General features: G+C 41.4%; 1 protein-coding gene and 1 long non-coding RNA gene across 3 annotated transcripts; one reads left to right on the top strand and one right to left on the bottom strand.

The window, feature by feature from the left end:
• The first annotated feature begins 2739 nt into the window (after positions 1 to 2739).
• On the top strand, positions 2740 to 101237 carry tcerg1l (transcription elongation regulator 1 like). Of its 2 annotated transcripts, XM_028970411.1 has the most exons (14): positions 2740 to 3135; positions 3703 to 4015; positions 5999 to 6145; positions 6777 to 6957; positions 44024 to 44206; positions 86736 to 86861; positions 91220 to 91305; positions 92886 to 92974; positions 94948 to 95096; positions 96988 to 97066; positions 99016 to 99157; positions 99380 to 99469; positions 99596 to 99714; positions 100485 to 101237. In XM_028970411.1, exons 2-14 carry the CDS (start codon positions 3743 to 3745, stop codon positions 100639 to 100641), a joined length of 1821 nt encoding a protein of 606 aa, XP_028826244.1. In that variant the 5' UTR covers positions 2740 to 3135; positions 3703 to 3742; the 3' UTR covers positions 100642 to 101237. The 2 variants fall into 2 exon arrangements, with proteins under 2 accessions (XP_028826244.1, XP_028826245.1); XM_028970412.1 differs by lacking the exon at positions 3703 to 4015.
• A 17296-nt stretch (positions 101238 to 118533) lies between these two features.
• Positions 118534 to 119475, bottom strand: LOC114784763 (uncharacterized). The gene is made up of 3 exons (XR_003748926.1): positions 119455 to 119475; positions 118863 to 118894; positions 118534 to 118690 (listed from the first exon to the last, which is right to left on the bottom strand). It is a non-coding gene; the product is annotated as an uncharacterized LOC114784763 (long non-coding RNA).
• Between the last annotated feature and the right edge of the window lie 24704 nt (positions 119476 to 144179).

Consider the following 144179-nt stretch of genomic DNA (forward strand, 5'->3'; position numbering starts at 1 on the left):
CTACTAAGTAATGTTAAAAGCAATGTTACATGAAGTATATGCTATATGAAAACAAATGAATGAAATTAAGCATTTATTTATTCCTCTAAGGAATGAATGTAACCATGAGAAGAAATTTACTCCAAAGAAATATGTGCACAATAGGCATTTTAACCTGCAATATCTTCTTCAGAAATGGTTGGACTCTTGATTCTTCCAGAGTTACATTGTTCCACTGGTGAAAGCCTCTGTCCAGACCTTACTCTGTATCCCCCAAAGCCCAACAAATACATAAACATCACTGGAAACAAGTGTATAACATGGATGTCTGGCAGTCCAGGAGATTTACATACTTTGTGAAAACATCTAGTTTTTGCAGTACATGCATTGTATGTGCTAGTATGAGCTCCCATGTATGAGCATCAATGTTCTGCTTGTAACTGATGTTTGATTTAAAGAGAAACTCCCACTAGTACGGTTCACTGGCGTCAATTAAAACACAATGAACTTTAACAAAATCAATGCAAATGTACTGATGGAATTGGCCTTTGGTGTGTGGATTTCTGCAAGCCTGAGAGCTCAGTCATAGTTTCAGCCATAAAATCATTGTGTTTGTCATTACTGCAAATAAAAGTCATCTGACTGCCTGTGCCTGACTCAGACCAATTGATTGGGATGTTTCTTACACTCCAATTTGAGATTACATGTGTCAAATATGGTCACTGTCACGCACAAGTACTCAAATGCTCAGATTGGGCACATTGGTCATTAACGAGAAACAAGTTCTGTGCTGTTGCACTCAGTTTGATGGCTCTTGGACAAAGCCTCAGACATGAAAGTCCTTATTCAAAGGAGCCAATTATGAGGAAGCGGAAAGGGCCAAACAGTGAACGATGTGCGGCCGCGGGTGTTCCGATCAAAATGGGCCAATCAAGTGGTCAGAACTCACTAATTGCAGTCGTCGCTCCATTTTTTTTATAAGGGCACAAAAAGTAAAGCCTGAGGAGTCCAGCCAACTTGACTGAGGAATTGAAAGTGTAGGAATATTAAATGCCTTCACCTCAGGGGATACTTTAACCTCAATCCAATTTTGGCTGTGATTTTTTCATCTGATTGCCTGGGGAGGGTGCAATGCTTACATGTTGTGAAAAATTGCTGGAGAGGTTATTTTTAAGAATGTTGTTTTAGTACCTAATTAAAAAAATTATTTATAAGAACTAAAAACTGTTTTGTGTATATTGGGTCATATTATGTTATTTGCCCGATCTGTCATGATTTGGCTTGCATACAATGTTATTGTGCCAGTGACATTTACTATCTTAAAAAAATAAAAGATCATCTACCATTGTGTTCCTAAGCAAATCAAAAAGCTTTACATTGTTCTTGGTACTCATCACTGAGAATCAAGACACATTAGTCTTTAAGGTTTTAGGTTGTAGACAGAGCCTTCAAAAGTTTAATGTTGTTATAAACTTTATTGAAAAGGTTTTATCCAACAACTTCTGCCATCTGAAGTGAACTGAAAGACTAACATTTTAAGGTCAAAACAGACTCATGGTTGGTGTAGCAACCCCCAGTAACCAAAGAGTACAACTGGGCCTTTTTATTGCTGAAGTCCATCCTACTTGGAATTTACTGCTATATGCTATATTAACAAAATGATGCCGCATAGTCAGTACTCTGAATATGGAAAACCATATCAAACGCATTAATAAGCATTGAAGAAACATTTTGACTGTAAGTGGTGGCTTGGGTCATTTCAGTCATTTTTTTAACTTTCATCAACTTTTTTATCAAAGGCTAGTCATGGTAGACCTATCATAAATCCTAATAGGTCCATGTATGGTGGTTAAATGTTGTGGAAGTCAAAATCTAAATAGGCATTGTTGTAATTTGGGGTCTATAAAACAATAAGAAATACTGCTAGACGAGCAATCATTGTTGCCAGACTGGCAGAAATAACACTGTTTACTTACACAAATGATCTAAGGATTTAATTTTAACGCTGTATAAAAAACAAGCAAACAAACAAACAAACAAACAAACAAAAAACTGATTTTCTGTATAAAAACAAGATTTCGTCTACAAAAAATATGCTTTCTCAAAAATAGTTGGAAAGGGGAAGGCTCTGCAGGTCATGGTCGGTACAGTTTGTCTGTCACCTTATGATGAATAATATTTTCTATTTTTCTTTTAAATGACAGCACGTATTTATGAAAACAATGTGCACATTTAAGTGAATTACATTTATCATTCTGGACGCACATTCCGCCTTGCATTTACTTCCCTTAAACTTACATAACATATAATGACCTTAACATTTACGTGTGAAAAAGAGTGTAGTTCATCCAAAAAGAAATAAAGTTTTTGAATACTGAGAAATAAAACTATTCGTCGCCTGTTCTGCCCTGGAGCAAACTGTCACACACAGGGGTGCGACTTCGGCTGGTGCCACCGCGTCATCAGCTCGCGTCTTCCCCCTAGCGGTAATTCTGGGGATTTGTCACAGCAAGTTATTAATGGTAGAAAAAGTAAAAAAAATAATAATGTGCTTTCATACTCGGACAATAAGACTCTTAGTGATTAGAGGCGTTACAAAATATCATCGTTTAGAAGGATGGAGCCCGCTGTGGAGTGAAAACACGAGGTTTCGTAAATGATGTATTTTTCCCATTGAGATCGCAGACAAAACACGCGGGTCGACGTCGGGCGTTTAAAAGGCGCAGATTGAGCGCGCCGTGACGCACCGAGGCTGGCCGGTTACGCTGCGCCGCGCACACTGCCTCTCAGCTCCGCACGGGCGGCAAAGTCTACCGCTTTTCACACTTTCTTATAATAATAATAATAATAAGAAGAAGAAGAACTCGAAGACGCGCCGCGGACACGCCGGTGGGAGAGTGATCGTGCTTTTTAAGGGTGGCGTTTCGCAGCGGGGAGGAGGCTGAGACGGGGCGAGAGATACCCGGTGACAGGCGGCATATGCGCCAGACATCCAGAGGGGTCTTCTGACGCACGCAGCCAGTTTGGGGAAGGAAGGAGGATCGGAATTCTTTTTCGGTTGAGGATTTCCTTCTTACTAAGAACAGCGCATTATGAACGAGTTGGTAGGCTGAATAGTTTTGGGGACCGGAGGAAATCTCCCATAAAAAAAAACAGGTAAATTGGACATCATTTAATAATGTTTGGCCTAAATAACTTTTTTTCCCACCACGCTGGTAGAGCTCGTGTTTGATAAGTTCTATGCTTATGTCTGGTAATGTAGATCAGTGCTGGTCTGACCGCAAGTCGCATGCGAGGTTTACTTATATTCCGAATCATTCTATATATTCTTTTGGAAGGGGTGGTCTGCCCTATGCGTTCATTTGTATTTGAAGATGAATTTTGCCTCCCCAGTTTACCACGATCATTGTAGTTGCTATGATATTGAATGAAGTTATTTTGCCGGTGACCCGTGCGGTTTTAGTGGTTTGGGCAAGATTTGTAATCTCAATCTGTTAATCTGAAAGATTTGATTTTAAAATGTGGTGTTTGTCACACTCGGTCATTGCAAAGAAAATAGGATAGATAGACAGACAGACTATAAAATATACTGTCTTGATCCCAAAGGGAATTATTTTGCTACTTGTGTTGGTTCCTTCTTTGCAGGATACAAGCATTTTATCTAGAAATCCATGTTCCAACCTGTTTGACAGTGTGACCCTTCCCCCCAACCCTACATTTAAGGAACCTCCCCCCAGCAGCGCATCTTGAGTAGAATGTAGGGATGATTCCTCTCCCACGCGTAAAGAGTCCGCAGCAGCTGTGGCAAATGGGTGCAGAGCCTCCACCTTGGTTGTGGATGATGCCCAGCGCCTCCAGGCTATGCCGGGTGGGTGCCATGGCACCCCCTCCATTCCTCATCTCCTCCCGGCCGCCTCCACTCCTGCAAGCTGTTTCAAGCTGGCAGCTCTCATGCGACCCCTTCCTTCCCCTGGTGCGGATTCCTTCCGCCGCAGCGGATCCGGTGCTCTCCCAGTTCTCCCTGCCTAGCGTCCAGGTACTTTTGATCTTTGCCATTTTATGATGTGCTTAACTGATGATGATAATGTGCTCTCATACACTTATCTATTCAAGTCCAGTTCTTTTGCTTTACCACCAAAGGAAAAAAAAAACATGAGACTACCTGAAAATAGGAATAGGGAAAATAGGAACCCCCCACAAATGTTTTTCAAATTTTTGCCACACACTCACCTATGAACCAGAAGGCCACCAAATCACTGGTTTTCACTGGGATCCATTGGCCTCATCAGCATGACTGCCAGGAAAATGAGTAAATAAAGAATGACATTTTATTAGAGGAAATACGTTTAGAGGATTAGAGAAAATACATCTCCAGGTATCAGCCCCACAGACAGCTCATTTTGTACACAGAATGGGTGTCTGGAGCCACTTAGGGGTTTTACCCGGAGGCTTTTATTTTTAGATGGCACATTTCTTTATTTCTATCAGTAACAAATACAAAATACCCCTAAATCAATAATCAAATATTTGGGTTCAGAAATAGCCTTTGGCTTGAAAAATGTGTTTTGTAGCCAGCTGGGATTTTTAGTCCTTGCTTGGGGTATTTTTACCCATATTTGTGGAAAAAAAAAAAAACTTGAGTAGAATTCTTAGACTTTCATGAATCCGATTTTTTTTAGATCTAGCCACATATTTGGAAGTGCATTTAGGTTGTGGACTGTGAGCCAAAACCTCAGCTTGCACCTCTATAGGTATTCCACTGTAGATGATGAGGTGAATTTTGGGTTGTTATCTTGTACACACAATGTGATGTTTGCTAACAATCACATATTTCCTCTTCCAGGATTTATATTTGACTTCATAGCAATCTGAACAGTTTTTTCAGAGATCTGTCTTGATCCTTCAGACCTCAAAATGACCCCCACTATTCGTGGTATCTGCTATTTCATATTACATTACAACTTTACCTGTAAACACTTTGATATCTTTTCTTGCTTTGTAAACATCAAATGTCATTTTTCAGAATCAGAAGTTTGAATTTATACACCTTTCACATGTCTATCATCTTATAAGCTTGATAAATCAATTGATGCCATATTTCAGATTAAAATTTTTTTTTTAATTAAAATGGTGAAAAGAAATGTCAGCTGTAAGTGAAGTTCTGTTCACATAACTGTTATGTACAGTAACAGAATTTTTTCCAAACCTTTGCATTACAGTGTATTTATGCACAAATACATATCCATCTGTACTATAAAATGAGCATGGAGCTGCAAAGCAGTGCTTTTCAAAGTCTTGTCTAACCCTTTTAATTGATTTTTAATGAAAGTATCACAGTCTCCATTCCCCTTCATGCCAGGAAGTCTGCAGATTCCAAACAGGCCAGCTTGTGTCACAATCTTCAATTCTCCAAAAAGCGCTAAAAGCTTTAGAAGCCATTGGAATCAACAACAAAGGGATTTTTTTTCTGGAAAGCACAGGCTTGAAACAATGTGCTATTTTTATCACTTGAGAGAAGTTTTTCCTTGCTGACAGTGAGTTGGTCTTTGGGTTAATGGTATTCCACTTCACCCGGTGCAACGGAACGCTCAACTTACTTCATTCCAGAGCAAAGATGCTACAATTTAGCAAAATTGTTGAGCGTTGTCTCTTGTTCACAGTGTCCATCACTGTGCTTGCAAATTGTACAAATTTGCTTCTTTCCAACACTAAGTGATTCACTTCCTCCTGCCCTTTAGGACGTGTAATTTACAGAAAAAAAAGCTTGAACCCATTTTCATCCCTATTATGAATTCACAATAGTTAAGCAGTACTGGATATTGGCTGTATAAATGTAATAGAGGGGTCAAGGTATTGTATGATATTGTGTGGGCTATATTCATTAGTGATGAGTAATGATATCCACATCAGTCTGTATCATGCAACTTATAATGATGGCATGTTCATAGCTATCATAACAATTGTCTCTATTAGTCAAATTGAGTTGTTCCTCACTGGTTGTTTCTCTTATTTGATTCAGTGGGAGCTGTCCTCAAGACCCCAGATAGTGGGATTTCAGCCATCTTCAGGCGTCGAGATCCTGCCTGTCTTTCCTCATGTCTATCACTCTGTGCTACACCCACATTTGGGAAAGGGCTGGGTGGAGAAGAGGGTCCCAGACAACAAGGTAAAATCCAAATCTGGGAACTGAACACCTGCTGCAGTGGTGTGAGCATACCAGAACATGGGACTTGTACATACTGTACAGGCCAATAGTTTGGACACTTGTTTATATTGTCGTTTCTTCAAAATAGCCACCCTTTACTCTGATTACTGCTTTGTACACTCTTGGCATTCTCTCGATGAGCTTCAAGATGTCATCACCCGAAAAGGTTTTCCAACAGAGTTCCCAGAGGTGTTTGTTGGCCCCTTTGCCTTCACTCTGCAGTCCAGCTTACCCCAAACCATCTCGATTGGGTTCAGGTCCGGTGACTGTGGAGGCCAGGTCTCCACTTTTTGTTAAGTACATAACTCCACATGTGTTCATTCATAGTTTTGATGCCTTCAGTGAGAATCTACCAGTGTAAATGGTCATGAAAATAAAGAAAACACATTGAATGAGAAGGTGTGTCCAAATGTTTGGTCTGTATTGTACATCACAATACACAGCGAACATGATAATATACAATATATATTTATAACATTCATACCATGTATTTCACACATTAATGAAATTTTTATTTGCTAGACATTATTTGGTTTCTTTATATTACCGAGTTTGTTGCTATACCTGAAAGCCAGTTCTTGCAAAATTGCAGGTCTACTTGAACAATACCCTGGCTTTGGAGACCACCTGGATGACTCCAGAAGAAGCAGGAATTTTCCATCGGCAAGAAAAGCCCCTGCTGATGACAAATCAAATGACAATGAGCATATCTAGGCCAGGTTCTGCCTCCAGGAATTTCAACACTTTGTTGGTGTCACCACAGCGCATTTCAGGTTAGTACAAGAACTTGTTACTTCTGCCTTTCTTTTTGTGGGCTTGGACACTGTGACAATACCATTTATCAAATGTTTCAGTTCCAGCACTCATTTCCACTCCAGCGGTTTTAATAGGTTCCAGCCAAAACAGGACTAAACTAGAAAGTGATGATCTAAGGTAGCAAAATTTTGTATGTGGTTTGTGCTTTTATAGAAACACTCATAAATGTGTGTATTCTGCTATGCATCAGATTGTCAAAGCCTTCTGTTGTATAAGCGTATAGGTATTTAGTGTCATATATCGAAGGACCATGGAATAGAATGTACAAACGTTTACAGGGACTACAAATTTTATAATACCCTTTTGTGATTTCCAAAAGCAGCAGACACCGTTAAACTAAAAGCCAACTGAATGATTAAGTTGCTATTTATAGGATAGAAATAATTATTTTTAACTTAATTAATTTCGTGTGCATATTTGTTTAACACCTCTTTCAGGGGCAGTGGTGGTTAAGGAAGCAGCCCCGTAATCAGAAGGTTGCAGGTTCAAATCCCGAGCCGCCAAGGTGCCACTGAGCAAAGCACTCACCCCACACACTGCTCCCCGGACGCCTGTCATGGCTGCCCACTGCTCGCTGAGGGTGATGGGTTAGAATTTGTTGCACCGTGTGCTGTGCTGCAGTTTTTCACAATGACAATCACTTAGAAAATATAAAGAAACATTTAATCCTATTTTGATTGCTGAACACTATATTATAATACATTTTTTCAACCTTTATTTATTTTACAGCTATATGTCCAGATTAATGAATGTTCTTTTCTGTCCACACAAAAATAAAATTAATCAACCAATTAATCAATATATATGAATGGAAGCAAGGAATCTTGTCACCATGGTCATACTGACCTCTCATTGTGATCAGTTGAGACAAGGCTTATGTGAGCAGGTTGTGCCATAGATCTTTGTGAAGGTGTTTTTATGTCCATTTTGTTTTATACTGTGAATTCTTTGATATAAAAAGAAAAAAGAAAAGTTAGTGGCTGAAAAAATCATATGGCACAGTATTGAACCTTTCTGCTATTGAACTTTTCTCAGTTGTGGTGAGGAAGGGATTAAATGCTTGGATCGCAGCAGCAAAAAGCCCAAGGGCCAGGAAGAGATTTCTTGCAAAGTTGTGTCAGAGAGCATTAACCTCTTGCTCTAAGGCTTCTCAGTTTAAGTGCTTATTTACTCAAACACCCCAGGGTCTGGAAGGGGGGGGTGTTATTCTCCCTGGGAGGAGTGGCTGTGTACTGCATGACTTTATGTCGTAATTAAACAATCAATTACTCTGTCTGAGTGTGGCGAGGGCCATTTCTTTGAGGGGGTGGGTTCACTTAATCACTGCGTGCATCTCCTGGCAGAATGCTGACTGTGTGAAGAATACTTCACTCCTACTGCTGGCCTGGACAGCAGAGCTCCTACTGAGATGGTGTGAGGAGACAGTGTGATGGTTGCTGATTGGCCGCCACATGCTACCGATTTTCATACCTCGATACAGTGTTCTATATTTTCATTTTTATTGCTTCATATTATTGGTCCAAACCATCTAGGCTTGTTGATGCTTGTCTTGAAGATTGATAGTGTGGTGGTTTACTGGTTTGTGCTGCACCTTTGCATTGAAGAGTTTAGGTCAGACCTTTGCATTCTGTAAGCATCTGTTTGTGGCTTCTCCAGTTATTGCAGCAATATCAGTTATATCAGGATATCAGTTTCATATGCCCCCTTCCAGGCTTTATAAACATGAGGGTCCAGGGAAGGTTAGAAATGGGTCCGAATGGCTCTGTTTACATTGTTCAAAAACACTGTAGAATATAATAATGTCAATATGACTCAATTGCTACAGTGATAATTACTGATGTAACAAATTTAAAAAGTTCATTGCCTTCTCACAGCTTGAAGCTCTTTTAGCTTCTTTTCTTATAATATAGGACTCATGAGACATAGTTGTTTATTTATTTGTTTGCTGGCTCGGCGTAGCTTCACTCTCCATGTCTGCTTACAGGTGAGTTCAGGGAAATAGTCAAAATAGCATTAGGCCATTAAAGAGATTCACTAACAGATGCAGTCTTCCTAATGGGAGTCCCTAATCAAGCTAAAGTAAAGTGAAGTGATTGTCACATGTGATACACTGCAGCACAGCACACGGTGCACACAGTGAAATTTGTCCTCTGCATTTATCCCATCACCCTGAGTGAGCAGTGGGCAGCCATGACAGGCACTCGGGGAGCAGTGTGTGGGGACGGTGCTTTGCTCAGTGGCACCTCAGTGGCACCTTGGCAGATCGGGATTCAAACCGGCAATCTTCTGATTACAGGTCGCTTCCTTAACTGCTACGCCACCACTGCCCCCGCTAGGCCACCACTGCCCCCCGCTAGGCCACCACTGCCCCAGGTAGTGCCCAGGCTTGGATGACATTCACACATTTTTAACCCTTGGGAGAAATAACCCTCTGACTTTTTTTCCCATTATTCTACAATGACCAACGGTCTTTAAAATTGCTACATTGCAGTCACAATGATGAATGAATGTGAATGTGGATTAAATTATAACCGTCATCTGAATTTTTCCAATCAGCACTAATTCTGGACTTCTGAATTTGGCTTGGACCATGCTGAGAAATGAAGTTAAAAATCCTCTTTTATTTTGAACACATTTGTTCCTACCCTTCACACCTTCTGTATAATTCATGCAGAGCTTTACTTTGGCTTTACTTTCCTTCATTAAAAACAAGGAAATCTTTGGTTTTGCCCACTGTTCCATGGAAGGTATTCCACAACATAACATGTCCTGCTGTTTCCATTCATGACTGACTGTTGATATGGTGATAAGTATTGTCCTCATGAAAAGAGATCAGCCAACTGAGCAGACAATAAATCTAAATACAAATTAATGATAATTTATTCTGACTCATTCCATTACATATCCCATTTCGAAAAAAAAAAATATATTTTCAGTTTCATAAGTGACAAACTAAAGGAACTTGTCTAAACCCTCACCATTATCATTCTATATACACATACACACACACACACACACACACACACACACACACACACACACACACACAAATTTTTTGTGGTAGTGGTGGACACATTGTCTCCAAAATCTCATATAGCTGTTTAGCAGGAAAGGGAGCTGCATTGCAGGGTAAATGCACATAAATGGCATTCATGGTTTTTCTTTCTGCTATTTGATGTACTATTATAAACTCAGATTAAGGGATTCATTACTTCTGGTTTCTGATAATTTTTTGCCAGTTGGACGTCACTAGTGTCATGACTTCAATAGAGGCGATGATCCAAGTATCAACAAGAGTAATTCATAATCATAAAATACAAACTCAGGCAGTAAGGCCTTAAAAACAACTTGAAGAAATGTAAGACACAAGCATACGGCAAGACAGGTTTGGGTACCAAAAGGATTGGGAACAGCATGTCCCAATTTGAGTCCTTATGGATCATGTGGACAGGATCTGCTGAAGCATTCTGTGTCTGTGTAGGTGATTGAGGCTGTAGGTGTGACATCAGTGACTCAATAAAATCAAATAATGTCCTTTGGAATATTTTCTGTTAACAGAAAGTAAACCTAAATGAAAATGTTTAAAATGTCAATAAAACACAACTAAAAAATTATTGTGCTTCATTCAATGATGATGTGCGTAAAAAAACAAACAAAAGAAAACTATTCCAGCCTCTTGAATTTGGAGAGACGTCGTGTCATCTATTACTTTTACTTTTGATTTGGCAAATTTCTTGGCAAATTTTCCAAGAAACAACTCATGCAAACATAAAATTTTCCTTTCTTTTAATAGGCTCATCTGAGACGGTAATAACAGATTTCCATATTTGATGATATTTTCACCACTAGCCTATAATAACGGTTAAATCTACTTTAAATCTGTTGGCCCTCTGACATATACATGTCTATTTTCAAGAGGTTAATTATTAGATAGACACAGTGCTGTCACTAAAATCACAAGGCTCGTCTATTTTTTTTTACCTTGACAGCACTTGAACACTTAGCTGCTTAATGACTGCAACTAGTGATTAGCACTGTATCACTGAATTGAAATATCTGTAGTGAGGTATTTTGCCTGAGCTGCCGTTTCAGTCAGCTGGCATGTGATGGGCATTAGCACACATTTGTAATGTACTGTGAGGCTGTGGGTTCAGCAGACCTCTTAAATACTAATTGCAGTGGTGGTATGTCAAACCACTTTGCAGTCTGGGATTCCTACTGATTGTAATTGCATTTATATTATAATACCATTACATTTCCATATTTTCTGTTTGCCTGTTTGCCTTCCTTCACATCTGATTGTAAGATGCTCTTGATAAGGGTGTCTGATAAATTCTGTAAATGTAAAAGAAAGAACTGCTTTGTAGTTCCCTGGTTCTTGAAGAGAAACAGTCTTTTTTTGGTGTGTAGTTATTTGGAAAAGCCAGATGTTTGACAGCTTTCTTGATTATACCTTAAGTTGGTCATCAAGAAAAGGTCAGCTAAAATAAAAAATACATTTAATACTTAATGGAACTTTTTAATGTCCTACCATTCCTAGTAATGGTCAGCATAGGTTTAATTTGTTCTGTGGCATTGAGTGTATTTGTCAGTCCTTAACTAACAAGGACATATCTAGGCCATCAATAGCTGTTTTCTCAAACCCTCTCAGCGTGGTGCTTCTGCTCTGAAAATACTTTATGTTTGTTTGCTGTTCCTTTCAGTTCGTCTCACCATACACAAAAGCAAGAATATTTTTGTGGTTATTACCCATAGATAATAACAGTGATTTATGCTGCATAACAACTTCCCTCACTGGTAAAGGTGACCTCATAGTTGCTTGTGAAATATGTATTGATCCACTTTTTGCTCCGGCGAGTTCCTAAAGTTTAATCTGGTACATGAAAATCTGTGCTGCCAATGCTTTATGAAGCCATTATGTCCTATTGCTAACTGGTTATTGCAGATCATGCTGGCATTTAATAAACAGGCCCTCAGGTAGATGTTGTAGTGCAGCAAGATCGAATTGCTCTTTCCACCTTTGATGGGCAATTGGGTGTCAAGGTTACAGTATCCTCATCAGAAATTAGCAATATATTCCAGAACAGTGCTGCTTGTTATGAGACAGCATATATTAAACAATTAGCACAACCATAACTGTGGGCCTGCTGATGGCTGCAATTCTCCCGAATGTTCTCTAGGGCGATGCCGTGCAAATGCAATATGGAAACATCAACAAATCAGAGCCTTCTGTATAATTCAAACAAAGCATCTTGCCTGAAAGCAGTGCTATGAATAGCTGTATAATGGCATTAAATATTCATAACTGTGTTTTTTTTTTTACCACCAGTTAGTGCTTAACTCAAAATCACACTGAAGGTTTAAAAAATGTGCTTTAAAAGGCTATGTCAATGTCATTGAAAATTGAAGTGACCCCTGAACACAAAAATAGTGTAAATGGAACTTTAGTGATGCGAGGAGGATAAATTTAGTAAAGGACCACAATTGTATTTTTTTGTTGTTATTGGGTCGTTTGTGAATTTGAGCATTGAGTATTGTTTGTGTACCTGTGGGATTGTAGTTTGTCCTGTGATGTCGTAGTAGTGCCGATGATTAGAGACTGCTTTGTTTGGGTCTTAAGTTGTACTAATTTTTGCCCTGTTATGCTGCCCTCATATAATCAAAAATGAACTTTGCCACTTATCTGACAAAGGAAGAGTTTATCATAACAGTATACATTTTTTGCATTCCTTGGTGAGCACAGCAAGTATAATTATTTGTTTACTCAATCTCAGTTTTTTTCCCATTAATTGTAATTTGAATGAATGGATAAAATGTGTGCTTATATGTGAATGTCGTTTGTATGTTGATACAGTTTTCACTGTGCTGTAAGGTAGAGAAACTAAAGGGTTTCGTCTATGAATCTCGAATAAAGAAAGAAAATGCCTCAAGCATCTGTCGAGACTCACTTTGGGATTCCAGGGCTGCTAAAAATGTTAAGGTTGTGACTGTTGTTTGCTAGGTAAACAGGCACTGAATGAAGAATTCAAATTTCATTCATATAGCAATCAAAAGAGTTCTGTGGCCTTAGACTTTCAAGTAGCACTTAGCACACAGCAAGACATTTTGAAAAATCCAAGGGTGCTGTGCATTCCTCGCTTTTTGTATTGAAATAGCCCTGTTACTCCATACCCTTTATTCACGTCCCCACATAGTTAAAAGAGCTTTGTTTTTTACAAAACATCTTGCAGGTGGTCAAAAACGTTCTTGTGCACGCTGCACCTGTGGTGGTAAACAGCAAAAAATAAAGGAGGTGAGGGGCTGCTAACCTTCAGAACAGGTGAATGTGCATGTCTCACAGCACAGGCTGTCCTTTGGGAAACTGGTAAACTTGTATTTTGTTCTTTGTTCATTCCAGCGCGCCCGTGTTTATCAAAAGAACGTAATGAATCGTAACAAGTCACTCTGTGCTATTTGTCTGAAAAATTGCAGGTGCTAAAAAATGGGGTGCCTGAAGTTGAGTGGTCAATTCTGGGATGAAATGGCAATGCATGAAACGTGAGGTTACTTGACGTAACCCCGGTTCTCTGATAACATGAGTGAGGTATCTCACTATGGGAAACGCCCTCAGCGTGACCGATCGCGGAAGCACCAATGACACCACGTCCGTCGCAGACGGACCAATGGCAGCTGCACCCCGGGAGCCCCGCCTCCCTATATCAGGTGCCGCCGCCCACCGGAACGGCCTTCTCTAGCATGCTCTTCCCCGTGCCAAAATGCAAGGAGGGGAAAGCAGTGAGATACCTCACTCATGTTATCAGAGAACCGGGGTTACGTCAAGTAACCTCACGTTCTCTTTCAAACATTCGCTCGGTATCTCACTATGGGAAAGATATGGCCAACTCCCGTATTGCATGCTTTCCGAAGTACCTCCGTCCGGACGCACACGGAGCCGAAACAACACTAATCAGCGGCACCGACACTAAGCACAGCGTGCGCAAGCGGCGGGGCCGTGACGTCGAGTCGGTAAAACCTAATAAATGTGTGTGGCGTAGCCCAGCTAGCAGCAGCACAAATATCACGTACAGAAACACCCCTGAATAAAGCCCAAGAGGTAGCCGTGGCTCTAGTGGAATGAGCCCTAAGCCCCTGCGGGGGCGGGAGACCCCGTGCATGGTAGGCCATGCCGATAGCCTCCACCAGCCAGCGCGATAACCGCTGAGATGAAATCGGCTTACCTCTGTATGGAGGAGCCCAGGACACAAACAGCTGGTCACTCCTCCTGAAAGCTCTGGTACGGTCCGTGTAAACCCGCAAAGCACGTACCGGACACAAACAGTGCAGCCTCCGATCTTCTTCTGAAGTAAATGGAGGGGGGTGAAAAGCGCTCAGCTCCACAGCGCTACAATTATAAGCAGAGTTAACAACCTTGGGAACAAATGCAGGGTTAGGTAACAGCACAACTCTAGCATCGCCCAGGCCGAAGTTCATACAAGAAGGATGAACAGAGAACGCATGAATCTCACTCACCCGCTTCGCTGAGGACAGCGCGAGAAGCAAAGCTGTCTTGAGGGTCAGGAGTTTCACACTCACTTGTTCCAGAGGCTCAAAAGGAGGTTCTGAGAACATCTGCAGGACCAGGGGCAAGTCCCATGAAGGGACGAAAAGCTGACTAGCCGGCCGGAGCCGGCGGGCACCCTTCATAAAACGGCGCACGAGAGGATGCTGACCAACAGACGTGTTGTCAAACCCCACGTGGCATGCTGCTATAGCAGCTAGATACACTTTAACAGTGGAAAATGCCCTGCCCTTGTCCAACATGTCCTGCAGGAAACATAACACCACAGTAACCGAACACACAAAGGGCACAACCCGCCTCTGTTCGCACCACTGTTCAAAAACGCGCCACTTGCTGTCATACAGTGTGCGCGTGGATGGAGCCCTGGCACTCTGGATGGTGGTGATCACCCTGGCAGGGAGACCAGCCGCGTCCAAATTCAGCCTCTCACGGGCCAGACCCACAAATTCAGCAGACCTGGAGAGGGGTGGAAAATCTCCCCGCGCGCTTGTGACAGAAGGTCCCTGCGCGGCGGGAGCTGCCAGGGCTCGTCCCACAGAAGCTGAAATATCTCCGCCAGCCACGGCCTCCCAGGCCAGCGGGGGGCCACCAGCAGGAGAGTCAGACCGCCCTCTCTCACTCGCGAGAGTGTGGGGCAAATCAGGCTCAGGGGTGGGAACGCGTACATCAGCGCGTCCGGCCACGGGTGCGCCAGCGCGTCCACCCCCAACGGCGCGTCGCTGTCTTTCAGAGAGAAGAACAGGGGACACTGCGCGTCTCCGCGCGAGGCGAAGAGATCTACGGCAGCCCTGCCGAACCTCTCCCAGATCTGAGTAACCACCTGAGGGTGGAGCCTCCACTCGCCGTACAGGGGGTTCCCCCTGGAGAGGAGGTCCGCCCCCGAATTCACCAAACCCGGCACATGCGTCGCACGCAGTGACGCGAGGTGCGCGTAACTCCAAAGAATTAATCTCCGCGCCAGACCGTGCAGACGGCGTGAGCGCGTCCCGCCCTGCCGGTTGACATATGCCACCGCGGTTGTATTGTCCGTCCTGATAAGAACATGACCGCCCCGCAGGTGGGGGAGAAAATGCACCACAGCGTGAAAAACTGCCAACAGCTCCAGGTAGTTTATATGGGCGTCCCGAAGCCGTGATGGCCAGAGCCCGTTGACCGTCCTGCCTTCGAACACGGCGCCCCAGCCCGTGAGGGAGGCGTCCGTGGTCACCGTCTTCCTTACGGACACGACACCCAGTGGCGCGCCGGACAAATAATTGCCCGCCCTCTGCCACCAGCGGAGAGCCGTGAGGCAGTCCTCCGAGACCGTGACAGAACGGCCGAGGTGCCGACGGGGACAGAGACGCAGCGCTGACACCCAGCGCTGAAATTCCCTCATGTTCAACAGTCCCAGCGGGACCACTGCCACAGTAGAAGCCATGAGCCCCAGCAGGCGCAGGCAGGTCCTGAACTGGACCGCTCTGCCGCTGCTGAACAGACCAACGCACTGTTTTAACGACAGTACGCGTCTCTCGGACAGTGAAGCGCGAAAAGACACAGAATTTATCTGGAGGCCCAGATATTCTACGGTCTGGGACGGAACCAGTGCGCTCTTGGCGTAGTTTATACTGAAACCCAGGCTGGTGAGGTGGGTCACCAGCACTTTCGTTTCGTGCACTGCCTGCTCGCGCGATCGGGCGCAGAGCAGATAATCGTCCAGATAAGCCAGAACCCTGACGCCCGAGGATCTGAGCGGGGTCAGAGCTGCTTCTATACATTTGCTGAACACACGGGGCGCGAGGCTCAGGCCGAACGGAACCGTGAGAAACTCGTAAGCCACACCGTGGAAACAGAACCGGAGATACCGCCTGTGGGCAGGATAGATTCCGATGTGAAAATACGCGTCCTGCAGGTCCACTGTAGTGAACCAGTCGCCGGGACGAACCGAGCGAAACAGGCCCTTGTGAGTGAGCATTCTGAATCTGAACCGCCTGAGGTGTTTGTTGAGAACACGCAGGTCCAGAATAGGGCGGAGCCCTCCGTCCCGCTTTGGAACCAGGAAATAGCGAGAATAAAAACCCCGCTGCATTTCCTCCATGGGGACGGGCCTTATTGCCCGTTTGCTCAGAAGGGAGGTTATTTCTGCCTCCAAAACCTGAGCGGCATCCCCAGTTGCCAGCGACGAAACCACCCCGGTAAACGCGGGGGGACGTGCCGCAAACTGCAGCCTGTAACCTTTCCCTACCGTCGCCAGGACCCAGGGGTGAACTGCGCATGCGCGCCAGCTGTCGAAACGGCGCGCAAGGGGGTTCATCTGCCCCACCAGCGGCGCGTGAGCACCATCTGGTGGAGGCGCAGAGGCATGACACTCTCCGCTTAAGTTTCGTTTTTGTTTGTGCGGCTGCGCCCTCAGCCCTAGGCGTGGATGCGGCAGCGCCATTTTTAATGAACCCTGAGAACGGCAAGGGGAAAATGAACAGGGACAAACCCGCCTTACCCGCTCCACTCTCAAGCTCGACCGAACGAGCTGAGGGGAGGGCGTAAGTGGAAGCACGATGTGAACTGGTGCTTTGGTCCTGCAATGAAGCGGGGGAACAAAAGTGGCCGCTGAACATTGAACAGAACGTACTGCCGACGTGCACACCGTCGCCCGTTTTGCTGGGGGAGGGGCGAGCGTGACGTCGGTCAAGGGAGGGGGGAGGCCAGAGACCACGTGGTGCTGGCGACGCCCCTGGTGTGAGGGAAACGAATCCCTAGGTCTGCCGGCGCTTCTTACCGCTGGGGGGAGGAGCCGGGCGGTGCTGTGCAGCAACCGCCGCGTATGACGGCTTTGTCCCCTGTCTGGAGCTGGTAGCCCGGTGTTGAGCTCGGGGTTCAGCTGCCCTCCCCGTGGCTCGCGGGCCAGGTGACCTGAAGTCAGATCGGAAACCCCGGTGTTGAGGCGGGGGTCCCGGGCGGGGGGGCGGGGGAGGGGCGCGCGGCGCCGGCTTGCGAGGCAGACAGAAGTCGAAGGCTTCTCCTTCTTTCTTCTGGAGATCGCATCTCTGCCGCATTGCCTCGACTGTTGGGCCGAAAAGGTTCTTACAGTCCACCGGCGCGTCGAGAAATTCAACCTTCTCCCGGTCGGTGAGACTGGATAAGTTTAACCACAACGAGCGCTCACCCGCGACGGCGAGACCCATTGTACGGCCACAACTCTGAATCGCGCCGCGTGAAGTGCGCAGATTCAGGTCCGAGATCATGCAGATCTCCACCCAGGTCGCTGGATCGGGGTTGCCAGAGTCCAGCTGCTTTCCCAGCTCCTCGAGCAGTTCGGCTTGGTACGCCGTCAGGAGCGAGGTCACGTTTAGCGCCCTGGCGGAAAGCGCGGAAGATTTAAAAATCTTCTGATAAATGGACGCGGTAAAGCGATCCATTTTACCTGGGAGCGACGGTCCTGTTGACGAAAATGAAGCCCTCCTGGTCGGGTGGAGGTGATGAGCCACCGAAGCCTCGACCGTGGGGGGGCTGGAGAGCCCCAGCTCCTCCATGTCGCCAATATCCAAACCCGAGTAGCCCTTGACGGGAACGCGGTTAGAAAAGGGTTTATCCCAGGACCGTCTGACCTCGGTCACACACGCAGGCACCGCGGGAAGCGATTGGCTGAATGCGGGCGGACGAGAAGGGAGTCTTTTCCCGTCGAAAAAGTCCCTCTCAACCCCGAGGTCACCACGGGGGGCTGGCCATGCAATGCCCAGCTTGGCCGCGGCTCTTTTACACACCTCGACCAAACCGAAGTCCCCCGTGGAGGGCTCGCTGCCCTGAGCGCCGGGAGGTCTAGAGGGCTGCGCATCCGGGAGAATGGCATCCTCGTCGTCCTCCTCTGGCTCGTCTCGGAGGAGCTGATCGTCATCCTCCTCCTCGACGTCCGCCTCCTCCCTGTCCGCGAACACGTGCTCGTCGAACAGCGGGGGCAGCATAGGGGACTCGACGTCCATTATGTCCGCCCAACTCGTGGAGGCGCGGGGTGGAGGGGGCTTTGAGGCGCCCTCCGCCGCGGTTTTAGGCAGCAGACACGTGTCGGTGTGTGTGGACGCGGTGATACGTAGCCTCCTCTCCAGAGTTTTCACCGACATGGCTTTGCAGTGAGCGCAGCCATCCGGGTCCGCAAGCGACGCCCGAGCGTGCTTCACCCCCATGCACGTGATGCACATGGGGTGCGGGTCCTTGCCTGAGATACTGAAACCACAGGCAGCGGGGCAATAGCGGGACACGACGCCCTTTGTCCCGGAGGACCCGGCGGGAGAGGGGCTGGCCATTAGAACCTGGTGAGAGCTCCAAATGGCCGGGGACACTCGCCACAACGCGTTAGCGTCGAATTGAGTCCTTTCGCTTTATTTCTGCTTTCCTACCCCTCGCCTTGACGCGTTAGGCGGTATTCGGAGGGCAGCGGGGGGTGAGCCCACTGTTCCTCCACAGAAACTAAGACAAAGGAAGACCTCTCGGTACCACGTGGAGGGTGACCGCAGACCTGCGTTCTGCGGCGAGGTCCTTGACGGTTCGCCTGTGAACTGTAAGCAGGGGGCAGCCACAATCCGGGCACTGAGGAAAGACCGCAGATCTTCACGGGGAAGAGTGCGAGAAGGCCGTTCCGGTGGGCGGCGGCACCTGATATAGGGAGGCGGGGCTCCCGGGGTGCAGCTGCCATTGGTCCGTCTGCGACGGACGTGGTGTCATTGGTGCTTCCGCGATCGGTCACGCTGAGGGCGTTTCCCATAGTGAGATACCGAGCGAATGTTTGAAAGAGAACAGTCCAATGCAAAATGACCATGTTCCATTTACTGTTGTAAATCAATATTGATTTATGGCCTATATGTACTCATTACACGCAAACAACAGGAGCGTCATCTGTACCTGGAGAAGAAAATGTGATCAGAAGGAAGGCAGATAGACCCTGTGTGACCACAGTGGTGTTATAAGACCACCGGGTGTCATTTTGAACAATCACATTCTTGACTACATCCTACAATCTCTCCACTGATGTCAGATATGTCAGATGGGAGGTGACAACGGAATGTGACACAGTAGAGACACACTGCATGTCACATAGAAACCTCCATTCTCTGTTTCACAGACATTTGCAAATAACGCCATACTTGTTCTATTCTATTTTTATAGCTCCAGTATGTGTCTTGTATAAAAAAAGATTTAGCCCTGATTTGCTCAGACTGGCTAATTCATGGTCGACAAACCACAAATTAGAGGTGTGAACCTTCACTGGTCACAATGCGATTCAATTACGACTGTTGATGCCTCATTTATCGATGCATCGCAATATCTATCTCATCAATTTTCTACATTGCTTCACATTCACAATCAGGGGCAGTGGTTTGCCTAGCAGTTAAGGAAATAGACTCGTGATCAGAAGGTTGCTGGTTAGAGTCCCGAACTGCCAAGGTGCCACTGAGAAAATCATTTTTCTGCTCATTGGAACAAATCTAAAGCTGCTTTCAAAATGAACACAACATGCCCTGTGCTCATTTGTGCTATTAAAAAAAAACATGTTGAGCATAACGCACCTTTGCTTGCCATGGGTGCAAGCAAAGTAAATAATATGTATGAATTTGTAAACTTTAAATCTCTGGACACTCAGAGACTTATAAGATAAGCTTTTCATACAGTTCAGATTTGGGTGTGTTTTGAATGGGCAAACTGAACACTAGCCCGCTTGAGGATGGCCTGGCTGTAAGACATAGAGGTCCATAGTAGCTGGAAACATATGTCCTCCACACCTAACCCTAAGCATAGCCCTAAACCTAACCACTAACCCTATCAATGAAGTTTGCTTACCGTGGTCATGTGGAGAACGTACACTATAGACATTAAATGATATGAATAAAAAAAGGCACACAGGCAGACTGTAAAAGACACATATTCATATCACCCTCATCATTAGTGCAGCTCCAGACATTGCCCATTTAACCATCATGTAATTATTTAAGTATATTAGTGTAAAAGGTATGTTGAGACACTATATGTTGAGACACTAAGTAGGCCATGTTTGGTGTCCTTCATCCTAAAATGAATGATATAAAAGAATTTCTCCCAGCAACAGGGGAAGCTGGGCCAAAAATGATTCACATCCTGCCGCAAACTAATCATTGGTTCCCGTCATCTCCATCGGAAGCAATGCTGAAGATAAAAGTACTGACACACACTGAAACTTCATCTTTCATTTTGTATTTCCACCTTTTATCCTTCCAATTCTTCTACGTTTGCCGTGACCTGCGCATACAACAATCTCCATGACCCAACATGACCAGCACTGCTCAGACTTCTCAAGTTACTGTGCAAAACTTTTGAAGTCCGACTCCCAACCTCGGTTCCATTCGTTGCTTTCTGACTGACCTCGCAGGCAATCATCAGAAAGCAGAAACACCCAAACTCCGCAATGACAAACCCAGCCACTTCTAAACAACGAAGGGATGCTGCAGACAGCCCTCACAGAAACTTGCCTGAGTATGAATTCCGTCAATCACAAACATAATGTTGCTAATCACGGGGTATTTACTACCATATTCGTTGCATCTCTCCTGTCAGCTTACATTTACATTTACATTTATGGCATTTATCAGATGCCCTTATCCAGAGCGACTTACAATCAGTATTTACAGGGACAGTACCCCCCTGTAGCAACTTAGGGTTAAGTGTCTTGTTACACAATGGTAGTAAGCAGGATTTGAACCTGTGTCTTCTCACCAACTTTCTCCGGTTAAACCCTGACAAGACAGAAGCGCTTGTACTTGGGCCTCAAGCAGCCAGGCATAATTGGCTGACTACACAATAACCCTGGATAGCCTTTCTATCTCACCGAGCATTGAAGTGAAGGATCTAGGTGTCATCATTGATGCCTCTCATTCAATTCGCACGTAGATAATGTCACTAGGATAGCATTCTTTCACCATAGAAATATTGCGAAAATAAGAAATATCATTTCAATGCATGATGCAGAAAAGTTGGTCCATACATTTACTACATCACGGTTAGATTACTGCAATGCATTATTGTCTGGATGCTCTAGTAGGTGCATGAGTAAACTCCAGCTAGTACAGAATGCTGCAGCCAGAGTTCTAACTAGAACCAGGAAATTTGACCACATCAGCCCAGTCTTACAATCACTGCACTGGTTACCCATCAAATTTAGGATTGACTACAAAATCCTAGTTTTAACCTATAAAGCTCTAAATGGTCTGTTTTCTCTCATTTCACTTCATTTTGACGCAGTGTCAATTATAAAGTCCAGTTTATCACAGTCCCCCTGTTAGACACAGACAAAGTTAAATTCACCCTAGTTAGGCTGTCCTAGTTAGGGTACCGGGCCACTGTAGCACCAATATACTACTATAACCACATACTTCAGTATCGGTTGTACAGTGCAACCGTCTGCCGCTGCTTCTGTTTGTTTTTCTCCGAGACACGGAATCAAGCACCCAGACTACTGGCAGACCCCAGTGAAGAGACCACCAAATAAATCCTGGTTCCTGACAACTGCTTAACAAGGACATACCATGTAACAAACCAGATGGTCACCACAGCCACCACCACCGTTACAACTACAGCTCTAGGGATCTTCAAATGGAACAGTAACATCATTATGGACACGTAATCTAGACCATGACACTGACTACATCCTGGACTTCTCCAACCCTACAACTGTAGGACTTATTATTATATCATCCCCAACCCTGCACTGACACCATTTGCAGGCTCACTCTACCCTGGAAGGGGGTCCCTCTCTGTTTCACTCCTTCCCAAGGTTTCTTCCTCTCTTTTTTCTCTCTCCTATAGTTTTTTTTTTTGTGTGGAGTTTTTCCTTGTGTGCAGAAGGGTCAAGTGTGGGGGGTGTCAACTGTAGGGCCTGTCAAAGCCCATTGAGACATACTGTATGTGATTTTGGGCTATATAAGAAATAAATGTTGTTGTTGTTGTCTTCTGGTTCACAGGCAAGTGTGTTACCCACTAGGCTACTACCACCACAGCTTAAACAAGGTTTTGCATTAAAGATATGCAAAGATTTCTGCATTACCATCCTGCTCATATAAACTTTAACCTGATATCTAGTGTGAGTGACCATCTTACCATTATACTAGTATCATGATTAGGTTTGAATGTGTGAATGAATGAAACCATGTTATATGCATTACTATGTTTTATGTGGTTCGTTATACCCAGTTTGCCAGAACACCCATGTACTTACTTGAGAGACTTTTTCTAAGTTGTAGAAATGATAAGGACTCATTTACAAAACCCTTTTGTGCCTGCCTCGTCCCCATACGATTTGTCTTATAAGAATTCACCATCTACAGGAAACAGATAGTGGTAGAATGTAAATTCTGATGGAAAAATCTAATTGCTTTTAAAGAATGTTAGCTAGACAGGTTGGGAAAATGAAGCTTCCCATAATGGCAGTAGCAGGCTAAACCTATTTTATCAATTTCAATTTGATAGCTGTAATGTTAATGTTAAAGTATGATACTAGCAACTTTTACAATTTTACATTTTGTTTCATTGTGCATTGATTGGCTATAAAGGCACATAATATGACAGCGCATAAACAGACCAATAATTCCTTCACAGCCAGATGAAAACAGAGATCACTGTCGTGTCTATGAAATAACTTAATGAAGGAGTAAAAATTATCATTCATGATGTGATTTTTGGAATTATTGATTGCACAAAGGGTAAAATTATCATACAAATGTGATAATTATCAGAAGTCTGGCACCATGGAATGTTTTTTCTTTTTAGCAATAAAAATGCTAAAAATAATTAAAAGCGATAGATGATTATTGTGATTTTAACTTTAGATGCTGGAAACCGAAATATCATATAATTTTTTTTTGTTTATACTATACGATTCAAGCTGTTATATGATATTACAATCAAGCATAACATTTATATTGTGAATTAAAAACTTTGCATCAGTTCTCAATATCGGCTCAATATCAGTACTAGCATTTAGTCTTACAATTTGTCACAGTTGTAACGAATTAGCTCAAGAGGAAATATCTATAATTAATTATAACTGGTTATAATTAACAATAAACAATTAGATTAGATTTTGGGATAAACTGTAGCAGAATTAATGTTACAATTACTTGATCTGTCCGTCCACGGAGCAGATAATATAATTATTTATCAATTCTGGGAACGATTATCCCCCCCCTTTGGCCAGGAAAGGTAGCTTTCCTGACTCTGCGTGCTAGCAGTAATTTAGCATGTAAACTTAAAGGGTCAAACGTTCAGTGACTCCAGATGTGAGCAGCACACAGAAACAAACGATTGTGAATTTAAGGAATTTAATAAACACGGCTATAGGTAACATACAACAATTAGACAAACATATACATACAGGGAAAAGGAAAGTGATGAAAAGAGAATGGCAGTATTACACATCAATTAACCACAGCCTAATGAGAATCGTCAGAGAATTCTTAAGTTCACCTTAAAAAGGGGTTTACACGTGCATAGTTACTTGCATTGGTCCTTATTTCATGCAAAGAGTCCTGATGCTGTAGGGTCACGATCCTTGATCCTTAGGTCCTTTGGCGTTGGAGGTTCTCCTTGAAGGTAAATTTTGCCAAAGAGTAACAAAGTGTTGAAAGAAGAAAGGTGTCTCGGGAGGGAGAAGGGAAGATCTGAGCATTCGTGCCTGTGTGACGCTCTTTTTTGAATGCTTTCTGGCACGCCCATCATGTGGCCTGAATAGCCAATCACAAGTGTGACATTTTGGCGGGAGAAGTTCCCTTTGTCTGGGTTTACAACTGACCGGAATTTTTTAGGGCTGGTCCAGAGAGAGACTGTAGTTTGTTGCAGTTACAATTTCTACCTTATAGAAATTGTATGATGTATTTTGTGATCACATGGTATGCATCACTGTTCCAGTAGTAAAGAGAAGTTCCTTCTGACACCAAGAAAGGGACCTTTAGGAGGTAGGAAAGTAGAGATACACTTATACACTTAATTATAGGTAATTAGAGTTTACCTAATGCACAATAGAAAGTTGTAACTAGTATAATTCATACAAGGGAACGTACACACAACGCGTGCATATACGGGATCCACTTATAATCACATATTCCTAGCACAAGATACAGACAATATGTTTTAAGTGTGTGCGTGATTGTGTATTGCGAAGGTGGGGCCAGAAGGTGGGGCTTGGAGCCCCGATGAGCAGTTTGCAGACCCCGTCTGCTTCGCATCGTCTTGGTGACAGTGGGGGCAGACGGGACAATCAGGCTGAGGGTCCAGGTTGTAATTTGTATGTAAATGTCAAAGGTTAAAAGGTTCTTTGAAGATCAACCATCTGTGATCCTACGCAGACGCTACAAATCCCCCCTTGTGGCTGAAAAGTGTTCAACTAGAAACCTTATCAGACACATTGGATCATGAAGGTGGGATGACAGATGGATCCTGTAAGTCAGATAGCAGGTGGATCAGCAAGCCTTTGGGTCTTCCATCCGGGTGTTCCCCTTGGTCAAGTTCAGCACTGCCTCCACCTGGGGTACTCTCCTACGGCGGTTTTTCTTGAAAGGTCCGGGGAAATGCAGCCGTGCACCGGTTCATGGACCTTTGCACCAAATTTACTCTGTTAAACAGGACGGAGGCAAGGCCGAGAGTTAGGGTGCAACTGATCGCTGTGGCGAGGCAAAGAGCTGTGTCGGCCGCAGTCCAGGATCGGGCAACAGGAAAGTTGGTCTGGACAGGTTGCCTAGACAATGCTTGGAGGGCTGTGTCGATTGGGGTGATATCAATTATCTGAGACCCCCCTTCCTCAATGCTCTGTTCCAGTTCGGGCTCCAGGGTGAGGCTGTGATCCTTGAAGAAAGATGGAAGTTCCACCGCAGACTGGTACTCGTCGCTTGGAAGGTGGTACAACGCCAGGTATACTTGAGGGTTACGGTCGTTGGTGATGAGAAGTCCATGTTGGTCCCTCAGTGCAATGCCGGATGCTGGACCTGGGGATGTGATCTCAGGTTGTGGTTGTCCTCTGGTTAGCTGGAGGCATAGCAAGGACAGCCACAGAAGCACCCCCCTTTGTCTTTCCCTGCCAGAAGCCACATGTCTCTTGATCTGGTTACGATGGAACCATTTAAACGCTGGTTCTTTCTGTCCACGGCTTTGCTTGATCTGGAACGCGACAGGAAAGAGTTTGTCCATGATCTCATGCGGTCCAGTCCAGTGTGGAGGAAACTCCTTTGACAGCCGATGAGAGGATGTCTGAGGCGGTTGTATGTTGCAGTAATAACAGACCTTGTCACCCACGTCCAGTTCTTGGTGTGATTCCTTCCGGTTGTAATATGCTTTCTGGCCGTCTGCACTCTTTTGGAGTCGTTGTTGGGCAAAAGCAAATGCGGTTCTCAAATGCCGGTGCGGTTCCTCAAGGTACTGGTGAGTGGTGTAGTTGGTGTCTCCTGGCTGGTATAGCAGGTGTACTTGTATTCCCAGAAGTTTCCAGGTTTGCTGTATAATCTCAGCTGTGAAGTTGGTGCCCTTGTCTGAGTTGACTCTCAGTGGCAGCCCGAACTTTGTGAACTGGAATACGACTGTGAGGAAATACTTGTAGCCTCTAGTTGACCTAGGCAGGGGTCCAACCCAGTCACTTTGGAGGTCTGACCAAGGAGATGTGACTCCTCTGCGCTGCAGTGAGGCTCTGTGGTTTGTTTTTGTTGGTTGGAATTGGTAACAAGAAAAGAATTCTTTCACATACTCTGCCAAATCTTGCTGCATGCTGGGCCAGTATGCCGCTTGTTCTAGTGTCTCATACGTGGTACTTGTGCCATGGTGTCTCGCGCTTGGTGTGTCGTGAGCATATATTAGCATGACCCCCCTTAGGCACTGTGGCACCACAAGCCTTGGCGCAGTGATGTCATCAGGGCAGTACCCAAGAATATTGTGCATCACACACAGCATAGGTTTCACGTTGAGTAGTGCTTTGAGGGTTGGCGTATTGGCCATTTGTGCAGCTGTGATAGGGCGGTTGGAGGGGTCAGAGAGGTGGTGAGGGATAGTGTGTATAGCTGGGTCAGAGGCCTGCATGTCAGCAGTGTCCATGGTGGTGATTTGAGGAGCCAGCGTAAGCGGCTGTGAGGTGGTCATTGAAGTGGGCAGAGTCTGTTTGCTGCGGGTTATGGCAGCCACATTAAGGGTGGGTGGGTGGGCAGGTGGATACCATAACTCGCCGTGTAGTGCACCTGCTGTAGCCAGCTGGAAAGTGCATAGTGATGACCTTGAACCTTGCTCTTGGGTCGGTGTGTTCCCGCAGTTGTTGGCGAGACCTTCTGTGGCCTTTGTGACCTGGCAGTCTGTCTGGCGTGATCTTGGTGACTGAGGAGGCAGAGGTTCTCGCACTTGAGCCCAAATTTTTAGATGTTTGAAGTCCAATAGGGGCTCAAAGCGGTCTAGCAGGTCTTTTCCAATAAGGAGAGGGTATGTGTCAAATGGAGAGATGTACACCGGGTGTACTAAGGTCATAGGGCCGATGGTTAGGTGAATGGGAGCTAGTTGTTCTAGTTGTACATCATTTTGGCTGTATGATTGTACGTTCAGCACACAGTTCTTATATTCGAGAGTTCGATTCTGTCTCTTGGCAGCAATCTGAAGTCTGTCGAAAAGCTGGGCTGACATCAGAGTCAGGTCTGCTCCCGTGTCCACCAGGGCCTCTAGCCTTACCTCATTCTCCAAAGTGGTGGTCAGGTACAGTTTCTTGGCTACCCCCCTTTCAATTAGGTTCCCCAACAGTCTTGGTATTGGGGCTTGTGTGGTAATCGGTAAGCAGTCAGGACCGGTCTCACGTGACTCTTCCGGAAGGCAGATCACCAAGACAGCACTCCCAGGTACGTCAAGGTCCTGGCTTGAGGCGTGATGCTGGAAATTGGCTGGCTCTGGTGGTTCTGTAATCATCTGCGGTGGTTGCGTGATGTCATCACCTGGTGGTGGGGCCTCTCGTTCTGTGGTCAGCAGAGGATTATGTTTGAGTTGGTTGGGAGGATTATGTTGAGGGGACTTTGATTGGGTGAGACTAAGGGACGCTTAGTCATGCCTGATCTGACTCATCCTTTTTGTCCCCCCTGTGGTGCCTTTCCTGGAGGAGTTCCTTCAAAACTCTCATAATCTCTGCTGCTTCAGATGTGGCTTCCCAGTTTGGTCCTGCTGGTGATTTAAATCTGGACTGATCCAGAGAGTGTTGAGAAGAGTTCGGCTGCTGCCAATCTGATCTTGACGCTTGTGTTGCTGAAAATTGGCTCCTTCTGGGTCGTCTCTTTCCTTCCCATGTGGCTTCATCCCTTGGGTTGGAGGGTGGTTGTGACCTGTCCCAGGATCTTCCGGAATGACCAGTTTGGTGTTTGCGTCGGGCCCCGTCATGTCCACGCTGCCCCCTGTTGGCTGGAAAGGTTCGTGACCATCTGTTGTCATGGTGGCTTTGCTCGGCGCCCTCTAGAGTGAGTTCTGCACTCTGAGTGGAGACAGGATAGATGGTGTGGGTTTTCGCTGTCTTTTCCGAAACAGCTCTTTGTTTGGCGAAGGCCTTGTGGGCCAAGTCTCTCAGCTGTTGGGTGGACATCGTCCGTGGGCATGCCAGAACCCCCCAGATAGTGGCTTACTGTGGGGTGCAGGTTCCGGAGGAACAGGGATCTGAAATTGAAATCGTCCTCCATTCCTGGCTCGTTGCGTGCTCCGAAGTAGGCCTGTCGGAGTCTGTTGTAGTAGGCTTGCGTGGTTTCCTGTCTGCCCTGTTTAAGGTCCATGGCAGTGATCAGTCCATGCTCTGACTCTGGGTCAGAGAACTCCCTGATTAGCGCTTGCTGCAGTTGCTGATGATCCATTTTGACGCTCTCTGGCTGTCGGTCCAGGAAACTGCGCACCTCACGGCTAGCAGTGATTCTGAGCAGATAAAGCCTGTCGCGTGTGGTAACGTTAGCAACAGTTTGCAAGTGGAAGTCCACATCATCGAGGTATGAGTGGACATCATGGCCTCCTGCAGGGTTGGGAGTGAAAATAGGAATGTTCCTCGCCAGCTTATCCAGTTCTTTGGTTGACACGCCATGACTGGAATGTAGTCTTTGAGAGGGTTCCCACCCCCTTGCTGCTGGCGGGGGGGTTTGGGATGCTGGCAGGTGATGTCCTGAGCACTGGGCTCTCCTCCCTTTTGCTGCTGGTTAGGGGAAACTCTGCGGGGTGCATCTCTCTTCTAGGGTCATCGTGCAGTCTATATGAGTGCTTGAGCTCTCTGCGAACTGTGTCAAGTTCATCTTTCAGGTAGTTTCTTTGTTGGGACAGAGTACTGACCTCGGCCCGGGCAGTTTGCAGGTGGCCCTCACAGGCCCTTGCCCAGGCTTCTCTTTCTTTAAGTTCAGTCACTGCTCTCATCAGGAGGGTCTTAGCCTCGTTGAGTTCTTCCCTCAGCTCTTCTCTGGCGTCCTTTTCCTGCTCTTCCCGGTGTGCTGTGTCCGCGCGGAGATCAGTCAAGGCGTTCTGGAGTCTCTCCAATTCCTCCTGTAGCTCTGGGTGCTGTTTGTGTGCTGTCCTGTCCTGAGTCTCCAGTTGCTCCAGTTGTCTTCGAACGAGCGTCAGATTCCTCTGTGCTCTCTCATCCTGAAGCTTTAGTGCTGCAGTCCGCCGTTCCTGGTGGTGGATTGTTGCTTCACTCAGCTTTGCCTGGCCGAGGAGGTTGTGAGCCAGTGATGCGGTGATCTTGGCCAGCTCCTTGTGGCTGTAGTCCTGCGTTGGATCGCGGGCCATCAAGATGCTCAGGTTGTCGTCAATCTGCTCTTGGCTCAGGTTCTGCAGGTCCCCGGTGGGTTCATGAAGAAGATTGCTAGTCAGGGCGTTCAGCCAGACTTCTAGACGATCCCAGTGGGCCTCAGGGCTGGATGATCGAGACATGTTGGCTTGCTGGTCAGGCGAGAGAGGGAGAGAAAGGGAGCGAGAGGGAGGGACAGCACAAAACAAAACCAATGCAAGTCCTACCAGTGTTAATGACTGCGCCTATAGTACTTAGATTTGACCGCGTGACAGTCTTAAGACTTTGGCAGCTTGGGTTGTCAATGTATTACTCAGCCTTCCCTGATGATTCTCAAAGGTTTGGTAAACAAACAGAAACCAGGTGAAGACAAACAAACAAATACGCCAAACACAGAGGAGAGGTATAGGATTGAGGGGGAGCACTACCTATGAGTAAACACACAGGTGTAGAATATAGAAATCGATTCTAAATTTAAATTCAAACACTGTTTAGACTAAATTTAAATAAATCTAAACAGGAGAGGGAGAGGCTTGACTCAGTAATACAAGAATCAAGTTAAGAGGCAAAGAGTCAGACTAAGCCTTTCAGATAAACTGGCAGGCTTAGGCCAACCAACCAAGAAAACCCACCTACTGAGACCGGCCACAAGGTGGCGTGGGTGAGCCCCAAGGGTTAGAACAGAGGGGGTGGAGTTGGAATTTAGGAGTGTTAGACAGGGTGTGGCAGGATTCCTTCGCTGCCTTTCATACACTAACAATTAAAAACAGGAATTCTTCGCTGCTTTAAAACAAATGCAATTTAGCTGCACCAAAAGGGGTGTGTGGCAGGATTTCTTTCGCTGCCTGTTACACACTAAAAATTAAAAACAGGATTGCTTCGCTGTTTTTACACAAATGCATTTAGGGCTCTCATTTACGAATAAGGCCTGTAAAAAGATGACAAGAGGAACGTCGCTCAAATCAATCTTTATCGCGATGAAGGAAGATTTCTTTGTTCCAACAGGCGATCTGATAATATTAAAATGTACGGCAAAGAGATTTCTTCGTCTTTACAGCACAATTTTAATATTATGAACTAATGGCTGTGTACTTTAACGGACAATGGCTGTTGAAATACACATATGGAGGTGGTCTTGAACCAACCAATCACGAGAGTGAGTCTTGCCTCACTTTAAGCTTGCATAAAAACACAAAAAGATTGTTACTGAGTTTGCTCACAAAATAAGTTTGAACGTGCCCGCATTCTCCACCATTAAATGTAACGAATTAGCTCAAGAGGAAATATCTATAATTAATTATAACTGGTTATAATTAACAATAAACAATTAGATTAGATTTTGGGATAAACTGTAGCAGAATTAATGTTACAATTACTTGATCTGTCCGTCCACGGAGCAGATAATATAATTATTTATCAATTCTGGGAACGATTATCCCCCCCCTTTGGCCAGGAAAGGTAGCTTTCCTGACTCTGCGTGCTAGCAGTAATTTAGCATGTAAACTTAAAGGGTCAAACGTTCAGTGACTCCAGATGTGAGCAGCACACAGAAACAAACGATTGTGAATTTAAGGAATTTAATAAACACGGCTATAGGTAACATACAACAATTAGACAAACATATACATACAGGGTAAAGGAAAGTGATGAAAAGAGAATGGCAGTATTACACATCAATTAACCACAGCCTAATGAGAATCGTCAGAGAATTCTTAAGTTCACCTTAAAAAGGGGTTTACACGTGCATAGTTACTTGCATTGGTCCTTATTTCATGCAAAGAGTCCTGATGCTGTAGGGTCACGATCCTTGATCCTTAGGTCCTTTGGCGTTGGAGGTTCTCCTTGAAGGTAAATTTTGCCAAAGAGTAACAAAGTGTTGAAAGAAGAAAGGTGTCTCGGGAGGGAGAAGGGAAGATCTGAGCATTCGTGCCTGTGTGACGCTCTTTTTTGAATGCTTTCTGGCACGCCCATCATGTGGCCTGAATAGCCAATCACAAGTGTGACATTTTGGCGGGAGAAGTTCCCTTTGTCTGGGTTTACAACTGACCGGAATTTTTTAGGGCTGGTCCAGAGAGAGACTGTAGTTTGTTGCAGTTACAATTTCTACCTTATAGAAATTGTATGATGTATTTTGTGATCACATGGTATGCATCACTGTTCCAGTAGTAAAGAGAAGTTCCTTCTGACACCAAGAAAGGGACCTTTAGGAGGTAGGAAAGTAGAGATACACTTATACACTTAATTATAGGTAATTAGAGTTTACCTAATGCACAATAGAAAGTTGTAACTAGTATAATTCATACAAGGGAACGTACACACAACGCGTGCATATACGGGATCCACTTATAATCACATATTCCTAGCACAAGATACAGACAATATGTTTTAAGTGTGTGCGTGATTGTGTATTGCGAAGGTGGGGCCAGACAGGAGGTCTTTGGAATGCTTTGAAGCTTGGAGCCCCGATGAGCAGTTTGCAGACCCCGTCTGCTTCGCATCGTCTTGGTGACAGTGGGGGCAGACGGGACAATCAGGCTGAGGGTCCAGGTTGTAATTTGTATGTAAATGTCAAAGGTTAAAAGGTTCTTTGAAGATCAACCATCTATGATCCTACGCAGACGCTACATTTGTGACAGTGGGGGAAGACGGGACGATCAGAGTGAGGGTCCAGGGTTGTAATTGGTATGTAAATGTCAAAGGTTAAAAGGTTCTTTGAAGATCAACCATCTGTGATCCTACGCAGACGCTACACAGTTTCAGCTTCTCCAGGATGATTTTTGCTATCACAGATTGTTCTGGATAAGGGCATCTGATACATGTCGTAAATGTAAATTTATGATAATTTTAATAGTTATCAGTGGCATAGTAATTAAAGGCATTCCACAAAAAAATTGGGAAAATTGACCTAAAATGAATCGATTTAACCAGTAAATTAAAATTAGACATTAGAGCAACAATAAATCACTGTACTTTAAGTGGAAGTGAAGTGATTGTCATTGTGAAACACTGCAGCACAGCACATGGAGCAACCAACGAAATGCGTCCTTTAACCCATCACCCTTGGTGAGCAGTGGGCAGCCACGACAGGCGCCCAGGGAGCAGTGTGTGGTGACGGCAACCTTCTGATTACAGGGCCGCTTCCTTAACCGCTAGGCCACCACTGCCCCAAGTACTTAAGTGGTACATTTGATACTTAAGTCAATTTGAAGTACATAAAAATGTTACCCTGGGTAACTCTACTTTTACTCAAGTGCATTAAAGATCACACTCTTGTGAATTGTGAATAGTTCTGGGGATTCCCTCTTTACACATTGCTAAAAACAGCATATTATGGAGCTTGTGGAATTATTAATAATTTACTTAAAATCACAAATTAATTCATAACAACAAATTTGGGCACAATTTACCCTACAGATAGTGGTGTGAGACCACTTGTACTAGTTCACCAGATCAATAAAAATATATATTGTTATATAACTAACTATTATGTCATTATTTTTATCTATTGTTAGCGGATTGGATTTGATTAGGTGCACATCAGGGAAGAAAGAAAGCACACGACTTAACACAGCAATTAGATGCCGACCGGTTTCTGAGTCAGCACAAGACGGTGTTAATTGCCAATGGCTGTGGACAAAGCCATCGATTGGAGAAACAGGCATTGTGGAGGAAGCGGGGTGTTGCGGCCTTCATCTTGACAGGCACGGGTAATATGTTATTTCTGTGATGTGGCAAGTGCAACCCCTACCCCCCCAAAGAGGCTTTTAGCTCTCACAGGCCAGTGTGGGAAAGCTCGTTCGTGACAAGCTCTGATCCAAAACAAAGGCTCTTTGCCTTTATTATCTCTGCTTTCTTTTGCCCCCCACCACAGCCCCATTTCCCCCATGAAATCCATTAGGGGGACGAGGGAGCGCAGAAAATATAATTGAGGTGGGGAAGAAGGAAGTGAAACTAAATAAAAGAAAGATTTCCCTGCAGAAGCCTTCACAACCCAAGCCAAAGGGAGCAACCCGTTTATCATCTGTAGCAGGCAACAAAACCACCGGACATGCCTGAATGGATTGTGGTCTTGTTGAGTTTTGTCTGAACTGTGCTGTTATTTGCCCTGCTCATTGAATGGTCATTGGTGACAGGCTTGTGTCAGCCTTGATGGACAACTCACCAGCACCCTGGGTTTTCGTGAGGCCTGCTTAGGCTCTGTATTATTGAAGACTGATATTTCACTGCATAAGCACTGAAATTAAATTATCCAGAAATGTGAAGGCCTTCACCCTGTAGTTCACTTTTACAACTTTTAAGGAAAACACACACATGTATCGATATTGGTCATCATGTGCTCCAGTGCACTTTCACAAAAGAAATTGGAGACTAAAGGCACTATTTTCAAACTGGCGCTAAACACAGTGCTACATGCTTAGCGTTGGGCTTGTTCACTAGTGTAAGGTGAAAGGCATCCTCAAGTGACTATATTGCCAGTAAAGGTTTGGAACACCCATAATATTTATTTATTTGAAATTCAAGTAGTTTCTTTGTCTCATTGTAGTCTGAAAGCATACAACACAAACAAATATATAATGAAATCTATTCATTAGCCAAAAAGTAATCATTAAATAATAACTGAAGTAATAACTACTTCAAACCAACATGATGGGGTTTATGTCTGGAGACACCATGTTTTCAAGCTTACCATTTATTTTTCATATGGTAGGTTTGGCATAACTTTAGGAAAAATATTTTGAAGTCATTATCTTGCTGTCGGATGAACTCCTGACCAATGGCATGTACCAGAGGGAACAGCATGGCGCTACAGAATGGTTAAGGGTGACTCTCACCCTGTAGCCTGGATGCAGCACTCACAAGTCACACCACACTTCCACACTTCCTCCTCCATGTTTGACAGTTGATGTCACACACTGAGGAAGCATCCTTTTGCCTACTCGACAGCATGCAGTAAACCTGCATCATTTTAATTTTTTGTCTCAAGACAAGGCTAAGCAGAAAAGTGGGTTTCATATTGTTGATGCAGCATCTGCTCTTTTATCTCTTCAAGCTAGGTGTTTAACTGATGCTGTTGTGCTTTCATTTTTTATCACTGCTGGGCCGGGGAGCACTCCTCCGACTCGGTGTCCTCGGCACTGAGGATGCAGAACCGTTTCATACGAGCCATCCCCGGTGGCCTTTTTTTTTTTTTCAGCGGCGGCACTCCGGCATGCTAATCACACTCCGTCAGATCTTCCCACTCACTGCCATTAGATAAAGTGCTGTTCATTTTAGCTCAGAGGAGAAGCCGCTTTGCGATTGTTTCACAGTGTCGTCATGACTTTTCTCACAAAGAACGGAGTAATCTCCCAGCTCAAGTGCAGTGGGTGTGACGCGTCAGTGATACAGAGATTATTATGAACGTATTCTGCCATTCCTGGCCTGGATGGTTTTGGAATTTATACAGAAAAAGCCAACAAACATAGCCCGGCATGGCCCTTGGCAAAACTACAGGGTTTATGTAAAGACATGCTGTGTATTTTTGCTGCTGATATTCCAGTGAGAGAAGTGAAAATATTTTCTTTTGCTTAGAGTCTCTTGCCCAAGAGACAATGTTAATGTTCTTTCCTAATCTGGGTACTAAATCTGTTCTAAACTGGAAAAGTATACGCAATCCATTATTTACATGACATATGAGCCTCTTTCAAAGCAAAGAGAGTGTGTGTGTGTGTGTGTGTGTGTGTGTGTGTGTGTAATCCTAACGGAAACATTTTATGCAGCTGGATGCCGGGCTTTCAGGCATGTTGCATCTGGCACCATCGCTGGTGACACAGATTTGCATGTGTGGGCTGGAGTTCTCTCTTTTGCTGCTTTTCAGAAGGTTTATTCTAGTTGGTTGGGAGCTAATATGCCGGGGCCTCGGGTCTGAGCTGATAAAACTGTGTAAAAATAAAACACCTCTGAAAGCTTTGTTAGTGACTGTTGAAATCAGGACCACAAGAGGAGAGTATCTCCTCTGCACCCGTGTGCAACATTTAAATAAATAAGTGTTTCAATAATAACAATTACAATAATCACAATTTGATATATATTATTTATCAAAAGAAAAAAAAAAAAAATATATATATATATATATACACACACACACACACACACACACACACACACGACAGGGACCTGGATATATGGAATGAAAGTCTGAATATATGGAATTACATATGACGTCACCAAGCCATTTTCCACCATTTTGAGAATGTTAGTTTGCTAAACCATGAGTGTGACTGCACCAAACCTAGTGGCAGCAATTTTAAGCAACAATGACATAATAAACATTGGTCATGTGTGCTGTGCTGCTGTGTATCACAATGACATCATTTCACTTTTTTCACGTTTGAAAACATGCTGTGAATACTTTCTGGATGATCTGTATATGTTTTTGCTTGTGTATTCCATACATTACATTGCTCAATCTAAACAGGATTCTTAAGGGGCAGTGGTGGCCTAGCGGTTAAGGAATCGGCCCCGTAGTCAGAAGGTTGCCGATTCGCCAAGGTGCCAGTGAGGTGCCACTGAGCAAAGCACCGTCCCCACACACTGCTCCCCGGGCGCCTGTCATGGCTGCCCACTGCTCCCTCAGGGTGATGGGTTAAATGCAGATGACAAATTTCACTGTGTGCACCGTGTGCTGTACTGCTTTGTATCACATGTGACAATCACTTCACTTTACAGTCTAATGCTGTAGTACTCTTTGCTGCTGTCACGACTACGGACTTATGGGGGAAGGAAGCGCAGAGGTCTGACATACTGGGAAGGGGATTTTATTATTAAATAAACAATAAACACAAATAAAGACTGGCGCGGTTGCCGAAAACGATTTAACTTAAATAAAGAACTGAAACTAACCCGTAGGCATGTGGCGATTGCCAGAACTCAAATCACAAAGATACACACGGTTGCCAAATGAAGTTCACGAAAATGCCGGAGACCCAGAAGGGGCGGAAACTTCCGGCATTTATGGGGTGTCAGGATTGGAGTCAGGTGTGGAGCCCAGCTGCAGGCAATCCTGACAGAGCCCCCCCCTCCAAGGGCTACGTCCTCGGAGCCCCAACAGTACCATCAGTGGAGGCGGCGGGGCGGACGGTGGCAACCACAGGGCCCTCGGCCTGGCTCCCCGGCGTGGTCAGGCGTGGCGGCCCCGGTCCCTCGGCCTGGCTCCCCGGCGTGGTCCCGCTTGGCGGCCTGGCTCCCCGGCGTGGTCCCGCATGGCGGCCCCGGACCCTCGGCCTGGCTCCCCGGCGTGGTCCCGCATGGCGGCCCCGGACCCTCGTACCTGCACACAATAATCAGGGCCGATCCATCTGGGTACGTGTGGGCCCTGTGTCCACAAGTCTCCTCTGACACGTCTTGTGTCACCCCCTGCACCGCGCAGGGAGATTGTCCCAGAACCTCCGGCGACTGTTCCAGGCACCCCAGGCTGGTGCCTTCTGGGACTATGCAGCCGCTCTCACTGCCCGGCCCTGGTGCCAAGGGGGGGGCATTGCCAGACCATCCGGCTAGCCCCTTCTGCGTCCGTTGGGACAAGCAGGCCCTCTTCCTGCCTGTCCCAGCTGGGTCCTCATGCCTACCCGGGGGCTCTATGGCGCTCCACCCCTCTGGAGGCGGACGCAGGCCCATGCCTGGCCCGCCCTCCTCACCGGCTACCGGAGGACCCAGCTCAATCGCTTCCCCACCTACCCTCCCCTCAGGAGGAGCCCCCAACCCGAACTGCACCCCCCAAAAAAATTCTTTGGGAGAGCACCCCCCCCGGCTGGACTTAGGGGTACCTTGGGGATGGTCCACCTCGCCTTGGACCGGTGCAGTCAGGTTGGGAACTCCCTCCCTGGGGTTCGGCTCTGCTGCTGGGTCACCATCTGGTGGACACAAAGAGGGGAAGTGGGGGCGACATACGGACACATATACCACGCACACACACACAGACAGAGACAGACAGAAGAGAGGGTCGTCTGGCTCCCTCTCTGGGCTCTCCGGGACCTCCTCAGTGGGCACAGCGACCTTCTCGTCGCCCACCAGTGCTGGGTCTTCTTGCCCCGGATCCTGACTGGCACTGGATGTGGTGGAGGGGCAGAGTTCGATCCCTGGCTCAGGCCCTAGCCGATCAAACTCCGCCCTCAGTCTCTGCTGGAAGTCCCGAAAACTCCTGTCTGTCTCTCCCTGCTGCCAGAGGGCTGCGCTCCAGCCCCATGCTGACCCAAGCAGACACGCGAGGATGGTGGTGGTCTTATCAGTGTCTGCTGCCCCACTGAAGGGTCCCGGGACAATTGGGCTGTCCCACACAGGGCTGGGCTCGTGGGTGGAGATGGTGGTAGGTGTGTGGTGTGGAGGGGGGTGGACGTCTTCTCCAGCAGGTGTGGGTGCTGGTGCTGCGCTGCCATTTCGCTGGGGAACGTCCGGGCAGAGGGAAGGTGGGTCGGCGACTGGAGCAGGAATGGAGGATTCCCTGCGAGGCAGTCCCGACAGCGCAGTTGCTGGCTGGCGACCTCCCGTCGCCCTCTTCCACCAGCTTTCCTCACACTGCTGGGAGGGACGTGGGTCTCCACGGATCTCGTGACGATCCTGGATGGGGGCGATGGGCAGAGCCATCCCGGCACCGACTGCCCAAACGGCGTCATCCTGGTCGTCGTCCGTGTCAACCTCGTACCCCCGGAAGTCACATGGGTCATCACGGACGCCGCGATGATCTCGGACGCGCACGCTGGGTGGAGCCATCCCGGCAACGACCGCCCACCGAAAATCCACGTCATCATCGCTTTCGTCATCCGTGTCCTCCCACTGGTGACTCCGAGGGTCGTCCACCCTGCGGACATCCTGGACCCATGGCGCGATAAGCTCCCATGGGCAGTACTCTGGCCATTCGGGCTGGAGGTTGCCCACCTCCTCGCTGGAGGAACGCCGCCGTTGTTGCCGCTTCTCACCCCCCTGGAAGTGACGTGGGTCCCCACAGACCTTGCGACGATCGCAGACTGGCGCGATGGGCGGAGCCAAACTCTCGTCTCCCGTGCTCTCGTCGTCGTCCGTGTCGTCCCAGTCCACAGGGAGCCTTGCCAGCAGAGCGCAGAGTTCTTGGCTCGACATGCCGAAGATCGTGGGGGTCGCATCTTCTGCGCTCGCTGCCCACGTCACTTCCTCGCTGCTGCCGACGCCAACGTCCTCGCTCCGCCCACTCACCCGCCGACGTTGTCGCTTCCGGGTTTCGCGGAGTTTCCCGGGGGTGACGTCATCACGCGCCGCCGCGTACCACGGCTTCTCGGGGAGAAAACGCTCCACCAGAACGGGCGGCGCGTCTCTCCCCTGGCGTCCGCGTTCGCCGCGCCGGCCTGCATCCTTCGCGGTGCATTTTCTCCTCTGCTTTTTACCTCTGCGCTTTTGGGGAGGTCTCTGGCATTCTGTCACGACTACGGACTTACGGGGGAAGGAAGCGCAGAGGTCTGACATGTTGGGAAGGGGTTTTATTCATAAACAAACAAATACAAATAAACAATGGTGCGGTGGCCAAAAACGGGAAATAAAAGGGAAAAACACAAACTAACCCGTAGGCGTGTGGCGATTGCCAGAACTCAAAACACATATGAAACAAAACCAGGACAAGTTCGTGCAGAGTCCACGAAAATGCCAGAGACCTAGAAGGGGCGGAAACTTCCAGCATTTATGGGGCGTCAGGATTGGAGTCAGGTGTGGAGCCCAGCTGCAGGCAATCCTGACAGCTGCAGGACACTTTATTTCATTTCTTATATCAACAGTCAGTGTGCTCATTTGTCAGTAAAAACATCCAATATACAACTGTTTGCTATAGAAAGAACAAAAAGCTCAGGTTTTAATAAGAAATTGTTGATGTATACTTTGATTTTGGCTTCATTTTCTCTTTTTATTGTAATGTTTGAGTTGGACCATACAATTCAGAATTTGGTGCTTTTGTGGCCAAGTGTGCTTAAAAATATTTTATGGGGTGGTTTGAACATAGTTTGCACATTTTATCACATAAAAATGTTCAATAAAACCGACTAGTGCTGTTGAAAGTAATTAAGTAACTTTTACTCAAAGTAAATTTTAAATTAAGTAATTTTTTACTTTTACTTTACTTTAAGTAGATTTTTAGATGGGTACTTTTACTTTTTCTTGATTAGAATTTAAGCAAAGTGAAGATATTTTTACTTAATTTTTTAGTACTCTTTCCACCTCTGATTATCTTCATCTAAATCGTCAGTACTAACATCTTCATCAAGTTTACCTGGTAGAGTCTTATTAGGTGAACGACATATTGGTCAAGGGATGCATAGCAAGTTCCCAGGTCCTTTCCTATGATTGAAGAAATTTATCAGATACCTGAAAAAAAATTATAAAACTTTGTAAAACCTTTGAATCAAGAAAGAGACTAAGATATGCATGTCCATACAATTTGTTATTATAATGGGAATAAAACCTACAGGATAATATAAATTAACACGTCAAGGCAGAGATTAAAGAAATGTTGAATTTGTCTTGAGGGGAGGAGAAATCTAAGGCAAGTTTGTCAGACAAATAAAACTATTCAGTTCATTTTACCTTCACGGCTATAACTCGCCACAAAGTTAATTATCTATGCCCAACACAATTCTTTCCACTTGTAGACCCGTGTCTCATCGGTATAATAATCCTCATTCTTAACACCATTGATCTTGTAAATAAACTCATCACACAGTTCAATTTCTGAAGTATCTGCCGCATTTGCCACTTCACATTTAGCCCCTTCTCTGAAGTAAGGAAATACCACAGAGCGCCTTAATGCATATATGTCACAGGGGAAATTCGATGACGTACTTGCAGACATACTTTCGGCGTGGGGATAAGCCGTCGTACCGGTAGAGGACACTGGGCGAGCGGGGCAGGAGGTCTGGGGGCGCCTGTCCGGCGAGGAATGAGGACGCAATGGACGCGCTGCAACACAGCAGGGAGTCAGTTCGGGATCTTTGGGAAGGACCGGGGCAGAGGAGAACTGGAAGACAGCGGGTTTCAGGATGGTCCGGGATCTTGGACTGGACGGGAGTAGGTCTTGGGTGGCAGGAAGGTAGGGGAGCATGGAATCCCGTCTTAACCGATGGGCCAGGTAGGATCAAGGTCAGGGGCAGGCAGAGGTTTTAGCCAGGAAGTTCCGGTCGGGGTTCTTTTCGTGGTTTCCAGGGGATCAGGCAATTCTCGAAGTCGTGGGCAGGCGAAGGTCGTATTTCAGGGATCACAATTATCTTAGGTCGTGGGTGAGAGAGCTAGCGTCTCTGGCGAGTAAACTCATACAAAGAGCGGGCTTGTCTCCTTGGGGTTACCTCACTTTTATACTTGCCACCGCCCGCTTCCATTTCCTCTTCCGGGTCGTCGTCTCCCAGGCTGGTGAGGCGCCCTCTAGCAGGCTGGAGGCGCGTTGGCCACGACAATATATCATTGAGGTTATCATAATAACATCTCAGAAATCTTTAATACTCTGAAATTCTTTTGTGGGCATTTTTTAAAAACGTTTGTTAGGTACACTTGGTTTTTAGTTCATTTAAAGTGGAAGATATAGTTTTTGAGTCAGATTAATGTAAAAATATAATTCAGTGAATCTTAGGAAAACAGCAATGGTTGTGTCAGAATTTGTTATTTAAGCCTCAATTTCAATTTTCCACTGCAGCTATAAATCATTTTCTGAAACACTATATACTATATAGCACGGAATTCACCTGAGTTGCACTCTTTATGCCTGGCATAATACAAGATGATCTGACATGTAAGGGGATACATGGGGGAAAGGGGGGGGGGGGGGGGGTCCTGCCTTGTCTTTGTGCTTGTTGTTAAACTGCTGTAAAACTAGCTTCATCATTGCCTGTTTACCAATTTGTTGGAGTCAGATTTTTTATTATGCGGCTAAATTCAAATGCAACGAGTCAGATGCATCTATTTTAAAACGTTACATTGTATACATTTTCTCATCAGACGTTGCTAGCACGTCACACACCACATACATCGCATTATAGCGAAGTCGGCAAAGTCAGAATATGTCTGTGAAGTCAACAGTAATTATCTAACTGGCTCTACAGATCACAAAGAGTACATCTGCAAAACGTTCCATAATGTTGCAGTGGCGTTTTTTGATGCAGGCAACATGGGTCGTTGCCCAGAATGGCATCATGGGCATCAACAGGCAAAATTATTATAATTATCCCCCCCCCCCTTTTTTTTTTGCACACGTGGTTTTCTATTGGCCATTTGCGGGGAGGAAGGGCGCACTCCATTTGTGAAATCTGCCTCCATTTGCCCTCCATTTATGTAGTGTGCCTTGCCACTAAGCAAGGAGAGGGAGTGGGGGCTAAGGGTTTTTTGGTGTGCTAAGTGGCACCTGATGACCAGCTTGATAGAGAGGAGGAGGGGGGAGGTGCTCGGGTCACTGCTTGTTTCGTAGGAATTCAGACAAATCATGAGAACCTGTCAATACAACCACACGACAAAAGGCTTAATTTTTTCAATCAATGTATTATCAAAATTAGGTCCCTTTAAGAATTTCTGTCCATTTAAGTGTCCGATTTTGCCTGTATTCTGTGCCCTCATAATACAACTTCTAACTTCTAATTCTTCTGATTGTAACTTCTTGTTTTTTTACTTTAGTGCCATTTTCTCTGCACTTTGTGAGCATCCATCTATAACCATGCATTTTCCCCAGACCTTGTAATTGTTCCTGGTTGAAGTCAATAACATGACCTAAGTCTGTGTAGTCCTTCCATCAGCTGAGCCTGTTATCTTTAAGTATGCGCAGAAAATGAGTCCAGCTGATTAGAATCCCATGTCTATGTCAATCTCATTCCAAAATGAAAATAAAACTTGATTAGCTGAGTCCTATCCATCATGAGGTGTGTAACTTAAGTTTTTAGATATACAGTACAGGCCAAAAGTTTGGACACACCTTCTCATTCAATTTGTTTTCTTTATTTTCATGACACTGGTAGATTCTCACTGAAGGTATCAAAACTATGAATGAACGCATGTGGAGTTATGTACTTAATATGGTGGTAGTAGCCTATGGTGGTAGTAACCTAGTGGGTAACACACGTGGCCTATGAACCATAAGACCCAAAATCCCACTTTGTGTCCCTGAGCAAGATACTTAACTCTAAGTTGCTCCAGGGGGACTATACCTGTGAATGAAATGTAAATGTAAAAAGTGGAGATTGTGGAGACCCGGAGATGGTTTGTGGTGAGTGCTTTGCCATGATTACAAGCAGTAATCAGAGCAAAGGGTGGCTATTTTGACGAAACTAGAATACAAAAAAGTGTTTTCAGTTATTTCACCTTTTTTTGGTTTAGTACATAACTCCACATGTGTTCATTCATAGTTTTGATGCCTTCAGTGAGAATCTACCATGAAAAAAAAAGAAAACACAGATGAGAAGGTGTGTCCAAACTTTTGGCCTGTACTGTATTTTTTTAAATAACTTGTGCATAAAGGATAATTTTTTCAGCTCACAGTACTTTAGGGGCTCTGTAAACTACCAGTGAATCAGAAAATATATTGCCAAATGTCCATTGTCCATTGTCTAAATTTAAAGTAAGTGATTGCTACATAGCCATGTAACACAGTGGTGGCCTAGTGATTAATGAAACGTCCCCGTAATCAGAAGGTTGCCGGATTGAATCCCGATCCGCCAAGGTACCACGGACATGCCACTGAGCAAAATGCACTTCTCCCTGGGCGCCTGTCATGGCTGCCGACTGCTCACCCAGGGTAATGGGTTAAAAGCAGAGGACACATTTTGATGTGTGCACAGTGTGCTATGCTGCAGTGTATTATAATGACAATCACTTTCACTTCACTTTCATAGCATACTCGATGCCTCTGCCCCTGGTATAAGAGAATTAATATGAACATTTTTATGGTATGTCCTGTATCTTTCCCTTGACGGGGTCGGATAAAATGGTTATTTCTCAGAGGAATGCTGAGAAAATTATTTTCCATCAGGCTCGTAACTATGACAAATCTGGGAGATTTTAAATGAGAGACATATGAAAAAATGTATTCAAAAGATAACATGAATTTAATTTAACAAATAATGGCACTTTACAGCAATGCCTTTTTTCTCTAAAGTTGATCTGAATAATGTTATATTGATTCTAGTCGTAGTCTAATTTTGGTCTTAGTCTTGGTCTTGCTATAGTGTGCCTTGGTCTTAATACTCTCAAGTCTCTGCAGTGTCTTGGTCTTGATACCCTCTGGTCACAGCAATGTCTTTGTGTCGGTTTAGGTGGTCTAACTACAACACTACTTACTAAAACCATTCTTGTCATTGCCTGTTTCTCCATGTCATTTCTCACTAAAGCTATCCTCGTCTTTGCCCAGTGTGTGACATTAAATTGTAACTTTGTTCCAGTTCATGTAACAGTTACAACCAATCTCCAATTTATATTGAATAAGTAATGTAGACATGTTTTAAAGAATATATAAACACAGGTTTTTTTAAAAACATATCTGTACATAAACTAAGAATACCCCATTCTCTTACAAAGGGTGACTGGTAAGTTGGTCTGACTGAGATACTATTACGAACAGTAGCTGCAGATTGAGAATAACTGAACTTGCCATTAATAAGTTTCTACTATTCAGAATATGTGAATGTAAGTATGATTAAGAAAAAAAACTGAAAAATGGGAGTATATTTCATGACATTTTTAGGCTGCCCTGTGGACATCAAACACATGCGGAGCAACAGGAGGATTGCACTGGCGGCAGCAGCTGTCATGGCGATGGAATCGGATGTGGCTCAGGGTCCATCCGCCTGCTCTGCCCACCCAATCCACCTCCTCTCCCTGTCTCCTATCAAAATCCCAGTCCTTTCCTTCACTACTCGTGGATCTGGTAAGCCTTTTTATATTTTGTCTCATCCACTGAAGAGTTGAAAACTAGGAAAAATACAGGAAAACACAATCATGAATTTGACCGAGGAGGTGGTGTAGGCATCATTAGCGTTTGTGATATCCTAATTGAATAATTGTACTTGCAAATGTCTTTCATTATGCAAATACAACATTAAACAGCTGGTGTTTGTTTTCAGGTTCAGCTGCCTTTGAAAGATGGAGTTGATCTTTCTGTTCCCTTGCTGGTCTTTTCTCATGTGGTTGCAGAGATGATCCGGTTACATTACAATGTGGGCTCATTTATCATGCGCCCCACCTGTAGATGAAGTAGAGTCAGGCTTGTTGATTTCCTTTGTTCCTACCTTGTCCCTTGGTGAATTGGTGAGGGTTAGGAGAGCGCCTTCTCTGGAGCCCCTTTGACTCAGTGTCTGACTCAGAATCATTTACAGTGGGAGCATAAGTCATTAGTCAGAGCATAATGATTAAATTTAGAAAAGTGGTTTGAGGGGTGGTAGTCCCTCTTTCAACTGTTGGAAGTTTTATTCTAGGTGCAGGTAGATGGTTGCTGGCCCATGAACTCTTAAAAACCTTAGTGAGAGCTGTTTTGGCATCTGTCTGTTTGTTTTATTTCATTGTCATCTTGTTATAATGAGCCTTCAGACACCAAATTTAGTAATTTTACAAAAGTTGTGTGACATTATTTTGACAAACTGATGCATAACATGAAGCACAAAAAATATTTATTAGTGTGGACATTTTGTTATTTTGACAGTGGAAAATGGATTAAGGTTGTCTGAACCCTCTTAATTGAGAAGTGCATTTTGGACATAATGTAATAAACTAATCAGAATGACATGGCATGGGCACAGCTCATTATAATTGAATGTTATGTGAATGTAATTATGAAACTCTACAGCACAGCATATTGGGGCACACATCAAAATGTGTCCTCTGCTTTAAACCCATCACCTTAGTGAGCGTTGGGCAGCAATGAAAGGTGCCAGGGGAGCACTGTGTGGGGATGATACCTTGCTCAGTTGCACCTTTGCGGTTCAGAATTCAAACCCACAACCTTCCAATTAATATTAATATTGATATTATGATGTTACTTATTATTATTACTTATTGGGGCAGTGGTGACCTAGCAGTTAAGAAGGTGACCCCGAGCCACCAAAGTCCCACTGAACAAAGCACCGTCCTAACATACTGCTACCCGGTGCCTTTCATGGCTGCCCACTGGTCACCAAGGGTGATGGGTTAAAAGCAGTACAGAGTGCTGTGCTGCAGTGTTTCACAATGACAATCACTTAACTTTCACTTACTTGGTAACCCTGAAAGGATTTTCAGCTGAGGAAATGGATCTGGGTGTCTTCTACCTATGCTTAAATATTGTTTATTAATTTGCCACCGCAGACAGGGGTTTAATACAATGTAATTTCAGCACATTCACAATGTGCCCAGCCAGACCTCATATAAGCAAAGCATCGTCCCCACACACTGCTCCCCGGGCGCCTGTCATGGCTGCCCTCTGTTTTCTCTCCCTGATTCTCTTGCTGCCCTTCTTTAATAACAACAGAATGAGCATAGCATTTAATCAGTGAATCGCTGATACTTTCTTAAGCACACGGCTAAAGTGATGTGTGTTTGTGTGTATTTGTGTGTGTTGTGCAGCTGCAGCTGCGATTAGTACTTAACCGCAGTCTGTGCCTTGTTGTGGAACATTCGGTTCTCCAGTGCGAAATTTTGATTGCTTCGTTGTTTTTTTATTTTTTCCTTAACAACAAAAATTTGTTGTTAAGGAAAAAAAACAAAAAACGAAGCAATCAAAACACAATTTTTCACCACCATTCAGAAGTTGTGTGTTTGATTTTATTTTGCCCCCCCATCCATCCCATATTGTGATGCAGTTTTTTTGCAACTGGCTCAAGTTAAAATAAACTGTCACGTCTAATATTTGTGTATTTCTGTAATGTGAATTAATCAAACTGGAAAATTGTTTGGTATTTTCAAGAAAAAATATGACTAAAATATAGACATGACACAATGATGCAGTATGGGAAGAAGGTAGGCTGGTGCAGGCGGTGTGATGCTCTAAACCTGATCAAGAACAAGTCTTTTTGGAAACAGATGACAGTGTCCTCTTTCATCCCTCCTGCTAAAATTGTTTCAAGAATAATTTGTGTTGATCTGGCCACCAAATTCTCCACCTCTCAATAATTCATACATCTGTGGGATGTGCTGGAGAAACAAGACAGACCCATCGAGGCACCACCTTGTAATTTACAGGGGTTTAAAGGACTTGCTACTGGTTACTTGGTATCAGATACACCATGACACTTTCAAATGTCTAGTGCAGTCCAATAGTCCAGTATGGCTGTTTAGGCAACAAAACAAGATTGTCTCAATATTAGGTTTGTCGTACTGCTATGGCTGATTATTGAATATACAGTCATGAAAAATATGACAAATCTGTCATCTATTTTCTAGCCAGACTCCACCATTTGCCCTTTAAACTTTACACAAAATTGACATTAAAGAGAAAGTTGAGCCTTATGAGCCTTAAGAGGCAAAGCAAATCTTTCTGAAGTACAGAGGTTCATTAGGCTTCTTGATAAGAGCGTGGCCAGAGATTGCTCCAGAATACCAAGAGAGGTTAAGAAACGTGCCATCTTGCTGAACCGATAACAGTGATGGGATTATTTTCACAGTGGATTAGAACCTAGTCTTTGACGTCCATTAGATCTCACAATTAGACTGCGCTGCACGGCATTTGATGGCTGTCACCTTTAAAGAACAGATGGGGCTCACGCAATATGTTGTATTTCCATCAGACGAAAGCTTCAGACAACCTTGAAGCTGTCACCGACTTGAAAAGGAAGCAAATACAGGGTCAGTGTGCTGACATATTTGACCTAAAAAACTTTTCTAAGGGTTGAAAAATGACAGAGGTCTGTAATTTTCATCATAGGTACACTTCAACTGCTAGAGTTTTGCACACATTGTGGCTGGTATTTTGGCCCTCTATTAGATTGAGGTCTGGAGAATGGTTAGGCCACTTCAGAACTGCAGAACCATCATCCAGATGATCTCTGTCAAACTTTAGACGGGCCTTGACATGTGCTGCCTTAAGTAGGGGGACCTTTTGAGCAGTGCAGGATTTTAGTCGATGACAATGTAGTGTGTTACTAATAGTAATTAGTTACTAAAAAGTGGTACCATGCTCTCTTCTGGTAATTGACCAGTTCCCCATGTAGTTCTAGGCTGTCTCCTCACTGTTCTCAAGATCATTTGTACACCACCAGGTGAGATCTTGCTTGGAGCCCCAGATCAAGGGAGCTTGTTAGTGATCTTGTATTTATTTCCTTTTTCTAATAAGTGGTCCAACAGTTGATCGCTTCTCACCAAGATTCTTTCCTATTGTTGATTACTCATTCCAGACTTGTGCAGATGTACACTGGTGTCCTTAGATAGCTCTCTGGTCTTGGCCATGGTGGAGGTTGGAGTCTGATTGAAGGTTTGGACCAGTGTCTTTTATACAGATAATGACTTCAATCAGATGTCATTAATACAGGTAATGACTGAAATGTGTTGACTGTATGTGGAATGAGACTCAGTCAATGTATATTGTGGGGGAAATTTTAAGGAATTATAAAATTAATGGAAGTGTTGTAAATTGAATTAGATGAGTGCTTATCTTTTAGCATTTTTCATCATTGTGAAGTGGGTGGAGTTTGGCTCATAAGGCATTTGTGAAGGTACCCAAGGTCATGAAAAAAGAGAATTGAAAAGAGAAGCAGATGAAGTAGCATATACTGTCACAACCATGGTGGCATGACGAGGCAGGTGAACAGAGAGGAGGACGAAGAGGTGACAAGATGATGGGGAAGAAGGACGCAATTGCACGACATCACGATACAGGGGTTTAATGGTGAAGAACAGGACAGGGGAGCCATCTGAGACGTTGGTGAAGGTCAGGTCTTTCTGTCATTACATTGGTGGCATGACAAGGCAAGTGAACAGAGGGGAGGACAAAGAGGTAACGAGATGACGGGAAAGAAGGACGCAATCGCACAACGTCACGATACAGTGGTTTAACGTTGAAGAACAGGGGAGACATTTGAGACGTTGGTGAACAAGTAACCCCTTCCGGACTGGATCATGACATATACTCATCATGCAGACCAGAAGGTCATATCAAATCAGCATACTGTGGCCATCCCATGCCAGGACTATCATCAGTTGGCCAGATGAATTGCCTGAGTTGCCAGGCAGACAGTGGCACTGAACACTGCATTCTTGCATCAGCAGTTCTATTTGGACAAGATAGAAAGATCAGAAGACAACCTGACTGACCAAAGTCTAATATATAAAAGATCTACATGCCAGGTGCTTATGGATTCTTCTTATCTCTCTCTCCATCTCAATCTCTCTCTTTTTTGTTTTATTGTGGTCTTTCTGATATCACTGGTATTTTACTTACTATAGTTCTATTAGATTCTGTGAAATACCTCTGTATGCTTTTTTAAGATCGTAGTCAAGATGACTACTCTGAATTGCTTGTAAGGTGTAACTGTGTGAGGACTTTTCTATCATGGGGCTGTTTTTTCCTGCACCTGCAGATGATGGGATAGCCTCCAGCTCTCTGTGTCTCTATCATGGAAAATAGAGGTTAGATATAATGGATAGGGGTAGAATAATTATTGCAACTGTGCATGTATTCACTAATTTGAGTGACTAATTTAAGCTTTATAAATGGTATGGGAAAGCGTTTAAGCATATTTTAGAATTAAAGACCTCTGTGCTAATTAAACTCTAGCCTGATGTGTAAAATAATAGTATGAAGAACTTGAAAATGTGAACTCTAAAAGAGTTGCGAGACTAACACCGTTGCTATTATTAATGCAGACTTTTTTAAGGTCCTCATCTTCCTCTTATCAGAGCCCAAGGTGCACACTGCCTTTTTTTTGTTCCACTCTTCATCCGTTTATTATAATTCCTCCATTTCCACACGTCGTTGTCTATGAGGCCTAGCGATTTTAGACCAATAATCAGCTCTGGGACCTACTTCCCCACAGGGGCCCTCAGAGCCGTGGCTGTGGATACTGCTGCCCTACGCAGGGACCAATTTCAGATACAAAACTTACTGAAGCGCCGAACGGCAAGTTTCTCAAAGGTCAGCGGGATTCATTCACGCAGAGGCTCCAAGGTAGAAGATGATGGAGATCCTGGTCAGAGTTGCCCTTTTTACTAATTTGGGAACACCTTGCGAACCTCCATCATTATAAGAGAAAGTGTCTTATTAACTTGAACTGACCTTAACAGATATTCATCTTATTTCTATGCAGTGTATAATTTAATCCAGTCCAGGAGAGGAAAGACCTTCATACCTTCAAATGTGAAGAAGACTCATTACTCAAGATAAGCTACAGTCCGTCAGAACCCTAATGATGAGTCAGTGCATTTGGATTGGTCCTGCTCTCATAATCCTACATAGTCCAGCTGCCATTGATCTCCACTGAGATGCTTGAGCAGTCAATGAGACAGAAAAATGACAGAAAAGGCCAATCAGGCTATGTATATTTATCCGTACATGCTGAAATTTGGCCTTAAAATGTGAAATATGCATTGACTGGGCTATAAATACACTATTGGCCTGGGTATAGGACTGCCCCAAATATAAGACAGACCCCTTTTTTCAAGTAAAACAACTGAAAAAATGGCTGAAAAAAGACAATTTATATATATTTGTTTTGAGAATTATTACCAATATTCTAGTGTTTAATCTGCAGTTATTCTGTATTTATTTGAACAAGGAATATTGCAGGTTTAACCTCTCACAATAACTGACTTCCCTCAAATGTACTAACATATTAACATATTGACCATCAAAAGCCACTTCATGAGATGCTCATGAACGTGAGTGAATGACAAGGTACTTAAGGGGATGGCTTTCCAACAGTCCTGAAGGCTTTATGAAGTACCTTGTAGGTCATGGTGAAACAGATCCAACACAAAAGAAGGAAGCTGATGCATACAAACAGAGTGCTCACGGTCCTCTTTCTAGAGCTTTGAACTTTTTTTTACATTTCCACCATCTGTGCTTCCAACCTTTCAGCTAATGCTTTATTAAGTTGTTAACAATTACTTGACTGTGATTTAACCTAACAGGGGCCTTCCTTGAATGGAACTGGGAACCACAGGTGTAAATTTTTTTTTTATTCTCACAAACATCTGTGTAATAGCTGCTACTGCTGGGTATGAAGATTCAGCTTAAGTTTCTATTTTCAGTTTCTCTTTCCAAATTCTGTGATTTTCAGTCACACTAGGGTTGTAACGGTAATTTATTTTTTAGAAACCACATATTCAGACAGAAAGAATATAAATGTGCTAATTCTGGTATTTCATAATAATAATAATAATAATAGTATCTTATTAAAAGTATAATTTGTAGTAACCACATTAAATAAAAAAAAACAATTGAGGTCTACTTAACTTATGGCACCATTTAACAAAATGTTTACAAACTCATAAAGGATTTATTTTTTTAGCACTGGGAGACAGTCACCTTCATTTTTCATTCCATTTTCTGTATGACGAGTAAAGTCAGGAGGATAGAAAAGAAGACCAATTTTTTGGTACAATCCATTTATACAATCCAAATCAATCCAATAAACAATCCAAATTTACATACATTTTTATCATACATTCCGTTAGCCAACACAGATGCAAGATTTTAAAAGCATAACATAATTAAATGTAATTTTAGGGTGCAATAATTAATGTGGAGGGAATGCAATTACAATGATTCATATGCTAATTAGCACATTCAAGTGCTAATTTAACCAAGGGCTTTGAATAGTATGGGCACTGACATTCATTACATTTTTTTCTGCATAGTGACTGCAGTATCTGAATGTCTGTCCATGGTGCTGAATGTCAGATGAGCGAATAAGATCTCAACATAGTGTACGTTCCTAAAACTCAAACCTTTGCCGAGGTTTAATTTTGCGACTGTTCGATGCAAACGCCATGTTTGCTGTGTGAATAACCAAGAGAGAAGTCCTGCTCAACAGACCTGTCTTCACCCTCAAGAAATGTTCCTAAACAGTTGCCTGAGTTTGGTGTCATCCCTGGACGGCCACTTTGAACGCTTCCTCCCTCACCCTGACAAGTCCTCCCTTGTTTAGTCTACCTGTGCTCTTCTTCTCTTCCTCTTTCTGCACAATTGCTTGCAGCATCTCAGTGCTGAGGCATCAGAAACTCTGTGATCCTCTCAGCAACACTGTGCCTGTGGCAACTGTGAGTAATCTCAGTGAAAGTCTTTTAATGGCTGGAGTAAAATGCGGCATTGGAAAAAAAACGACATGGCAACATAAACATTAGAGCCGGTGGCCTCATTATGGAAAATCAAAAAGTAGCACCAAAGAAACAATTAAAACATGTGCGAGTGGGTGGACACACATTGTCATGAGGATGTTCTATGAAAAGGCAGCCTTTTTATGTTTAGGGTTGTGCATTTATTTATTTATTGGAGGATGGTATGGAATGCTGTTTATTTTACACTGACTGTATATCTTTATAAAAGAAACATTAGTTTAGCATTGGGCCCTTTCTGCACAATCCTGCTCTTCATGCATGATCGTTTTAGTTTGCTCTTATGCAAGCGTTTTAGTTTGAAGTGTTTGAAACAGAGAACTATACTTAAAAACGCCCCCATGCATAAAAATTAAAGCCTTTCACAGTTGTTGACTGGTGAGGGATTTTTGGGTGAATTATAGGTGAATACTGTGGTAGAAACTGAAGTGAATGTGTGGTATTATTAATTTTGGTAAAAACCAAAAAAAAAAAAAAAAAACAGATCTTCAGACGAATCAGGACTAAGCTGTGCAAGGCTGGTGCCCTCTAGGAGCAGGGTTGACAACCCCTGACCTAGCCAGCAGGACTTTGCATCATGTTGAATGCAGTTTATCACAATATGATGGTGAAGTGCAATACATAATGTTTTAATTGTTTCTTTGCTTCACAACATCCATATTTCTTTATTATCGATTTATTTTTTTATAAATCTCGAGAAGGCCTTTTGGTCATGATTGCAGGGGAAAAGACGTAATTGCTCGACTCCCAAATAGGGTTTTTACGTGCAACATGGCACATGGACATCTAAACATAGGACAGAGTAAAATACATTGACCCGGTTTGTACTACCACACAATGAGGATACATACACAACACAAGGTATGCACAATCAGGACATCAGAAACACACACACAGTCAACACCAAACTCCGGACCGGAACACAGAACCGGGGCACAACTCAGAAGTTTTGACAGAACTTCACTTAGTTCCAGTTTGGAAATAGTGCCCATACTGCAGCTGAAGCAGAACACAGCGGGGAACACTAGTAAACATGGTTTTGTGAGGGGCTTTGGCAGGGTTAGACTGCCTGTGGAAAACCTTTTTCTCTAACTAAGTGATTCTTAAATTGTGGTAAAGACATCTTTTTTATTAAAATAAAAATGCTGAGCAGCTTTTGGCAGAGTATGGCTTTTTGAGATAACATGTCCTTTATAGCTTGGTCTTGCCGGAGGGCTTCCAATATTAGCCATCATTTCTGAAGGGATTGAACGAAACACTCGCTGCATATCCAACACATTCATGAAGGTCAGCCCACCATCGTCTGTCTCTTCTGCTTATGTTCTTCCTTAGGTTTGCAGCTGCACATAAATATTCCCTTTGAGATGGTTATAATCAGAAAGTAGGATTCATGCCTCAGGTACAGCATCTCAATAGATGCCGGGATTCTGTCCTTTACAAAGAAAGAGATCAACTCAAATCGTTGCAATGTTTTTTTTTTTTTTTGGATATCACAAATCTGCCATTCTGCTGTACACTTTAGCTGAAATGTGCCAAGTAATAAACTCCCTAACTTATTTAAATGTAAATTATTATTTCTGAAAATGCTTGCTTACTTAAAATTCATGCCATAGCAACACACTGTGGTTGGATTTATGCCGCCATTCTGTGCTGGGACATAGTGATATATTCCACAGACCACACAGATGCCTGCGATTGATGTGCATTTTTGTAGAGTTACTGCTAATGAAATATGTAAAGGAGTAAGCCCAACCAATGTCCAATACTGTTTAAATGCCACAGTGATGTCATGGAGATTTTGCAGAAACAATTTATAGGTTTGCATATGCACCAATGAAGAACACAACACATTGGACCTGTCTGGGTGAATCCCCTCAAATGCTTTTCCCACAATTTTTAACTCAAATAGAAAGCTTGAATGCTACCAATGCTTGAGTTAAGTGCCAATAAATCAGCCTGTAGGAATCTCGCGATTAATGTATTTACCTTGTATATACCTTTTTATTTGTGACATTTGCAAAAAGCTCATAAAGATTGGAAGCCACCTGCTTCAATGCATCTTTTCTGTCAACATTGAGGCAGCATTTTGGCTTCTCTGATCGCAAATCAAATTGTTATTTTGATGTGGAAAGAAAAACAATTGCATGTATTTTCATAATACATTCAAAATCAAACATCGGATTCACATTAACTTGTTATACGTCCCTAGCAGTGGACCTGTCTTTGGATGTTGCACTACACTTGACCATGCAACATAGTAATTTAAATTGACAGCTCTCATACACCATATTTCCTCATAGTTATTGACTCTTCCCATTTTGAACTTTGTTTAAAAATCAGGTCATCTTCTGGGTGAAAACAAAATGGGCTGTGCGTCCAACAAATTAGGCAGTGTGGGTGGTTAGTTCCTCCAATCCAGGTTACCGATAACAAACAAGACACTTGCATTAAGGGCACAACTTTTGTGAATTTTGTATAGAGTGATCAGTTATCTCTTTAAATGAATATGCTAGTATGAAAGAATCAATTGAAATTGATAACTTAACCAGCCTATGCAATACTATGGGTTTGTGTGAATAAGGGGGTTTGTGAGTCCAGGTCTCAGTGGGTGATTGCGCACTGAGTTACCAGGGGATTGAAGGAGGATCTGAGATTTAGGCGATAGAGTACTTTTCACTGAACTGTTATATTGATATCACTTCAAATAGAATGTTTCCGGACTATTTCCTGAAAATAGACATTCATCAGGAATAAGATCTGACCTCTTCTCAACCGTGCACAACCATGGGATGGAGAGTAACTCGTCTATAAGTAGAAACACTCACTGCGAGCGGCTGTGTGAGCTATTCTCATGCTCTGGTTCTTTCCTTTTTTTGGTTAATGCTTGCATCCTGTTCCATTTGAACTGCCTCACCTTTAAATAGCGGCAGCCGCTCCGGCGCTACTGTGGGGACTACTGCATTATTTACAAGACAGTCAAGCTGGCCCGCTGTGACGTTATCTCCGTAACACCTGTAGCAGCCTTTCTGGCTGCCCTGCTTAGTATTTACACACCTAATAAATGGATGTTTTTGTTCAAAGAATCGATTTTTTCCGCAGCTATGCATCTTTTTCAGCGACGCCCTGAATTACAATCTTTTGGTGTACAACATTTACTGTCCAGAGGCTTCAGAAACTGGCACTCAGGTGTTGGGAGAGACTCTATTACTCAAGAGCACTTCAGGCTTTTCTTTTTTCTTTTATTTTATTTTAATTAAAGGGTTGAACTATTTCCCCAGCAGTTCCACTCCCGAGATTTCGGTCTTAGAGGCTTTGTGGGATCTCCAGTTTAATCCCAGTATATAGGTGGCATGGTGCCGTGCAAATTTATCTGGGTTATTTTTTAGTAAGGGATACGGGATAAGGACACAAACAGCTAGACAGAAGTGGAGGCCAAGATCATGAATTTTTTTTTTTTACATGCTACATGACCATAAAAAAGAGTCATACGTCACTAGCATATATGTTGCAAGTGCTGGTGTAGGTGTTACACAATGGGCTAATAGTTTTGTTTTTGCACACAGAAGCACCCTAAAGACTTTCCCACCAATCTCAAGCCTCACTAAAGGCCTAAGCCATGCTCCACTCGTATGACAAAATTGAATTAAGATCTGAAAACTCTGGCAGCAGACCTTGTGCCTTCTACAGTAAGGAAGAGTAGTGTGCCTAAGTAGTTACATTAAACATGATAGATCTAGCCATTAAATGTAATGTATATAATGTATTTCTGTGATAGGGATTGTATAGTGGCTAAATATTGACCTTGATTAGACCAGTGTGCCAGTGTATTATTGCTGATGTAATGTTTACCAGTTAATAATGGCTGCTTTCATGATAAATGAACAAACATTTGTTCAAATTACACTAATGCTGGAATGAATATTTATATTTCATTATTTGGTCGTGAAATTTTACTGCATGCAGTAAATTATGGGGCTGCACAGTGGTGTGGTAGTTATTGATTTGGAGGTTGTGAATCCTGGCTTGGACCTTGTGGGTGGAGTTTGCATGCTCTCTGGGTTCTCCATTTTTCTCCTGCCATCCAAAGGCATGCACTCTGAAAAGGAAATTCAGCTTGTCAATGGAAATGCAAATAAATGATTTAAGTAAATATACTTTGAAAAAAAAAATCAATTTTAAAACAGTATATGCTCAATTTAAAAAATACATTCCAATTACAATGACACCAGTGCTCCTTTCACACATTTGCTGCTGAATTAAGATAATGATGATCTCATAAGAACCAGAATTGATAAGTATAATTGGTTGTAGCCTAGTGGGTAACAGACTCATCTATGAACCATAAGACCATTAGCTCTTTGCAAATTGATTTGAATTGCTCACTTACTTTACTTTTATGGCATTTATCAGATGCCCTTATCCAGAGCAATTTACAATCAGTACTTACAGGGAAAGTCCCCCTGGAGACACTGAGGGTTATGTGTCCTGATCAGGTACACAATGGTTGTAAGTGGGATTTGAACCTGGGAATTTGAGGTTGTCTGGTGAGTGTGGTACCCACTAGGCTACAATCACCATGATTTGTGTGCTCTGTGTCAGGTAGCTTTTCTTGTCCTTGTCATGAATCATCCCTTTCACCTATCCAGTTTTCTATGTACTGAAAGTGTAAAATGCAACTTGAACTACTCATAATCATAAATAATGAAAAAAAAACAAAAAACGGTACAACCTTGAACTTATCACCCATTATTTAATTTTTTATTGCCTCTTTACAAGTCAAGTCAAGGAATTGCTCCTCAGATGGGATTTTCATCCCTTGTTATCTTGTCTGTGTGCTAATCCTTTCCCCCTGATTTGGATACCTAATGAAGCCCTGTAATCGCTTAGTGCCAGAATGGCACCCATGGCACAGAGGTACATTATCTCAGGGACGAATGGAAGTGCGCAAAGGGGCGTGTTTGCTTCGGCTCGGACTCTTTCACTTCCAAGCTATTCATTGTAAGGTAATTGACTGTGAATTATTTAAGCTTTTGTTTAAGGCCAGACTGAAATGCATCGCTTGGTATAGGGGGTCCTGAATTGCCTTTGGTTTTCTTTCTGTGATCCAGGGCTGTCGAGATTATTTAATTTTATCGAATTTGTGCAGGGGGAGTGTTGACAGGGGAGAGAGCTGTGTAAACCACATCAACATGAGAGTGACAGTTGCCTAGTGGGTAACACAATCACAATCAGAAGACCACCAGAGGTCTCAGGTTCAAACCCCAATTACTACCATTGTGTTCCTGAGCAAGAGTGTGTCATGTGAACACGGCAAGACCGGACAAAATATGCATGTGTCATTGACAACGATAAACCCAGTTGAGGAGGCAGCGCAAGGGGGCTGGTGAATCCCCACCGTTCTACTCTGTGAGTGCGAAAGAAGCATTTGCTGGAACGCCCACAGATGTTCCCGCTGGCATGTAGAAACACTAAACAGAGGCAGAACACAAACACAAGGCAAGAGTAGACAATGAACAGTCTTAGTTCAGTAGAGAAGCAAGATGAGGAGCCGAGTTGAAGAATACACAGAAGCCACACAATGACAGACCGAGTTCCAGCTGTCCAGTGATTGATTATGTGGGAGGAGTCTCTCTAGAAGGCATGTCACAAAGTCACGTGACAGAGTCTCTCTAGTCCTTTTAGAATTTTTTTTTTTGTAAGGCGCTCTGGATAAGGGCGTAAATGCTGTAAATGTAAATCTATGACATTTCCCTTTAATCTCAACACCAGTTACAACACTTCTAATAATATGTAGAGTTTCTAAATAATCTAAGTCTGACCACAAAAGATAAAGACATGGAAATATTATCCAAAGGTATTTCAGGCACAGAATTTTAATGTGGATATGTCTTGTTCTTTCAATCAATATCGTTTTACTCTGTTGAATCCCATCCCTGTTTGCATGCTTCAGCATTTTCTGATAGAATGAAAGATGATTATTTTCTAACTTATTCCTAGGCGCTTGCCCTTAATAGCACTAGTGAGCTTCAATTTTGTTTGTAACCTTTCACTTACAACTAGGCCCATACACATTATTTTCATTATTATTTTTTTGCCAGTCCCCAAGAGTGGAGACTTCTGTCACCATGTAGAGTTAATGCAAAAATACCAGTACAAGCAAATATAAATCAAAAGATTTGTGTATTTGGACAAAAGCTCAAGAAGAATATGTGAGTGGATGAGGGTTGTTGCCAAAGGCCTTTTAAAGCAAACCAATTACTTCCAGGTTTGATGCTTTCACTGGTGGAAGTCACAAACTATAAAACCTCATCCTCTACATTAGTTCTCCAATCCAATGTTTGGTCACAAAAAACACAATGGTACTTACCATTATGGTTATAGGGTTTTTACTATTTTCGTATGTGCATATGCTTTTTAAATATTTGTTTTGGTGAGTGTATTTTTTTTCTGTGTGGTTTTTGTATGATTCATTTTGGATGATTAATAGACCTAGTTGGTGTGTAGGATCTGGGATGGATATAACCTACTTACAGTGTTATGTATATGTTTGTTGTTTTACTTGTGTTTTGCTTCTTGTTGCCGCCGGACACCACAGTCAACAGTTTCCATGTTTTTTGATTATTCTCAGCTGTGTTTGCATGTTTAAGGCTGCCTGTGTCTGTTCTCCATCGGGTTATGGTTGGTGATGGAGGCATGGTTTGCCATGGTTTTGCCTTGATCAACGGGGCATGTAGGAAACTGCGCAGAGAGGCGGGTGCCTGTGGACGGCAGACATGGTGCCCCTCCCTGACGGATGGGCTGTACTTTTGCCCGGGCCTGAAGCAGTCGACGCAGGACTGCTGCCAGTTGTTATAAGGGCTAGGGCTGAACGATTTTGCACTCCCAGTCTCTGCTCCATCGGTTAATACCAGCATTGCTGCAGGACGCATGCTCAAACAGGCTGGGTTGGCTGGAAACTGTAAGTGAGCGAGCGCTGGTCACCCGTTGGGGAGTGAGGCAGAAGAGAGGCAGCTGCAGCAACGGCGCAGTGGGACTGAGCGAAAGACGGATGCAGCTGAATGGGCAGAGTGTGGGCAGACATTAAAACAAAGTTTGCTGCGCTCACCATGAGATTTAGGTTTTTTGTCTGGTCTTCTAATCTAGAAGGATACAGGCGTTTGCCAACCGTGTTGTTACATCAGTTCCTTTATTAAACAGCATTGTTCAGACACATACAAGATCCCTCTACTCTAAGATGATCAACTTTCCTTACATGTGTACAGATACACCAAAATGTTCTAATCTCCTGGTAATATAGTGTAGCATATCTCTGATCCTACTCAGAAACTGACAAGCTTTTCTGGACATTTGCTCATAATGTACACTTATGCTACAGTTAATACACATAATATAGTGAATAATTGTAATCTAAATTTCAATTGCAATACTTGTCAAATAAATCACGATTTTCTATAAATCATTCAACCCCAGTAACGTGGTGGTGGGGGTTGGGGATAGTGTCAGGATCTGTTCTGGAAGACGATACTCCAGCTCCAGGATTCAGAGTTTGTTCTTCTTTCAATGGTTAGCCTAGTAGGTAAGGCAGTGGACCCATAATCAGAAGGTTGCCAGTTCAAATCCCAAACCGCCAAAGTGCCACTGAGGTGTCACTGATGAATGTACCGTCCACACCCTAACCTATCTGTAATGAAACCCCTGTGTCCTGTATTGTGCAAATGCATCCTACATCCTCACCATGTTCGTCCACCCTGACACAATTATTAATTTTGAATAAATCACACAAAAAGAAATCAATAAAATCAATAAATAAGTATGGGGTCAAGAAATGGATAGGCACAACTGATAGGTTTCAGTTCATGACTAAGCATGGATTAAAAAGTTCACACATAGAGACTGGTGATCGCCCATGAACTGATTGACCTTCAATTGCTTAAAATTATGTAGTAGGATTTTTGGGTAAGCTGGTGCTTATCAGGATTTGCAAAAACTGAATACCAAAAAAAAAAAGTGGGTAGTGGGCCTACAGATTGTATTTTACTGTATGCGCAACTGGCTTTCTGGAAATATAGCAACTGCCCAAACATTCCTTTAACTTAATTGGTTTTCTTGTAAGTGTCTGGTGAGGATTTTTGACAAGTAGTTCTAATATATAGCAAAGTTATGTTTCCCAATTATGTGTTTCTCAAAATACAATCCCACAATCTTTCACTCCTGGCTGATTTGTAGGGTGTCCAACATAACGTTCTGTCATTAAAAGATACAAAGAATTGATACAAGAAAGCAAGATATTTTTTTTCCTTGACCTTGTTTCATTTACATTTACGGCATTTATCAGACTCCCTTATCCAGAGAGACTTACAATCAGTAGTTACAGGGGACAGTCCCCCTGGTCTTGCTCAGGGACACAATGGTAGTAAGTGGGATTTGAACCTGGGTCTTCTGGTTCATAGGCGAGTGTGTTACCTACTAGGCTACTACCACTTCCATTTCCATAAACCCGTTTCCATAAACCCATTTCCTCCTTGTTTATTGGCTGTAACTTGTCAGTGAGTTGACCAGACATGATAACAAGACACACATAATGTTCATGCACATAACAGCTGATGAACTGCCAATTTGCTTCCAATTTGGGAATTTGGATTAGGTTTAATGTCATTGACATATTTGGTGTTCCTTTGATATTTGGATCAGATTGAGGTTGAACCACACTTCCATCATCAACAAATGTCCTCTCAAAGATTTTTGGTCCTCACAAAAGTACAATTGCTGTGATCAAACCTGCTGTGATTAATTGTAAAATTTTCACAGCTTCAGGTTGTAGGGTTTTACTAATTATCAGAAACATTTTTTCTACCCAAGTATTAGAAATGGGTGGTTGTTGCTTGTCTGCTGGGAATACAAAGCTTTGAGGGAATTCCTGCACTTCCTCAGCCGAGTGAAGATATGCAAACAAACTATTTGAAAGTGAAAGTTGCTGACTTTTTTCCATGTGCATTATAGATCATTAAAAATAAATATAATTATAAATTAAACAAATACAAATATAATACTCTATAACATTCAATTGAGACAGATTTATTTCTATTTACAATTGTTCATTCTTATACATGTATTGTGTTATTTAGCTGTGATTAGCTGTACAATAGAAGGATGTGAGTTCAATGAAGTGAGTCACCTATGTAACCTCACCCTAAACACAGGTGTTATTAATAATTTGTCACATCCAGACCCAGTCCTGTCCATGAACTGGCACTCAAGGACCTGAGTGGATACTGGGGGTCGTCACACAAAATCTCATGTAAACTTTTTCATTATGCGTTGTGTGTAGAATTCTGGTTGTAACTTTTTCACATAAAAATGTGAAAAAAGTGATGCGCTGTGAATATGATGCGCTTTCTGGATGCACTGCATATGGACATAGTATTTTACCTAAATTCCAAGATACCACATTCCCAGGGATGAGAGTTCATGGTTTTTAGCACATAAAAGAGACAAACTGACCCATTCCTCAAAGTTTATTATGGCCACGTGAGACAGCCTGCTGAATTATTAATCAAGATGAAAAATGTTTTTTTCATGTGCTGTCAACAATGTTTCTAAATTCACTGAGTGAATTTATGAAAAAAAAAGTGTTTATAATACTGACATGATATTTGTGGCAGCCAGGCGTGTCCAACTTATATTTAAAAATATACTACAATATTATGGAGTACAGGAGTTGAATCAGGGGTTCTAAATGATGATAAACACAAAAATATGCAGGACAAGTGCCCTCCAGGATCACGGTTTCTAAATTAAACTGATTCATATACAAAGTAAATATGTTAATAATAAAGTAATAATAGCAATATTTTTCCTTTAAAATGGTTTATTGCAATAGAAAAATGCACTTGAACATGTCTCTAAATGATATTTGTTCCTTTTCCTTTATGCTTTTATTGACAGAATTGGGACCTCAACAATTGTCTCAGCAAGGAATGTGTCAGACTGGCTGGGAAAGCCTTGTTTGTTGTATTCCAGTCAGCTGTTGCTCTTTTTCACTTTGCATAAAACTGCTGGGGAATCTGTTGAGAGCTTTCAGGCAAGACCTCAGCCACTTCATTGGCACATGCAATTAACCTATGATTAGTTTCCTCAGAGATTACAAATGCATGAAACACCTGCCCACATCCACACGAAAACAAACGCATGCACTTTTGCAAATCATATGTTCATCATAAAAAAAAGTTCAAGCCATGGCAGCATAAAAAATGCAAGATCTCAGAATTTCTACAAGAGCCACAGGGAAATGGTGAACCAAAATTCTGTTTATAAATATGTATGTTCATGTAGAAGTGCATATGCAATGTGAAGTAAATTTGAAGTGTTTTACAAAATGTGGTGGCCTAGTGGGTGAGGAAGCGGACCCATAATCGGAAGGTTATCGGATCAAACCCTGGACCGCCAAGATGCCACTGACACGCCACTAAGCAAAAATACTGTCCCCACACACTGCTCCCAGGGCGCCTCACTATTCACTAAGGGTGATGGGTTAAATGTAGAGGACACATTTTGTTGTGTGCACCGTATGCCATGATGCAGTGTTTCACAATGACAGTCACTTCACTTTCATGTTGCTTTTGTTGCCAGGGTGTAAATAGTATATATCGCTTTTTATACCCCAGTTCAGATACCATTGGCTTTAGCGCTGCCCATCTCAAGCAGCTCGTTTTACCTCTAAAGAAACAGGGTCCTGACAGCAATCGCCTTGGCTCCACTCAGGCTGAAGTAATGGTGTCTTTTGCCAGGCAATTTGGCTTGAAGGAGCCACATGACATTCTCTGAGTGCCTTTCCACTTTCGATTACTTACCCACTCTGCTTATCAGATAAGAAGTCTTCCCACTCATTGAGCCTCATCTCAAGGTTCGAGTGATTTGACGTGCATTTCGTTTATTTGTGCATTTGTTTTGATTCGAGATTACAGGACTTTGGAGATCTTTCCATATCAGTTCAGTTCAAAATGCCAAGTGCTGACAAATCCTTTATTAGGCCAAGGGAATAGTAAAAAAACAGAAGAGATGAATTAGAGCGATTTGTCACTGAATGTAGAGCTTGACCAATGATAATTAGACAAACTGTTTGCACACCAGAAACAAGGAGCATGAACATAACAATGTGCAATGTGCTTAATTTAGTAAGTATTATGACATGTTAATTGTACCTCAGTATTAGCACTGCAACTTGTTCCTCTTTCACATCTTACAAAAAAGACAAGCCTCCTCAATTTGACAGCTTTGTCAAAAAAATCAAATCAAATTCATCTAGCTGCTCCCTTTTGACCTCTCTTAGAGGAACCCTTGTTTGATGAACTGTGTGCATGCTTGCAGGTCCCAATGGATGCTTGCAGTTCTTCTAATGACTTGAGGGTGTCCATGTTCCCAACTGCAGTGCTGCTTCAGAGTTAAATCACAAAAGGCTGAACAAAAACAGATGGAGAAGGTGACCACCTGGTTACCACCCGCTTGTTTCATGCCAGATTGCCTGGCTTTGCCATCTAAACGCATGGAGTCTTGCTGAGCTGCACCCATTGATTGTGCTTTTATGCTTCCCAGTTAGATGCCACTTGAGGCATTTCACTTTTTTCCCTCAACCCTCCATAATACCGCACCTCATCAGAGCGATTCAAGAGGGCAGAGACTAGAAGCACCTGGGCAAATGCATTTGATTCCAGCACTACTGGGCCATTCTCTTCAGTCCTAATTAGGCAGTAAGCATGCTTGGAGAATATCTTGGCTCTGAATTATACAATAAAAAATTGAAGAAGAAAGGAGAGATGCTGGCGAGGAATTTTGTGGAAAAACGTGTCCTCTGGACAGGCATTTGTGTTTGTACAGGATCCATTTTCATAACTGAATCACTGACGTGTATTAAAGAAAAATCTATTTGCCAATTGCAGCACTATTGGAAAATAATATCAATCCAACACATTTTGCTGGCAGGTACTGCTGGGAGAAATAATGTGTGCAACACTGTCAGGATTCAATCATGGGAACTCAAATGTTTATAGAAAAAGAAAGTGTCAAATATGACTTCAAATACTCTCTTGAATTATAAGTCGTGAGATGTAATGTACCTTTCCATCTTGATAGGATCCAGTGCCTGACTTCAACAACATCACCAAACTCAGTGGTGGTATAGTGAGTTTACAAGAAAAAAGCACTACTGGCTACAGAATAAATAAGCACATTGAGATGAGATCCTCCAACTCATTTCCCTCTTGCTGTCAAGTCTATGAGCATATATGGGGCAATCACTTGCTCAAAAGCCTCCAATAAGTATTTTGGTTGATAATCTGAAAATATGGTTTAAAATTATGTTGTAGGGTAAACTGAGCCCAAATGTGTGGTTATGAACTTATTTGTGAATTGATTCATAAGCATGTTATTTTGGGTAAATTATTGATAATTACACAGTTCTGACTACTCGCCTGCCGATTGTTATGGGGCTGTTGTGTGATGCGATGAAAGAGCGAATGTTGTAGGAGACGTAGAACTTAATCGCAAGATTACGCAAAGTGGTGGGTGAGTCTCCACCGTTTACTCTGTGAGTCCGTTCAGTGTGCACTGCAACCCCCACCGAGGATGATGCTTGCATAACAAACACAGCAAACCAGGAAGAATGGTTGAGGAAGGCAGGAGAAAGGATCTGGCTTACTGGAGATGAGATGAGGAGAGTTGAGGTGAGCTGAGTCGTTGCCACATTGATATGATGACTGAGCATTAGTCGACAATCAGAATGCTGATTAAATAGAAATTGCGGTTGCTGCAATGCAACCGAAGTCGCGTGACTTGGACAACTCCTCTGACACTCTCTACTATATTTCTATTTACTATAGAAAACCTTACACTATAGGGGGCAGATTTCTTTATTGTATAATTTGTCGTTGCACAACATTTTTTAAGCATGGACAACAGACTTGCAAGAGAATGTAACAGTGGAATAATGGTCAGAAGCATATGTGGTAGCCCAAACCCAAGCCATTGAAACAAACTCAAAATTACTACAATATAAGTGGTCGAGTGGACTGAACTTTCCCCAGCATAGTTGAACTACTTTAATCCAAACATTCCAGATGCCTTTTTTTAATGCAAGCACCAGAAAGGGTCTTTATTTCACTGCTTGTGTGAATGCCCAGAAATTATGTTATTTAGTCAAATAAGTGGTGCCCCTCAACCCAAAATAATATTCTATATGTGTTCTGGAATGCAGTCTTCAGGTCTGGAGCAGCAAATCTCATCTGAGTCTCATCCCAGCTGAGCCTGACCCAAAAATACACCTTTTTAAAACACCAGATTTATTTCTGCATGTCACGTCCGCGACAGGGGAATGAAGTGGGACGTACTGGGAATGGGAGTTATTAATAAAAAACACAAATAAGATGGCACGAGGGCCAATAGCAGGGGAAGGAACATGCAGGCGTATGCTGATTGCCGGGAACTGAAAGACATAAACAATGTAAGTAACAGGGTCCACATAAAAATATTGCAGCCTCGATGGGCTGCTAAACAAAGTCCTTTGTTGGTGCGTATCCAGGTGCACACAATCGTGACAGCACATGCTACAAGCACTAGACTAAGAGTGAAAGGAGATGAGCAGGCTTAAAATAGAGGCTTACCCCATTTCACCTCCTCAGCATCCATTTTCGCATCTCTCTTGCAATAATTAAACTTATCACCTGACAACGGTGGACGAGATTTGCAAATCAAAAGAACATTTTATTGAAAAAAATTATATTTGACAAAAATGTATTTTCTAAATGGAAAATACTTTTACCAATTAGTGAAACAAATTTATATGCAGTGAATCATATGGGAAGGATCGGTATTATAGACCGGAAGTTGGTGTTCATTTACCATGCCAGCTCTACCCAACCCAACTTGGGCTTGAACCCAACTCCAGTCAATCCTATCAATCCAAACAAATGGTTGGTTGAGAATTTGCAGATTTAGATTTTTCACATGAAAACTGGTTCCATGTTCTATGTTACCAGCCACAATTTAGCTTATGTCGAATCTAGTGGGATTGATCTTAGCCCTGTTGTCTATTCCTGTCTTGCCCTGTTCCTTCCTCTTGTCTGAATTAAGTGAACGCCAACAGTTGTGGTTGCAGCTTCGGCTGACTTGCGTTCACAGATAAAGCCAGTAGAGATTAACCTGCCTGTTTGCATACTTCCACTATTGGGTTTCTCATCTCCTCCAATCATCTCCTCTGTTTCCTCACTTTGCGTGATCAACTGGTCTGGTTGTCCGCACAAAGATTTGGCAAAAGTTTAATGCACATTGACCTTCCAGACTCAACCCTTCCCATTTTCCCGGGCTTGGGAAGGGCACCAAGAAACAAGTCACATCTATCCACACTCCTTGCCTTAGTTTCACTTAATGACCTATTCGAAACAGGAGTGAGGTGTGATTGACCTGGAGTATAAATTTGTGGTCACCAGCCAACATCCCTCAGATTGACAAAGTTTTGTAGAAGCAGAATGAAATGTTTCAACCTTAAAGAAAGAAGTCCAGTTGCCATGACTCAACTTTCAGACAACTTTACCTGGAGGACAGAGAATCTTCACAGACACACAGTCGCATGCGAGTTCCTCCATGTTTGCATGTCTAAATGGTTTGTACTGTGTCTGCCTTTTCCACAATTAAATGCTTTATTTCTTTAAACCTTTTTTATCATAAGTAAATCACTTTTCACACATAGTGGCAAAGTGCTTTACAAATAACACAACTTGCATTAACCTTTAGACTTGTTGGCAGATCCAGGCAGTAATTATGTAGTTACTAAATAATTAAGATGAGCAGACTATGTTGGTTAAACAGCATATTATTAATGCAGTATGTGGAATAAATGCATGCATTGTGGCCATAATTGTGTGAAACATATTTGGTTCTTTCACATACCTCTCTTTCTTTTCATGAAAAGAATAATTCTACTTGCTGTTTCCATGAAAGTATAGTATATTTTTTAACCATATTGTATGTTAGTGGGCCTCTGCTGCCTGCCAAAAGTATGCTGAACTTTTTATGCTCTTTCAATGAGATCATGCACTCACATACACACCTGCAGAAAACTCCCTAGAGGTTGAAGGCCAACCAAGGCTTGGGAGGGTTGGAAAAGAACCAAGATAAGACTAGCCAAGGCCTAATCAATTATGAGGAGGGTTATTATGCCCAGAAGAAGGCCGGCTATCACAATCTGGGTGCACAATGCTTAATTGTAGAATGTTTACTGGAGACTTTATTGGAGACTTATATAACACTGTAAGCACTATACATATATGCATGTTATATTTTGAACACTTATTTGTAAACTGAAGTTAAAAAAAATGGAAAATGAATTGATCATTGTTGTATGCCTAAGCACACACACACACACACACACACACACACACACACACACACACACACACACACTCACACAGAGGAGACAAGGTCTGCCCTTGGTTCCTCCCTGAGCTTACTTCCCACAAATCCTGGGAGTGAACGCAAATCACAAGCCCCTAACACATTGTGACTTGTACTTGGTGTTTTTATGATGTGAACAAAGATAAGAGAAATGTATGAGAATGAAAGCCCCAATGTGATTGGGGGTAGATGTGTCGACTGGCTCGCTGTGTCTTGTTGCGAATTACTGTTGCTTGAATTTATTGATCAAATCTTCAGCAAATCCTCCACCGCAAAAGCACTTTGGTTTTCATGAATTCAATTAGAGTCACTCTAAAGAACCTTTTGCCTTTTTAGTGTCAGCTCCGCCCTCCACAAACCCGATAATCTGCAAATAGCCAAGGATTAATATGTGACATGCACTATAACTTTTCAAGTTGCACAAAAGTCTTACAAGGATATATGTTTTTCTTTAAACGTTTTGTCACCCAACTACCATGTGAGGAAAGGGCAACTTTCCAACCCCAGAAGAAAGAAAAAATGTCAGAGATTAAAGTTTTATTATCCCCCTCCCATTGTACACTGCTTGGTGCAATGATGAGATAAGCACAATTTCTTTTGAACTAGAAGACCTTGCAAAGTGTTACATCATAATGTTTGCCAAATCAATGCCTCTCCAAATGTCTTTCCCACAAATCACATCATTCTCAATCGAGGTGAGATGTGTTTCTGTACAAATGTCATGTAGGGTTGTGAATGGGAGGGGCAATACACCCAGTGTTATAATACCAGTAGCACTTATTTAGGAAGAGCACAGTCTTGGACTGGGGTCAGAGGTCGCACAGTGGTACGCTGGATTGCTTTGTGGCATCAGACCTCCAAGGCCATCCGAGCTCTGGCTGCCCCTGTGTGAATTCTACAATGAATGTGTGAGTGGATGGTTTATGCACACTATGATGGGCTGGCTGGCTCCCCACATTTCACCCAATATACCAGCATGTGCTCCGGAAGCCATGTTTAAATAAAGTGATTGACTGTGAGTGGATTTGGGTCATAGGAAGATAATATTTAATAATCATTCTTACAATCTGTCTAAGATCAAAATCAAAACCACATTACACCACATGCAAATTTCTTTTTCAGTCTTCATTGCCTGCGGCAGTGTGGATCTTATCCCAAATATTTACTGACCTTTAAAAAAACTGTAGGAAAATATGATGACATTTAATATAATTGACTTCTGATACACCCACCTAATCTCTGTAGAACCAGCGTTGATCTTAAAACAACATCATCATAACCTGCCTTCTTATTAATAAAAATGTACCGCAATCTATGCACTGTGCATATGTTTTACTCTTACTACTACTATTAAAACAATAACAATACAATATGAATGTGAAAAAAATAATAGAAAAAAAAACCTGAGAAACCTGAGAAAGCAACGTTCACACCGAATCTTGTTATAAATCATTCATGGTGGTTGGGTGGTGCAGAGTTTCTCAGGATTTAAGAGCAGGAGGACCTTCTTAGGACCTTCTGGCTAACTCAGATAATAAGCCCGGCATCATTATATTCCAACAGGTACGGGCAGTTCTGCTTCCAATACGATTCTAACGTATGCCATGGCATGAAAGCAGCTTGGGTCTCCGAGGACAGGATGCCCCAGCATATTCAAAGTCATAAGAAGCTGTCATTCACAATTTCATTTTTCACAAAAATTTATGGAGCACTATTACTTCCTATGAGTCATAAAACAACATGCAATAGACCAAAGTGACTGACGGTATTAACTCACAATGGCATTTAGATTCATTAATATGCAAATATGCGGTACCAGACCAGTCAAAAGTTTGGGCTTTTTTTTCTTGTTTTCTACATTGTACGACCTCCAAACTTTGAAGGAACACATTTAGAATCATTCAAAATCTGAATATGTTTAACATTTTAGATTCTTCAGAGTAGTCACTCTTTTGCTTTGATAGATTTGAACACTCTGTCAGCTTCATGAGCTCATCACCTGGAATGGTGTAACTTGTCAAGAGTTAATTCCTTCATTATCCAAAAAAAATAAAACCTGTCTGTAAGTGTATATTTGCATATATGTGTGTATATCTGTGTATTAGTGTTGAATATTCCATACATGCCATCTGGTTTGAACTGGACAATGACCTCAAACACACCTCTAGGCCTGGCCTTCACAATGCCCATATAACTATTACCAGATTATTAGCGTTGATATCGTTGGGCAGTGGTGACCTAGCATTTAAGGAAGCGGATTTGCAACTGAAAGATTGCGGGTTTGAATCTCGAACTGCCAAGGTGCCACTGAGGTCCCCTTGAGCAATCACACTGCTCCCGTGGCACCTTTCCTGTATATGACAATGATAAAAACAATGGGTTTACTGTGTGTCGCATACAGCTCTGTTCTACTGAAAGAGTAACAGCAACTTCCAGTAAGACACAAGGAGCAGAATGCATTTATGTGTGGCCCATAATGCATTATTAATGTACCAATAATTAATGAACTAGGGCTAATTCTTAGGTGTGGATACCCACATATAGTCTGGATTCGGATTACACAAGGGATAGTTTTGCATAAAACAAGTAAAAATGAACATAGCTGAGCTTTTTTTATCTTCATATTATTTCTTTATCATAATCCTTCCATGTGAGATTCTATACCAATTTGTGAGAGCTAATGCCTGTAGTCACCCCAGTGCTTCTTTTTAACTATTAATAACACAATGTCACAGCCAGAAGACTGGAGCATGGCATCCCAACCCAGATCCCAACTAACTAATCCATCCCCTCGGGCTGCTGGGCCTGAGCAAGCCTGGCTGGTCTGCATGACACCAGGCTGTGGCACGTGTTTCTGTGCTTTTTTTTTTTTTTTGTACCACAGGAGGTGTGATAGAAAATGTGTCAGCTGGTGAACTAAATGCTACTCTCCTGACCAATACTTTCACCTTTATAAAGGTCAGTGTGAAGCGTAGGAGCCCCAGGCCCTAATGAATTTACCGGGCCGTGTTTGAAAGGGATGGATTGTGATGGATTAGCAGGGACAGGATGTCAGGGCTGTGATGTAGGTTCTGATTAACCTCCCACGATGCTCTGCTCAGGTCTGACTTCATGCAGGAAAGGGTACACAGTGTCGCTATCACAGTTCAACAGTGGTATTTATATCAGGAACTTGAAGTTGGTTTACAGTGAGTGTAAATTTTGGGGTGGTAGTTGTTCTTAGATCTTGAATAATGAATATTGTGAAAAACATTTGTTTTTATAGTATTACTCAAAAAGTATGATTGTGTATGCTCTAATATTGTCAGGATTGACGGCACCTGGACACATCACCTGTGCCCAATCTGGACAGCCATTCAAAGTCTGGGACTCCGCCCCTCTGCAGATACGGCATTTTCGTGAACTTGACCTGGCAACGGTGTATGTGTACTGTAGCGTTGGCAGCCAATAGAGCTGGCCTGATTTGCATAAGGGCCACCTCTGGGATTAGTGAGGCAAGGATTACCCACAGTTAGGGTGTTGGGGAATTTAGTGGGCTGTTGCCTGGTAGTGGGGGGTAACTGGAGCAGGCAGGGGGCGTGTTATGATCTTGGGCGAATGCGTTCCCTGTTGCCCTGCTGTTAACCTCTTGTTCTAAAGGTACCAGTTCAATTAAAGGCTTCTCTGATCTACTCCGCTGTGTCAAGCGACTCTTCTCTCCCCATCGCTACAGTACTTTTAGTTCTGGCAATCGCCACATGCCTGCTTGTTAGTTTTTGTCCTCCCTGTTATTCCCCCTGTTTTCGGCCACCGTGCCGCGTTTAATAAAATCCTTGTTCCCATCATGTCCCATCTCTGCGCTTCCTTCCCCGTCAGCCTGTCGTCGTGACAATTATGTATTATTAGTATGTATTTATGAAGTGAAAAATACACATAAATAATGGATGTAATATTAGTATTATTGTTATTATGCTCTAGAAAAATCTTGCAAAACACCTGTGTAGTGGGTCACCTGTGCTGCAGAATGTTGCACTGAGATTGTCTTTAATTGTCTTGTGTAGTAGCCTAGTGGGTAACACACTCGCCTATGAACCAGAAAACCCAGGTTCAAATCCCGCTTACTACCATTGTGTCCCTGAGCAAGACACTTAACCCTAAATTGCTTCAGGGGGACTGTCCCCTGGATAAGGGCGTCTGATAAATGCCATAAATGTAAATGTCTTGTCATCCCAGTTTGTTGGCAGCATGATCACAACCTGCCTCCTGCATCTGGAACCTGCAGGGAGGATCTGCACATCTGACAGGTTCAGATGAAGGAAGATTTTTTTTGTCAAGATATTTCATTGTTGAGGTCTGAGCACATATGGGGCATGTTGTGTCTGAAGAGTGATTGAGCAGCATATATAGTGGGCTACTGGGTAATGGAGCGTGATTTAGTTTTTCAGCATGGGTCTAGTTTGCATCACATAGTCTGACAGATGCATTTAAATACCGAAACATTGAAGTACAGTTGATAAAACTTTAGGGATATTAGAAACAGGGGGAGGCCATTTGCCCCATCGAACTCACTTTGGGGGAATACAACTAATTCTTTGTTAGTTGTTTTTTTGTTAGATTCTGATTTAATTTTTGTTAGTTTCTGATTTAAAGGATCTTAGGTTACACAACCAAACTGAACACTCAGTACAAACAGTATTGTTCAAAATAATAGCAGTGCAATGTGACTAACCAGAATAATCCAGGTCTTTAGTATATATATTTTTACATGGTAAACCAGTTACCAGTAGGTGCAGTAGATTCAGCACGCTCTTAAGGCTGTGCAATTGGGCGAATTCCTTGAAAGGGGTGTGTTAAAAAAAATAGCAGTGTCTGCCGTTGACTGTACAAACTAAAAAATATTTTGTAAAAACTTTTTTGTTTCTAATATTTAGCAATCCTGTGAATCACTAAACAAATATTTTGTTGTATGTTTTTTTATAACTGCTTCACATCTGTGTGGCATGGAGTCAACCAATTTATGGCACCTTTCAGCTGTTATTCTTCTCCATGATTCTTTAACAACATTCCACAATTCATTTACATATCTTGGTTTTGCTTCAGAAACAGCATTTTTGAAATCAACCCACAAATTCTTGATTGGGTTAAGGTTTGGGGATTGGGCTGGCCACTCCATAACATTAACTTTGTTGATTTGGAACCAAGACGTTGCACGTTTACTAGTGTGTTTGGGGTCAATGTCTTGTTGAAACACCCATTTCAAGGGCATGTCCTCTTCAGCATAAGGCAACATGACCTCTTCAAGTATTTTGACATATGCAAACTGATCCATGATACCTGGAGAAACATGCCCATATATGAAGCTTGCACCACCATGCTTCACTCTCTTCACTGTGTACTGTGGCTTGAATTCAGAGTTTGGGGGTCGTCTCACAAACTGTCTGTGGCCCTTGGACCCAAAAAGAACAATTTTTACTCTCATCAGTCCACAAAATGTTCCTCCATTTCTCTTTAGGCCAGTTGATGTGTTCTTTGGCCATCTGTAACATTTTCTGCATATGCCTTTTTTAAAAGAGGGACTTTGCAGGGTATTTTTTCTTCTGTCTTCTGTCACAGCACTTACAAGTAACTCCAGACTGTCTTTGATCATCCCGGATCAGTGGCTGAGCCTATTCTTCGATCCATTTTGATGGTTGTCTTCCGTTTTCTTCCTCATCTCTCTGAACTATGTCTTGAACGACCCATTTTCCACAGGCTTTCAAATGCATGGTCAACAAGTGCTGGCTTAAACCTTAAATAGGGGCCACCTGATTCACAAATGTTTTCACAAAATTGATGACCTCACTGATTGAATGCCACACTGCTCATTTTTTTTAACACACCCCTTTCAACGAATTGCCCAATTGCACAGCCTTAAGAGCATGCATATCATGAATGCTGGGTCTTGTTTGTTCTCTGAGAATCTACTGCACCTACTGGTAACTTGTTCGCCATGTAGCAATAAAAAATATACTAAAATCCTGGATTATTCTGGTCAGTCACTTTTCACTGCTATTATTTTGAACAATACTGTATACGCTTCCTCAAAATGGGTTCCTTCTAGTTCCCATCCATGGCCACAAGATCATCACCAGAGATTCAACCCATCATCATGTTCGACATTTTAATTTTTCCCTGTTTTTGGTGAGACTGCGATTTGGAGGTGTCAGTATCCACAGCAAGATCATTCTCCTTAAAACCTATTAGATATATTTTACATTCCTCTCTAACTGCAAGTGACGTTAAAGCATAAAGTATTTCAGCATCTTTACTTCTTTTTTTTCTACCTGGAACAAAGTCAAGCCCCCAGGGCTTGAATCGTTTTCATTTGTGAGATAAATCAACTTTTTATATATAAGAAGTTTCTTGAGAGTGAGTGAATTCCTTAAAAACAGAGCAGGTTAGCGAAGGGAGCTTTGGGAACCACAGGGACTAAGCTCCTGTTCAGCAGATGCATTGGCACGTCTGCTCTTATTGATTCTGATGTGCATCTCATCGTTTGATGCGCTGTGGGACCTAACTAGGTCACATCTTTATCTCTTTGTTACTTTAATACTTAAAGTTTTGGCAGAAGGAACTTTTAAAGAGAACGTTGATGAGAGGTTGTGTTCTTCTTCCGTGAGCCAAATGGACCTTATTTATTCAGACAAGTTTATCGCTGAAATTTCTCATTAATCCTTCGTACACATTAAAACAGACATTTCTCTTAAGTTCAGGCTTCATAAAATGTGATGAAAGTTAAAATAATGGACTCTGTTTTGACTTTTACCCTCTTTCCTTTCTGTTGCCCACCCTTGGATTTGTACATTTCTGTAGGCACGTTGCTTTGCATCTTCAACTGTTATTTGCATCTTCATCTTTACGCTCATATACTATATGGTATAACACAAGTTGTCCCAACCTGGCATGAGAGGAATGAGATTGAGAATGGAATGAGGAAAGAGATTGACTGAGGGGAATTCTGGGAGTGAAACATCTTTTTAAATATCACTCACTCACTCACTCACTCACTCACCTTTCTTTAACCACTTAATCCAGAGCCATACTTTGAATTCATCTTGGGCAGGACACAGCAGTGGGAAGTGTATACAGGTCCGAGAACTGTCAAAACAGTGAAGGAAGGAAAATGTTGAAATAAAGAAAACAAATGCCGGGACAGTGGTGGCCTAGCCTAGCGGCCCCATAATCGGAAGGTTGCCGTTTTGAATCCCAATCTGCCAAGGTACCTCTGAGGTGCCACTGAGAAAAGCACCGCCCCCACACACCGCTCCCCGGGCACCTGTCATGGCTGCCCACTGCTCACTAAGTGTGATGGGTTAAAAGCAGAGGACACATTTTGTTGTGTGCACCGTGTGCCATGCTGTGTATGTACAATGACAATCACTTGTTTAGATGCTGTTCAGACATATACACAGGTCACAATTCAAAACAGGAATGTACAGAGACAATAATACATCAAAACACATTTGCATATCATAATAGCGCAACAAATTATTTATAAATGAACCTCAACTCCAACAAACTATTTCTACCTGGTGAGATACTGTTTTTTTTCTGAAGCTTAAATGAATAAAATATAGACTTTCAAGAACTTCACTTCTGCACCTGAAAGAATTGGGCATGTTCATAATAGGAATGGAATTTGCCAAAAGGTCATTTCATACTCTGGCAAATAAAATAGCACAAAATGGTTAAATTCAGTGCATGACACAGCAGTTTTGCCATATTTTGGAAACAAATTAATATTGACATTTTATATGTAATTCAGACACAGTGTCCTGTTTGACTGATGAAATATTTCGCATTTGAAGGTCATCTTCAAGTTGATTAGCTTAAACCCATTCAGTGTAGGAGGATTTGCGATAAAATGAAACAGTTTTTGTTAGGATTGTATAACATTGAAGAAAATCAGAATACCACTAGCCATTAGTTTTATTTCTAAATATAAGTAGCTTATCTCACCTCAAACCTGTTTCCTTTGATATAAGCCTTCTTTGCCATGGGGGTGAATTAATCTTGTCTTTTATCCAAATACTTATTTTAAGATGAGTTCAAACTCAAGAACCTACGGACACGGTCAGAAAAAAATGGGTAGGTAAGACTTTATTCCACAGTTTAACTGAGGGGATAGGGCAATAATTCAAAACACCGGAATTTTCTGAAAATAAATAAGTATTATTTTTAATAAGGTCACAATAACTCATGAATTGATTTCTTGTCCTATGATTGCTTGTCCTATAAAACCTGAAAGTAAAGGTAAAGAAAATCCTGAAAATAAAGGCACAAAAGGAATTTGTTGTTAAAAAAAAAAAAGTCCTTTTGTCAGCTTTCATGAAGGCTGCTCCGACATCCAAAGCACACCGACTCTCTTGACCTTTCTCTTTGAGTGCTGCCTGCTACCCATTTTCATCGACTACGGAAATGACTTCACCTGAAGTAAAGGTTTCGCCAAAACGTCTGTTTCACTGCAGGTTGTACTGGTATAACTATGCATGTAACTAATACATATTGAATCAGTCCTTAACCTCTTTACACCCTAAAACCATGACCTCTCTTTATTAATCTAAATAATGTAGCAAATGTATGGATTTTAAAATGGAAATGGTTTCAGTGGTTCCTAGAAGGGTTAATCACTTCACTTTGACTTAAATTGTCAAATGTCAAAATCAAAAGAAGTCCTTGTCATTGTGAAACAATGCAGCATGAAAGACACCCGCGGAGTAGTGTGTGGGCGGTACCCTGTCTGGCACCTCACTGGCAACCTGGTCGTTCGGATTTGAACCTGCAACCTTCTAATTACAGGTCTGATTCCCAAACCATTCACCACTTATGCCAGATCCAACACTTTACTCACATTATTTTGATAATTAACTAGCTGAACTTGTAGTTGTGAAAAAGCCCATGCTGACACAACATACTTGATACTATTGTGAATGCAAGATACATATATTCACAAATATTGAAAGTAAGACATTTTACTATTTCAAGAAATATCCGATTTAGAATTGGGGTTGTATACACCATATTCATATTGTAATGATTCTTACTCCAGTGTTGGATATTACCTCTTGATGGTATTTGAAGTTGTGCTCCTCTTTATTAATAATTATATTTATTTTTATTTAAACAGCCATTACAGAATGTGCAATTAATCCTGTCAAACGGAAAGAGGTGACTGGAAAAAAAAAATAAAACAGAATGAAATTAAACTAATGAAATTTAAACTAAACTAACGCTGCTGGTAATTCTGTGACCAGTCATTCTGTATTGATCTTTGATCATGAATTATGTAATAGCAGGAGATGATAGACACCCCCTGAAATTGGATGTTCATTAGCACGGGTGGAAATTCGGGGCTGGTGCATGCTGCCTGAGAATGTGCTTCACGTCTCCATGTCTGCTATCTCCTCCCACTGGATCCCTCATCTCTTCGTGCTCTGCCATTTTCCCAATTAGCCGTTGCTGTAGTAGATTCACATGAGCAGCGAGCTCAGTTGCACCGAAGAAAGGACTTGAGTGGGTGAAAAAGAATAAGCCTTCAATGATCTGTGACCAGTGTAGTGTGTCATGGCTGCATCAAGGTCCATACAGCCTCCCTCTGATCAGGCCAAAGTTAGCCCTATCAGAACAGACTGTGGTCTTATACAATAACATCTTCACCACCAGAAAAAAAGAAAAAGAAAAGGATTCGGATCGGTAGTCTAACAAAGTGCTGTGCTTCTGAGGAACATGTTGAAGGAAAATTATGCTCCAGTATGGTGTAATCTGCTGACTTTCTTCTCGCTGTAACCGAACACGGTCACACTGTGCACAGGGCTGGATCTGTGATTACGTGTGAGTGTATTTGGGTGGGTGGGATGTAATGTGACTGTTCAATTTGCAGTCACTCTGCCTTTTTAACTGTCCGTAGGGTTCATGGTTCTTTTTGGTGCAAAGTAGAAGGGAGATATTCAGAGTAAAATTTTGTTTACCTCCTTCATGGGGAGGGAGACAATAAAGGAGGACAATGAACAGAGTGAACCATTGGAGGCAAAAGCTTCTATCAAGGCATTGAACTAGGCAACGTTTGATTTTGGAATGAACATTGCAGCAGCAGACAACAGTGCTGAAAAATGCGCCCATTAAAAAAATTGTCTAAACTGATCACATCAGTTAGAAAAACAAAGCGGACAACAAATGAATATAGGTCCAAAAATATATACCGTATATAGTAACTTGGTGTTGGATATACTATATATAAAAGTGAAGTGATTGTCCTCTGCATTTAACCCATCACCCTGAGTGAACAGTGGGCAGCCATGACAGGCGCCCGGGGAGCAGTGTGTGGGGACGGTGCTTTGCTCAGTGGCACCTTGGCGGATCGGGATTCGAACCGGCAACCTTCTGATTACGGGGCCGCTTCCTTAACCGCTAGGCCACCACTGCCCCATATATACACAGGAAACACAATGATGAAGGGTTGGAGGGGAAGTGTTACACAGGCACAACTAATAAACACACAGCAAACTACAAATCACACCCACAGAGCCCTGTGTCATTGCCATACTATTAAATACAAATTGATTAATCAAATGATCATGACTCAATATGGATATGTTGCACAGTCAAGACGGATATAAAATCCTGTCAAAAAATGTGCAAAAAATTCTGCTCAGTGAGAAAAGTTGTAATCTTTTTTAATTTACATATTGACATTAAAATTATAGATACATTTGCAGATTTCATATTTATGTTGTGAAGGCAGGAATGGTTTTATTAACCATAAATGGGATATTTCTGGCAGTGTTTCTTCACTATCGATCTTTGCAGCACTTTGATGTTATGGGCTGTAGTGTTTTGCTAAGGTCAACTTCAGACATTAATCTACAATACTGTGCCTCTCCATGGAAAGGATCCATTCTCAAATGTATTGTCATTGGCCAACTCTGCACCTGTCCAACAAATTTGATGGAAATTGTAGGTAGGATTTGTGTAATGCAGCTGGCCAACGGTCCTTAGTCATGCTCATTACATCTGTCCTGCTCATTCTTTGCACTGAACCATAATTACTCCTGAAATATTTGCACCCTTGCAATACAGTGCTGAGGCTTGTCATCTCCAAATATTTAGTGTGTTGTGAATTTTCTTTATGCAAAGTGCCTCTCAGAATGCATTATTCATTTGGATCAGACTGTAAAGCTGTTGGCCAGACTTAGTGTTATCAGGCCTGCACTGTGAATGAAAAGATGGATGAATCGAATCACTGCACCTGCTCAAGCACATTTGACAGCTTCCCAATAGAGTAAAGGTCAGGAAACTGTGGTGGCCAATCCATGTATGATAATGATGATGGACATCAGGAAAGAAAAAATTACTAATAGAAATAAATTCATGGTAGTCGGGTGAATTAGTTTTATTGCAACATAATGTTGCTGAACCAAGACCTGACAGACTGAAGCAACCCCTGATTATATCCCGTCACTCTAAAACAGGGTCAATCTAGACTTATTAGATCATGGTCACATAACTGTTCAGCACTCCATTTTCTGCAATCATAGTGATTCAAGATTGTATTTTCTGAAGTAGTGCTTCTGCTGAGATGATAGTTCCCATCAAAGCCAATTTTAGTATTTTCAACAATCTCTTCAGTTGGTGCAGGACAATAATTGAGTATTTTCCACTTCCACAACATAACATGCTAGCTGAAATATATTAAAATCACTGCAGTAATGCAGCTCATGGCAATGTATCGCAAGATGTAATTCCATTTTAAAATGCATTGTTTTTAATTGACACTGTATGTTATTTAAGTCCATGGGTTTATATTGTATATCTACAGATTCCCACTGGCAGAGAGGTTTTAAGAGTCAAGATTCATTTTAAATGAGTGCTGAACACTGAACGAATAAAATGATGACATCTGAGAAACATTATAGGGTATGGAGTGATTGACATTTTGGGGTCCTTGAGGTCCTTGAAGTACACCATGCGATCAGCCGGCATTCGCTCCTCACTCCATCTCTGTTTGAGTACTTTCTTGTCATCCGCTACAGCGGCTGATGCAGCTGTCACCGCTGTCTGCGTTCTTCTCCGCTCCTTCGTTCGGTCCAGGCATTCCACTTTTTCCTCCTCCTCCTCTGCAGATTTCTGACTCTGCACTTCACTTCATGATAATCAGGGGCTCTGCGTGGGTGGTGCTAGTTTCAGGTATTTTGGGGTGGCACTACTCAAGAAAGAAAGATAGCATCTGGTGTGCTCTGCCTCTCCTGCAGCTGTGACTCTTGAATGAAATTGCAGGGCATGTCTTTAGTGGCTCTTATGACCTAGCTATGTCATCATGATGAAGTGACTCTTAAGCAGATTTGTGTAATCTGCAACTTCAGCAGCATGAACACAATGTGTTCCTTTTCAACATTGACTGTAATTGTTGCACACAAGAATGACATGTGTTTTGATTACTGCTCTAACACTTTTGCCTTTTAAACTCGATGAAATATGACAAGACCTGTGAATACACAATGTTTGAGTTGACAAAATAGGTACTAAATATGTATGAGATGTAAACAGGAAAAAAGATACAGCAGGCCGTTTAAGATTGTATGTTTGAGTTAAGAGGTTCATTCAGGCTTCAGTAGAGAAATACGTCTGTCAAGAATTCCTGGAAACATTTCAGGGCACCAGTTTGGTTGAATGGATCACTCACTAGGTTACTATCACCATGGATGTTCCATTCATTTTAATGAATGAATTCATTAAAATACTTGTGTTCATTCATGGAGCACAAACAACAAATAAACAACAAATGTAGGCTTGAATGATGAACTTCTTTTATGATTGTTACAATGTTATTGTGTTAGTATAAAATGTTGCTGATATTGCAAAAGTAATGCGAGAAAATAAATTGCAAGGGCACTGCTTCTCAGTCCAGATATGCAGTCATGTTTTTGAGCAATTTTTCTGATATATATATATATATTTCTTTTTTTTTATAGTCAATTCAATAAAGACTTTACACTGTATGATTACATTTTAGCTGGCTTGGACGAAAAGAAGCTAATTTATATCCCTCCCAGCTAGAAACTGGTTCCTTAATGCCAAGACAACACAGAACGCTTGACTAATTTAAAACCACAATTAACCTTTCAAAGAAAATGCTCTTATCTGCAAGAATTCAGACTGACTGAGTGGAAAAAAAATTCTACATATCTATTGTGAGTTTTAAATAGGGGGGTTAGGTGATCGACAGCTGTAAACTTAGCAATTGTGGATAATTTAAAGCAGTGTGAGTGTATACACACACATATACACACACACACACACACACACACACAGCTCAAAAAAATAAAGGTAACACTTAAACAACAAAATATAACTACAAGTTAATCACACTTCTGTCCACTTAGGAAGCAACACCAATTGACAATCAATTTCACATGCTGTTGTGCAAATGGAATAGACCACAGGTGGAAATTATAGGCCATTAGACATCTCCAATAAAGGAGTGGTTCTGCAGGTGTTGACCACAGACCATTTCTCAATTCCTATGCTTTGTGTTCCACACAAGTGGCTCATGTAGTGTAGCTCATCCAGGATGGCACATCAAGTGTTCAGAGCATGCAGACACTACCAGGATACACGCCAGTACATCAGGAGACGTGGAGGAGGCTGTAGGAGGGTAACAAGCCAGCAGCAGGACCGCTACCTCTGTCTTTGTGGAAGGAGGAACAGGATGAGCACTGCCAGAGCTTTGTGAAATGGGCATGTTTTTGCTCAAATGGTCAGAAACAGACTCCATGAGGGTGGTATGAGGGCCCAACATCTACAGGTGGGAGTTGTGCTTACAGCCCAACACCGTGAGGTTCTTTTGGCATTTGCCAGAGAACACCAAGATTAGCAAATCATGGGTTCACACTGAGTATATGTGACAGACATCTGAAACATCCTCCAGAATGACTGGTTTGGCATTGGGTCAGTAATGGTGTGGGGGTGGCATTTCTTTGTGGAGCTGCACAGCCCTCCCTGTGCTCACCAGAGGTACACTGTAAAAAGGATAATGTGACATCTACAGTAACTAGCTGGCAGCTTTTAGCAAGTAAGTTGCTGTAGAACATTCTACAGTATGCTTACTGTAAATTTAATCACAGTACCTACAAAATACTGTAATTGTTATTACAGCAATAATCTGAATACTGTAATCATTGTTACAGTAGTAAGCACAGACTGTATTTGCAATCACAGTAATAAAGTGCTGTATATTTCATTACAGCACATATTAGGCTACTGCAATATGCATGACTGCATTATTTGTTATAATAAGTAATTTATAATTTGTTATAAAATAAAAATTATAGCATACAATACTATGAAGATGCGTTTTTTGTCGCAAAACATTTCATTTATTTTTTTAATGCAGTTTACAAAAAGTTTTACTTTGTAAAAAACACTATTTTCCCAAACAACCCTTTCTCTTCAAGTAAACCAATTTAAACACCAAGGCCTAGAATTATTTTGTAACACTTCAATGCTTATACAGATAATTAAAAAAATACTGTTTTGTACTGTTTACATTTCCCTTTTCAGACATTGGTTTGTATGTGCAGTCACTGTATCCAGTAAAGTTAATTTTGATAATATAATAAAATTAACAATAAAACACACAAAAGCATCACCATATAGACAACTATCACATATTTCAGGTATTGAATTCCAAGTAAGTAAAATTCCAAGTAAGTAAAATGTTCGGTTAATAGAAGAATTGTAGAAAAATGCATTTGTACGAAAACATTTCAATATTCAACCAATAAACTGTTCAAGACTGACTTTACTGGTCCCAATGACATATATGGTTCCTGTGCCGTTTCTTTCTATACTGAATATGTCTTCTAGGGCTGGAATCTTCTTCCCTGAAGTGGAAGGACAAAGAGGCATTAGTAACTAATGTAGAGTAGAAATGCAAAGGCAGCAATAATCCACACTATTGGCTCTATGACAATTTTTTGAGACTCCCTACTTCCCATTGGAAACGTTTGGAACTGTTTCTATTACTACATGAAGGTGCAGTAGCCTAGTAAAATACACTACACACACATGCACAGTTTTACATATAGAAACACACAAACAAGAGGGCATCTGTAAGACACTGCCCTGTACAGTGAATAAGTATAGCCTTGAGGGCCACTGTCCTCCTGCTCATTTTCCAACCATCACTGCACTTACAGCTTCTGAATCCCTGAATAAGGTGTGTTCAGTCAATCAGTGGTTAGAATAGTTGTAAAACTAGCAGGATAGTGGCCCTGGAGGATCAAGGTTGGCTATCCCTGCTGTAGAGTATTTTATTTCTGCAAAGTTTAAATAAATATAAATTTTGTTGTTGTTGTTATTAGTAGTTTGATTGTGGTTGTTATTAGTAGTATTATTGTCTCACCTGATATCAGTTGTTCTGCCAGTCATACTCGATAAAGCCTCTGATAAACGATGTGGATTGAGGGATTCATTTTTTCGTTGCACCATCCTGCCAGTCCTTCTGCTCAGCTGGACCTTGGAAGAACACTTGCTTTGCTCAGGGTTTATCCTGACAATAAATCTGTAAATTCATAAGATGCCATATATTACCCCAGTAGAAAAAACTTACAAAGATTTGGTCCAATATAGTGATATTTGCTGATCCATGTGAGGGTAATAAATTATTGAAGTTTGGTACATTAACCTCTCACACTTGTAATTTTGTGAATACTTTCTGTGCTTCTGCCAATTCTCTAATATACCATAGAATGCAGAACTATTTTCTACTTTGTTTCACTACTCAGCAGCATTCCGGACCCATATATAACATATAGGGGAAATTGGTTTCAGATATCCTTCACAGCAAATTTGTAGCTTTGTAGTGCATCTCAAAATGTATCTGTATTTATCCATACATTTTCCTAACAGTTAGTCTCCTTAAACATCACAGAAGAGCTGGAGCCAGGCAGGGTACACCCTGGACAAGTTGGCGATTACAAAGATGACATACAGATGCATACAAACATTCACGCTCACACCTATGGGCAATTTAATTTCAACAATTTCAAGAATGTTAGAGCAATACACTCCAGTAAAGCTCTTGTTCTCACAACAGGAAAGGAACAGATCTGTTGATGTATTACACTAATGGACCAGCAAGTACCAATATATGGGTAAAAATATAAAAATAACAAATTGGTGCTGACCTCTGGATAAATTCCAGCGATGTGGCAGCCTCTTCTGGGTATTCAATGTTAAACACATAGTATGACCCAAAGAGAACAGCCAGGGCAGAATTGAAGTCTGAATGCTCGTTCAGTTGGAGGACAACTCTGCCCTCAATGGAGAGCATCCATTTCTTTGCTCCCAGAATGGACTGTCCTGAAATTTAAGGTGACACAGGTGCACAGGATTCAATGTAAGAGGGTTAACATTTGTGTTACATAAAATGTAACTAGCTAATTAGCTGTAGCTAGCTAACAGACCAAGAAGCAACACTACAGGCATAAGCGCACACAATTGCAAATAAACATCTATCATGTGATGCTTCCCCTGAACCAGACTTACGAGACCAGATAGCACATAATAATGTATAATTATTTTGGAGCTCAGAAGATATGCGGCGTCTTACCTGTTGCAGTGTCCTGTGTCGCCTAGGTCGGTTACCGTTGACATACATGTACTGTTGCAAAAAATAATGAGTTGATTTACCTTTCTGAAGTCATGAAAATAATGCAAAGCTGGCCATCAGCACTTAATTTCTTAATATTGAGGATGTAAAATTAAAAACGCTGGGTCATCCTCTGGCTTCATGAAATATATCCTAGAAATATGATTTCTGTGTTCCGAATAACTCAAAGATGAGAAATATGAAAATTCCCGCTCAAAATCACTGTATTATGATATACAGCAATATGGTTTTACTGTAAAACAACAGCCGCCTAGGAATTTTTACCATGATGTTTTGCAAATCTACAGCAACATGTTGTAAACAGGTTCTACAGTAAGGATTTGTTCATTATACAGTAATAATGCTATGAAAACTACAGAAATTTGTTACAGTGTAGCCTAACTGCCATTAACTACCGAGATGAGATCCTCAGACCCCTGGTGAGACCATATGCTGGTGCAGTTGGTCCTAGGATCCTTCTAACGCAAACCAATGCTAGACCTTGTGTGGCTGGAGAGTGTCAGCAGTTTCTCCAAGACCAAGGCATTGATGCTATGGACTGGCCTACCCATTCCCCAGACCTGAATCCAGTTGGAGCACATCTGGGACATCATGTCTCGCTCCATCCACCAACACCACGTTGCACTACAGACTGTTCAGGAGTTGGCAGATTCCTTAGTCCAGGTCTGATAAGGAGACCATCCATCACCTAATCAGCAGCATGCCCAGATGTTTTAGGGAGGTAATACAGGCAACACACACTACTGAGCCTCATTTTGACTTGTTTTAAGGACATCACACTTGGATCGGTCTGTAGTGTGTTTCTCCACTTTACACACACACACTCAAAATCAAAACCTCCATGGGTTGATACATTTGCTTTCCATCAATACTTTTTGTGTCAGCACATTCAACTATGTAAAGAAGAAATTATTTAATAAGAATATTTCATTCGCTCAGGTCTAGGATGTCTTATTTTTGTTTTCCCTTTATTTTTGAGGACTGTATCTATCTTGAGGACATATTTGACCTTACAATAGCAAACAGGATACTTCAGGCCTGAGCTGCACTTCACACCAGTTTGAAGGTATCTTCAAGATATCATGGGGAGGTGAGATAACTGTCCTCTCTAGGGTAACCACAGGGGTTCCACAAGGCTTGTCCTTGGCCCCCTTCTATTCTCAATATACACTCGCTCACTTGGTCACATCATCCAATCAGATGGCTTCTCCTATCACTCTTATGCTGATGACACCTAGCTCTATCTGTCATTCCCACCAGAAGATGCTACTATAGCAAGAAAAAATTCGGCCTGCCTCTCAGACATATCGGCATGGATGTCTGAGCGACACCTCCAACTCAATCTATCAAAAACCGAGATTCTGATCTTTCCGGGCAACAATTCCCCTCAGCAAAACCTTTCAATTCAAATTGGCTCGCTACTGTTAACACCCGTGGCATCTGCAAAAAGCCTTTGAGTTTGGATAGATGATAAACTGAGTTTGAACCATCACGTTGCTGCGATCTCCAGATCCTGCAGGTTCACTCTCTACAACATTCACAAGATTCGGCCTTTTCTTTCGCAACAGGCTACGCAGCTCCTCGTCCAGGCAATGGTCATCTCCAAACTTGACTATTGTAACTCTCTCCTGACTGGAGCGTCTGCAGTCACCATAAAACCACTCCAGATGATCCAAAATATGGCAGCCTCACGTCTCATGTTCAATCAGCCAAAATACACCCATGTTACACCTCTTGTTACCTCCCTACACTGGCTCCCGGTAGCTGCTCGCATTGAGTTCAAATCCTTGATGCTTGCCTACAGGGCTGTAAATGGAACTGCGCCCTCCTACATCAATACACTACTACCTAGCTACACTCCTGCACGCTCTCTCAGATCAGCAAATGAAAGGAGACTAACAATTCCTTCTTCACGGGGTCTCCGATTCCAATCATCTCTGTTCTCCGTTGTTGTCCCTGGCTGGTGGAACAACCTGCCCTCCTCCACACGACTAGCCGAGACTATCACCACTTTTAAGAAGCAGGTGAAAACCCTCTTGTTCAAAAAATATTACAGACAAATCTAACACTTACACACGCACATGCGTACACATTGCACAAACAATACAAAAATGTATAAATACATTATAATTTTTCTTCGTCTAGCACCTAACAATCTCTGAGCATGCTCTTCGCTGACAAGTTTGAGCCTTATCAGGGCTCTTAGTTTGTAAACTCTATATTCTATAGAAATCGAATGAAAATTGCTGGTGTCTTCCTCTTGTAAGTCGCTTTGGATAAAAGCATCTGCTAAATAAAGTAAAGTAAAGTATTTGACCTTACAATAGCAAACAGGATACTTCAGGCCTGAGCTGCACTTCACACCAGTTTGAAGGTATAACACTAAAAGTTGATCAAAGCTCAGAGCTAACTTCAATGGACTCTGCTCGTCATCCTGAAGAATCGGTTTTCTGAGGTGTTGCCTCATTTCCAATTTCTAAATCAATTTCAATGAAGCACTTGAAGGCAGCAGAGCACATCACTATTGGAGATCATTGTTCAGGGTTTTCTTACAAGAGTGTGGCCACTTATATCAGAGCTGTCAGTTGCTGTGTATTACTGGGTTTTTAGTGTGCCATCAGGCTGCAGGTGTAGGTGTGTGTGTGTGTGTGTGTGTGTTATTGATAGGACTGTAGATTTTGACTCAGGTGCATGGTTTTTACCCCCATATTACAAGCTTTTTTACTAAGGGCTACAGATATAATCCTATATTAATATACATTATTAACATAATTTATTATATGAATCTTGTATAAATTTATGTGGCTTAACATAGTTTATCATCAAATTTAAATAATGGAAATACGGTTTGAATGTTTTAGTGATATGGAGGACCGAACAAGGACAGGTCACGGTATGGATACCTTTATACAAATCATAATCAGGGAATCAGGCAGAAATAGAAAACACAATTGAGTGTCTGCTGGGGCATTATGTGTACTGAGACTGCTGAGTCTAATCCCCTTTGCCCTGCTGTTTAATACAGGAGCTGGGTCGGCCTGGAGGAGCCTGGTGGGACCAATGCTGCCAGCCAAGATCGCCAGGGTCACTTCTCTGGCCACCCCTGGGGTGGCACTCATGGCCAGACACTGGAAGAAGCGAGCCGCAACAGGTCAGGCCTTCTGCCCTTTGCATTCATTTGATGCAGTGGAACTTGTTCATTGATTTGGTTGACCTGTCATGTGACACGTCAAGTTGAGTGAAAGTGAAGTGACTGTCATCCTGAAACACTGCAGCATTTAACCTCTTCCTCATTGAATAGTGTGCAGCCATGAATGGCTCCAGGGGAGCAGTGTGTTGGGGCAGTATTTTGCACAAGGTGTTTCTTCAACGGATCGTATATTATTTTGTTACACTCCAACCTTGGCGGTTTGGGATTTGAACCAGCAAACCTTCTGGTTACAAGTCCGCTTCCTTACCTGCTAGGTTACTACTGCCCCAGTTAAATTGCAACAATTTTATAGCTTAGTATCACAGGTTTTAATGTTTTAATACAGTCTGTTTCTTCAATGGATCATATATTGTGTTTGAACTTTTGAACATTCTTAGAAATTCCTGCAAAATCTTTAGTGGCTGACTAGTATGGCTGTTTGGTCAACCTGTAATAAGTGAAAGGATGACACTGAAGGACCATTGTAATGGTTTCTTTAAAAACCCTGGCTTCATTGTTATTGTCATTATGTGTTTGTCACTTGTCACCCCTTTTCATTCTTCTGTCTCTTATTCATTTTCACACACAGATTCCTACTGCCACTTCCAACTCTCCTCATGACTTCATTAGAGCTGCATTCATTCAGTGATTTTAATGAAATCTCAGCTTTCCCATGTGCTAACTTGCATTTTTATTTCTGGCAAACTTTTACCAAACGCTTTCAGTAATGTGCCAAAAATCTCTTGCTTGCTTCCACACACACAGTTTTCTGTGAAAATCTTTCTATTCTCAAATTCATTTAATCTTTTTTCCAGTCATTAAGATTTCCACCTATATATATATATATATATATATATATATATATATAATTTTTTTTTAATTAAAGTCACCTAATCCCCTCCTCACTTTTATCCCACCACTCTCTTTTATTCTGGTGACAATATTGCTCTTCCCTACTCACTTCATTATCAGACCTGGGGTCAGTTACACACTTCATCTTACTGTTATTTTGATTCAGTTCCCATTTGGTGAACCCCATTCAGACATGACTTTCCAGTGACTTTTCTAACTTTCCTACATTTATTCTGACCCTTTTTCATTGTTCACCCATTTTAAAAGCTGCTCACTCACTTTTTGCAAGTATAGCATGCTGAACCTTGTGATATAATCTCAATAATTAATAACGTCTGTGGTGATTATGTTTTCCTTCTCTCTAGTTTGTAGTAAATCTGAATTTATTTTAAGGTAATTTTCATGAAGTATCAGAGTGATAATTCCCAAAAACAATATTTCACTAAAGATAATTAGTATATTTTCTTTAGGGATATTGTCACAAGGGGAATTCGATGACGCACTTGCAGACATACTATGGGTGTGGGCATAAGCTGTCGTACCAGTAGAGGACACCAGGCGAGCAGGGCAGGAGGACCGGAGGTGCCTGGCGAGGAATGAGGACGCAATGGACACGCTGCAACGCAGCGGGGAGTCAGTTCGGGATCTTTGGGAAGTACCGGGGCAGAGGAGAACTGGAAGACGGCAGGTTTCAGGATGGTCCGGGATCTTGGACTGGACGGGAGTAGGTCTTGGGCGGGAGGAAGGTAGGGGAGCATGGAATCCCGTCTTAACCGATGGGTCAGGCAGGTTTAAGGTCAGGGGCAGGCAGAGGTCGTAGCCAGGAAGTTCCGGTCTGGGGGGGTTGCAGAGGGGATGGGTGAGCCTGGCGGAGGTCGGAGACGCGGAGGACTGGGCCGATGCGGCGAGTCACTTGGAAGGGTCCACGTTTGCGGGGACATGGCTTGGGTTGAGGGGCGTGGCCGAGTCGTCCCATAGCGACATTCTGGGGACAAGAATGATTCGCTGCTGTGGCATGTCCTAGGGAGTCCTTGGGAGTCCTAGGGAAAGGGGCGTGGTTACGCCGTTCTTGGCCGCGCTCGGCGAGACGTCAATCGATGGACGTGGCCAGCGTGATTATACAGTCAAGCATGGTTCCCCAATCGCGATTCACCATCTCGTCTTTCACCGCCTCGCGGAGGCCTTGGTAGAATGCGACGGGGAGAGCTGCGTCCGTCCACTCACTGTCGCTCGGCAGGGTTCGGAATTCAATCATGTGATCACTTACGCTCCGATTTCACTGGCGTAGCGACATGAGCCGCAGCGACGCAGCACGGCGCCCGGTTTCGCCCTGAAACACAGTCTGGAGGCGGTCCAGGAAGGCGGGGACAGAGAGGCAGACGGGGTCACGTCGTTCTACCAGCGGCGTTACTGGAAGATGGGGGGTTTCAGGATGGTCCGGGATCTTGGCAGGAAGGTAGGGGAGCATGGAATCCCATCTTAACCGATGGGTCAGGCAGGTTTAAGGTCAGGAGCAGGCTGAGGTCGTAGCCAGGAAGTTCCGGTCGGGGTTCTTTCGTGGTTTCCAGGGGATCAGGCAATTTTCGAAGTCGTGGGCAGGCGAAGGTCGTATTTCATGAATCACAATTATCTTGGGCGTGGGTGAGAGAGCTAGCGTCTCTGGCGAGCAAACTCATACAAAGAGCGGGCGTGTCTCCTTGGGGTTACCTCACTTTTATACTTGCCACCGCCCGCTTCCATTTCCTCTTCCGGGTCGTCGTCTCCCAGGCTGGTGAGGCGCCCTCTAGCGGGCTGGAAGCGCGTTGGCCATGACAGATATATATATGGAGGGATGTATTTTATCATTGTTTTAGTATAATTTCATAATTATTTAACCCCTAATACTGAAATGTGTTTGGTTCTATGACATTATAATTTGCTTTTGACTTTGTCCACCAAAACAAAATTAAACTTATATCATCCCATTCATGTGTTTGTATTTGATACTTGAGACAGTAAGAGCAGAGACTGAAACAAATCTTTGGCCAAGCTCTTTACAGCAACAGGTTCAGATGAAATGAGCATGATGGGTAATCCCACCAGGTTTTTGACATACTAACCATGTGCTTTCTTTAATGGCAGAATACCTTCCAATTGGAAAAAAAAATTATTGTACACTTTACCATCCAGTTCCACCCTCCTGTCATCCCCTGTCTTCTCCTTTTAAGCTTTCTCAACCAGCCTTTTGAAAATCAATGGTACAGTCAGGGAATTTCATGGCCCTACAAATTAAGTGTTATTTTCTGCAGACCTCTCAGTTTGTTTCCCAGGCAGAAGAATTTAGATTAGGGTTTCTATTTATTGCGTTTCGTATTTATTTGAGACACGAGATCCAGGATTTAACATGATGTGGCAGCCGCTTTTCTTGGAAATGGAGGTTCTGTCAGGGATACCACCTGAAAATGATCCATCAGAACTGTGAGGTCTGTGCACAGAATAAGGTGTAAGAGAGTACATTGAAGAGAGTTTAAATTGTAAGGCTGAGAAATGTATTGATTTCGCTAACAGTTGGGCCCATAATTCTGAAATGCCCACAATGACTAAAAATTCTAAGAAAATGTTAAGGGTCATGTAAAGAGTTTGAAGGGTTCAAATATAAAAGATACAAAAATGATAATAAATAAGAAAAATAAATCATTTTAATCAATGCACCATTTTAAAACCTGTAATTTGATGGTTACACTGGTATAATTGCAATAATGTAATGGTATGCTTATCTGATTTTGGTAAAATTTGACAATATAGAGCAATATGTCATGTAAGATTGAATAATTATAGATAAACTATGTTAATTAAATGTTAAATGAGGTGAGTGATTTTGTGTGTGCCAAAATAAACAAGTTGTCCTCTCAGGCAGGAGTTATGCCTGATGAGGTTCTTCGGTTAATTGCTATCAGTTTGTGCGAAATGTGGATTAGAAAAGGAAGGGAAAGGTTTTATCGGGGGCTCAGCTGAAGCCCTCTACACCTATAGACCGATGAACATCTCCCCCATTTTCTCTGACAGATTGATTCAGATCCATGGCATGAAAATACTGCAGACCTGTTAAAAATGTCACTCTGACTGCCAAGTCAAAGCAGCGGTTGGGGGTCTAATGAAAAGGCCTGACACGTTCTTTTCAAATAATGAGCTTCTGATTGGTGGGCCAATTGAGCACAGAGAGATTTAATTAATTCAATTATCCTGCTTGACACCTCTACAACGTGGACGTTCCTTTCAATTTGTGGGATCTTTATTAAAGATGTAACTCCCTCATCTGTTAATTAAACACAAGAGTGCAATCAACCCATCAACACCCCTTCCGTTCCTGTGCTGCCCACCCTCTCTCTATCGACATGATAGATATGCCCCACTGAGTAAGATTTTTTTATATCACAGTTTTGCTAATAGCTGCTGTAAGAAAATTTATCATTTGCTCTTCCTGGCAGATAAGATGAATTTGGATCCGGTGAAGCGATCGTGCCCTGGAACCATCATGGTGCGCACAGATGAGATGCTGAACGACAAGAATGAGGTCTGTAAACGGTTCACCATCACTTATATCCTGCACAAGAATTGAGACATTTGGTCCTAATTTGATTATCTATTGTCATCTACACTGTGTTTTCCACCTCACTAGATGCTAGATTTCTCGCCATGTGCCAGTGTCTTCAAAATAACAAATTGTTTTGTGCACTGTCTCATGCTAGTAGAAGTGGTGTTTTTCCTAATTATTCATTTGTATTAATAAAGGTATTATTTATACCTTAAAAATTCACCACTGACTATTAACATTTTAAGAATGTAGCCGATTCTTATATATTTTAGCCCTGCAGTGTCCTCCAACTGGCGGACCCGGACCCTCTGGCTGGCTCCCAGACATGGTCCCGCATGGTGGCCTCGGTCCTTCCAACCTGCACGCATTATATAGGGCCGACCCTTCCGGGTACATGCAGGCCCTGTCTTTGCACATCCCCTTTGACACGACCTGCGTCGTTCCCGGACCCTCCGGCAACCGCATACGGCACCACCCCTGGCTGATGCCTTCTGGGCACATGCAGTCCCTGCTGGCAGAGCGACCAGCTTCTCTCCCTGCACTGCGCAGGGAGGAAAGTTTTGGTTTTGAATTTCGATTTTTGACCCGTTTACATTGGATGGTTGGTTGAAAATTCTGAAGAGGTTCTGTCAATAAACTCAGAGTTAGCGTTCTTTGTTTTTGTCAAGTAACCTTCTCAGGGCCACACACCCTGGCTTTCGTTACATATTAATATTAGTAGTAGTTAGGGCATAACATGTAAAACAGAATTTAGGAGAACATGCATGTTTTTTGCTCTGTCTCTTTTGGTAATTTGTGGTCCGATTAAGATGGTTCCAGTGCGATGGGTCTGTTAGGAGGATTCTGCACTCACGTTAATTAGCAAAAGTCCTGCAGAACGGTAATTCATTATAAGCCAAAAGTCTGACGGGCCCTGCAGCATCCCAGTTCAGTGCTGAGAATTGATAATCAGTAATCTGATTGTGCGTTGCCAGATAATTGGCTGCTGAGTGTGTTTGTGTGTGGAGATATGCAGGTCTAAACTGTTTATCGCACATTAAATGCGGCAGTTGATATTAATATTAGCCTTGTACACACAACTTAAATGTGGAAGTTAATTGAATTTTCGTCCTGGGTCTGTGGCTCCGTGGAGATAAAACAAACAGTAAACACTGGCTGTTTTCTAATGAAAAACACACATAGGAATATTATTTCTAACACAAGATTTTTTTTTGCTCTTTTCCCCAGCCTAATTTGATGTTGATTTTCCAGTAAAACAAGGCTGACCATTAGCTAAGGATTGGAGTCAAGTTTCAAATGAGATTTTCCATTAGTTGAACAGAGTCAGAGGTTCTGTTTCGGTTATTTTGTTGGGTCAGGGCCATTTCTTCATCTCATTTATCATCTCTAGTAATCAATAGCGAAAATAAAGCAAAACACATGGTGTAATAAATATAATTTTTTTTTGATGAGCACTTATTAGATTTGCATTTCTCAACTGCGAACATGAATAAATGCACTTCATGCACACGTGATATATGATCAAACAATCTGTGAGCAGCGTTAATGCTCTTCCAAAGGAGGAAGCCTTTACGATCAGCGTTGAGGAGGACAACGCCCCCAAGCACCAGCGACCCGTGGCTTCGGCACCGGTGCCTGGATCACCATGGTAACACCTACTATGGGACAACCCATTTACTCATTTCAAATGTATTTCTCTGTAGTGGGAACTCTCCTGGTTCCTAATTTATCATTTTTCTACTACGTAATCAGGGAGTTTAAGAATTAAATGAAGGGATGTCTAACACTATTCCAATATATTTTTGCATATCAAACGGTGACAATGAAGCACATACTGATTTATGCCCAAATTATTTTTGCGGTTACAGTTATAAGAGGTCCACAGTCATTATTTCATAGGTGGAGGATTAAATAAAGCATTGTACAAAAACACCAAAATCCTCTAGAGGATGTTCAGTCCACATACACAACACACTTTGTCTCATTAGGCTGCCATCAGAGTGCCTTTAATCCCTACAATTCAGGAAAATATAGCTATTTTTTCTCTTTTCCTTTTCTCCTTTTGCAGTCCTGCATTTTGTCTGGCAGCATGTGTAATGGCAGCTTCAGCCAGTAGCTTTGTTCATTTTTATAAATTGCCATAAACGCTGACTCTTGCAGCTGGGACCTTGTGATTTGTGGCTATACGCACGTCAAATGGAGGCCCTTACAACAACAAGAGCAAACATTTTCAAGATTTAATGAAGTCCATTCTTAGACTTTTTTTTTCCCCTTGTGCATAGCACACCATAAGCTCTGTATTTTGTCTGTTTGCGTTCTTCAATAGTCAAGGGCCAAATGAGGTCACACAATGTTGAACACACTCACACCCACAAAAATATACTACACACCAGTAGTTTTTTCCCGCCCTACTTTGGCAGATAAGAATACTTTCTGCTTTGAGTTTGGCAGATATTATTATTAAGTACATTTTCAGAGCCAATGTGTTCTTTATCTTTCTGGTTGTGTGCTTGCAAAAACACTTAGGTGTGAGTAGTGAGTAGGTAACTTGTGCAGTTCCATTGAAAAATATGGAAATGCACCTGATGAGAATTTTTTTTGGCGGTCGTCCTCTGCAATAGTTCCCGCCACTTAAAAAAAAAAAAACACAGTTGGTGACAAAGTAATGAAATATAGTCCACACAATTCAGCAAAATTCAGTAAAAATCACATTACATCTGGCATGGAGCTTTAGGGTAGGCAGAGCTAAATCTAAAGTCTAAATGAAATGTCATATCTTTTTTGTCATGCCAGGTATGAAGACATTGTGATGTGTGACTTTAATGCAAAGAGATCTCAGCGGATTGTCTTTCATTCAAAAAAATAACAATCCAAATTAGCTGTGGAATAAATAGTCTAAAGTCACAGAAGGATTGCTGTCAAACCTACCCATAATGGTAGTCTAATAAGTCTGTTATCTTACATACTAAATGTTCTTGGTGACATTTTATTTTAATGTTTGTAAAGAAGCACAGTATATGGAGGTGTGAGAACCGCATTAAACTTGATATATTATAGTTGAATATCAGTACATATGAAATTAGTGCCCATACCCAAACCTACAGGACTCTTCAGATTGGGCAACATTCTATATTATCAGGTGACAGCACTAGGTGTCATGGCGTCGTGGTGGACATGGCTTATCACAAACAGGGGTTCAATACATACAACGGGTTCACGTTTCAATACAAAACAGACATGTTACGGACCCAACAAGGACAAAGAAAAATGAATGGCCCGAATCACAGAACTGGAGTGCTACATTTCTCTCTATTATCAATGGTCATGATAACACAATTAAATTGTACAAATTTCCCAATTTGATCAATAAACTAACTGTCTGTCTGTCTGACCAACTAGTTTAATTCTAGCAATGATTAACATAATCTTTATTATAGAACTGGGAAAATACAGCAATACATTCCATGCCTTTAGGGATTGTTATAGAATTAATAATTTTAAAATTATTTTTACTACCAAAAAATTTTATTGGACCAATGATTGATTCCATTGAAGTATTTAACTTCTGGCTGTAGCACAAGCTGTATTTGTGAAATGAAACACCTCTTTTTTGGCCCACAGGTGCGTTGTGTGGACCGGGGATGACCGGGTGTTCTTTTTCAATCCCACCATGCAACTCTCTGTTTGGGAGAAGCCCATGGACTTGAAGGACCGCGGAGATCTCAATAGGATCATTGAAGATCCGCCACACAAGCGCAAGAAAGACTCAAGTAAGATTTATGTGTGCTCTACATACATCATAAAAAAACATGGTACAAAATACTATTCATTTATACAAAGTACAATTCATTGTATAATTACACCGTTAATTACAATAGTCACTATTATAATAATATTATTATATTATAATGGTTACAACCTTGGATGAAAACCAGAAAGCCATGAAAGCCTGAAAGGATTAAAACTGTCCTCTTAAATACCATCTAATCAGATTAGATTCTGTGTGACTGGCTCCGTAAATATTGAACTACTCAAGATCTTGTCAGGAAGTTATTATCTGCCTGACTTGATTTCCCCGGAGGTTGTTCATATTTATTGATTCAGCCTCTGTAAAGTTACAGACAGATTGCACAGCAATGACCTGAAGTGTGAGGGTCGCATAGTTCAAACAATGATTTCCAGGTGAATTAACTCCCCAAGTTTACTAGCTCAGAAAAATGAACCTACCAGTAAAGTATTCTTAACAAACTGTACTGTTTCAGAACTACGAAACAAGTACTATAAAGAAATATCCAAAGTAATATAAAGAAATATCCAAATAAAACAAATTGCATTATCAATAGTAGTTATCTGTTTCTTGTTGATTAAAAATGATCCTTTTTAATGTGTAATTCCTTTCCATACTGTTTGAGCTAGATGATTGACATCTCCTCATTGTGGGTGATATATTTTTAGTTGTATGGCATAATAAATACAGCTACTGGTGAATTTGTATGGTTCCATGGTTTAAAAAGGTTCTGCTACTCGTGGTGGTGTGTATACTTTACACATTGCTCCTCGTGTTTACAAAGGGACATGCACAAATCAGAGTTAAAGATCACATCACTGGCAGTGTCTTTCTCTTGACCCCCCAACAAACACACAGACACAAACACACACATACAGTTATTGTCACATAGAACTGAATGCATGATCTCTTGCTGTTAAATAAAAGTTTGTCATAGATTAATATTACTTTCTAGGCTTTTGGAGACTGATAATATGTGTAGGCTAATATCTGTTTGAAACGTTTGAACACCATGGACACTGAGTTTGCAATTTACAAAAACAATTTTACAGCAGTTTTTTTTTTTTTTTATGTTTTTAGAAAAGATTGTCCAACTAAGCTTTTTCAATTCATTTCATTCACTTAATTTTTCTCTTCTTGCTCTTGGAAAAGAAAAAAAAAATCACTTTTATGCTTTTTAACTATATTTTAGAGCCTGTACTTTTTACTTTAGACTGAAAATAAAAAATCAGCCAATACTTCAACTTCAACTTTTATTAGAGTCTTTTTAAAAACATGTAATTATACTTGTACTTGATTGTGTTAATGTTTGTATATTTGACACGTCTGGTGAACATGCCCCATGCTTAAGGACCTTTTTTATCCACTATGCACAATGTCACCTGACAAAATGCATTGCTGTATTACTTTGCAATATATATTTGTTTGCATTGATTAAGCAGCTATTCTTGTGTTTTACTCTCTGACTGGATGCACAAAACATTTTGTGAATCAACTTGAAATTTGTTTTTAGCACTTTAGTTTGTGCTTTGAAGTGCTTTTTGAAACATTACTACAAATCCAAATATTACATTGATCTTTTTTTCCGAACAAGGGCCTTAGGCAAGTAACCACTTTTTTATTTTTTTTATCAAAGACTTCTCCACCTATGGTTCCCATAGATTTTAGTTAAATTCACATGGTAAATCTCTCTGAGATAATACTGCTAAACAGTGTTCTTATGTTATGAATTATTTTAACCTTTTTATAAGCCCATATTCATTGAAGCTGGGGAGATGAGTCGTGGTACTGGAGAACAGGTGTATTTGGTCATTTACTTTTAATGTTTGTGCCTTTTCATGTCTGTAGAAAACCTTTACTGTTTATTCCAACAGAGGACGACTCTAATTCCACTTCATCTGATGACGACGATGATGACGACAATGAGCACAGCTCAAAAACAAAAAGGAACAAGTAGGTTTGAGCAGCACTATTTTCGGAAGAGCTTTGTTCGATTCCAGAATTAAGCTTGTCCTCATTATGGAGATGAACATGCTGATTAGCTTTTGAATAAGACACATGGCAACATACCCTTCAAAGCAAGAAATGGGTTTCTACACTGGTGCCAAGGCATCTGTCCTGATTCTGCAAATTTACATTTTTTTAATGAGAAAAAAAGGATTCTCCCAATCATTTCAGCAGTAAGGCAAAGGACACAGAGGTTGTAAGTGCATCACCAACCAACTTGTAGATTAAACTGAAATAAGACTGAAGACTTAAAAGTCCAGGAGATTTAACAGCATCTCCTCTTCTGTTTAGTTTATTATTAGTAAATCCCAATCAGAACAAGGGCAGAAGACAAAGACCTGGTAATACTGCCGGAAGAAGGGCCGCCAACATTCTTATACACTCAGCTTGTTGTTTTTCGTCTCATTTTAGAAGAATCATTATTAGAAGAATCAAATATTTTCATTATTTCAGTGGTCCATTTTCACTAAAGGACATAATTAAGTTGTGCATTAACATGTCCTTGTTACTTAAAAATCCAAATGGTAATGGCTGTCCAATGAACAGATTAGATGCTTTTAACCATGTGTACCTCCATCATGGTACATTCTTTTAATGATAAAAAGGTAAAATGGTAAAAATGTCTGGTCAAGTGAAAAGTCATGTACAAATATTCCTCCACATTGATACAGGAGGCACCGGGGCAGTGGTGTCCTAGTGGGGGGCAGTGGTGGCCTAGTGGCTAAGGAAGTGGCTCAAGGTTGCCGGTGCAAATCCACTGAGGTTCCACTGAGCAAAGCACTGTCCCCACACCCCACACGCTCCCTGGGTACCTCTCATGGCTACCCACTGCTCACTAAGGGTGATGGGTTAAATGCAGAGGACACATTTCACTGTGTGCACCATGAGCTCTGCTGCTGTGTATCACAATGACGATCACTTCACTTAAATAAAATTTAAAAAATGAATATAATTGGGTAATTTTTCAGCTACAAATGCAACAAAAAGGAAGAATCTGAATGAGATAAATCAGCCACAGTGGAGTGCAGTGGGACAATTGGGGAATAAAGTATAAACTGGTTGATTACAGACATTACAGAGTCAGACATACATTTTAACCTTAGTATTGAACATGTAATTGGAGTAGCACATATTATAGCCCCATTTCTCAGTTTTACAGAATGTATCAGACAGACGTCCTTATCCAGAGTGACTTCCAGAGTCAGTAGTTACAGAGACAGTCCCCCTGGAGATACTCAGGGTGTCTTTCTCAGAGACACATTGGCAGTAAGTGGGGTTTGAACATGGGACTTTGATATTACCACCTTGTACCACCCAGTATTATAAGCATTGCTCAAAGGATTGTGTAGTAAAATTTCTTAGTTTAAAACAGCTTCTTGCATGTGAAGACGTGCACGTTTTCACCTGTGGATGTGAAGAATAAACAAGGGAGCACTGGGATCATCACCTTTCTTCAAGTCTTTTCTCCAGAGCAATTACAAGACATTTTGCACAACCCCATTTTATAAGACAAAAGTCCTAAAAATAGTCAGATAACAAAAAAGAGAGATTTAAAGAGATTTACTTTTTTCATGAAGTGATACACTGCAGCACAGCACATTGTGCACACAATGAAGTGTGTCCTCTTTTAACCCATCACCCTTAGTGAGCAGTGGGCAGCCATAACAGGCACCCGGGGAGCAGTGTGTGGGGATGGTGCTTTGCTCAGTGGCACCTCAATGGCACCTTGGTGGATCAGGATCAGAACCGTCAACCTTCTTATTACTTTCTTATAACTTCCTTATCCGCTAGGACCCCACTTCGCTTTAATTTTACAAGTTTACAGTTTACAACAGGAAATACAGTATAAATAATGTATTTTTCATTGAGTTCATTGGGAAATGTTTGCCTACAAGAGTGGACGAGTCAGTGGATTGTGCCCCAGGAGCAGAGGTCCAGGAAAGCAAAAAAACAAGTGGAATGTCCCACGGCAGTCACGCGGCCCTTCCCCTGGAGCTGCGTATTGCACACTTCACAGACATGCTACTGGAAAGAGGGGTAAACATGACGAATTAGTGTTATGATACATTATATAAATAATATCTTTCCACCATGCATGATAGGTTTTTTTGCTGTTTTTTTGGACCAAAAATGTGGATTTTGATAAGAATTAGTTCATCTGGGCATTATTGTTAAAATTTTTTATTCCCAGAAATGTTGTTTGGTTACGTTTGGTTTGTTGGGTCAAGGGTTGTGACCTTTTTTCCTCCTTGTATGTAGGTGTCAGCTTTTTCAACGTGGGAGAAAGAACTGCACAAAGTTGTGTTTGACCCGCGGTATCTCCTCCTGAGCTCAGAAGAGCGCAAACAGGTATGTGAAACATGGTGGTGATGGTAGTGGGGAGGGGGGGGGGGGGGGGGGGTGTTCATGCTCAATGTCGGCTATGTTTGATGTAGCAGGAGGAGGCAGAGACTCAGACATTCGTTGCTTCCGCAGATTTTTGATCAGTTTGTCAAAGCACGAATAAAAGAAGAATACAAAGAAAAAAAGAGCAAACTCCAGCAGGCGAAGGAGGAGTTCAGGAAACTCCTTGAAGAGTCAAAAATTACCACCAGGTAAGCTTAAACTTTTCTACTTTTTCATCAAGGCAATGTGGCAAAAATGTCTGTTCTGTGACCTTCTGCATTAATTATATGATTTTCTGAACCCTCTGTGTTCCGAGTCCATTTTCTTTGACATGATTAGGCAATACCATTTGAAACTTCATTTAAAATGTTATCATTCAATAATTGATTTTTGTCATCATTTTAAATATTGACCTTGTTTGTTTTTCAAAGGTTTTGTTCCTCGATGGAAAATATGTATAAAACAAACGAAATAAAAGATGAAAGGGCCAGAGTTGGGCGTTACTCAATGTTTGATGTTTGGCTTTTCCCAAGTTAACTGGAACATGTTTGAAGCACATTCTTCAGAGTGAATAAATAGGGGCAGTGGTGGCCTAGTGGTTAAGGAAGTGGCCCCGTTATCAGAAGGTTGCCGGTTCGAATCCTGAGGTGCACTGAGGTGCTTTGATTGATTGCAAAGATTGAAGAAGCCTGAAAGCGACAATGCCACCTGTGAACGTTGCCTTACCCTTTCATTTCATCCTGAAATAGGCTGATGTGCAGGATAATGGTAAGAATGTTCTCATAGTCTATGTGGAAGGTCTCTGCAGAGGCCCGTTAAAATCAAATAAAAAAAAGAATAAAGCGCTACCCATATGTTCCTTCTAGGTCTGTTCTGAAGCAGTTTTAAAGTACATTGTCTAGAATCTGTGCCATTAATTGGTTAAAAATGGGTGTGTGAAACTGACCTCATGAAAGAATGTTTCCTTTTTACCTCGCAGGTCAACTTTCAAAGAGTTTTCAGAGAAGTATGGCCGAGATCAGCGATTCAAGCTTGTGCAAAAAAAGAAGGACCAAGAGCTCGTTTTCAACCAGTTCATCGGTGCCCTGAAGAAGAGGGACAAGGAGAACAGAATGAGGCTGCGGAAGATGAGATGAAAGCATGCAAGGAGAGCTGACTGTTTCTTCGGATAATAGCTGATCAGACACCTGGTGGACAAGTCAGGTGCCAGAGTTTGCTGAGGAAACTCAGGGGTCTGAGCTCATGTTGTCAGTGCTGAGTGTCCCTTTAAAGTGAATGAAGTGAAGTGAACTGTCTGATATTGAATTTGTTTCATATTGAAGCTCTATTTTGGGAATACCTGTTTCATGTTGTTGAGTCATAGTGACAGATGTATATATTTTTTTCATTCTGCATTTTCTTAAATTATGCGAAATATCTGTGACATTATGTCTATGGCATTATGTCTACTTTCCTCCATATGTGTGGACTTATGTACTGCCACTACACATCAGTGTAAGTATGATGATTCTTATATTGTTATCTGTGTAAAGATTTTTATTATTATTATTATTGCTCTTTATTTTATTATGATGAGAATTGATGGAAGTCCTTGAGTTGTGTAGTATATTGGTGAATCTTTCAACTGTATTGTGCATTGTGATGACATGCCATGGGATTATAAACTGAGAACATGAACATTTTTGAATTTGGAGTTTAAAAACTTTTTGTCAAATTGTATAAAAATATATAAGCAGACTGTTGCATTGACTGAAATGTATTAAATATTTTATTTTTTGTTTTATTTTATTAAATTCATGAAATAACTAAATTACTTTGAAGTTATTCTTACAGTATAACAATATAAAAACAAAATACACATAATATAATATTTTTTTCAGGTTGTCATTATGGGGTGTTGTGTGTAGTATTCTGAGTATAAAGTACATTTAATCCATTTTGGAATAAGGCTGTATCAAAATGTGGAAAAAGTTATGCTCTGTGAATACTTTTCGGATGCACTGTAGATTTTGAGAGTAAAACATAGTAAATCTGTCAATCAACGGTCACAAATAGCAGGTCAGTTTCACACAAACACTGCAAACAGGTCTTCCAACACATGTGACACCTTTGGTCTTTTCTCAGCCATTGAAGCATTTGGTGTATGTTGAAATTATGTAATTGTTAAATCTCTTGGATGTCTCCTGTCTTGTTTTGCTAAGAATACATAACATGAAATACTTCTCAGGAAGTGGTGTCATCATGCCATACTGGTATATGGTGGCAAATATAATAGACTTTATTTTGCCTTATTCAATGTCATTACAATGCATTCATTATATGAAGTTAAACCTTTTATTCAAAAAAAAATATTCTATAGACCTTTTATTCTAATGCAAAATTGTATGCATTTTCAGTAAATCCTCTGAGTGTAATGGACTATTATGTACCTTTACTAGTCCCGGTAAGTGTTACCAGTACAGATAAGTCACCTCTCAGACCTTGTGACTGTAGAAGACATTATGAAAAAAAGCCAAATCAGTAGACCGTAAGCTGTGATCCCTGTTTCTTCTCACGTGACAATGAGATCCAGAGATCTTAAAAACTCATAAAATGAGAATTTATCCCTATCAGGAGAGGACATGCATTATTTATTTCAATTGAGACTCAAGGGGCTGTAACAGCCAGCAGCCATTTTCTTGAAGCAAATCAGGATTTGGCCTGGCCAGTATTTGTATGGGATACCTTGAAGGGCTTGGTTACTGCTTCACGAGGTGCTGTTGTGGCCAACAAGCAGCATTCATGTAAATGCCACAGCTCTGCAATTTGTAATATCTAGGGTACTATTTTCAAACAGAACACAGTCATTAAACATTAAAGGGTAGTTCGTTCTTCAAGATGCAGATAATTGATTGTTTTATCAATTTTATGTAAATCCTGAGGATGTCTTGGACCTTACACTAATGAATAAGCTGCAGTCTTGGTGTGTAGCACTGTCTTTAGTGCCAATTTGAAAACAGAATTCATGCCCTGACTTCCTGAAGTATACATACCAATGGATTTTATTCCTAAGGGTATATCCAGTAGAGTACTTCTTTTTGGTGCCAGCTGTCCTTGTCATTAAATTGGCTGTATCACCCCAGGAGAGTGCTGCCCATCAGGAAAGTATTCCCCTATGTAATGTATTTTAGGACTCTGATAAAGAAAAAGAAATTGAAGGTTCACAGATAAAATAAAGTGAATTGTATAGTGAGTCTACTTCCTATTCCTTATGTCAGCAGAAGCCATTTTAATTGCATGACGATGCAAATTCTGTTCATTCCTTAAATTTTTGTTATCCCTTACTGAAGTGTGTTGTACCAGCAAAGACTCTGAACTGAAGGAAATAAATGGATAAGCAGTTTTCATTCATTCCTGAGATACAAACCCTTCTCACCTGCATAGATTCTTTTGGGTTCCAGTGTAATGTCATTGTAAACCAGGACTGTCTGAGTGACAAATTAAAAAGACAAACCCATTTGTGGGGGCATTGTGCTGGCATGGTTTGGGTCCACTTGGTCCTGTCAATTTACCCTCAAGTCCAAGTGCACAGATGGGCTTGGAAAAACCTGAGTGGTGAAATCCATTTTGGAAATATTTACATTTTCTCTTAGAAGCACTGATACAGCTTAATGTTAACTCTGCTCTATTGTAACCTTGCATTGTGATGACAGTCAAAGCCACAGACTTATATTGGTTTATTTCGTTATTTCGACTGTTTTACTTTTTTTATGATGTTTATGGGCACATTATTGGTACATTGATATCTTAAAGCAACAGCATCACATTTTGACCAAAAAAGCCACATTAGTGTAAATGGACAATATTTAATTACAATATTTTAAATAGCAAAATTTTGAAATGTGCCCATCCACATACAATGATGGGGAGTAACGAATTACATGTACCAACGTTACGTATTTAGAATACAAAATATGAGTAACTGTATTTTGTTACAGTTACCGTTAAAATGAGTGATAATCAGAATACAGTTACTTTTTTAAAATAAATGGATTACACAGCGGTCTTTTCCTGTTTCATACGTTAGGCTATCCCCTCTCTATCTCCTCTCTAATTTTGGTAATTACCACGCTTAACACAGGTGTTCTGTCGAAACATGCTGCCTATCAAGTTGTGCTACCTAGCGGATCTGTGCATGCGCAGTCCCTCAAGTTTGTGCTCTGTTTCGGCAGCCATAAATCCATGCTACCCCTTAAATTGTAAATAAATATGATTTAATTCACTATTACACCTTGATCTTTATACTCTTACAGTGCACATGGACTGAGTGTGTGTAAAGTGACACGCCATCACCCAGTTTAAGCTCGCCGCTCGGAGGGTTTGAGGAGGGCTGCGCGAAACGGAGATGGCTGTAATTGGCCGCTTTCATCCCCAAGGAAGGTGCGGTCCTAATCCAAAAGAAAGTCATCTTTCTTGTGCAAGGCTACTTTTTGGCTACTTACTTTAACTAATAGATTGAATATGTTGGTGACCATAACAGTAAATACTTTTCAATGGCATATTTTATGTTTCTCTTCAGGGCTTTTTTACGTGGTGATTGCTACATTCTTGTAGTTGTAAAAAGCATGACAATATATTAAGTAATCCAAAGTATTCAGAATACATTACTCATATTGAGTAATTTAACAGAATACGTTACAAAATACATTTTGGGGTATGTATTCTGTAATCTGTAATGGAATACATTTTAAAAGTAACCTTCCCAACACTGTCCACATAGCTTCTTTTGCTCATAAAATGTGAAGGATGCTCTTTCTGCAATGTGCCAGATTATTAACCCATCTGTTATGTTGCGGGTCAAATTGACCCATTTTAAATTTCAAATATTTAAAAAAAATAGTTAAAAGTATTTTTTCAGTATGAAACTACTTGTGCTTGGCTTAATAACAGTAATCAACATATAAAATAAAAATGGTTCATTTCACATATGTGCAACCCCCCCCTACATGTTACTATTACACAGATACTGTTCGGGTCAATTTGACCCGGCAGTCAAAGTGGAGGTTAAAGTGACCTTAAAGTTAAAGTAAGTGCAAGAATGCAGGTGTTATGACTTTTGACGGGAACCTTCTCTGTTCCCGTGGGTAAACTCCACCCACACTCAATAGAGTTTGCCCACGGGAACAGAAAAAGTTCCCGTAGGCAAACTCCACCCACACTGAGTGGGCACTTAGTAGGGGAAGAGCCAAACATATAAAGATTCTCTGCAAGGGGGTCCTACAACATTACACTCTGCAGCTACATATGATCTAGTCTCTGTCAGAGCTTTAGAAAATGAGCAGCATAAATAAACAGATGACAGGACATTTGATCACGACAGTGAAATAGAGGAGGATGTGTCCATCTTGATGAAGACCATCTTGAGGTCAATTCTGAGTCTGATGATTCTGATTATGAGCCAACTGAGGAAGCTTCTATTCATATTCCTCCTACCAAGGAATTTACATCAAAAAATGGTGAAATACAGTGGTCTTCATCCCCAAATATGCGTCAGGCAAAACTGTCTGCAGAAAACATAATAAAGACAGTGCCAGGGCCCACTAGGATGGCAGTGACTCGTGTAACAGACATCAAGTCAGCTTTTGAGCTTGTCATGACCAACTCAATACAGAAAATCATTCTTGAAATGACAAATTTAGAAGGCAGGCGTGTTTTGGGGGAGAAGTGCATACATGCGTATTTGGGAGTCCTCATCCTGGCTGGGGTCTACAAATCAAAGGATGAATCAACAGCCAGTCTGTGGGATGCAGAGATAGGCAGGGCTATATTTCGTGCCACAATGTCTCTGGAGACTTTTCACATTTTCTCCAAAGTAATCCGATTCGATAATCGAGAGACAAGGACTGTCAGAGGGGAGAGAGACAAGCTGGCAGCTGTTAGGACAGTGTGGGACAAGTGGGTAGAGCAACTTCCTCTACTCTATAACCCAGGCCCTAATGTCACAGTGGATGAAAGGCTAGTGGCATTCAGAGGTCGCTGCCCTTTTAGGCAATATATGCCTTCCAAACCAGCCAAATATGGCATAAAAATCTGGGCAGCATGTGATGCAAACACCAGCTATGCATTAAACATGCATAAAAATAATTTTTTTTAAATCATCAATGTCATGTAAAACTATTTTGTTTTATATGTAGGTATTTCCAACATACATTTAAAAAGTTTAAAAATGCAGTTTTTATGAAAAACAAGTGAATTATCCTCATTGAACCATGATATTGATTGAAATGGTTAGTAATGGAGTTAATAATGAAATATAAATGATGTTTATTGGGATTTTTTGGTTTCTGATACTTTTGGATAAGTAAACATGTCCCGGGTCAAATTGACCCAGGAACATTATTGGTGTTCCTAAGAAACGAACATAACAGGAGGGTTAATAAAGGACCCACAATTATAGCTTTGGAGTGGTGTACAGGCAAAGGTTTTTGCCTGCACCTTTTTCTGTATACCTGTGAGGCCAGTGAGGGTGGGGTTATCACTGGCTCATTAAAATTACAGGAAAAGGCAGTTAAGGGTTACAGTAACACAAGCAGTGAGGATGCTTAATGCTTAGAGTACTTAGGGTCACTGACAATTCATTAAGACCAGAATTCTATTAATTATATGACCAAAGATAAGCGTGCAAGAAAATGTTTTCAAACTGTCACCTAATGCTCTTCATTATGCAAGCTGGGTCTCAGTATTGCAATCAAAGCATTCTATAATGGACTATACATGATCTCAGCCCTGGTATGAGGGTTCTAATGTCATTAGGCATAAAAGATATCAGCAGCAAAAGATATCAGCACAAACTGAATTCAAGCAAAAAAATGTCAAATAACTTCCAAAGCAATCGCCAGTTATGGTTTTTCTTCCTTTTGTAGGTTGTTCAACAGGACATGAAGTGATTGAGTTGCAAGTCATTTCACTCTTTCTGCCAGTTCCTTCGGACAATATTTAATGGGGGATTTGAAATGGTGCAATGCCTGAAATGCTCACCCTTCCAGAGAATTATAGTATTTGAATGTTTTCTTTTTTTATCCTCTGTGTTGTGAAATGAATCAGTATTTTGTTCATTTACTGATGTGGGTGGTGAAAGTCAATTTAGATTAAACATACTGCAAGTTTATTCACACCAAACTTTATTTCTCTAAAATGTATTAACTAGTACAGTGGTGGATGAGGAAATGTGTTTATATATATTTTTTTCCCACACAATCAGCCCCAAAAAAATTTTCTTCATGAAAATGACACAGCTGTAATGTGTTATAGAATGAAAAGAAATATATCAACATAGAAAATATATTAACATAGCAAATTAGAACAGAACAGAGTCCAATATGCTATTTGTCTTTAAGAATGGAGCATGGAACTGTTACTAAAGCCCAATTACTCTGTGAGAAAGAAACTCATCCCCCCAAATATTCCTCTTTTACAAAGGAGAAGATGTAGACCTTGTTTTATCCCTGCAGATAATACACTCCAATATATGAAAGCATTATGAATTAAATTCATAGCGATTCATGGCTGTCAGTCATGACACCAAAATGGTATGAAATGTTCACTTGAAATGATTTTTCATCAAATATTTTCTCTACACCCTTTCACAAAGCCTTAAATGCATATGATGTACTGTATCTGCTATGCATTTTCCATGCTTAACATACAGAAATCTATAACCTTATCACACCTTCTGCATATGTTTCCACGTTTTACATTTATGGCATTTATCAGATGCCCTAGTCCAGAGCGACTTACAATCAATAGCAACAGGGACAGTCCCCCTGGAGCAACTCAGGCTTAATTGTCTTGCTCTTAATTGTCTTGCCCAGCACTACCACATAGTTCTGTTTTCATTATAGTGTAATTATCTTTATATAGTCTGTAGGGATCTGTGTATGCTTAGCAGAAGCCCCTTACAGCTGCCACCATGCTTTTATAGAACAATCACTGGTGCTAAAGGCTGGAAGAACCTACTGGTACATGATGACTTCTTTAGGTTCTAATGCACAATGCTGACAATCATGATTGAGTAATATTTGCCATATTGTTGCACAATGTTTCTATGGGTTCTTACTTCAGTGCTGATGAGTATTGCAATTTAAAGCACATTAATTGGCTGTTAAAGGATATTTATGGCTGTTGACATACGGCTGACTCAATGAAAAAAAAAAGATCCTGCCAGCTGTAACATATCACACATTGCCACTTGTGGGTTTCTTCTCGCCAGAACTAACTGTGGTATATAAATTGCATTACATTATGCCACAGCTTATACAATTTTATTTAAACCTTTAGTATCTTTAGCATTTTTTTGCCATTTAGCATTATAATGTTCATACAAAATGAGTATGATTCATCATAGTTATTTATATTAAATCTTTGCTGAAAGAATGTAGATGTTATTAAGATCCAACCTACATTATTGTGTGTAAACATTAACATGACTTGGGTCATAACATGAATGGGTCATAGTAAAGTAATTGGTAAGCCATGGTAAGACTTGAACATTACACAAAGAGAATGCAATATGAAGAAAATGTGTAGGAAGTGTGTAAAAGGAAAGATTCATATTCATAAACATAAAAAATCTATTTCAAAACACTTTTTTCCCAGTACTTTCGCCTGTACATCTCACTAACATCAACAATTTATGGAAATTCCTGGGCCATTTAATTACTAACAAACATCAACAAACATGAATAAACATCTATAAACATGCTGATCTGATTAATGATTACAACTCAGAAATGTAGAAACTTACAGGCAAAGCACTGTGAAAGCTGAACAAGCAGATGTTATAGGTGAGTGTGTAAATGTGTGGTCTGTGAAGACAGATTATTACTGTAAACTGCATCTGCAATTGTTTTCACAGCAGGTCACGTTTGTACATTTTGTTATGTTGTCTTATTCCAAATTGGATTAAATATAATTCTACACACAACACTTATAATGACAATGTGAAACGTTTACTTGAGGTTTTTGGTAAATTTATTAAAAATAAATAAACAGGGGATTTATATGTACATAAGTATTCACAGGCTTTGCCATGAATCTCAGAATTGAGCTCAGATGACTCCTGTTTCTCCTGATCATCCTTGAGATGTTTCTGCAGCTTAATTGGAGACCACCTGTGGAAAACAAATGCACGTTGTGTCTGAGTCTGTCAAGATGCAACCTCCCCCCCAAAAAAGCCAGCCATTTTCTTGAGGAATCACAACAAGAAAGAAACAAGACAGACATCACAGAACAAATCCTGATTGGTCTGTGGGAACCTTTTGGGAGCAAAATGTATAAAAGAATTTTCTCTTGTGGGCTGTGGGCTGGTCTCTTCCTTCTCCATTGGGAGCTGGGGAGTTCTCCCCCCCAGTTCCTGTTTCTCAAGGGCCAAGCTGCCACTCTGCAGCTTGGCCTCTGGCTTTTTTTCTCTCTCGTCCTCTATCCCTTTCTCATTTCTTTAATTTTGTTTTTTTTCTAGAACTTTGGTACAGAATTTGTAACGTTTGTAATCTGCTGGTGTTAATAAATTAGGAACTGTTGTTGCTTTCTTGAAACCTATATTGTGCCATGTCTCTTTCATGCCAGGTAACATCAGATTGGGGGTTTAATACAGTATGTGTGTCTTTATTTCTTTACAAATTAATTTTGGAATAAGGCTGTAAAAATGTGGAGAATGTGATGCACTGTGAATACTTTCCGGAGGCAATGTAATTGTAACAAAAGTGTCATTAGGGATATGCATGACTGGAATTCCTAATGTAAATATTTGTTCATGGGAACAAGTGAGAGAGAAATGGGGTTGCATGGCTTTGGTCCAGTTGCCCCTTTAGACTGAAGTTATTATTGTGTGTGAGGTCCTTTATCATGTAACAAAAATATTCTGTTTTAATGGGATGACTGTTCCAGGATCAGTATACTACTACTTGGTTAATGATTAAATAACCTTCTGTCTACGTATTCAGATTATATGAGATTTTGGATTAAAATTTCAGACCTTTGCTGATAAGTTTGAAATATTAAGCCTCAAGACTAATAATGGTCCAAGAAATCATTAATGGATGTCACGATGGCTGGACATGGCGAGGAAGGAGGACGCATACGCACGATGTCACGAGATAGGGGTTTAATGCAAAGTAGGCAGGACAGGGGAACATCGCCAAACAATGACTCGACGGCAAACAGACACGAACAGGTTAGTTTTATACAATGATACACAGGTGATAACAATCATGGAACATTACACATTACCAACATGAAACTCCGGTCCGAACTCTGGACCCGGAGTAGCCTCTGCTGGACCGGATCATGGCAGTGGATTTCCAAGCTGCATCTTCCATAAAGTCTTCCATCTCAAGACACCAGTACCAGTTGTGCTCCTGACACATTGGACAATTCCTACCAATTGCTCACAGGAATAATGCTGTGGATGTCAAATATTTCACTGCTTTGGGAAATCCGCGATTTAGTTCAGGTAAAAACGTCAGCCCCAAGTGAATGGTTCTTATCTTCTGCAGATAATGTGTCCCAGTTCACACATTTGGATGAGCATGCCTTATAAACTTTATAACAAGTGGCACACAGTGTGTAGCAGTGTACCATGTATAGAATTTGTGTTTATATTATTGTGGTGACAAATTCCCAGATGTAATATTTGTGGACCTTTGTGGCCTATGTGGGCCTCTGACCCTTCACACAGTTTAAGTGTAACTTCATGTGACCTTCCATTGAGCTCACATACACACACACCTGCAGGCAACTCTGCAGAAGCCCACTGAGACCTTAGAGGTGTGGGAAAAAACTAAGATAAGCCAGCAAGGCCTCATAATTGCAGAGTAAATTAGGAGGATTCCCCTGAGAAGATGTCATAAACATAGCCAATTCAACGGAACATTTCGTCACCAAGCTGTGACCTTCCGCTCACAAGAAGTATCAGCAGGGTGCCAAAAGGCCAAGAAATGGTCTGAGGTGCTATAACGGGAAAGTCTTGTGGAGCGCATAGACGACTTACAAGGATCCTAGAAGGTGAACAAATATCTTTATTTTAATTGTACATTTAATTTGACATATAATTGGACTACACACTCAAGCAACTTGAGACAGGAAAAAAAATGTTAAGCAGCCTTTTGGGTTCAGATGTTTTGAAGACACATGTCCAAAGATGAAAACAATGTATAAAAATGAAGCCCCAATGTGATTCAGTGTGGATCCATTGATTGGTGGCTAATGTCTTACTGTGCATTGCAATAAACGTCTGCTTACTATAAATTTCTGATCGAATATTCAGCAAAATCTTCATGACTATGTGGGTTTACATTTACATTTATGTCATTTCCCAGATGCCCTCATCCAGAGTGCCTTACAAATAACAGAAATAGTGTCTTGTTAGTGCCAGTTAGTGTACATTGTGTCCCTGAGCAAGACACTTAACCCTAAGTTGCTCCAGGGGGACTGTCCCTGTAATTACTGATTGTAAGTCGCTCTGGATAAGGGCATCTGATAAATGCTGTAAATGTAAATGTACCCACTAGACTGACCACCATTAATATGCATTTTGTCTATGCTTAAAACTTGTGGGGCATTGCAACAGTTCACACTGAGCAGTTTGTGTTTTTGTAACTGGCCTTTTTTACTGCCCTCTTTTTTATGCATGGTTTGCATGTGAATGAGTAGAAAACAACGTTAGAGGTTTGTGAGCTCCATGTAGCGAATTGCTTCAGCTTTTTAATCCTGAGCTGCTCCATTTCTGAGAGGTTCATCTGCAACTATTAATTATTAACAGAGTTGGTTTCCCCAGCAAATATCTGAATATCTGATGTACTGTGGTGGTGATAACCTAATGGTTAACACGCTTATGAATAAAAATAATAAAAAGACAAAACCCCACTTAAAACCACACCCCACAAAAAAAATGTATTGCAATTCATTGATATCTCTTCAAAGTACAAACACTATTTTAACACAATTAGCTAGCATGAATGAACAGGGTCCAAAACATCAAATTAAGCTAAAGGTAAAATTTAGTCCTGCTGTAAATTTAACATTTAGCTTAATTTAATTTGATGATAAATAAGATGTTACTGGGTTTGACAGAACATGACAATCTCAGTTTTTCCAAATAATTCTTACACTCAGTTTAATTAATCATTGCCATCATTTAGGGATAGTGAACATTTAGTAGAACATTGGATGTAAATATGTAGCAGAAATTAACTACGAAGTTTTGGTTGTTTGGAGGTTTTAATGATATTACCCATAGAGCAGTAACAGAATTTTAACATAATGTGCCAGTTAAAGAAAAATATGCTTCAATCATTTGCTGCCAGTTTCTGGTGCTATGAAGACAGGGTGGAGTGGAGGCACTTGAGCGGTTCAGGGCAGAGATCGACCATACTGAACAGAACAGATTGGTTGGAGACAGTGTCCACACCTATCACGGCACAAATGGGAAGAAGGAAGACTGCTATGCAGGGATAAGCAGTGATTGCCTTGCGGTGGCAGTGGTGGCCTAGTGGGGCAGGGGTGGCCTTTTTTGGGGGTGCTGTCCGGGTTGGGGTCTCCTCCTGAGGGCAGATGGGGAGGCAAGTGGGCTGGATCCCAAGGTAAACCGAAGTGGGGGAAAGAGGGCTGGACCCCCCAGGTAACTGGTGTGCAGGGCACAACAACAACAAAAAAGTAGTCAGCCTTAATTTTCTCTTTAATGTGCAATTTTCTCCTTCCAATAATAATATTTATAAAAAAAGTTTGTCATACAAATTTTCTTCAGCTTTTCTTCAGCTTTTTTTTTTTTTTTTTCTTCAGCTTCTTCAGACTGTCAATCCAAATTGTATTATCTCTAAGGCACAATAGGAAGACCACTTTGGAGTCTGTTATATCATCAGAGGGGATAACTCTGTTTTAACCTTTTCTGGAACATAGTGAATTGCTGTTTTTCTCAGGCCTTCTATTACGTTGACTGAGCTATTAGTCCATGTTGTCAAATCCAAAGATATAGGAGCAAAAGTGTAAACATTCTTTCATAACAAAAATATTGACAAGTTGAGCCTTATCAGGGCTCTTAGTTTTGTAAACTCAAAATTCTATAGAAATCGAACGAGAATTGCTGGTGTCTTCCTCTTGTAAGTCGCTATGGATAAAAGTGTCTGCTAAATAAAGTAAAGTAAAGTAAAGTAAAGTAAAAAATAACTTATCATTGCTGGATGACAAAGCATCTGAGCAAGCAAATTACTTCAAAATGACCACAGCTGCTATATACCAGTTCCAAAACATTAGCTGAAATATTGACAATGTGACTTTGGACATTCTGTTGTATGACTTGATGAGAAATTCTGGAGTCTGCTACTGTCACAGCTCAGCACTGTCTGTCTGTCAGGATTGTCTGTCAGGATTGGCTCCAGGTGATCACAACAGCTGAAGCCAATTCTGACCGCCTATAAAAGACTGTAACTCCGCCCCTTCTGCTGCGGTGACATTTTAGTGGACTCTTTCGTGAACTTGACCTGGCAATGATGTATGTGTATGTATTTTGAGTCCTGGCAATCGCCATACGCCTGCGGGTTTGTTGATGTTGATCCCCTTTATTTACCTTTTCGGCCACTGTGCTGCGTTTATTTGTGGTCTTTTACTGTGTTTGTGAATAAAACCCATTTCCCAGCATGTCCCGCCTCTGCGCTTCCTTCCCCCATCAGCCCGCCGACGTGACACTGTCAAAGGTTCATCACTCAGCTGCAGTGACAGACTGGTTTGTGGCTCATCCAAACATGACATTGAAACTACTTAATTTTTTTTTGGTGTAAGTATCTTTGTTATTTGTTTTATTTTATTTTATTTGTTTGTTTGTTTGTGTGTTTGTTTGTTTGTTTGTTTATTGGGGGGGGTAGATTTAAATCAGGTCGTCTTTATTTTCAGACCCGCTAAGCCATTGGTGATTGCAGTGGAAATTTTCACCCTTAATGAAGGCATTGAGGCTGATAGAGGAAGCTGTACCTGAGTGTGCACAAGCCAAGATGGTTATTGGACTTCTGAGACTAAATAGCTGCATCCTGAAGGGATGAGCTCCACTGTTTTCCATTTAGATCACTCCGGCTAGCCTGTTCCTAGATGATTAGCCCTAAAAACCGAAGCCATTTTTCCAATTAGGCTCCTGTTTCACAGAGGAATACGGTGACTGCAAAGGTGCTTTTAAAATAAGACTGCATAAAAGTATTATTTGTTCTTGTTAGTGAATAGTGAAATTTGTGCATCAAATTATAAAAATCATTTCATAATCAGATTGTAAATAGAGGTTCCAACGCTAACTGTTTATATATAGGCATGCTTGATGCAGCTGTTTCCTGAATGCTTTTGGGAACATTTGGTCCTTGCGTTAAAAGTTATCAACAGTGTAGAACTGATGACCATTTCTCAAAATTTCAATTTACAAACATTCTCAATGGGATTTACAGTCTATCCAGAAAGTATTCACAGCACATCACTTTTTCCACATTTGTCATGTTACAACTTTATTAGAAAAAGGATTATCATAAATTAACAATGTAAAAAAAAGTTTACTTGAGGTTTTGGAGAAGAAATATATATATATGGCCGCAAGATGGCCACTGCCAGCCACTCAGTCATTGATTGACACGTCAACGAGACTCGGCTCCACTCCTTCATATAAAAGAAAGACCGTTCCTGACCTTTTCCTATCCTCTCTCCTGAACTCCTTCCTCTTGTCCTGCCCCGTACTAAATTGTACAGTTCACTTTCGCATACTAAGTTGGAGGGAACTTACCTGCCTCCTTGTGTCCCACCGCACCGTGCTCACACGTGCTCACATTCTGGTTATGTGGACCGTGACAGTCTTAGAGCTAACAAAAAGCCAGCCCCAGCCCTCCACCTCTAACCCGGAGCAAATCCAGCAAAGGAGAGTGTCCAACCTCTCTCAAGGACTTGGAATCCAGAGCCAATGCTAGTTGTCAAGGTGAGTCCTACTATTTCTAACCGGTACCGCTCAACCTCTTCCACAAGCTCCAGCTCCATCCCTGCCAGAGAGGTGACGTTCCATGGCCCAATGGCCAGTTTCCTTGTCTGGGGATTGGACCGCCAAAACTCCCGCTTTGGTCTGCGAAGCTGTGACCTTCGAATTCACGGAACGTTGCGGATCGTAAATAACGAAGCAGGATTTTGTAGTCAATCATAAACTTGAGTAGCCAGTGCAATGATTGTAAGACCGGTGATGTGGTCGAATTTTCTGGATTTTCTGGATTCCGCTGAAGGAATATATATATAACACTCACATGTACATTCACAGCCTTTGCCACCTAAGCTAAGCAATTGGGGAAGAAGGGCCTTTGTCAGGGGGGTGACCAGGTCCTCTGTGAACCAAGGAGAACCTTCTAGAAGGACAACCATCTCTGCAGCAATCCACCAATCAGGCTTGAATGGTAGAGTGGCCAGACATAAACCACTCCTTAATAAAAGGTACATGGATTGAACTCTTAGGTGTAAATGCGAGCATCAGGTTTGGAGGTGTCAGGATTGACTGCAGCTGTGCTCATCACGTGTACCCAATCCTGACAGTGCATAAAAAGTGCAGATGTCTGCCCCTTCAAGAGGGACGACATTTTCGTGAACTTGACCTGGTTTTGTTAAACGTGTATTTTTTAGTTCTGGCAATCGCCACACGCCTACGGGTTTGTTTTATTTGTATTTATTGTTTATTTGTTAATAAAACCCCCTTCCCAGCATGTCCTGCTTCTGCGCGTCCTTCCCCCGTAAGTCCGTAGTCGTGACAGGAGGAAACCAGACACCACTCATCACCAGGCCAATGGGGTTATGGGGTGTTCTGTTTAGAATTTTGAGTAAAAAATGCATTTACTTCATTTTTTTTAAAAGGCTGTAAAACATGGACAAACTGATACACTGTGAAAACTTTCCGGATGCACTGTAGACCACGGAGTGGACTAGAGGAGCACCATTATTATCCTTTAAAAAGTCCTTCATCAGGTAGTTGTAAATTGCAGCATTGTTCATGTCAAGACCCAGTTATTACTGCACAAATGAGGAACTATCAATGTATTATTATTTTTTTTTTATATTCTTCATCCTTTGATGGTCCCATGTTTGGTGCTTCCTTGTGTGGCATGCAAGTGACAAGGAAAAATAACCAGTGATCATAGGAATGTGTTCATGGATTAAGAGCAGATCATATCTTTTCCAGTGTAGTGACCTTATTTAAATGGGGGAAAACTTTGTACACCCATGAGAAATTCCTTTTTGGAGTTTAGCATTGGTCACAGCCTTTGAGCTTGTGCTGGACAAATGGTGAGATGCTATTCTTTGTTTGAATCCTTTTGGGTACGGTCCATTTGCTGAGAGTAGACCGGAGTCTCCTTTTTATTATGCGGCGGAATAACAATTGCTAAGCACAAAGTTATTCTGTAACATCCATCTAGTTCAAAGACAATTCTCTTTCACACACATCACAAACTATTTAATATCAGACTGATATAAAAAATGATTTTAGATTTTATACCGATTCACTCAAATAAAGTCATGGTCAAATGAACCTTTCCATGAACAATATCTGTCAGAGCAGTAATGATAAGAGTGATATGTGTTTGAGTCATTTGGAATCATGCTTGAATACCTAATCACAATTTAATATCACAAAATATGAGCTTTTTGAGGAAAGACTTGGGGGGAGATCTGGCTTGAGCTGAGCATCTGGCATTTAATAAGAGCTCTTCATATGACCTTAGAATTTATGAAGCATCTCTGGGTTCCTCTCTTTCCACAGGACATCCTGTGAGTTGTTAATTGCCCAAATAATAATAACCAAAATAATAATGTGGTCCGTGGTCTCTGGGTCTCTGCTCAAGATAGGGAGGCTTTGTCCAAACACTTGAATGCTCAGTGGTTTATTGGTCTAATTTGAGGGAGTCACTGGACATCCATGTTCCCTATAGACACATAAAGAGAGCACACCCATAAACTTAAAGTATTACAAGTGTCTAACAGTAAAAACCCTTGGAGATTCACCAATAAAACATAACTGATATTTGAAAAACACATTTAGATTTGTTATTTAGGAACAAGAGACTGGATACACATCCATCAATAACATTTATTAACAATTTACTTAATTTCTTTCAATATAAATAAATAAATATATCTCAACCACAATACAATAAAATATCATAGATTGGAGTTGGAGTCACACAAGCAAAAAATAAAAAATAAATTAGGGGGAAAACACTAAACACAAATGACCAGCTCTTAAAAGGGAACACAAATTTAAACACACACATGTAAAGTGGCCCGAATGCTGAAACCCAATGCTGGTTATGAGCAGTTCTCCAAAATGGCCTCCTGTGAGAGATGAAATAGAATAGTAATAAATAAAAACAAAAAAAACTAATACACAGATCAAATCAACTAACAGGAATCTAGTGTAATGCACAATGTAAAACATGACAAAATACACAATACCAAGAAGGAATTAAAACAAAAGCAGAGCAAAGCAGCAGTGTCCTTGCCACCGGCTATGAAGGCGAACAGACAGATTCATCTAAAATATGATAAATCATTAAACAAAAATTAAAAATAAAAGAAGTGAAGTTACTAATGCCTTGAACGGATACCAACTAGTGACTGGAAGTTTGGCTCTTTTCAGAGAGGCTACTGATGATAATAAATTTATGGGTCGTTTGAGAGCGGACTCTCTGAAAAGAGCCAAATTTAGGCTGCTACAGCAGGTCACTTCTGTGAAGCAAAACTTAATGTGAACCCCACAAAGAAAACAATTTGAAGACATTTTTGTTCTTTAAGCCCTCTTCAGCCCAAAACCATAAGATGACTTTTGTAAAAGTCAGCTTCAGTAACAGCCTTAAAATGGATCAGCTTGAATATTCACAGTCCGCACATTGGAGCCTCTGTTTCAGTGCAGGATAGTGCAGGATAGATTTTTTGGGGGTCTACCAATCTACCAAATAAAACTACTGTCTTACTACACCCAACCTCGGCTGTGAGGGTGCACTCCGAAAGGCCTTACTTGTGCTGCTCAATAGTAACAGCATGATTTTGTGCTCTCAAAATGTGCTCTCACAAATCCTATTTGTACATTCTGGACAATTTAATCCTACTCCTGTAAATACATCCCACTGCATGAACAAAGGATCAGTAGTTGTCAGGGAAATGTGGCAGAGAAAAAAATAGGTGCCAAAGTACAACTCACAAACGGAAATGTAATAAAAACGTGGGGCCATGCACTGACACGAGACATGAACACATGAAACAAAGGTAACAGACAAATGACAGAGCAAGGGGATACAGGACAGAGCAGAGATAGATTTAAACTGATAATCACAGACCATCAAAGAAAACAAAGGAGGCAAAGGAAACACAAACTCTGATCTGGAAAACAAGAAATGTTCAAAATGTGACAGTAGTGTTACCAGATACCAAATTACACACACCAAAAATAAATAAATAAATTACTATTACTAATTAACATACTAGAATACCATTTGGGTACCTTTGGCCAACAAGGCCAACCCAAAACATCAAATCCAAAAACATGTCCATCTGGCAAGCTGCTGTTTCCAAATCCTACTCATACTGACTCCAATCGGTCTACATAATTAAGTCACCATGACATCAATGTACATTGAAATACAATCTTAAAATATACCCTTAAATATGAGACTTAAAGAGCAAAGCTTGACTGGATGTTTGCTATGGGGCTGACTTATTAGGTCAGGCTCTGATGAACTGTGATCAGTAGATCACTGATATAGATTCATGAGACACATGGCAGATTCTGTGTGGTGCTTTGTTTCATTTCATGTCTCTTGTTGAAAGAATTCTTCTATATATAAGTTAAGAGGTTAATTGAAAAAATATAACAGCTTGAATGCATATTTAATGTATCTGGTTTTGTCAGAATAACATGATAACATTTAATATTATCATAGACAAATACTATATTAATGTCTGAATTGGGACATCCATGCTTCTGTCCATCACTGCTGCCTACAGCCTAGATCATAAATAAATGCAGAGGCTTTCCTCGAACAGACCCTGTAATGCACTGCCTGCAGGCAGGTCCACAGCATCTCCCTGAGCGGCCACGACCTCTGCTGAAGATCCCCTCCAGCAAGAACCCTGCTGCAACTCCACATGCAGCCTCTGGATTGACGGTACAGTGCAAACACACATGCATGTGTGGTATAAGCTGAAGCAGTGTCAGAGATGTACCCAGCAGTCACTATCTCTCCTCCCCAGGGCTTAGCTGAGAGTGAGCATAATGGCTGCTCCTCTGATTTGTTAATTTACTAATGAAGTAGTGATTAAAACTTACTATAGGTTTTCTTCAGAACTCATTCTCTCTGGCTGAATATGAAGAAACAAGAAAGACAGAGATGAAAAAAAGATACAGCAAAAAGCTCATATGTTTCAATATTCATCAGCATGTCACCTTCCTAATCTTTTTTGAAGAGGCAAATGCAATAAATGGAAAACAGAAATCGCATGCAGCATGTGATCGTGCATCATAAACAGATTCTGGCAAATAAAGTGTCTGCAAGCATCAAGACAAATTCAATTGAACGTAGTGGTCTCTTCATAGACAATATGTCTATGAAGACTGATTTTTGTGTATATACGTGTGTTTTCTTTCACAAAAAAAACAATTTGAAAATATAGGAATGGATAAAGTAAATTTAAACTGTCTGGAACTATTTCTTTTGACTAAGGTAAAGGTAAACTGTCCTTTACAGTCAGTGTTGGGAAGGTTACTTATAAAATGTATTCCATTACAGATTACAGAATACATGCCCTAAAATGTAGTTTGTAATGGAATGCTTTGCGTTAACCTTTAATAAATATATATGTTGTGCACTTGTGATTTCTACCTTGCGGTGCAACAGACCTCACAGCCGACAGTTACTCACCAGGAGTTAAACAGGATGAGTGCTTCCTGGGTGAGTAACACGCTGGACAGTACGGTTGAGGGGTCCCTCTACACAGGGTTTGTCAGCCAGCCTGCAGCAGAAATTGTCATTAAAATGCTGCTGGACTGGCTAGACTCCGCCAGTCCAGCAGTCCCTGCATTGATCTGCTGGGTTATCCGGACATGAACCTGCACCGGAATCTCTGGCACCAGTGCCCGTGTTGAGTCTTCTGCAGTCATCTCCACCCCTCAATAATGCATACCGCCCCAGCACTCCTGAATGGCATGTTCCACTTCCTAGTCGGCTCCCGATGACCCGGCCAGCACTCACCCGGCTTCTTGTTGAGACCTTCCACTGTCTCATCGGTTTCAGCACAGTTGCAAGAACTGATGCAGGGTTGTCCTCTCCTTCCCGTTTTCACCGGATTGGATGCTGCAACGTCTGTCACGTCTGTGCACACACTGCTCACACAACTTACAGAACACGCTCAAATTTACTCATACTACACACACACAGTGATTGATGGGCCAAACCGGACCCGGAACACAGGCACTCCTTTAAAGGAGAAAAAAACAGGTGTAGGGTTCCACCTGCACTTAATGGCTCGGGTCATGCAATAATGCCCAAGGGCTGAAAGTAACAATAACACAATACAATACAACACAACACAATCTTTAATGGGTGCAGGTCTGAATCATTCAGAATGAGGAAGTACAGAGTCAATCATTCGACTCTTCTTTTTTTTAAAATCTGTTAATTAAAAAAAAAAAAAAAGATTGTGTTCTGGTTGACAAAAATAATTACTGAATCACAAACAGGACCCATGCTTAGTGCTTCCTTCTAGTTAAATGCCCTTATAGTGATGTACCATGTCAACAAATCCTAGGTGAAAGACTCCTGTCCCTGCTCTTTGTTCAAGCCTGGCACACTTTTAAAATAAATAAAACAGATGTGTGCCAGGAGTCTGGTGAGAAATAAATTAAAGAGGAAACAAAATGAGCCTAGATGTTGTTACAAATAATAATTCAGAACACAGACACCGTACGCAGCAAGAAAAGTTTATTTACTTTGCGGCAGTGTATTTTGTACCACCAGCGTACCATTAGTGCCTGTGACTGTGACAGTTTTTGTAATAAAAGCCACAAAGTTGATGTGCAGTTCCTGAAGGAAATAGCAGTGCTTGCAAAGTGTTTGATAGACAGAAGGAAGGAAGAAGGTCTAGGGGGTGGAAAGAGGTGGTTAGAATAATAAAGATCATAAAATAAACAGACATGACTTGGAAGACAAAAGACAAGGGAAAAAAGTGAAGGGATTGTGAAAGTCAAATAAATTGTGAAACAAACAGAGAAGCAACTTTAAAAACACAGAAAAGCTAAAATTGAGCTGCAATGTGGAGGCCGAGTAGAGAAGTTGCTATGTGATATAATTTATGTTATAACTATTGTTATACAGCATCTGAAAAAATGCTGATATCTTGATAAATTTGAAATTGCATAAAAGCAAAAACAAGATCAGATCAAAACATTTTTTTCTTTATTACAATGCTTACTTACAATACTAAATACTTGTGGCAGAATGGAAGTCAGTTCACCAAATTGGTTTTAGCTCATGGGATTCTGGTGGTACTCTGTCTTTTCCAGTACATCAGAAACAGGTGATGCATGTGATATCAGGCCACTGCAGGGGGAAAGAGTGACTCAGCAAGGTCCTTGTATTACACTTGATCATTTCCCAAACGTAGAGGAGCCTAAACAAATCTTATTTTTTTAGTACAGCTTGTACCCCACAAAACTAACTGAGCTCAAAACTGAGTTCAAATAATAACTGTGAAACTTTTGGTTTCATGATTACATACTGTTACCATAAATTAAACAAAAATACACTTGAGAGATTACTATACCATGAGATATGGTATGAAATAACATGACATGGAAATATGGTATCATTCCACTTATGTGCAGTTTACCAGTTTACCAATGTGTCACAGCAGCCATTCCACAACCGGGCCCACAGGGTGACACAAATTAGTCCTTTACCATGAATTGATACCCCAATTGTTTCATATTTTGAACCTAATGTTGCCAACCAATCGCCCATCCCTTGACCTTTCTTATGTCTCACCCGTGGATGACTCAGCCCGCTGCCTTCCTCTACGAGTACACCACAGTAAAAAAGAACTCTACTGCCACCCAGCAATTGTCCCTCCCTCACCCCAACATGTGCTCTCGAACCCTCTCTTGCTGCCTGCATCCGTAACCCGAAGCTACTGCGTCCTGTGACACCCATTTACATTTACAGCATTTATCAGACGCCCTTATCCAGAGCGACTTACAATCAGTAGTTACAGGGACAGTACCCCCTGGAGCAACTTAGGGTTAAGTGTCTTGCTCAGGGACACAATGGTAGTCAGTGGGATTTGAACCTGGGTCTTGTGTTTCATAGGTGAGTGTTTTACCCACTAGGCTACTAACACCTGGTTCTCCTGCTTCTTCTCTGCACTCTCCAATGTCTGCTTGTGCACCTTCTGGTCCCAGCTCTGACACAAAGAATATTTTGACACAAAGAACTTTTTGGACAATAAGTTTGTCGCGTCGGCGAGCTGATGGGGGAGGAAAGCGCAGAGTCGGGACATAAGGGAAATTATTTATTAATTAATACAAATAAACAACGGCGCGATGGCCAAAAACGGGGAATAAAGGGGAGAACAAAAACAAACCCACAGGCCTGTGGCAATTGCCAGAACTCAAAATACACATACGACGTTGCCAGGTCAAGTTCAAACACAAGTTCATTAGAGTTCACGAAAATTCTATGAGCAGGGTGGACGGCGGCAACCACAGGGCTGCTGCCCTGCTGTGTCCTCCCCTTGGAGGACCCGGTCCCTCGGTCTGGCTCCCCAGCGTGGTCTAGCATGGCAGCCCGACCCCTCGGGCTGGCTCCCCGGCATGGTCCGGAATGGCGACCCCGGTCCCTCAGGCTGGCTCCTCGGCGTGGTCCGGCATGGTGGCTCCGAACCCTTGGGCTGGCTCCATGGCGTGGTCCCGCATGGCGGCCCCTGACCTTCGGGCTGGCTCCCTGGCGTGGTCCCACATGGCAGCCCCGGACCCTCCTACTTGCACACATAAATCAGGGCCAATCCTTTGACACCTCTTGAATCGTTCCCTGCCCGCACAGGGAGGTGGTCCTGGAGCCTCCGGCGACCGTTCAAGTCACCCCTGCACGTCGCTGCATGTCCACATTTGCAGAGCGGCCAGCTTTCCTCCCTGCACCATGCAGGGAGCCGGTCCCGGCACTCTCGCTGCACGTCCCTGGTGCCAAGGTGGGGGCTTTGCCAGCCCATCCGGCTAGCCCCTTTTGCGTCTTCCTGCCCATCCCAGCTGGGTCGTCATGCCTTCCAGGGGGCTCTATGGCACACCGCCCCTCTGGAGACGGACCCAGGCCAATGCCTGGCCCGTCCTCCTTACCGGCTTCTAGAGGACCCAGCTTTGTCTCTCAAAAATCTATTTCTTTATCCATGAGACCATGAATGCATTGGAAACCACATATTAACCATCTATAAGGCAGCTTAATTCATATGGCATTATATCAACATAGCATTTTGGAGATTCAAAGTATAACACATTGCTATTTGCACATTTCATCGGTTTTGCATTTGTAGACAAAATAAACATGTTACCCTCCATTTTTGGCTAATCATCTTTTGGCTAATCACCTTTCATAATGTTGTTCTAACCTAGGGTTTCAGTCTTTTTTTTATATATATATATATATATATGAATGTCCTTTAGCTCCACTGGCAGAGACTCTACAGCACTGCCCAAGGAGGCAGCAACAAGCAGTGTAATTAAAGATGTTAGATATCTACATCACAGAGTTTCATTGTACAGTAAGAATATGTAAACTAAAGTTGAAATAAATGTTGTTAAACAGTGCGCCACTGATTTTAGACATCGTTTTTGTTGGACAAAAGCACAATGTAATTCAGCAGACAATGCATTCAGCCACACTATCCAAGGACATCTCTCGTACCAAACTCAAACTTCTTCTTCCATCTAGAAAGTAATATAGGAGTCTACACTGCTGCACCAGCAGGCTGAGGAACAAGTTCTTCCCCTTGGCTGTCAATCTGCTGAGCACCACACTATAACATTAATGATGCCTTCCTCTCTCTCCCGTTCATCCTCACTGGATGCACTGCTACAACTGTACACTGACTGACTGCACCTCCTTGCACAAACACGTAGACACAGATCACAATCTGAATTTCATGGCTATTTCTAGTTTGACGCAGAAATCTTATGCAGCTACATGAAATAATTAAATTGCATATCTATGCCTCTTTATTATATTGGTTTATTTGTGCACATATATAAATTTAGGCTTACTGATGTTATGAGTGATTTAAGGACCAATAAATGTGGTCCATGTCCTTCTAAATGTACAGTTGTCAATATCCCCCAAGGTTCTGGTGCTGGTGAAAGCTGGTGATTTCAATTAATTAGTTGTCTCATTTAAAAATCTATAACTAACATGTTCACAAAAATGTAGGGAAAAGGTCACAATACCAACTGTGCAGTAACTCTAAAGATGATCACATCATGCTGTTAACAGAGCAGATGGACTCTTGTTGGAAGGTTCCCCATAGTCTTGAAGAGTCTAGAATGATTAGTTTGGCCTAATCAGCCCAAATGATCCCACCTGCAGTTCCTCAGCCTTGCCTGAGCCATATCTTCTCAGGCTGAATTGAGAATTACAGAATTACAATTATTGTGTGTGAGTGCTGTCAAATCAAATCTATGTGCTCCAATTTTTACATCACATGCTCTGGCCTAATTTCCTATCTCCATTTACCTTCCCTTATTACACCATCACAAACATACACTCTGTTAAAGTAATCCTGGGACCACGGCCACTTCCAAACATTCAGATAGATTTTCAGTGTGTTAATTCAAGCATTATAATTGGCAAAGTACTTTATGTGACCGATTGGGATTATATTCTTCTATAGGATAAACTGCAACATGTGGATGGGAAGAAAGGTATATTACTAAATGTCATTTTGAGAGTTTTTTTTTTTCCCTACTCCTGGATCACAGCTAAAGGCTGTGTTTCTGGTACAAGCCTGTTGTACTCTGATGACCAGAATACAGAATGGCACTGGCAGCACAAAGGTCTTACTCCCCTGAAGCATGTCTCTGCATTTTGTGTGCCTGCCACCTACACTGGTGAGGAGGGATTTGACGACCCATTGCATGCCAAGCTTCTAACTATAGTGCAAAAAAAAAAAAAAAGCATTTTTCAAGGATGCTTTCGTCTATTATAAGGATTTCCAGCTCCTGGTTGGTAAAACAAGATGCTGAAAAGTAACAAACCTGACTGATTAACTTGGTTAGAAAGTAGTCTTAGTAGAATGTTGCTAAGAAACATAGAAAGGATGCTAATATACATCATATTGTATATTAGCATTATATCAAGTTGCAGCTGCATCAGGACAAAACCACAAATGTTGAGTGTGTGACAATCCAAGATGGCAGCCATGCTTTTTAACCTCCGATGACCAGTGGGTTTGATCAGGCGCCCCTCTAGGAGCAGGGAGGGTAGCTCAGACCTGTGACAATATATTAAAATGTGCCTGGTGTCAGACTGTGCCACTCTGTGTTTTTGCTCATAATCTCTCACCATGCATATTTCTCTTGCCACAGTTGCTTTGGCAATGACCACAGCATTCTCTCTCTACACAAATAAAACTGAATTGGGTTTTATTTTGAGGCCTGACAGGAAGACTGTTGGAGTCTACCCGGCTCCCGGCTCTTTTATCTTGTTCTTTTGAGTATGAGTACTCTTACATGGAACTGACCAATATGTTCTATATGTCACCATAGACCAATGATTTGGAATGGAATAGCAAACTGCTACACCCAAGCTGCCAGCTGGGATCGCTGCTGCAGTAGTCAAAAACCTGCCTTTTTCCATCCATTAGTAACTACACATAACAAATTGTGTTGACATCAAGTGTGTATGGGGGGTAAACATATTCTTGTCATACATATTTTTAAAAATACCCATGTCATCATCTTAGAGGACAGCAGAGGCAAAAGATAATAGCTTGCTTCCTGGAGTCGGATATTAGGGTATGCAATAAACACGGCTTTCATGTCCACAACAGAGTACAAAAAGTTGACTGCCCCTAGTCTTAAACAACATTTCAGCCATTTACCAAAAGGCAAGACATCGCCCTTCAACTTCAAACACATTTTCCTGGCAAAAAATGTATAAAGGGAACTGTAATTTTGGCTCTTCAAAGTGCAATTTAGAATTGCAATTTAGTTTTTTTGTGCCTCCTTTGTTTAGTGTCCTGTTTGAGCACGTCCATATCATTTTTCAAATATGTTTCATAAATGTGATACACTATAAAGATGAGAACTCAGAAACCTTCAGAGTGCCTCCCACCTAGTTTTTAAAACTTGATTAATTTCCCAGTGGGAAGAAAAAATTAACACATCATAATTAATTTTATCTTATGTAGTTGCCCATGTTTTACACACTGTGTCCCTGAAGTAGATTCAATTTTTTGTCAGCAAAATTGAAAAAATTTGATAGAACATAAGGGTCAAAAAGGGAGCTCAAGACACAAGTGCATGACATGTTAGGTATATTGGTGATCAGCCATAACATTATCACCACTTATATGAATGGTGAAATTAATATTGTCTGTCTAGTCAAAATGGCTCTTTGCAGTGAGTGGGTTTTATTAAACAGTGTCACGTCCCCGTCTAAGGGTTGGGAAATGTGATAAAGAAGGAGAGCGATGTGTGATGCGGGAATACACACGCACCAGGCCGAAATGAAATATTGTGCATTTATTTACAGTGAGAAGTTAACAACCAACCAAAACCTAGAGTGCATAGAGTGTACGTAGCAACAGCATAATAACAACGTCAAAAACATACACAAAACAAGAGACTTTTTTTACAGTTTACACCAAAAATACAACTAACACAACACCGACCACACTAACACGCAACACAGGCTCCAACACTCCCAAACTTTCCTCTCTATTCTCCTCCAGCACCACAACAAGGAGTCCTGTTTGGTGTTAAGAGTTTTCCTTAAATACTCCAGCCTGATGAGTTGATTGGTAGACTGATGATGAGGGAATAGATCAGTGAAATCACCAATTCCTAAACTTCACCAAGCAAACAGCTTAAGAGGAAAACACACCAAACACAGAGCACCCAAACAGACGTAACAAAAGTTACATTTTGTCCTTGAAGGTTAACACAAGTGTAGGAATTGGAGCAACTTTGACTAGACCCAGATTGTAATGGCTAGAAGAATGGGTCAATGCATCTCCAAAATTGCAGGACTTAGACCTGCAGACCCACCCGAAGTGGTGCAAAGAAAAAAACTAGTGTCATGGGTGACCTTTTCACACTAATTCATGTTGAAAGCAAACACTGGCCTGTGCTGCCTGATCCAATAGAAGAGCTACTGCAGGCTATGATTGATGTCAGGACTCACAGTGCATCTCTGTTTCAGGAATGAGGCTGCATTGCTGCAGACTAGTTATGGGCCCCATGATGACCCATTTCAAACTGCCTAAAGTGCCTACAGTTGGTACAATGTTATGATCATAATTTGACCTCAAGTCAACAGAAAAAAAGTTGTCCGGGTTAAATGAATCATGCTGGAGGAAGTAGGAAGATGTTCTTGATAATGTTCTGCTGAGAAACCTTGGGTCCTGCATTCATGTAGATTTTAATTTGATATGTACCACCTAATTAAACAGTGTTGTTACACCACTTCATGGAAGCAGTATTCCCTGACGGCAACACCCTCTTTCAGTAGGTATGACGCTGCCAGTCAGAGGGCACACGTCCTTGTGATTAATGACGTGGCGTGGCGTGGCAGGACAGGACCAGTTTCATCACTGGGAACATAGGGAAGCAACTGCTGGCGAGGGAGTAGCAATGCTGAGCTTGGGAGGAGTTGAGTTCACGGTGAGAAGCCGTGCATCTGGGGAAGCAGACGGTGCAGGAGTCAACAAGGTGTAGGCGTATCGGAAGATGGCTGGCTGGAGAAATCGGGGGCGGCGTGGGTCATTCACCTCAGCGGATCGTGTGTCAGAGGGCAGCATGGATGACTGGTAACATTTGGGTCAAAGAAAGCAGACGTGGGTAATCCGGGAAGAGGAGTCATGGGGCAGACGGTCATCAATGTCAATGAAGGGAACAAGCAAAGGCAAGGTACGTGGAAAGACAGCTAGCAGGTGTAATGGAAACCAAACAAATGGGGTAGCAACGTAACCATGACGCCGGGGCTTATTTATACTGGTGTTTGACCCCAGCCGCTTTCGCGTCAACGTCGTCCCCAGGCAGTGCGCTGTCAGTCGTGACAGTAGGACAATATGGCCTGTTTCTCTGCAAAAATGGTTTCAAAATGGTTTGGGGACCTTGACTTGTCCTTTAAATATTTCAGATCTCATTGCAATAAAGCAATGGATGGTAGCACACAAATCTGAAGTCTTAAAACAGGGAACCTACACAAAATACGGTATAAATGCAAACACCCTTATTTGTTGACTGACTCTGTATTTATGTAAGGACTCAATTCATGCTGTGCTACACAATGTTTCATTTCAGCGCAGTACAGCAAACCTGCTGCTTGCTCTAAAAATCTATTACATATTCACCAACCTGGGACCACCATCCTTGGAGTGTGTTCATTCCTAATTTCCCTGAAATATTATCTTTGTACTCAGGAGTATCCATGTATTCATGGTAGAAACCAACACTGCTGATCAAGCTCCATTTCCAGCATATGACTCCCAATACAAAATTCCATGTTTTTTTTCTGTATAATAAATAACAAGAAATTAATAACAAGAAATAAATTACTATAATGCATATAATGTACAATTGTAGAGTATACAATGAATCTGCCATTCCATGGACATTTTATCAAAATTACATTTTCTCCCCAGCGTGCAATCTTAATAATTGTCATGATATGGTCCGGAAGGGGTTAGTTACATGTTCGTCCTGTGTAATGTTTCCTGATCGTGTTCATCTGTATAAGATTGTATAAAGCTGCCCTGTTCGTGTCTGTTGATTGTCGGGTCATTGTTACATGTTACTGGATTCCTTTCCTGTCCTGTTGATCATGTATTAAACCCCTGTTTTGTGTCATTGTGCATATGTGTCCTTCTTCATCCTCATGTCCCGCCATCATTCAAGGTCTACTGCCTTGCCATGTCAAACCAGCATGACAATCATCCAGTGATGGACCACCTTGTTATTCTGTGGCTCAGCAGGTGGACAGCGAGGTTGCTGTATATGTTTATATATTGCAGATAAATGTCAATAGAACATAATATTCATTCAGTGAAGCACTTTAGCTAGGAACTGTAACATGTGTGATGTGATCATTTAGCGCAACTTTACGAAAAAAGACCATCGCCAGAAGGCCACAATGTCAACAAATAGCCTGAAGTACAGAGAGGGGATGACCACAGCATTTCTGCATAAGTAGAAACAATCAAAGGACAATCAGATTGGGAGTCCAATGTCTGGTAAAATGAAGATGCTCCTTTGTGACTTGACTTCTATTGTGCTTCTTTACCTCTGCTTCAGCTGGGGCTGACTTCTCTTCTGGTCTCGGGTGCAGCCTCCCTCTCTGGAAATGTTCCTTGCTCTTTTTGTCTCTTATTTTTTCCTTCACCTATTTTTTCTTGCTACCATTTGCATTCAATATTTCCAAGTAGCTGCAATAGTAATTTGTCTGTGTTAATGAACTGGAAACAATTAATTACTCTAACCTTTATTGTGCCATGCCTCTTTATCTTCAGGTAACATCAGAAGAGTAAAAGCTACTGACCCTGTGTTTTATGATGAATCAAAAAAGATCAAGCACAGAAGCAAAAAGTTAAAATAGTTTTATTTTAAAATGATCAACTCCTAAAGTAAGTTGAGTAATTACCATATTATGAAAGGTGAAGTGCTTATACCAGGTTCAAAGCTGATCTTATGGCTGGTATACAGTGGTATACAGACAAAACAATCACTGCGATTTCTTGTTTGTGGTCCCTAAAAGCTTGTCGCACCTTGTACTGTAAGAGAGGCTTCAAAAGCTGCATTTACATCACCATCCCACAATGTGTGTGGCAAAGACCTACATCTATTTAACAGCCAATAGAAATGCCAGCTGCCAACTTGCAAACGGCCATAAAAAGAAACACATGGCCCCCCACTCTTCCAATGGTCCAGGCTGATTTTTTTTTCTTTTTTCGTTTAAAAAATGGTGGACCTCATCACACTCAGGCAATCAGGAAAAAATGGTAACACACTGTGAAATAATGACAAGTTGCAAATGTCAGAATTATGCAGAATTGTGCAAGCGGCAGTTTAAGACTTAGATTAACTTGTAACTATATTAACTATCTTCTAGTCTGATTTATGCAAGAAAAAACTACAACAGAGTTAATAAAATGATTGCATTCATGGTTTGAGATCTGATTAATTCACCGATGGTAACATGAAAGCAGATTGTATGTCACTCTGGATAAGTTTACATAAATGTAAAAGTGTGACATAGGAAAAATTGTCTATTCCAGATTTCATCATGTTTTTTTTAAACTGATTAGTTGAAAGTCATTTAAGAGACTTTGTCATTTAGGCATAATGCATCTATACCAATGCTTTGGAATGTACATGTACTCACTTTTGACTGCTCAATGATACCAGTTACCAATATTTAGCAGGTCTACTTAAAATTATTTGGTCAATGAAATACACACTTGTATTAACTATCTGCAACATTATGACACTGAGCTGATATTTTGAGGTGCCGTTTGTAAAGATGAGATCAAAAAACATGGCAAGACTACCCCATCCACATCATAATTGGTTTAAGGGTGCATACACCGGTACTGTCTGTGTCTCCATTTTTGCCTGACCTCCCACACTATTGCCATGTTTTTGTCAGTTGAAAAGTATGAAACACACATCATATATTTCACATATACATGTTCTCTCACGAATATGTAGATGGTAAATGCAATCAATCTGAATCTGAATGGATTCTACACTCATGCAAGATTCTATTTAATCACATTTTATGACACTAAGATCTAATCACATTTATGAAAACCATGAGATTCCAAAAGAGTTCACATAATCTTTCCTAGAGAACCCATTTAGAGTTGGGTTAGGGGGGTGGGGGTTTGTGTAATTCTTGGACAAACAACAACAAAGGGAAAGAATTGACACCAAAAGATGTATGGTTAATCAAACCTCAGACTAATAAGCACTGGACTACTTCACAGAAAAAAAAAAATATTCACCTTTTATGATTGCAATGAGATATGTTTTGAACTGAATAAATTCACTTCTGTATTTAAGGTTTAAGTGTTCTCTTCAGGGCTCCAGAGACTGTTGGGGAGGATTATTTGCTGGTATTGGATTTCTAATGATTTGATCTTTCTGGCTACAGGCACTGGGCACTTTATCACAAGTTATTACTGTGAAACACTTTTCAACATCACTGTTCGTTTCAGGACAGATGGACACCTGTCTCACTGCTTATTAACCCTTACCATTATGATATCTGGACATTTCAAGGAAGGAGGACTCATACGCATGACATCACAAGACATAGGTTTATTACATGGGGCACAAGACAGGGGAAAACATCACTCAACAACAACTTGACAGAGAACAGACATTACACAGAGCAGCTGTATATAGGCAGACAGAGGTGAAAACAATCAGGAAACATAATAACACAGGAGAAACACAAAACTCTGGTCCAAACCTGGATCCGGAGTAGCCCATTCCAGACTGGATCCGGACACTTATGTTCCTCATGTTATTGACAAAAAATGCATAAGTCTCAGAGGTTTATGATCTGGGTTTATACAGAAAAGCTTATAGGTGACTCAACAGTGTCTGCCTGAAACCTCATTTTTGGTCCATTGAGGAAATATCTTGAAACACAAAATCGGGAAATCCAACTAAGGCAGCTACATATCAAGGTTTTAATTTGAAGGCATGAAATTGTCCATAAGAATAGCTGAAAAAACAAGGAAGGGACTGAATAACTTTCTTCATTCTAACTTATTAACTGTGATCATTTTGTCATATGAAAAAATTGGATATTTAAACTAGATGTAAAGAAGTTCTGCACATGCTCCAATTCACCAATCAACATTTGCACCCAACTAAATTTTTTGTCTGTTGTTTTGGTCTATGTTAATAAGTCAGCTGTAAAAAAAAACATATTTCCCTACAGTTGAATGATAATCATTGGCTAAACAGTCCATGAAAATGAACTGAATCCTGCCCCAATGTTTACCAAGGGGACAGTAAAAAATGCAACATGAAATGATGCATATATCCTACACGATCAAAAATTACTCAAACTGCCTATCTGCCAACACATAAATACACAGTACTAAACAATTCCAGTTAAATTGTTGTACATACATCAAAAACTTCCAAGGAGGGTATGATAGAAAACAAAAAACATATTTTCTGAATCCACTGCAGAAGGATAAATTAAAAGAGCTAGACCTAATGTTCCCTAAAATGAAGACGCTTCATGCAGTTGACTGGGTTTATTATTCTAGCTGACAGTGCATCAGTCTTTCCCCAGCCAAGTTCTCGCCGTACAGAGGCTGTCTAACATTAGCAAAGGGCTTTGCTAATTAACCAGATGACTATTGTTCACAAAACAAGCAAGGCAGGCTTATTGTGACAGTGGTTCACTTATCGACTCAATGGGGAAAGGCAGCAGTTAATGAAATATCATTCAAACTGTTTTAATGACAGCAGCGGTGGGAGTGAATGGATAAAAGGTCCACACCACAGTCATTATCATTGTGCAGAAATTAACGTGCCTTGAATTTATCAAAATAGCATCTTTAGACATTAACATATGCTCACCTTCAAATCCTTTTTTAACACTTATTTATTTTACTCTGCTTTTTTGAGTAGCCACTTAACAAGGAGAAATTCTGTTAATGTGTGTAACACACATATTTTTTTACCTATTTCTGCCACAGGTGAATTTCAGCCCTTGTTCCCTGTTGTCTAAAAGAAACAGGCATAAAACATAATTGGCCCTTTCAAACATGGCCACTGGTTGTTTGGATGTCTCAGATAAATGTAGGTGGAAATTGTATTTTAAGTGAAATATGTCTTCATGGATTTGACTGAATGTTGAGGCATCACAAATTGCCCTGTTTTGGAACCAGTGACAGAAACAAACAAATGAAAACAAAAATGGCTTTGTTGAAATGGGAGTCAATATACCACCAGCTGTTTGGTTCTAATGTGCTTCATTTGATGCTATTTGGCATAATGGTGAAGCATAGGGGATTGCTTTAATGCACATAAATTAGATGTCTTTTTTGTTTGACACCGTGCATTCATGGTACTCATATCCCCTTAGCCAGATGGTGAAATCACTTTGTTCAGATGCCATCTTTGATGGACTGTTTTCTTGGTAACGAGCAATGTCCAGCCATGGGACTTACTTTCATTAACAACTGGCAGATTTTCACTCTCTAAAATGGCCTTGTGTGGATAGGAGCTTTTTTTAAAACTCACAAATAGTCACTCTGTGAAGAATCCAGGGGTGGGATGCTGTGAGAGTCTTCTCTAGTGATATGAAGAACTGTAAGGCTAAAGACTTTAAAGAAACTTTTTTGTGAACAGACAAATAGGCAACTAAAAGGCAAGAATGAACTGCCAGTCAAATTCCAGTAAGCACTACACAGTGCTTTGTGTAGAGAGTTGTTATATGCTATACTTTTTTACAATAATATCAGCCAAATGGTTGGACCCAGCGGCTATGAAGGCCAGGACAAACAGAGTTAAAGAGTCTTAGAGATTCTGGAGGAGTAGGTTGGTTTGACTTAACGAGTAGAGACGTTATTGAAGAATTGATTTAGGAGTGTATGGTGAATAAGTGCTTAAACCAGGCCTGCCTTCATTGACAACCACCTCTTTGTTGTCATCACCTCTTGGGTTGTTCTGAGGGGGGGAGTTATCACCCCCATTACACAGGTTAGAACATCACCAAATAATGACCTGACCTGACACAAACAAGGCAGCTTTAAACATGCACATTCAGGTAAAACACAGAATGAACATGAAACGCCTACGCCAGCAAGTAATGTTAGATTTGAATTCAGCTTTAGTTCTACTGCAAAATATGTATTTTTGTTCAATCAAATTATTTTGACAATATTATAAAGTACTGCACAAAAAGCACAAAGTGCATAGCAGTGAAATGAAACCCACACTTTGTCTAAGTGTGTTAACATGTGTCATTAACATAACAAAAAACATGAAATATTGATTTACCTAAACTTTTTATTGCAAACTGTCTTTACTTTCATGAAACAATGGACCATTTTATTATTCTATTGTTCTCTGAGCAACAATAAAAAATAGTTTTCCATCTGCAGACTTTGCTTAAGGGTGATAACCAAGCCCTATTTCTTGTTGCACATATTTATATCAATATGACGTTATTTCAACATTCACTTTAAAATCTTATTTGTGTGTTTTAGACTTTCAGACAATAACTGCCTGAACAAATGTATGTACAGTTATGTATAGTTTGCACAGTACTGTAACATTATGGAACAGTACTTTGCAGATGTCAGGATTGGTGAGATGCACCACCTGTTCTGGTGAGCCTTGGCGCGCGGCGCAGCATGATGACGTCGACCCCAGGAGAGTCCACGAAACCCCGAAGCGGCTACGTTGGCGGGTGAGTGGACAAGTGAGTCGTCGGCGGGTGAGCCAGCCCAAGGGTCCGGGGCCGCCATGCGGGACCACGCCGGGGAGACAGCCCGAGGGACCGGGGCTGCTATGCGGCACCACGCCGGGGAGCCAGCAATCACTACATGCTTGCGGGTATGTTTGTGTTTTCCCCTTTTAAGCTTTTCCCGTTTTCGGCCACCGTGCCGTGTTTATTTGTGTTTTCTATAATAAATCCCTTTCCCAGAATGTCCCGCCTCTGTGCTTCTCTCCCCTCGTGGTCGAAGTCAGATAATTCAGCTATTTCCATCTCTGCTTATTTATACCAAACACAACAAACATAACATGTATTTATTGCATAGAAAATGAATAATTACTGGTTAACAAATAGTCATTAAAACCAAGAGAATCTAAAAAAATGCATGTAAGAAACTAGATAACACTATTAAATCCAAAAAAATTACATTAAAAAAATATCACTGATTAAGAGAAAAACTTCTTTAAAATATGACAGGAAAATGTGAATCCAGTAATGAAGGGAAGGAAGGATAGATATCAGAGATTGCATTGACCCTGTTAATCAATTAGCAATTAATTAATTATTAGCAATGTATTTAACACATCAGATGTTACCTATACATACAGAGGCATGGCACAATAGACTATACAGGAATTAACAGTTTCTAATTTTTTCCCTCTGGCAGATTACTATTGCAGTGACATGGAAATATTGTATGTAAAAGAGTACCAATGTTACAGAAAAACCCAAATTAGAGGAAAGGAGAAAGAGCTGGGAGCCAAGCTCCACAGAGGGAGCCTTGACCTGTAGAAGCACAGGCGGGGAGAGAGAAATTCCCAGAAGCTGGGGGTAGAAAGCCCCCTGATGGTGAAGGAAAAAGAAGAGCCAGTAGCCAAAAAGAGAAACTCTTTTATACTCTGCATTTGACTCCCACAGACCAGTCTGATTGTCCTTTGATGTTTCTGCCTTGTTCAAGTACAACTCCTGAAACAGGAATACAGTGGTCATCAACCCCCAGTCGCCAATGTAAACGTGATTCCATGTTACCATCAATGAAGTAATCAATTCTGGTGCACTAGGACCGCAACTATGAATACAATCATTTTAGAGAAAGAATCTAAACTTTCCCATCAAAGTGGGAAAGATTGGTGATGTGAGTTAAGAAGGAGAGTTGGTTGTCTAGTTAGGCTGTCTATTTTTTTTTTTTTTGCATCCAGTTACAAAAGGAGAGACTCTCTGAGTTGTCCAGATAGATCCTTATGTGGTTGTAACGCTTGCATGCTGATGGGGGAGAGAAGCGCAGAGGCAGGACATGCTGGGAAGGGGTTTTATTACAAATAAACAATAAATAAATACAAATAAACAATGGCGCGGTGGCCGAAAAGGGAAATAAAAGGGGGACAATGTAAACAAACCCGCAGGCGTGTGGCGATTGCCAGAACTCAAAGTACAAACACATACACGGTTGCCAAGTCAAGTTCACGAAAATGCCAGAGCTTCCGAAGGGGCTGAAATCTCCGGCTTTTATGCGCCGTCAGGATTGGCCACAGGTGATGACCCCAGCTGCAGTCAATCCTGACTGTGGTGAAGAACCTGCTGAAATGAATAGTAGTTTGGTTTTTAGATGATGGGCTGCCATCCAACATAAGGATCTATCTATCCAAGATGAGATGAAAAATTAAATAAATAAGAAAATACGAACATTTCTGATTATTTGTCAGACCCATGTCTTCAAGTTGTTTTAGGATCATTTTTCTTTAATAAGAAGTGAAAGTTACAACAACTAAATAAACAAATCATGTCAAACCAGTGCGACACATACAAAAGGGCTCAAGGGCTTCATTGTGAAACAAAAATAATGAGATTGTTCATTTAATTCAAGATTTGGACTGCAAAAACATGTGTAACGCACCAACCAGATCAATATTACATGAAAACTGCTTACAGGATTGTATTTCTTTTGTTCTGAAAATAGATGGATGAGCATGTGAAAAACTGCTTAATTCAATCATTTTACTGTGGGTCTTTGCAGATCTTTGGGGGAAAGACAAATACAAAAAAACTAAAGTGATTTCAAAGGGCGTTAAACTGATCATTGGCAGAAAAAAAAAACATGAAATATTGATATTGCATCTCCACAATAAAGTGGTCGCTGAGCAGACAGGACCTGCACCACAAGGGATAGGAGCAACTGTACACAATGTTTCACCATCAGTTAAATTAAATTACATGACATGTTGTTGTCAGATGTCCAAAATGTTGGAATAATGTTTTGTGGAATAAAATTTCCTCTGATGCTGTTACTTTAAAGCTCTGAGGACTTGTATGGACCATTTTAAACAGACAACTGTGCTGTCCTGACTGTGAAACCATAGATCTTCATACTTAATAGTATGTCCTTCATACATAGTATGAATAAAGGCCTCATATAGTCATTAGTATCAAATCTCTCTTTCTTCTCTCTTACACTTTCTAACTAACCCTTACCCTACTCAGGGTTGCAGCTGCCAGAGCCTATCCTGGGACAACAGGTGCAGGTTCAGGGACTCACCCACCACTCACTCTCACAATTACGAACAGTTCAAAGACACTAATTCACTTTGTGTGAATGGATTTGGATGGTACGAAACTGGAAAGCCAACAGGAAACCCGCCTTTAACACAAGAACAACATGCAAACTCCACCCACACAGGATTCAAACTCACAAACTTGAAGGGGCAGCGGTGGCCTAGTGGGTAAGGAAACTGACCCATAATTAGAAGGTTGCCAGTTCAAATCAGTCCGAAAGCCCAAGGTGTCACTGAGGTGCAACTGAGCAAAGCACTGTCCCCACACACTTCTCCCCGGGCTAAGGGTGATGGGTGTGACTGTGTGCTGTGCATCACAATGACAATCACTTCACTTTCACTTCACTTCACATTTCATTGCATGCACCGTGTGCTGTGCTGTGTTTCACAATGACACCATTCACTAATAGCCCACATCAAAAATCAATCAAATGTGTATTTAATCAATCAAATGTGATGTAGAGCAGCATATCTGTGTCTATATTTTCTTTCAAATTGAAATTTTTCCTTTTGAAATTGCACCAGTAAATCAAATTTACAGTTTAAATTCAGCACACATTCAGAGGGTAATCCACTAAGGCTAATTTCTGTCTCTTTTTCCTTTAGAAATCTTGCGCTCAATTTTTGAGGGAAATTGGAAAAACTGTTACATTAGTCTGTCTTGAGGCACTTTGACACATGAGAGATTGATAGATCTCAACAGAGAAGTGATATTGCAGAAAGTAAATTGTTTTAATGTATATTAATGTTTTAGAAGTACAGCATGATTACTATGAAATGTATCAATATTTGTATACATATAACTGATTATTGTAGAATCATATTATTTATAAAGAGATTAGAGTTGATGGGTGATTTCAGAGAGTGCTTTGATTTACGATTTATTTTTCTAGTCTTTGGTTATTTAATAAATAAGGTGGTTCTATATTGTTTTTATCTATTTATATAAATCCTAATCTTACACTAGCAAAGAAGCTTGGTCGTAGCACTACACATAGCACCAGTTAAAAAATAATTCATGTGCAAATGAAAATGTAGAAAACGACAAGAAAAAAGGTGTAAAAGCAATAAAAGAGTATGTTTTTTTGTTATGCATTCACTAAAAGGCAGAGGGCTCGGAAAAGCTCTTTTTGTTATAGATCTTGCTAATGTCTCACTGTCAAAGTACAGAAAGAGACAATAACAGAGTAAAGACACATGCTCAAAAGAGAAATGCCAAAAATGGAGGCTGGATGCAAGCTTTACTAAAAATAATGTCACAAAATCTTGTTTTATGTAGCTTTAGGCTGCTTTTGGATTATTACTTAATTGTACAGTGCAAATTTCACAATTTAATTGTGGGCCTTCTATTATTTAATTCGTTCTGATGGCTCTGAAGAGATTTTCATGTAGCAACCAGCCAGTTTGACTCTTTCAGTCATGTCTGAGGCAGAGGCAGATTTTGCTCCTGACTTCACGTTGTAACCATTACCAGGTTCTGTCTGGCCTCTGGTCAATTAAGTTGTCAGTGAAGACAACAACTGTGTCTTTAGCATGAACTTTTTTGTGTAAAAGTGAAACGTTTGTGTCTATATGCCCATTTACCTGAGATATGATGAGTGAAAACATACATGGTAATATAAACATTTACATAAAATGAACACATTATAAGACATAGGACATAACACACAGAGGATATTTTAGCAGATAGTGGTTTTGTGTAATTATAAAAGTTTATTTAGCTTAATACTTAAATGTTTTAAGGTTTTTGGCATGTACTTTGTTAGAATTCCTTTGCATTGTTCCTGAAGTATTTCTAGGGTATGCTGTGTTGGACACATGATAAATGACAATCTGTATGACTGTGGTCTGAACCAAACTGTTATGCAAGACAACTAGATCAGTGCATCTCTGAAAGCAACAATGGGAGAAAAGGACAACCTGTACAGCCACTAAACAGTTACATTCACATTCATGGCATTTGGCAGACACTGTTATCCAGAGCATTTTACAATCAGTAGTTACGGGGACAATCTCCCTGCAGCCCCTCAAGTTTAGGTGTCTTGCTCAGGGACACAATGGTAGTAAGTGGGGTTTGTGGTCATCTGGTTCTTTGGCAGCTATGTTACTCACTAGACTAAAAAGCCCACTTAATGAGTTAATTTGGTTGTTTGAAGATCCCTCTTCAAACATGGTTTACTCTCACGGATCCAGCGCCACTACCACACCAACGAGGGGTACGCAACTGTTCCCATGGAAAACACCCCGGAAGTGGTCGTGGTAGAGGTCAAACAGCAACATAAGGAGCAAGTAGCCATCTTGTTTGTTGCTCGCTCATCAATGTGGTTTGTCTCATCGTCACTGTTTGCCTTTATTCCTGTTCGTGTCCTGGATTTCCCTTGCTGGCAACATCTTTTCTGTTCTCTTGACTTCACCCTCCGGATTGCCCTTTTGTCATTTTTTAGATCTCATGTTGCCATCTACCTGCCCCATTAGATTTTCTCTGGTACTGACCCATTTCTGAAGACTCTCCCCTACCTGCGCCCCAGCCTTTGCACTCCAACTGCAGCCCACAGAGTGTCCCCTCCTCTCCAGTCATTTCTGCATGTGTGCTGCAACCATCTCAGCAGGACATTTACTTAGTACAGTTGACCAAAAACAGCTGCCTCATAATGTTATGGCTGACAAAACACACCAGGCTTTTGGGTGTTGTGGTCAGGGTTCACGTTTAATACCTTATTAAAGTACCTTAGCTCAGGGTCGACACACTTGGCATGTCTCTGATGGCCTCTCACCCATCCTTTTTCTGACAGTATATGCAGTCATCTGGCTCTATGAGGTACTGGACATGGCCTTAAGATTTACATTCCTCTGCCTCCATGAATAAGAATGCAGAAAATAAACTTACAGCCATTTCACCATTGAAACTGGCTGGCACAGGCTTTATTTTGATGCATTATTAAAAAGAACTATTTAGGTTAGTGCCATCTCCAGCCATTATTTTTAATGAGTGTCTGCCACTCATTAAAATGAACATGAGTCATTTCAGAATGTCCCATTATATGACCGAGGGATACTTAATATCATATTGCAAGTATAGTGAGTGCCTGAGACAACTGAGACATATTGTTTATGAAATGAACTGGTTGTACAAATACACCAGTTTTTCTTCCTAATTATCTCTTCATGAATGGAGGCTTTATCCTATCCCACACTGGTCAGAAATGCTTTAAATGTCATCAGTTGTTCTATGAATGATTTATTTTTCACTAGGTGAGCATGTCAAGTATTATGGTTAATCAGAGTGCTCCAGAAAGCTGTCTGAATCAATCGTGTCACTGTCAAGCTCCTGGCAGGCCGTCGCTGATATACCCCATGGTCCATGAACCTCTGAATTACAATATGTCAGTTTGTATCATTTTAGCAACCTCTCTAAAGTTTATTAGGTGTAAAACAGATTGAAATTACTTGAATTATGTCCCAGTTATGTTATTGGTCAAGCGCCATGGACTCACAACTCTTTGTCTCATGCGACCTTAATTACCCTGATTGTAATCAACTGCTCTTGATTGTAAGACTGACTCTATGTTGCATAGCCTCCAAAGGTTAATCTACTGGCGGATTTTTGTCAAAATTGAAAATGTTGCTCATGGCAACAGACGATATATCTGAGATCGGCATTTACCATTTATCACCACACCAATAACTGCACTCTTTTAATCAGTGAGAAGTTGAACCTGGATGCTCAATATAATATGACAGGACCTCACAAGGTCTACTTAATCTATTTAAAACAGGTTCACTCACTCACTCACTAGTGGCATTGGGATTTCAGAATATGAAACTAGTAATGAGCACATGCTTATGACCATATCACTGAACACGGCCAGCTTTATTTTGAAGCCCTTACTCTGTAGTTACACCTTGTTGTCACAACACTAAAGAAGGGGAGGACCCAGAAGCAGATGAACAAACATATAAGGCTCCTTTTTGGGAAAGGGGAAAGAGGGACAGGAAATGTACTCTTAGACGGGAAGCTCACACTCCACCACATCTGAAAAAAATCTATAGCTACCATTAATACAGACACCAAGGCAAACCCCACTGACTCTGACCATGACTCTCTAAAACCGCTGGTGCGCATATGGCAGGAAATCACAGGGCAAACCAGGTCCATGCCAGCCACGCCATAGTGACAATGACAAAACATCAGGACCAAACCTAGAACAATGGTGCAGGCACTTCAATAAAGCAGGGAAAACCGGTGTAGGGAATCAGGAAAGGGCGGGGCCTGAACTCAGGTGGACACTGGGGAGTCGCCTCATTACATTTGTATGTGAGTGAAAGCCAGGTTCAGACAGAATATATTAATAGCATATATTAGCCTACATTAGCAAACAGATTTGGATGTTTTAATATATTTTAAATAATTTATTTTGTTCTTCTTTTTTGTCCTTCAGAATTCTACACAGATTAGCATAATCTAATAATCTTTTTAGAAAATGTATGGGTAAATGTATTTTGGCTAGAAGTGGTTTTTGTGCTATTCTTGTTTTTTCCCCTTGTCAAAATATGGTACAAATAGCACCATTTTGATTTGATCAAACACCAGATAGACTGTAGCTTGTAACTTGATCAATATCTTAGTGTAATAAAGTGCCACAGCAGATACTTCATAAATAATAAATTAATCTGTAAGCCCTGATTGAATATGTTTTCACAATTCACATTCACACATTGTAGCAAAGGATGAGCATGTTCACTACATCCATGTTTAAACATAAACACAACCCATTTAAACCCAAATCATTAAACAGTGCTTTGTGTATTTCTCAGGCCAAACTAAGATAAGGTGTGACATTTCTGATGACTTCAACCAATTGCTTCTCATCCTTTTGGCTAAAATCAAGTGTAGTATCTTTTCTTATATTTCTCAAAGTGCTCATGCTGTGTATAGGACACTGTTGAGAAATTAAGAAGGTGCTCTCTATTGGCAAGGCCTGTAGCATTTTCTTTTTAATTGGTATGCAAAATTAGAGGAATCCAACCCGGGGTGGCTCTGTAGGGATGATGACCGGCAGTGATAAAGTCTGCATAATCTAAAGCGTCTACTGTCGAAAACAGGACATTGAGGACAGCCAGCAACAACTCACCCATATCACTGGAGAAATATTAGTGAGATTTGGGGCATTGGAGGCCTAACGGGTAAGGAAGCAAAGTCGTAATGGGAAGGTTTCAAATCCCAAACTGGCCAGATGCCACTGAGGTCCCCTTGAGCAAGGTACCGCACCCTGCTCCCTTGGTGCCTTTCATGGTTGGCCATTGCTCACTAAGTGTGAAGGATTAAATGCAGATCTACAAATCATAAAGGAAAAGAACACCTAAGAAGAAAAAGAACAGGCTGTTTTAGTGACAAATATTGCCTGTTATTTCCCCTACACACGATGATTGTGATCAGTATTTTCAGATGGGGTCTAGGATGTACAGTACAGTCAAAAAGTTTGGACACACCTTCTCATTCAAAGTGTTCTCTTTATTTTCATGACCATTTATATTGGTAGACTCTCACTGAAGGCATCAAAACTATGACAAATCTCTGGTGATTGTGGTCAGGTGGAGTTATGTACTTAACAAAAAGTGGAGACCTGGCCTCCACAGTCACCAGACCTGAACCCAATCAAGATGGTTTGGGGTGAGCTGGACCGCAGAGTGAAGGCAAAGGGGCCAACAACTCCTTCAAGACTGTTGGAAAACTATTTCTGGTGACTTCCTCTTCAAGCTCATCGAGAGAATTCCAAGAGTGTGCAAAGCAGTAATCAGAGCAAAGAAAGTATTTTTTTCAGGAAAGTAGAATATAAAACATGTTTTCAGTTACTTCACCTTTTTTGTTAAATACATAACCCCACATGTGTTTTGACTCCTTCAGTGAGAATCAACCAATGTAAATGGTCATGAAAATAAAGAAAACACATTGAATGAGAAGGTGTGTCCAAACTTTTGGCCTGTATTGTATATGCCTTTTATGGTGTATTTGGGTGAGGTGGATGGGGACTGTGGGGGCTCCATTGACTTAAAATAATAACAGATAAAATATATAACAGATAAAAATATTTTTTTTCTGTAAAAGTAAAAACATCTGTAAAACGTTTGTCATTTTATTTTAATATAATTTTAATGCAATGTAAATTTTCATGTAAATTGTGAATGGAAATAATTGGTTTACCCTTAACTTCTGTTGCATTGTTGTGTGTTAATCATATGTGTTTTACTGCCCATCATGCCATGTTTTGTTTTCATTTATTAAAAAGCCTTTCCTTTCCCCATTCCTCACTCTTCCCCAAGAAGATTCCTCTCATTAAACAAGATTTAAACATCGTCCTCCCATTCTTTAAACATGGTCCTCCCATTCCTTGGTGTCGTGACAATGTTTAACAAAATATTGTATGGAAATTATGTATATTCAGCTATGCATCAATAGACATTGCAAAAGGAAGATAAATAAGAGTTTGGAACAGAAAAGGACATTTCTCATTGCCAATGATCTTTTGTTGAGGTCTAGGATGTCGCTCTCCAGAGAGGAATGACAGCTTGTGTTTGATTAATGGATGAGTTGGGGTTATTACTGGCACAGGACCTTACTAAGGAACTTTTTAGTTGCCTTCAGCCAAACCTGGCTCATAATTACCTGATGGATGAGCACTATATGCATCTGGCCAGGCAAGATTATGCTTCTTGTTATAAATGACAGTGTCTGTCAAAAACACCAAGAGCACTTTCACAGTAAAGAATGGCCTACAGGAATGGCTGATGACTATTTAAACGATACTACAGAAACATTTGTGAACGTTTTCCCATAATGTTATACATATATATTTACTTGTTACTATCTACAATGCCAAGGCTCTCAATGGATTCCTTGGCAAATAGTTCATTTTGTAAACAATTATTCTACAAATTACTTACTGTACATAACTGCTTAATTCACAAAAGGATTGCAGTTGCTAACACTTGGCGCTGTTACTCAGGGCATCCCAGGGAAGGGCATCAGCCTACTGCAGGACTAATCAACCTGTGTGAATGCCTTTCGGCGCTGTAAATAAAATATTCAACCTGTTCGAAAACCTGTTGCAACATTTGATATACAGAGAATACATCAAATTGTATGATTAAAGACCCATCACTTTGGGAACTTGTGCTTATTAAATGCAAGGGAGTGTTGGTGTCAGTGAGATGAGCTCAGGAGCCCTCTGACATGCTTCGCTGCTTCAATTCCGGCTCTCTGTTTGCTCAAGCTGTTCTCAGTCACCCCATGAAATCACCCAGAATCTTGCCCATTTATCTTTCACAGCTTGAATGCCAAGATTGCCCCATGTCATGGCCAGAATGGAGTCT

The sequence above is a fragment of the Denticeps clupeoides genome, chromosome 2 (genome assembly GCF_900700375.1).
Source record: "Denticeps clupeoides chromosome 2, fDenClu1.1, whole genome shotgun sequence".
Taxonomy (NCBI): Eukaryota; Metazoa; Chordata; class Actinopteri; order Clupeiformes; family Denticipitidae; genus Denticeps; species Denticeps clupeoides.

Excerpts from the sequence above, each read along its gene's own strand:
- tcerg1l (XM_028970411.1), top strand. The coding sequence starts at position 3,743 with ATGATTCCTCTCCCACGCGTAAAGAGTCCGCAGCAGCTGTGGCAAATG. Across the intron at positions 86,862-91,219 it reads GAAGAAGCGAGCCGCAACAG|ATAAGATGAATTTGGATCCG; the intron begins GTCAGGCCTTCT and ends TCTTCCTGGCAG. Across the intron at positions 99,158-99,379 it reads ACATGCTACTGGAAAGAGGG|GTGTCAGCTTTTTCAACGTG; the intron begins GTAAACATGACG and ends CCTTGTATGTAG.